At 39.2% G+C, this 137,295-nt stretch overlaps 2 protein-coding genes and 1 long non-coding RNA gene across 4 annotated transcripts; all 3 read left to right on the forward strand.

Annotated features, from left to right (window-relative positions):
• Nucleotides 1–4,735: 4,735 nt before the first annotated feature.
• On the forward strand, nucleotides 4,736–104,812 carry LOC127968946 (transient receptor potential cation channel subfamily M member 4-like). Its single transcript, XM_052570446.1, has 28 exons — nucleotides 4,736–4,939; nucleotides 13,619–13,680; nucleotides 13,769–13,946; nucleotides 27,093–27,273; nucleotides 28,208–28,371; nucleotides 33,287–33,455; nucleotides 33,864–33,928; nucleotides 41,282–41,515; nucleotides 41,904–42,000; nucleotides 42,132–42,253; nucleotides 46,150–46,383; nucleotides 49,310–49,411; nucleotides 49,518–49,646; nucleotides 64,432–64,561; nucleotides 64,655–64,800; nucleotides 64,876–64,988; nucleotides 83,402–83,509; nucleotides 83,601–83,647; nucleotides 83,762–84,000; nucleotides 86,750–86,865; nucleotides 87,042–87,174; nucleotides 87,482–87,656; nucleotides 88,493–88,658; nucleotides 88,749–88,930; nucleotides 89,022–89,154; nucleotides 97,447–97,489; nucleotides 97,578–97,671; nucleotides 103,447–104,812. The coding sequence occupies exons 1-28, from the start codon at nucleotides 4,883–4,885 to the stop codon at nucleotides 103,473–103,475; spliced, it is 3,648 nt and encodes a 1,215-aa protein (XP_052426406.1). The 5' UTR covers nucleotides 4,736–4,882; the 3' UTR covers nucleotides 103,476–104,812.
• On the forward strand, nucleotides 67,128–75,283 carry LOC127968947 (uncharacterized). 2 transcript variants are annotated; one of them, XM_052570449.1, is made up of 12 exons: nucleotides 67,128–68,057; nucleotides 68,605–68,670; nucleotides 69,236–69,333; nucleotides 69,515–69,664; nucleotides 69,813–69,928; nucleotides 70,063–70,199; nucleotides 70,298–70,391; nucleotides 70,550–70,661; nucleotides 70,940–71,163; nucleotides 71,304–71,472; nucleotides 71,915–72,042; nucleotides 72,384–75,283. In XM_052570449.1, the coding sequence occupies exons 3-12, from the start codon at nucleotides 69,237–69,239 to the stop codon at nucleotides 72,699–72,701; spliced, it is 1,545 nt and encodes a 514-aa protein (XP_052426409.1). In that variant the 5' UTR covers nucleotides 67,128–68,057; nucleotides 68,605–68,670; nucleotide 69,236; the 3' UTR covers nucleotides 72,702–75,283. The 2 variants fall into 2 exon arrangements, with proteins under 2 accessions (XP_052426409.1, XP_052426408.1); XM_052570448.1 differs by lacking the exon at nucleotides 68,605–68,670.
• A 19,279-nt stretch (nucleotides 104,813–124,091) lies between the features above and the next one.
• LOC127969412 (uncharacterized) lies at nucleotides 124,092–125,698 on the forward strand. The gene is made up of 3 exons (XR_008156261.1): nucleotides 124,092–124,146; nucleotides 124,275–124,339; nucleotides 125,049–125,698. It is a non-coding gene; the product is annotated as an uncharacterized LOC127969412 (long non-coding RNA).
• The last annotated feature ends 11,597 nt before the right edge of the window (nucleotides 125,699–137,295 follow it).

Below are 137,295 nucleotides of genomic sequence, written 5' to 3' on the forward strand. Positions count from 1 at the left end.
CGAGAGGGTTGGATATCTGCTGAACCACTGAAAAAGTTGACTGAATATGTGGATTGTTTTAAAAGAAGACTTTTTGACAACGTTAAATCGGTGAAGATAAATCTGAAATGGGCACAGTAAAAAATGGAACGTTTGTATGATCATAGAATGGAACCCCGTTCTTTTTGTGCCGGTAACCAGGTGGTGGCTTTGTTACCCGTTGTTTCATCACCATTTAAAGCTAAGTTTGCTGGTCCTTATCTCATAATAAGATGGGAATCTGATGAAAATGATGTCATCTGTATGCCAGAGAGAAGACTTTAAAACCTAATTATGTCATGTGAATTTGCTTAAACCTTATGTGCAAGAGGAAGGGGCATCGCCTCATAAAACAGAATCTGTTGCTTTATCCGTAGATCAAGGAAAGAGTTGCCTTTGGATTATGACGAAGTCGTTGAACCTGGAGACTGCATGTTGTGTCCTCGGCTAAGTAATTCAGAAACTTTGAAAAATTTACCAACACTTTTTGATCATCTTTTAACTGAAAAACATCTGGAATTGGCTAAATTAATTCAGGAATATTCATCTTTGTTTTCCGATGTTCCTTCCCAGATTAACATATTACTTGACATTAATGTGGGTGATTTCCCTTCGATACATCAGCGCTTTTACCGTGAAAAAAAAAAAAAAGTCAGAGGTTAAGTATCTGCTTGTTAATCTAACTGTTCTATCACTGTCAAGTTGGGCATCTCCTTGTCTGTTGGTAAAAAAAAAGGGATATTTAGATTCTGTAAAGATTGTAGAAAATGTAAGTCCATTTTACTAAACCAGACTCTTTTCCGCTACCACGTATAGAGGATTGTGTGGATCGGGTGGGCACAGCAAAATATATTAGTAAATTTAACTTGTTAAAAGGATATTGGCAGGTCCTGTTGACTGAATGTGCTTGTGTAATCACCGCTTTTATTACTCCAGATGGTGTATATTCCTATAAAGTTATGAGACACATTTCAATGGTTAATGAATTCCCTTTCATTCAGACCAAGCATTCTTAAATTTCATTACCATTAAACTTCATCAGAGTGGTAGTGGGGAATTGGCTGTTTTAAAATGGGACCACTTTATGACATGAGACCTCCTGACACCTAAAGTACCATTCGCACCTGCTTACATGAACCTAGCTCATGGTTTTTGTTTTGATATGGTATTGTATCTCACAGCTTTTCCCACTTCAAAATGATATCAGGCTTATTATTGTTCAGTCAGTGAGCCATTAACATGCTGTTTAGGTGTCTCACACAAAGCAGTGTGTAACCAGTGAGAACCCTTCACCTTTTGGAGTCTGCCTAGAAATCTGCATAATTGGAGTTGACAAGATTCATCAAAAGAGGCAAAGTCAGAGGGAAGGTGTCAATAGAGACAGAATTTTCTCCACGATGGAAAAACACATCAAGCTAAATAGGCCTAGAATGATTCAGTTAACTATGCACATGGCTTATTCTCAACCAGACAGGTGAATCCCTGAAACCTGTTCATCCACCTGCTGAATTCAAGCTACATACACCTGTTGAGAATGGTGTACACAAATGCCTTTCTCAAGGCCTCTACAACTACAAATACTACACCACAAGGACTACAAGTGTCTGATAAGTGACCCCTATAAGAATCATCTGTATTCATTTCATGTGCTCAAAGGGGGGACTGTAAGAATTACAGAACATCGGACACTTTGATCTTCTGAGACATACAATAGACACACAGTGCATTAACATACAGACATCTGTTCCCACGTCTCACTGAGAGAAAATGCAGGAAACACCTCTCTAACATAAGCAACGGTTCCATCTCATCCCCTTCCTTCCCTTCACCTAGCTCACTCAGAATGGTCAATAGTAGAATATATTGGTCTACATTAATGTAAATGATATTTACAGTCATGTTTGGTGTCATTTGAATTGTCTCAGGGCGACTGGTACAATGGACTCAACGTTACAAAAGTAGACTAAAAGATAATACGGATCCTAAGAAATATTGATTACTGTAAAGGGAGTGCCCTTTCCCAAAGTCCTCCATGTATATTAACTTCTGTTCCCATTGACTTAAAACCACCCTGAGTTAATGCAAAGTTACAATTGTTAGTTCCTGTCTCAATCTCGGGGGATGTTTGTCTTGGTCTGAGGTACTTAAGGAAATGTTGCAAGAGGATCAGAGCGATTCTGTAGCCAGAAAGCCTGTAGTGTGGTATGTGTCTCTTCACTTCATATTATGTATTTTCTAAGGCCAGGTACGCATATTTTGCTTTTAGATTAATCTTTGATAATTTTATGTTTTAAATTGATATGATTTGAAATGTTTGAATATGCAATTGGCAGAATACATATTTACCTGACTGATAATATATTGTTACATTTGATTTTATTCTGTTTTACTCTGTAATTACATTGAATCTTTGTTATAGACATAAGGACCCGAATGAACAAGTTAATATAAAATAAAAGTTTAACTAGAATGTCAGAAGAATACTAATTAGAAACAGACATACAACCATCTTGCATTCCAACCTAAATTCGAGGTCATAATAAAATGGAGTCAGATTAAATAATAAAATGGAGTCAGATAAGAATTGAACTGATTTACCCTGCGCGCTGAAAAGTCCGAACACACAGGAAAACCTTAAGACAGCACCGGATACCTTCCTTGGACCGAGTGAGTGGACCTTACACCCGCATGTGGAGAAAATCAAGATAAAGTGAGGAGGGAAAATTATTAAAAAGGACAAAACCAAACTACTTAATTATTTAATAATTGCATGACAAAATAAAGAAAAAAAGAAAAAATCATAAAAAAATAAAATCAAATTGTTTTCTGCTATCTCTATCAGACTCTTGTTCTACATTAAACCAAGTACCACTGTGATGATTTTCGTATTACTACGGTATCATTCTTTAATAACTGCATGCCAAAATCATGAAAAATGCCATATTTCTCACTATGCACTTAAATTTTGAAAATTCATAAAGAATTAAAAGCAAACTGTTTTCTGCAAACTCCACCAGACTCTTGTTCTACATGACACCAAGTACCATTGCGGTTGTTTTCATATCATTTTACTTTATCATTCTTTAATAATCACATGCCCAATTCATGGAAAATGTTATCTTTTTCACTATACAGTCATATTTGTAAATTCATAAGAAAAATCTAATCAAATTGTTTTCTGCGATCCTCACCAGACTCTTATTCTACATTTCCCCAAGTACTACTGTGGTGATTTTCATATCACTTTACTTTATCATTCTTTAATAATTGCATGCCAAAATCATGAAAAATAGTACCCTTTTTACTCTATAGTCAAATTAGAAAATTCATTAAAAAAAAAATCTAATCAAATCATTTTCTGCAAACTCCCCCAGATTCTTATCCTACATGTCTCCAAATACTACTCTGGTGATTTGTATATAATTTTACTGTATCATTCTTAAATAATTGCATGCCAATTGCAGATTCTTATCCTAAATGTCTCCAAATACTACTCTGGTATCACCAGAGTAGTAATTGGGGACATGTAGAATAAGAATCTGGTGAAGTTAGCAGAAAACAGTTCGATTTTTTTAAATGTATTTTCAAACATGACTGTATAGTGAGAAATATAGCATGTTTCATTAATTTTGCAAGCATTTATTAAATAATGACAGAGTTAAATGAAATGAATGAATTGTTCTTCATGTCACGTAAGGACATGTAGAACAAGAGTCTGGTTTGCAGAAAACGATTTGATTAAATGTTTTATGATTTTTTTTAGGCTATTTGGTTTACTTTTTCCACATAAAAAAGGGAAACGTTTACAGCTTTGAACTAAAAAAACCAGACATAATTATATTAATAATAATTAATAATATTATTGCAATGACGATGATTCCTCATCCTGTATTAAACATTTGAAAACGCAATCACATCGGAATATTTAAACCTGATTTCGCGCAGCCGCAGATCCAGTCATAGTGCTCATCATGTAAGATTTATATTTGAAACAGCTTCACAAAAAGTCTACACAGGTTACATTTCTGTGTTGCAAACGGGAAATAGCCTACTAATAATCAGGGTGCGAAAAAACATCCTGCGAACAACGCCGATGTCGTTCAGAATCAAATAATTGGTGATATGCCATCAGATTGGAGCGCTTCGAAACTGAATAATTTTGCGACGCAATGGTTTAGCTAATTCGGAGTTTCAAAATGATCCGTTGATACTTTAAATGTTCTTTGCTCAGTTTCCTAAATGATTTATTCGTTGTTTAAATAACCGTTGAAATTAAATAATTATTCAGCCCAATGTCTTTATTAAATTGTGATCACTGTTAAATAGCACACATTACCTGCACTTGCCTAAAAAACGGGTTATGGTGTGCTTTGATTACACTAAGGTTATTTTAAAGCCTTGCTCTAAAAAATAAGTTATAATTTATAATATTTCAGACTCATTTATACCAATAAATAAAACATAAGTGAATTAGCCTATATAATATTTGGTTTTGTCAAATGTTTTGTTTTCAGAATCGTGGGAGAACGGTGATCTCTATTCTAAAAGTCAATTATACAGAGCTGACCTGCTCATACGCCTTACCTTTGTGTAAAACGTGCAAGGAACCGGATTCTGCTTCAGGCTAACACCATCTCGTCTTTTTTCCCCTCTCATGTTACTCACTTGCATAATGCCTATCCTCTGTAACCACACCCTGCGCTGGTGACACCTGATTTCTCAGGTAGCCTACACCGAGAGAGTCTCGAGCGACCCCGGACTTCCTCGTTCGCGGGTTTCAGGGACTTCGCGCTGCAGCTACAGAGAGCTCTGAGGGGAAACTCACGATAAACAGCGACTTCATAAAGTCCATAAACAAAGCAAGATGAATCAAAAGGAAGATGAGGAAGGTGCAGTGGCCGTGATGCCAAAACAAGATCTGGTAGGTCTGTCAGAAAACTGCTTACGGCACCTGTACGACCGAAACGCTTCTTTACTTGATTTTGTGTTGTTACAAACATGCTCCGCCCGTTTATTGGTCATTTATGATGTTATTAATAATGCAAAGAAAGAACGCTTGCAATTCAGTATCGTTTAGATTTAATGTTGGCAATGAGTAAGACTGCAGGGAGTTTCTCCGTCTAAAACAACATACCGTGGGTTATTACAAGACTGTGCATGTGTGTTCGGCATGTGCTTCTTAGTGTCATTAATTGTCACATTTTTACCAACTACCCAGCCGGTATTTCAGCGTTGAAACAACGTCAGGTAATGGTTGAACCAACGTTGAATTACCTTTCGATTTTGCAAATTGGATCAACGTTGATATTGTGACGTTGATTCACCGTCTTCATGGTTGAATTATGGTCGTTATGTAGACCTTGGATTAAAGCTATAACGCAACGTTGTTTCACCGTTGTACCTTTCACCATGGGTAAATACAAAACTGTACGTTCAATTAGAGCCTAGTTTCCATTTAGATCAACACTGTACATTAAAGGATAATAATCATATGACTGGCAGCATTGACTTTACCATCAAATTCAATAAACTACCATCTGCTCAAATAATCCCAAACGTTACCTTGCCGTGTTTGTACATGGATGTAAAAAAGTGCAATATAAATACAATGATATTTAAATCAATATAAAAATAAATCCTCATAAAATATCAACTTTGATATTGTGAAAATATTTAAAACTGAAAACTGAATGCAAAACAAATTACAAAATATTGTCACTTACAGATCAGTAGCAGTGGAGTTGGAAACTAAGTGCACAACACTATTCATTTAACACTTATTTAATGTATGAACGTTTACAATATTAACAAATTATTCACAAGCAGTGTTTTAATCAGAACCCTAGGTTTTGACCGTTTCATTGTCCAGTTTCCTGGATGACAGCCAGATTAACAAATCATGATCAAAGCAATAAAGTAAAACAACCAATAGGAATTGTTTCAGTGTGATGCAGCGAAATGTACTTAGTTTTATTGTTGTTAATGATAATAATATTTAGCATATACCTTTAGATTTTAGAATAGGTATCATGAATAAAATACTGTAAAATGCTATTAAAATAATAATAATATTAAATAATTTAATAATAATAATTTAAAAGGCAGACATTTATTTTGTATGTTATTGAAGACATTAAGATGATTCAACATACAGATCTTATTAAAAAGAATTTGTTGATTTACAAGTGTTTTTGTTAACCTTTAACCTTAAAGGGATCATATTAAAACCTCTAGTTTACATATACAGCAAATAAAAAAAAAAAAAAAACTTTTATTAACTAGAAACTAGAAAAAGATGACATAAACAGGGTAAAACATTTATTTTAAATTTGATGGATTTTAAAGACAATTTTCTGCTTAATTCAATTCTAATCAATGTATTCAATTTTAATAGATTGAAATTTACAGTACGCACAGACACACATGTTGGTTTTTATGGTTTACAGATACTCTCCATCGGCATAATAGTATTTCTATCTACCTACAATGAATCTACCCCTCACAGGACACTTTGTACATTTTTAGATAAAAAAATAAAAATAAATTCTATACTCATTCTGTATGATTTGTAAGCCTTTTGAATTACAGGGACACCAAAAGCGTCCTCATAAATCAGCTTGATGTTGTAATACCCATGTCATTCCCAAGAAATTATACAAATTTGTGTCCTCATAGACCACATAAACAAGTACACACACATCATTTAATTCAAAGTTGCATACATTAAATCAATTAATTCTCAGAAGATGTACTTGGAAATGTTTAAAGTTCTTATCCCATTTCTACAAAAGGAATTACCCCAAATTCCTCTGAAGAATATTTGTTGTTTTTTTGTACTCTGCATGAATAAAGTGTGTGCTTTGGTGTTTCAGTGTTCCAGACAAACACTGCAGGGACACTAAACACAAAGTTCTTATATTCTAAAAAAGTGATGAGATTCTATAAAGGGTAAACTGGTCTGGCTTGCTTTCTTGATGAATGGGCTGGGTGGGGACCCAATGATGAAATTACAAGTGTACCATCTTTTGAAGGGAAAAACTGCATGTTTCTAAGAAACACTTGTCGATTATTGTGATGTTTTTATCAGCTGTTTTGTACTCTCTCTGATGGCACCCTTTCACTGCAGAGCATCCATTGGCGAGCAAGTGATGCACTGCTTAATCTCTAAAAATCTGTTTCGATGCAGAAACAAACTCATCTACATCTGGGGAGGCCTGAGGATGAGTAATACATTTAAGTAACAGAAGAGCGCAGTGCCAATGGCATCTTTGAGTTAAATTTAAAGGGGTCATTTAAAATTGCGATTTAACATGCGATTAAAAATTTTCCTTAATGTTTGTAATTTTATAATCTCTTGGTGCATAAAGAAGATCTGTAAAGTTGCAAAGATTAAAGGGGGGGGTGAAATGCTATTTCATGCATACTGAGTTTTTTACACTGTTAAAGAGTTGGATTCCCATGCTAAACATGGACAAAGTTTCAAAAATTAAGTTGTATGTTTGAAGGAGTATTTTTGTTCCCAAAATACTCCTTCCGGTTTGTCACAAGTTTCGGAAAGTTTTTTTCGAGTATGGCTCTGTGTGACGTTAGATGGAGCGGAATTTCCTTATATGGGTCCTAAGGGCACTTCTGCCGGAAGAGCGCGCACTCCCGTATAGCAGAGCACTGAGAGCACAACAGACTTCACTGATCAGAGCGAGAGCGTGGCGAAATGTCACAAAAGAAGTGCGTTTTTGATTGCCAGGGCAAGACAACCCTGCACAGATTACCAAAAAAAAAACAGCTTAAGGGACCAGTGGATGGAGTTTATTTTTACAGAGCATCAACAGAGTTGTGCAAGTGTTTTTGTTTGTTCCCTGCATTTCGAAGATGCTTGTTTTACAAACAAGGCCCAGTTTGGCGACGGATTTGCGTATCGTTTATTTCTTAAGGATGATGCAATCCCAACGAAAAAGGGTCACAATCGTGTGTTGGAACCGCAGGCGGTGAGTAAAACTGCTTCAAATATCTCTGCCTCCTTGTTAGTGCGTCCCCTCCCATGCCGGAGACCCGGGTTCGAGCCCCGCTCGGAGCGAGTCGTTGCTGCTGTTGCTCTCGTTCAGTTTCAGCCTCTGGATCTGATTCTAGATCATAAATAAACGGCTGAATCTTACTGTTAGCCATTGTTTGTTTTGGATGATTTTTTTTTTTACTCACGGTAATGTCACAGTTTCCACATGCTCTCAACACAAAAGCCTACTGGCGCTTGTGATTCTTTAGCTCCGCCCACACGTCACGCCTCCAGCCGGTCGTGTTTTTCCGGAAAAAAACGGTACAGACTATCTTTCTCTTATGAATATAATAAAACTAAAGACTTTTTGGAGTTATGAAGGATGCAGTACTACTCTATAGGTACTCAAGATTAACAGGATATTGAGTGAAAACAAGCTTTTCACCCCCCCTTTAAAGTCTCAAATCCAAAGAGATTTTCTTTATAAAATTAAGTCAACCACGCCTACCTAAAATGTCTCATTCTAACACGCCCCCACAAACTGTATCTACCTCACGATGTGGGAAGATTTGAGTCTGTCCTCCAACAAAAAACGACCATATAGGTAATTTGTGCAAGCATTTATTACGACCTATATTTACGTTTTAAAGTTAAGCGCCCTCTAGCGGGTATAAAAATAATGACAGTATCGCGTTGCGTCTGTCGTCATGAATTGACGTATAACGTCATTATCAATCAAAACTCACATTTATTTAAATGCAATGCGTGAGCGTTTTACACCGATCTCACAGTATTTCCTACATATTTTGCTACTGTAGGTGGCTTATTCGTTCAAATGACCACACCTAACCCCACCCCTAAACCTAACCCTCACAGAAATCATGCTAAATATGATTTATTGAGCATATACATTTTCGCGCATGTCTGTTCCCTGGGATCGAACCCATGATAGCATGATTACATATCAAGGTATAACGCAGTAATCTACTAACTGAGCTACACGAAACGCAAACCAGAGGGCAAATAAAAGAGTACAAAACATTAATATGAAAACGACCTTTTACCTATAGGGGCGCAATTGTAGTATACGATCTGATGGGTCGTATTTCAGGGATTTGGACAAACGACCTATACAAGCGTATTGGTTGGAGGACAGGTTGGAAGACTTGCATAACGCTGCCCAAATGTTCATGCATAGAAAAGAGGGGTAACTTTTATTTATAGATATCAGTGGTTAAGTTGTATCTACAACACTGTTCCAGAACGGTTCAACCCAAATATTCAGATGTGTGCATTTTATGGAGGACAAGGACTGCTTCCTGTGAGCTTCTGACTCACAACCTGTAAGTAGGGCTGGACAAAAAAATCTATTTTTTGATTTATCGTTTTTTTAAATGACGTTGATTTGATATTGATTCTCAAAATCCATGAATCAATCTTTTCCGGTATTTATTTCAGTACACATTTAAAACAAGATCTGATTAACGTGAATCTTATCATTACTATTTTCCAGTAAATGTCAACCTTATTTACCTTGTGCGATATTACAACGGAAAACCTGTCATTCATTCAGCGCTTATCATGGCCGAGATACTGTTGATGAGAACCAAGAACAAAGCCTTACGCGTGATTCGCAATGCTTTTGTCTACTAACGTAACTTACACACATACTAAAGAGTGACGACGCTCGCAGTGTTGATATGTAGAGTTGTTCCGATTCCGATACTAGTATCGGAAATATCTCCGATACCACAACAAATTCTGGCATCGGCATCGGCGAGTACATGAACCCATATACCGATCCGATACCATTTTCTTAAAAAAGACCTAGTTATGACCGCAAGCTTTGCCTAACCGCTGCACGGTTCTTCTTCGCTGCTCAAAATGCATTGAAAACACAGGAAGTTGTGCTGTGTTGCCACAAGCAACCCCTGTTTAGAGCAGCGAAGAAGAAATGAAAACGCGTTAGCAGCCCTGATCTATATATGACTGGATCACTCATCACATTCTAAACTGCCAAAAGACAGTGAAGCCGCTACTATATTATAGATCAGTGGTTAGCAGTATGTCTCTGTAGTACCGGTAGTTACAGACTCTCGAGTATATTCAGTACCGGCAACTGCGTTCAGTCGCTTCCGTGTAAGTCAAAACGCAGGGCTCCAGACAGTAGCCGAATATATACTAGTGTCTGTGAATATTAAACTGCAAAATACTATTTAAATATTACTCCCGCAAAATCTACATCTCTGTGGGTGACTGGCACAGATGCGCGAGAGCTCGCTGTTTTGTAGTCTCTGCTGTGTGTCATGAGGACACGAACGCATAAACCGTCACTTCATGAGAATTTACCGTTTCATTTGAGAATACTGTCATATCATAAACACAGACACTCAAAGATCTTCATGGCAGCCCATTAAAATAAATGTTTGGTTTACATGAGTAAATTGACAATATATAAAGCTACTGTTGTAGCCTACAGTAATAATAATACATCTCTATAATAATAATAATTATGCCTAGATGGTTGCTTGTTTTTTACTTGTTAGAGATTATCTGATTAATAGATCTTTTTTTATATTCCTAGACTTATTTGTTGCAGTTTTTTTATACAGTTATATTGTAAAACTTAAATACCTTTTTTAGTTTGCGGTGTTAGATTTTTGGCTGCATTTGAAGTTCTTTTTTGCATAAGAAAATAAATAATACTGTCAAATTCATGTTAGATAATAAAAATACTGTAATAAATACAGTAGTTCACCATGTATTTGTTCATGTTTTATTGAGGGATCTGTCTGAAGCACACCATAAAAAAATTCTAGCAATTTACACAGGGCTAGTAGTATATACAGCTGTATATACAGATATACACCCAGGTATCGGATCAGTACTCGGTATCGGCCGATACCCTGAGCCCAGGTATCGGAATCGGTATCGGGAAGAGAAAAAGGGTATCGGAACATCTCTATTGATATGATGATAAGAATACACAATATCCTCTCCAGCTGCTCTGAGAGTCACTGCATTAGCATTTAACTGTTTCATTTGAGAAAACTACCATCATATCTCATACACAGCAGCTGCAAGTTCCTCATGGCAACCCATCAAAATAAAGTAACGTTATAGTTTAACGTTAAGAAACATCAGAATATATTATTATTTAGCAGTTTTAAGACCTAATGCTACTACTGCTAATACATATTAATTGTAAATTAAGCTCAAAAGGGAAATGTATATAAATAACAATTAATTGTGATTAATTATAATTATTTATATGAGCTGCCAGTAGTAACTGTAGCAGAATTAAATTACCATCAACTAATCTGTTCGTCCACCGAACCCTTAGGGCAATTTCATATCAACTCTAAGAAAGGATATTTCCTTGACCACAGAAAATACTTTCATACAGTATTAATGCATTAGAGCCTGTAGCAAATTCGGAACCGTAAAGTGACATTGATTTGTAAGTCTGAATCAGTAATTCGTGCAATTGGTGCACAAGATTTTTATTAACTAAACACTAACGCAATCTAGTCTAATAAACAAACAAACAAACATACATACATACAATCACTCATACATGGAAAAGGGCAAATGAGATTTGATAGATGATACCATCAGGAAAACAAGAGACAGAAGCTATGTAAAGAGTCAGTTAACCACCTGAGTAAAACCATCAGCACCATTGCTAGCTTATATCTTATAGAATCTATAGCTTATACTAAACCTCTTTTTCGTTTAGTTAAATGTATGATACTGGCATTTCCTTGGCCTGGAATGAGCATCTGGATGCAAAGTCTTGATGGTTTGGGGGTTCGGTGGTGTAAGAGTCGCGATCACGTTCTTCCGGTTTTGAAGAGTGATGGATTCCAAAGGTGTCATGACTTGATGCTGATTGGGAGTTTCTTCCCAGTGGAAATAAAATAGAGACTAGCTGAGATCTTTGGTGAATGGAAAGTCAAGGCAGGAGGTCTGGCACAGACTTAAGGGTCCAAGAGAGTTCAAGCTCACTCTTAGCAGAAGAAAGGAAAAGAGATCGAAGAGTGGGCCGAACTGCTGTGAGGCTTTTTAAAGTTTAAGATAGCTCACTCCTCTTAGGAAGGGCTTGTCCAGTGAGAAAGGCTGAAATTCCAAGTGGGAGTTTGGAAATACTGAGGAGTTTTACAACCCCTTTGTGTGAAAGCCTGGTAATTTGCATATGTAACTGGTTCAGAAGTTGATATACAAACTAGTAAGGATTCTTAGAACACTTATATGTTGCATGGGTGTCAACATATAATGTACACTCTCGTTTAGATCATCAGAAGATGAATTCATAGATACTAAAAATCGTAAGATTACACGAATGAGTGGTTCATATCATAAGCATGCATAAAACAGTATTCAAGACAAAAATACAATATAAAAGAATAGTAACAACATACACAATGACCTGAAGTATATGTGGGTTCATTCAAAGAAAGGTTTTTCTTTGAATTAATTAGAGAATAGTAAATTTTTATAGCAGTATGTTTCAGAGAGATTTTAGTAGGATGAAGATTCTCTCCACATACTCTTGGTTCGTAAAAGTTATCTTGTCTTGCTGAGGTGTTGTGGTTGTAATGGTAACCAGGGGTCTGGAGTCATTCGCAGACATCAATATTTGTAAACTGATGTTTACTGGTAATTTTTTTGAAATATCAATAGGATTTGTATTAAAATTATATTAATTGATTGTAATTAAAAAAAAAAAAATTGAGAATTGAATCGAGAGGTTGAGAATCGAATCAAATCGGGATATCTGAATCGATACCCAGCCCTACCTGTAAGTACGTTAACATATTTAAAGAATTTGCCACTGACAATTCAAACGTGCTTTTTAGGCAGTGTAGAGTAAATGTTAGAGCTTGTTATTTGTCGTTACTCCAATCATAAAATGCAGACATGGGTTTTATGTAAAAAGACAGTATAAGTCATTATACTCAGTATTTATGTACCCACTGCATTCAACAAATGCCTCGTTTGTAATGGGTTTTATTGGTTTTCTCTTGTCACGTCGGATCATGGCATCATAGTATGGTAAGGGACATAACATTTCCATCACAGGCTTAAGGAATTTGGCCAACCACAATGCACTGGATAGCTGGCCATTCAGCATACACCTCGTTTTTTAGAACAATGATTTTTGTAAAAATCGAGACGTTTCAGAAAGGAGTGGCATAGAAGAGCAACAATAATGTACTGTATGTGGAAAATAATGTGATTTTTTTTTAAACCACCAACACATTGCATTTCACCAAATACAATAAGTCATGTTTTTTTATAGCAACGTCATATGACCCCTTTAAATTTAAGCAAATTTTTGGGTGAAATATTTCTTGAATTATTCATTGTTAAATGTAACATTTATTCATACATTTTAAAAATAAAAAAGCTTCAGTTTTTAATATTAATCGATACACATAACAATTAACTAACATGAATATGCATTGAACAACTTTGCTTTTACTAACATTAACAAAAATGTATGAAATACTTAAAAAATATGCTGTTTGCTAATTATTAATTAATATTAACTAAAAATAATAACTAATGTTAATAAATGGGAAACTTCTGTAAATTTATTGATTTTAGAGCTGGATTCCAAATTTATTGAAGAAGAGAGTGTGCACAACATTTGTGGAGGACTCTTTCAGGTAAGATTGTTGACTATTCAGTATTGAGTATCCAGTATCTCTTCTGTAGAACAGTCAGAGCACAAATCCTCCATCTGTTCTTTTGTAGCAATGGTGGTCGGTGTCAGTGTGGGGCCATGCGGGACTCCCATCCTTCAGTGGCCTTGGGCGATAACTTCAGCACGGCAATCGTCAGTCACTGGGACAGCATACAGCACTCCTCCGAGCAGCCCACAGATGCCTATGGAGAGCTGGAGTTTGCTGGGGCCGGCAAGAGACACAGCTATGTGAGTTCCTCGTAAATATGTTCAAACTAATATCACTGTAGCATTAATGAGCCTGAATGAATCCTGGATGAGTTTCATATAAAGCAAAAAACTTAGATATTAGCGATATGGATCACATGGATAAAGAATTACACTTTGGTAAACAAGTACAGAAAAAAATATTTTATACATATACACAGTGCCAGCACTGTATATACAGTGTTGGTCATCTTACTTGAAAAAAGTAATTAGTTACAGTTACAAATTAAATGTAATTGAGTAGGGCTGCAACTAACGATTATTTTGATAATTGATTAATCTGTTGATTATTTTTACGATTAATCGATTAATCGGTTTATGTACTTATATTTTAGTTTTTTCCAATTTTTCCCCAAGTAAATTGTTAATAAAGGGTCTTTATCATTCAGCATAGATTTTTAAGAGATTTTAACCATTTTGCATTGTCATATCCTCATCAAAAATATACCTGGAGTTGTTTTATTATGTTAGTAATCCTTTGTCAAACTCTTCTGAAATCAAAACACTGACCCATACTCTAGAAAATAAAAAGTGCATTTCAAATATATTTAAACATTTAACTCTCTCATTCAGTCATAATTAGGCTGCAAGACTGTCGGCTCTCTGAAAAGTTGAGATGTTTTAACTCAATGCGGTGTGGACGCGCCTGGAAAAACGGGTGCATCGCACCGCGTGCATGTCGTGACCGCATCGCTTCAATTATGAGAGTGCATACTGCATGCCTACATTGGAAATAACGAACTTGAGCACGCAAAAGACGCGATATGCGAACGGCCCTTAAACAGTTCAATAGTGCAGAGTTTACAGGTTAATTTTCTTTTTTGAAGGCTAAAAGTAAAGTACTCCCACATCCCGCTGAATGCTGCAGAGACGCTGTTCGGGAAGCACGTGACATAAAACGAGGCCAGCTATTGGCTATTCACTACTTCTCCTGCTGTACTGGCTGAGTAAAACCTCCGGTGGCTCATTACTGCCACACTTTGGTCACCGCAGATTTGAAATATGCACGAAATGAGCTGCTTATGGCAAATAAAAGTTATTTAGCAACGAATCGATCACTAAATTAGTTGACAACTATTTTAATAATCGATTTTAATCGATTAAATTGATTCGTTGTTTCAGCTGTATAATTGAGTTTGTAACTCAGTTACCACATTGTAAAAGTAATTAGTTACTCTGCAAAGTAACTGTGAAGTTATTTTTTATGTTCTATAATGCTATTACATCCTATAACATCTTTAATATATAAGATGTTTATATTAACTGATTGAAGAATAAAAACAAGTATTTTAGAAAATGTTGTATTTATTTGAACTCAATAGATTTCAGCCTGCCATATGATATGCATAGAAATAAAAACATATAAAAAATAAATATTGAAAATAGAATTCAAGTAAAAAATAAAGTCAAACTAATTTAAACTTGGGTAAAAAGAAACAAAGGGAAACCTGGCCATTAGTGCAAATCTCTGTAACTGTATATTAGGCCTAAAATTACTGCACAATAAACAGAACACTATCCAACGTTCACACCAGAAGCAAATAGAGCGTCTGGCGTGAGTGATCTCAATGTTAAGTCAATGCAAAGACGCGAATAGAAAACCTCCGAAAATCGGCGAAACACATTTTTAAATAAACCGCATATTTGAGTTTAAAACAACTACATTCTCACATGTAATACTTTTAAAACTACATTTCATGACACGATAACAGTAATATAAAATTATCTGAATAAAAATGGTGGTTGAAAATGCTGCATGAACTCAACTGGCAGAAGCCCCCCCATGCCGCGAATTCGCGTCTGTTGCGAATGAAGCGTATAAATTAAAAATGTTCAAGCGTCCAACTATGCGAGAATAATGCGATTTATTCATGCAAGTCGCGTCTGGTTTGAACACAGCATTAAATATTCGGTACAGTTACATGTAAGCATGTGTTGATGTGAGGTGGTTCATAAGATTTGAGTTGCTTGAGGCAGACGTGGATAAAGTCTTTTTTTCTGGGCATACCGTGCATGTTAGAAACATTCTCGCCTTTAATTTCCGGTACTTCCAGTGCGTGAGCAGGGCACCACCCACCCAGCCAATCATCATTGGATTTACAACGGTGTCAGGCAGCTGATGTGTACTCACTAGCCAAAGCATGACACCTCGCGCTTTATGCAACCAAATTGTAGTAACGTGACACTATACATTCTCAGTAAAGATAACAGCGTTGCAACGATGGGAAAAGTAATTAATTAGATTACTCAGTTACTGAAAATTAAACTCCGTTAGTAACGCCGTTATACTTAAATGTCGTTACTCCCAACACTGTATATATATATTATGGGTGTAACGATACGCATATTCGTATTGAACCGTTCGGTACGATGCTTTCGGTTCGGTACGCGGTACGCATTATGTACTGAACGGTTCGTTGGACTAACTAATTATATTTGGAAAAGTGAAATATAATGATATGCGTTCAACAAGGTAGCCCAATAACCCAAACGACATAACAGGCAACGCCCCTGACACCCCCGAAGAAGAAAAAAACACCAACTTATATGTTTATGTTAGGCTACTCAGTCAGGCGCTCGCTCACTCAGTACGCGCTGAGTGAGCGAGCAGTTCATGCACAGTACGCGGTGGCCAATGCGTTTAACAGACCAAAATTAGAAGATCCTCCAATAACCAACAGGTCTGGTGTTTGGGTGCACTTTGGATTCCCTGTAAGCCATGGTGATGGCAAGAGAGTTGTGGATAAAAAAAACAACGGTATGTCGCATCTACATGACAATAGGGTACACCAGCAAAACAAAAATAAAAAAAAACACCAGCGGGAATACTTGAAACATGTCAACTCATTTACGCAGACATCACCTTAGTGTGTCAGTATCTGGGAAAAGACAAAAAAATTGAGAAACATGCAAGCAACAAACTATCCCCGCAGCATTTAGGCAGACATTTCCAACGGATTCAAACAGGGCAAAAGACATCACCTCGGCGATTGGTAGGCTTCATTTACGTTATAGCCGCGGATATGAGACCTTACTATTTACCATTCATTCTATCATCACCATTATAGCTTACAGGGAATCCAAAGTGCACCCAAACACCAGACCTGTTGGTTATTAGAGAATCTTCTTTTTCTGGTCTGTTAAACGCATTAGCCATTTTGCAACGAGACTTCAGCGCGTACTGAGTGAGAAACGCAGGCATGCTTAATGTAATTGAGCCCCGTTACAATATTCCTTCACAAGCCAATTTCAGCCAGACTGTAATTCCTGCTTTGTTCCAAAAAACATAAGCCCTATAGAGAACCAACTGAGTAAAAACACACTCAATATAAAGAGTTATAGAGTTCCATATAAAAAGTTACATCTTTGTATTTGTTCATAACTACTACAACAATATAACATTTTCATTTTTTTTATAAACAGCTTTTTGTTCTATATAGTATGCTTCTAAGAAAACACCATAGAAGATGGGTAAAGAATAGCTCCATCATTGTTCAATGTAAAAAAAAAAAACATACTTTGTTGGGTATGTCAGTTAAAAAAACTGTCAGTTATTTCTTAAGTGAAAGTAAACAGTTGAGGACAAAAATGGGATGTGTATTATATTGGATGCGTTCATCGTCTCTTAAAGTGACCGCGCATAATTTAGTTACTGGCTGCTGTAATGCTAATCCAAGAAAATGAAAGAAAGAAAATCATTCACTGCTCTTGACTACTTTGTAGTTTTAACAGTCAAACAAAAAATTATTCAGACACCAGATATATTTTTTGGATATATATAGCAAAACTGTAATAATGTGAGAAATGTTGAAGGTGTCTGAATAAATGTAGGTTTGATTGTATATTTAATTTTTACACTGAAGACTATTCAGTGCTTTTTTACATTTAATTATTTAGTGTCTGTACCTTGACACCTACCAACTTGAAAAAAACTTAAATATTGTGTAAATAACACAAATAAATAAAAATAAACAAACATACAAATTAAACAATTTCAAACAGGGCCCACTGGTACAACCTTCACCGGGTCCCTGCTGACCCCAGCTACGGCCCTGCTCACGCATGTTTCACACATACTGTGCTTTCACACTGGACGCGGTTGCAGTTCGCTACTTGGTACGTAAACGATCGCTGCACTGCTGCAGACGCAACGCTCCTGGAACACAACTGGAATCCGTTAACATGGGTGCATAAAAAAATATGCAATGCATACGCACTACAGACGAAGTATGTGTGAAACAGGCGTACGGTTGTTTACACCTTGTGCAATGTGGAATGAGTTTACAGCTTTTTCAAGCAGTTTGTGATGCATTTTGGAAACAGGAGATGTATATTTATAATGCACCATCTAGCTTGATAAACCCCTTCTCAAAGACTTACTGTTTGTCAGTTTTATTTGGGTAACACACTTATTCTGAATGCCTCCGGCAGAATTCCAATGAGCCATTTTAATCTAGATTAATCTAGATTAATTTCAAGATCACAGTGAGATTAATCTAGATTAAAAAAATTAATCTATGCCCACCTTTAATATATATATACAGTACAGACCAAAAGTTTGGACACACCTTCTCATTCAAAGAGTTTTCTTTATTTTCATGACTATGAAAATTGTAGATTCACACTGAAGGCATCAAAACTATGAATGAACACATGTGGAATTATATTCATAACAATATTTCCCTGTCAATAGAGGCTGACACGGGAGCAGATTTTCAAATCTGTCCCATCCCACTCCCGCAAAAAAAAAAAAAAAAATCCCATCCCATCCCAATCCCACGGAAAAACTGGGGGAAAATCCCGTCCCAAAACTAGAAGAATGATTACCGTCCCGGATTGTATATTTTTTGGCTGGAATTTGTCAGTTACAATAAAAGAAAGAAAATACAGTAGGCTACAGATCACAGCATGCCAAAATTTTAAAATGTGTGTGTGTGTGTATATATATATATATATATATATATATATATATATATATATATATATATATATATACAATTATTTATTTTCCAGAAGCACTGCGTTTCGTTGTTATTTAGAGTGCACACAAATAAACTTCGAAAGTTTGATTACTTTTATCTGTATGACCAAAAATGAGTGCACTGATACCAGAAACACCGCTCCGCCTTCACTCCGTGGATAAAGTATTTTTTGTGTATTTCATTATGTTCATAACGAAGCCTATATTAAAATAAAAAATAAAATAACAGGAGAGTTGTGGAGAGAAAAGTGGCTATTGTGTGCAAACTTTTTTTTATCCTTACCACACTCCAAACTATTAACATTGTCAGCATTAAAAGGTAAAAATGTCAGCCTCTACTTTGCACACTCTTTGCATTCTCTTGATGAGCTTCAAGAGGTAGTCACCTGAAATGGTCTTCCAACAGTCTTGAAGGAGTTCCCAGAGATGCTTAGCACTTGTTGGCCCTTTTGCCTTCTGTCTGCGGTCCAGCTCACCCCAAACCTTCTCGATTGGGTTCAGGTCCGGTGTCTGTGGAGGCCAGGTCATCTGGCGCAGCACCCCATCACTCTCCTTCTTGGTCAAATAGCCCTTACACAGCCTGGAGGTGTGTTTGGGGTCATTTTCCTGTTGAAAAATAAATGATGGTCCAACTAAACACAAACCGGATGGAATAGCATGGCCGCTGCAAGATGCTGTGGTAGCCATGCTGGTTCAGTATGCCTTCAATTTTGAATAAATCCCCAACAGTGTCACCAGGAAAGCACCCCCACACCGTCACACCTCTTTCTCCATGCTTCACGGTGGGAACCAGGCATGTAGAGTCCATCTGTTCACCTTTTCTGCGTCGCACAAAGACACGGTGGTTGGAACCAAAGATCTCAAATTTGAACTCATCAGACCAAAGCACAGATTTCCACTGGTTTAATGTCCATTCCTTGTGTTCTTTAGCCCAAACAAGTCACTTCTGCTTGTTGGCTTTCTTTAGCAGTGGTTTCCTAGCAGATATTCTACCATGAAGGCCTGATTTACACTGTGTTCTCTTAACAGTTGTTCTAGAGATGTGTCTGCTGCTAGAACTCTCTTTTCTGAGAGAACTCGTTTTCTGAGGCTTGTGACTCGAATGAACTTATCCTCTGCAGCAGAGGTGTCTCTTTGTCTGCCTTTCCTGGGGCGGTCCGCATGTGAGCCAGTTTCTTTGTAGCGCTTGATGGTTTTTGTGACTGCACTTGGGGACACTTTCAAAGTTTTCCCAATTTGTCGGACTGACTGACCTTCATTTCTTAAAGTAGTGATGTCCACTCGTTTTCCTGTACTTAGCTGCTTTTTTCTTGCCATAATACAAATTCTAACAGTCTATTCAGTAGGACTATCAGCTGTGTATCCACCTGACTTCTGCCCAACACAACTGATGGTCCCAACCCCATTTAAAAGGCAAGAAATCACACTTATTAAACCTGACAGGGCACACATGTGAAGTGAAAACCATTTCAGGTGACTACCTCTTGAAGCTCACAAAGAGAATGCAAAGCAGTAATCAAAGCAAAAGGTGGCTACTTTGAAGAACCTACAATATGACATATTTTCAGTTGTTTCACACTTTTTTTTTATGTATATAATTCCATATATAATTCCACATGTGTTAATTCATAGTTTTGATGCCTTTAGTGTGACTCTACAATTTTCATAGTCATGAAAGTAAAGAAAACTCTTTGAATGAGAAGGTGTGTCCAAACTTTTGGTCTGTACTGTATATATATTATTTTTTCGATTAGTCGAGTAATCAAATGATTATTTTTCTTACAATAAATAATGAATCTAATGTTCTTTTTTTTAATTAGCTAATGAATCCTTTGGATAACTTTACAAAAAATATATAAGTGCAACTTCTAATATAATATTTCAACCTTTATTCATTTTCAGCCTATGTGGTTGAAGTTTTTACAGTATAAAATAAATAAGAGGCACAGAAAATTATTTTACGCATTTCACGCACGTCGACGTATTTTTGTAGTCGACGTAATCGATGACGTTGACGCGTCGTTGCAGCACTAAATTGGAGGATGAGAAAAATCAGTATAAGCCTTTTTAATCAGTGTTGTAATAATTATTTTTAAAGCACTCTACGTTTTTTTTTATAAATGCTGTAATAATATAAGTTCAAAGTAAAAGTTTTTAGTCGAATAACATGAAGACAAGACCCCTCGATGCCCTTTAAACTTTTCCAAATAAAACAGCAAGAACAAAAGAGAACAGGCACCTTTGTTTGTACTGCTGTGCGGAGTGCTCAGCACTCTCATGCAGTGTATGTTTAATTCATACTCAAAGCTGGAGGGCGCTCTTGTGCAGAAAGTCTGAAACTCATAGTCTTAGTCTAAAACAGGTCATAAGCATGGCCGTAGCCAGCTATGAGGTCACCAAGGTTCGGACCTCTGTAAAATTTTCATGTTCGAAAATAAAATGTATACTTTGACTAATTTGCTAAAATAATCGCTGCGAGACGCTTCCGAAGTGAATGAGTCTTCAGAGAGTTGTCAGCGAGAGCGTGAGATGCAGCCTCCGTGTTGTCAGATCCAGCTATTATAAGCGTTTTTTTTTTGTTTTTCTACTAAATTTAAGACTTTAGAAAGTTAATAAAGTAGGAAGTTGCGGTTTAGGGTCAGCGATAACTTTATCTTATCTAATTTCCTAAATATTTGGAATAATTTCGGTTTATTTATTCATAGGTTTTTGTTTATTTTAATAGCAACATCTGGCAACATTGCATCGCCGGCATTAGTTACCCAAAAAGACAGCGGCTATTTACACTAATAGTGCAAATAGCAGCATTTTTTGTGATATGCTATTTACACTAAGTGCAAATATCTATAGATTCTATTTATATTATGTTAAAATAGCAGGATTTTCTGCTATTTATACTACTTACTGCAAATAGTGGCAATTATCTGCACCTCAGTATTGTTGTACATTATACAGTATGCAATAATAACTTATTGAGTCTAATTTAATGGATGCCACCTTTTTGGGACAATAAAGCCCTCCCTAAATCTACCCTTTACTTTTTACTCATTTACTTAATTTTCATTGAAAATAAATGCTTTTCTGATCTGATTTAAAATTTGAAAATGGATAATAAATTTCGCAAAAAGGCGGATTCGAACCCATGTCGATCACGTCAAAAATATATATGACACAGGCTTTACCAGCTATGCCACTGGAGGTGACTGTAATGTAATGCCTCTTAATGCCATTTGGTAGGCAATATGTATGGTTTCATGAGTAAGAAAATTATCCACACCATAAATTTAGTAAAAAAACCTAATATGGACAAAAGCGTCTGCTATGGCTGTAGCTTTTTCTAGTTATCTCCAGCTAATGAATAAATTATATGAATATTGCAGTACTGATTGACATATGGTACTATCCCTTTAACCTCAAATATCATTGGGGATCAATGATGGCACCAGTGCCAATGGCTTCCCATCTGTCTCTTTATTTGTCTAGCCGTATTTGTCTTTTAATTAATAAATCAAAATGTTGCCCAACACGTCTTTGCACCATTTGTATATGACTTCCAGATGCTCCTTAACATTAGAAAAACAATAGGTGTATGCAGCATCAAAGATGTGATGGCTGCGTGCCCCAACCATCCACCTCCTCCCTTCCTAACAACTTTTCCTGTGTGGTTGTGCCGTATGGCTCAACTGGAGGAAATGGCGTAGGAGGAGAGGAAAAAGTGGCGGTAGAGTCGCCAGGCTAAAATTGAGCCTGGCATCTGGTCTAACTAGCCTGTCTCGTCAAGGTGACTGTGAACATGAGGTGGATGGTTTTCACATTGCGAGGCGTTCTTCGGAGACAACGTACTAATGGTTCGCTCACCCATCAGGGGACTCATCAGTACAGCCTCCTTGGTGGCACATTCCCTACGTACAGCAAGGTGGAGCAGATCAGCAGCATCTTCGCCCATTGAAGCAAGCATTTTTTGTTGACAAAATAGTAGTGATTAGGCGGCCTGTATTACCCTCATCTGTTGATTCAGTAGATCCTGTTATGGCCACCGGGTTTTTAACTCTTTTAAGCCAATTACTATGTCTTGTCTAACAGATATAGTCCACAATTTGAACCCTATACCTCCTCTCTTGACATTGTTCATACTCTGTTGACTCCGGAGGCTCAGTCATTTTAATGCTCTTAGACCTGAGCGCAGCATTTAAAACTGTTGATCATGCCATTCAGTTGTCACGTGTTGAACATTATGTGGGCATCTGCTGAAGTGCCCTTAGCTGGTTTAAAACTTTTCTTACTGACAGGTCCTTTTCATTCTGCATTGGAGGCTTTCTGTCATCCTTAGCTCCTCTTACCTGTGGTGTTCCACAAGGATTCATTTTGTCCCCAATTCTGTTTTCATTATATATGTTACCTCTGAATTCTATTCTTAGATGTCATGGAGTATCTTTTCACAGATGACAGTCATATTTGTCTGCCTTTTAAGCACAATGTCAAGAAAGACTTAGAAACCTTGCTTGCATGTATAAATTATATAAGATCTTGGATGTCCTTACATTTTCTACACCTCAATGCGAGTAAAACTGAAGCAGTTGTGTTTGGGCCCTCTGTGGGGAAAGAAATAAAACATTGTTGATGTTGGAAATCTGCCCTCTTATAGCAAACCAACTGTGAAAAGTCTGGGAATAACTCTGGACCCTGCCTTTAAGTTTGATCAACACATTAACACAGTAGTTAAGTCAGGCTTTTTTAATCTGAAACTTCTGTCTAGAGTAAAGCCGTTTCTGTCCCCCAAAGATCTTGAAAGAGTCACACATGCTTTTGTTTTATCACCATTAGACTAATGCAATTCTTTATATGCTGGAATTTCCCACTCCTCTATTACAAGGATTCAAATGGTGCACAATGCTGCAGCCAGGTTTTTAGTGGGAGTCCGCAAACGCCAAAACATTACTCCTATTCCATTGTCTCTAAATTGGCTGTTGGTTCATCATAGAGTTGATTTTAAAATATTCATGTTTGTTTTTTAATCTCTTCATGGTCTTGCACCCTTGTACCTGTCTGAACTTTTAAATCTGAATACATCAGTCAGGTGCCTGCAGTCCGCAAACAATTACTGTCTAGCTCAGCCTCGAACACAACTAAAGTCAAGAGGGGATTGTGCATTTGCTGTTGTTGAACTTAGGCTCTGGAACAGTCTTCCTTTTTATCTGAGATCCCTGTCCTCTGTCCATGAGTTTAAATCGAAGTTAAAGTCTTATCTTCTGGCCCGAGCTTTCAGCAATTCTTAATCATGTTTTATTTATTTGTTTTATTTATTTTTTCACTTATTTGTATCTTAGTTTTATATTCTGTAAAGAACTGTTGTCAACTTCTGTTGTGTCTATTTGTGATAAATAAATGAATGTAATGAATTGTCATTAGGAAAATATTGAACAAAAATATTATAACCCCTTACTGCAGCCATCCTTACTTCCACAAGCCACAGACAGCAATATAAACAACAGCTGTGCATGCTCTCTTCCCGCCATTCTTTGTAAAATAATAATTATTTAATAATATAAGTATGCAAACAAACCGTTTCGCTGAGAACTCCACTTACTTGCAGCTATAGACGTTATGAAAGCATCCTGGTAGTGCGCTAAATTTGAGGTATTTGAACGTGAGGGATCATCCTGGATAAGATCGTCAGGTGAAAGGTCATCATCATGTGGATACTTAAATTTATGACTAAATTATTATTCATTAATTTTACTAATAGTTAGATTGCACAGGCCTTCAGAAAATGGCGTTTAATAAAATAAAATAATTGCCTTGACAAAAGGGCACTTGGGGCATCAAGGGGAAAAGGGGTAGGTGTTCAAGCTTTTTGTTTGGAATAAATAATATTGAATAAGTAAATGATAAATAATATTTTGATTTGTGATGAGTAAAATAATAAAATCTTTACATAAAAAAACTTTTTTTTTTTTTTACCTAGAAAGCATTCTTTTTCTTTACACAAACATATGTACATGTTTTACAGTTAACAGCATACAGTTTTAATTTAGACTTCACATTAAAAAAAAAAAGTAAAAAAATAAATAAAATAATTATCAACCACAGGGACATAAAAAATGACCTGTAGTTGTGAAACAACCATATGTCACAAAATAGAATAAAAAATAAAAAAATAATAATATTAAAATAATAATATATATATATATTTTTTTGTAAATTTCCATTGCTTTTTAGATTTTTGTTCTTAATCCACTTATTTTAAAAATTATAAAAAGGTTTATGTTTTTACTTGTTTACATTAATTAATGTTTAATAATCAAATACAAAATAATTTTTATTCATAGAATAACATTTTGGTCCGTGATGAGGGCAAATTTTTTTTTTTTATCTTCACATTAGAATCACTTTATATGCAGCACAGTGTTAATTTCGTTGACTAAATATTTTCGTCATTATTTTCGTCACGAATATATTTTTGCGGACGAAAACGAAACGAAAACTAAAATAGAAGGCACTGATGGAGACTAAAACTATGACTAAATTGATTGACATTATCGTCAACGAATAAAGGACGAGAAGAAAATAGACTGTGACGAAAATCAAATCAGCAGACGGGAGAGATGCGAGGAATGAACAAAAGAACCGGCAAAACGGAACAGACTGCATGAGAGAAGAGAACCAATCCGAGCCTGACTTATTGAGACGTGAAGCGAAGGTTTTCAGTTTTTAAATGAGCTCCCGGGAAGACGGCATTCGAAGAGGTGATGTCTAAAAGAGCTCACTTCACGTTTGACGACGAACAAAACAAAACAAAGCGTAAAGCACGCGGAGCGCTCATTCGTGGCAAGAACACCACCAATTTGAAAAGACATTTACAGACGAGCCACCCGGACATTTTCTCAAATATAATTTCACAACGATGTTCTTTTGTTTATTGAGCTAAGCAAAATTGGAAGACTGCAGTGCGTAGATGTTGTAGCATTAAATATTACGAACTGAAAAGTACTGTAAAATAGCCCCTTCTTCAAGTTAGATGAGAGCACAATACTAATACGTAATATCATGATAAATACATTTGATTAATACTAATGTTTAGTATATTTTATAATGTTCTACTTGTTGACAATATCACAAATATTTCTATATTAGTCATGTGAAACGTGACCGTTCACATCCTATCATTATACATACTAATCTAGCAATATTGTAGTATTTAAAACATACAATATTGCTAGACAAATGAATACCTTATAAAATCTTGTTACTTTTTTTATCCACCTAGCTGCCAACTTATTAAATATTTACTTTAAATGTATGCACTTATTGTTCAGCTCAGCTGTAAGCTTTAAGGTCCTGGACCTAACGTTATTTTTCTTTTATTGATGGTCAATTGGCAGCTAGTTATTGTTTACATTATCATGACAGTGTTTGTTGCTGCATAAAAGCTTTTGAATCGAAATAAAGACACAGTTGTGTTGAAATAAAGTTGAATTTGTGTTTTATATATTTTGGTTAAGTTTGTTTCCTATACCAGCTGTAAAAAATTGTCTAGTAAATCTGTTATTGATTTTAGTCTTATTTTAGTCGACTAAAATACCAAGCAATTTTAGTCGACTAAAATACCAAGCAATTTTAGTCGACTAAAATACCAAGCAATTTTAGTCGACTAAAATACCAAGCTATTTTAGTCGACTAAAATAAGACTAAAATTAAAACAAATCAGATGACTAAAACTTGACTAAAACTAAAAAGAATTATAGTCAAAAGACTAAGACTAAAACTAAATAAAAATTTCGTGTCAAAATTAACACTGATGCAGCAAAAATAATTGTGATTGTAAACAGTGTTTTAATTAATATGTTGTATGTTTGTTTTTGTAATTTACAGATGCTTTCACATCTTTTTTTCACTTTTTAACTAATTAACTAAGTTTGAGTGCTTCTAAATATTGGCATAATAAGCAACACAATATATGTCATGGTAAAAAGTGTATAATTCTATTTTGACTTTTATATAAAAAAGTTTTTTTTTATTTTTTATAAAAATCAATCCATGTGAAATCAACATTTTCCATAGTTGAAGAAATGTAACAGTGCAAAACATGTAGTTGTTTTTACTCTTTGATTCCTGTTTAAATTTTAATCCTTCTTTTTATATTCCAGTTCTTGCGTCTCTCCAGCACCACAGATCCTTCTGTGGTCTTTGATATCATGAGACAACACTGGAAACTGGGGCAGCCCAACCTGGTGGTGTCAGTGGTTGGCGGTGAAGGAAGGTCAAAGGTCAAGAGCTGGGTGCGAGAGGTCTTGAGGCAGGGGCTGGTTAAAGCAGCACAGAGTACAGGTGTCGTATTCTCCCCATACATAAGATTATTCATTTATTCTTCATTTTATTTTCACATTAATTTTTGCTACTGTCACATCGGTGTTACCAAGTGTCGATATCTTGAGTACAAGGTTTAGATCTCCAGACATGCTTGTTTAAAGAACCTGTTAGATGTTTTGTCCTCTTATTTGTGAAGATGTTTGTATGTCATAACACTTTTTGTTTGTAGATGTCACCTGAAATGCCTGATGAGAAAAAGAAGCACATAACCACAGTGAATTTATATAGTGACTGGCATTGCAAGCAAGCAATTATATGAATCATACATTCATCTTTATACTAACTCCCAGCTATCAAAGGCCCAGCTACCCTGACACAAATTCACTAATTATTTAATCAATGTCAGGGTTATGTCAGAAAAATTGCTCAACAGGTTCTTCTCTGTGTGAATATAGTCCAAAATTAAAAAAAATATATATAAATGTAAAAATAATAATTATATTGATAAAGAAATGTAAACAGTAAAATCTTATTTAAAATTAATGATTAATTATGACCAGTAAATGTCCTTAATTTAATTACATTTACATTTATAGTTTTTGCATGTAACAGACACTTTTATCAGTAGTCACAAGGAACAAGCAATTTGTGAAAGAACCAATAATATTTGTAAAATAGAATGACAGATTTATTGGACAGCTAGATTAAGAAGCAAGCCTGGTACACTGCCAGTGAATTTAGCATGAATTTACACATAGTTTGTCTACAAGCATATTAGAAACACCAGATAGACATGTAAAGAACACAGATGTTCACTATTGGGTTCTTTAAATTAGATTTTGGCCACAACTGGGAGCCAGGGGAAGGAGATCATTAGGGGTGTGATGTGCTTTTTCTTTGGCTGAACTTCTTTGGCAATTAAAACAGTTAAATTTGTATTTTGAATGTATAGGAGCATGGATCATAACCTCAGGGCTGAAGGAAGGCATCGGCAAGTGTGTAGGAGAGGCAGTGAGAGATCACGCAGTGTCTTCTCTCAATGTAAATAAAGTGGTTCCTATTGGCATTGCTCCTTGGGGAATGGTACATAATCGCCAGCAGCTCGTTGACCCTGAGGTAACTCTACTTATGGTGCAGTACTAGCATACTTAGCACTAAATATTTTACCCTTGATACAAATGAACACATTGAAAATATACATTCTTCTACAAACCTGATTCCCCAAAAAAATGGGACACTGTACAAATTGTGAATAAAAACAGAATGCAATGTGGAAGTTTTAAATTTCAATATTTTATTCAGAATACAACATAGATGACATATCAAATGTTTAAACTGAAAAAAAAAGTATAATTTTAAGGTAAAAATACGTTGATTTTAAATTTCATGGCATCAACACATTTCAAAAAAGTTGGGACAAGGCCATGTTTACCACTGTGTGGCATCCCGTCTTCTTTTATAACAGTCTGCAAACGTTTCGGGACTGAGGAGACAAGTTGCTCAAGTTTAGGAATAGGAATGTTGTCCCATTCTTGTCTAATACAGGATTCTAATTACTCAACTGTCTTAGGTCTTCTTTGTCACATCTTCCTCTTTATGATGTGCCAAATATTTTCTATGGGTGAAAGATCTGGACTGCAGGCTGGCCATTTCAGTACCCGGATCCTTCTTCTATGCAGCCATGAGGTTGTAATTGATGCAGTATGTGGTCTGGCATGGTCATTTTGGAAAACACAAGGTCTTCCCTGAAAGAGACGACATTTGTATGGGAGCATATGTTGTTCTAGAACTTGGATATACCTTTCAGCATTGATGGTACCTTTCCAGATGTGTAAGCTGCCCATGCCACACGTACTCATGTAACCCCATAACATCAGAGATGCAAGCTTCTGAAATGAGTGCTGATAACAACTTGGGTTGTCCTTGTCCTCTTTAGTCCGGATGACATAGCAGCCCAGTTTTCCAAAAAGAACTTCAAATTTTGATTCATCAGTTTTCCACTTTGCCACAGTCCATTTTAAATGTGCCTTGGCCCAGAGAAAAACGCCTGCGCTTCTGGATCATATTTAGATATGGCTTCTTTTTTGACCTATAGAGTCTTAGCCAGCAACGGTGAATGGCATGATGGATTGTGTTCACTGACAATGTTTTCTGGAAGTATTCCTGAGCCCATGTTGTGATTTCCATTACAGTAGCATTCCTGTATGTGATGCAGTGCTGTCTAAGAGCCCGAAGATCACGGGCATCCAGTATGGTTTTCCGGCCTTGACCCTTACACACAGAGATTGTTCCAGATTGTCTGAATCTTTTGGTGATATTATGCTCTGTAGATGATGATCACTTCAAACTCTTTGCAATTTTTCTCTGAGAAACTCCTTTCAGATATTTTTCCACTGTTTTTCACCGCAGCATTAGGGGAATTGGTGATCCTCTGCCCATCTTGATTTCTGATCAGTCACTGCCACTCTGAGAGGCTCTTTTTATACCCAATCATGTTGCCAATTGACCTAATAAGTTGCAAATTGGTCCTCCAACTGTTCCTCATATGTACATTTAATTTTTACGGCCTCTTATTGCTACCTGTCCCAACTTTTTTGGAATGTGTAGCTCATGAAATCCAAAATAAGCCAATATTTTGCAAGGCATTTCAAAATGTCTTAGATTTTATTAGATTTGTAAATTATTCCATACCTTTTTTACTCACAATTTGTACAGTGTCCCAACTTTTTTGGAATCGGTTTGTATACCATATATATATATATATATATATATATATATATATATATATATATATATATATACACACACACACATATATATATATATACACACACACACACACACACACATATATATATATATATATATATATATATATATATATATATATATATATATATATATATATATATATATATATATATATATATATATATATATATATTTGTTTCATTATAGGCCTATAATTCATTTTAGGCTATCTGGACCTGCTATAAAAAGCTTGTCAGTTATGTGGTAATATTGCGGGGCAAATTAATTGTAATTTTAATTTAATAATAAAAGTGTCTTCATAATAATAATAGGCCTAATAAAAATAAGAATGTAACAGGCCTTTATTAATTGGAAAGGTCAAATCCTCTTAATATTGCTAGTAATGGATGTATTTGACAATATTTCTGGATAGCGTCGATACAAGTTCAACACACACACACACACACACACACATATATATATATATATATATATATATAGTGCCCTCCATAAGTATTGGGACAGTAAAGACAAAATTGCTCCGTTTGCTGTGGTAATATGGATATGGTTAAAAAATTAATGTGAGACAAAACTACAGCACATTTTATTACTGGGTGATTCAACATATATATGTTATATATATACAGGGCTCCGAACCGGTTCAAGGAACGAAAAACGGAAACGAACTAAATTTTGACAGGAACAGAATCAGAAACAGAAACTAAATAAAATTTTAAAATCCGAACAGAATCGAAAATTTTAAATGGCCGATAACAGGTTAATAACGTTATTTTATTGTTCCATTTAATATTTGAAATTTGCTGTCAACCAATCACGAATTCCATGTGAAGCTGAAGCCAACGAGTGAAATGTCTGCTCAGCTGTGAACTCATCATAGGAGAGTCTCAATGACAATGAACCGCCTTCAGGGCCGGATTAAGACCAAATTAGGCCTGATGACACAGCGCAAAAAAGGCCTTTATTTTCTCTGCGTTGGTGCATGTGCATATCTTGATTTACAAACTGCTTGCGGTCTGTGAACTTCACTGCATTTGTGTGTGAATTTTGAGACTCCCTTGACTTGACTAGACACACAAATGCTTTTTTTTTAAACAGGGAATTGTCAGCAACCAATCAGATATCTCCCTTCTTTTAGCCAATCACAAGAACGCACTCCACGTGGGGGATTGTTTACTTATAAGCCAATCACATGAATGCTTTCACACAGAGTGATATGGCTTTGGTGCTGCATATTAAAGCCTACATGAAATTGTATGAAAATACAGATGTTTAGATTACAATTCAGGTTTACTTTTTTATAATTTTTATATAAATTTATAAATGTCTCAATACATATAGCCCAGTGACTGCAGAAAAAAAGTTAACCATGGATTCATAAATTTGCAATAGGCAATTTTTTAATTTTATTGAAATATTTTAATGAAAGAAAAAAAAATTACACCTTTTTGAATATTTAAATATATCTAAATATTATTTTGGATGCAATATAGAAGTCACTTTAATTATAATAATTCGGTCCCTACATGAAGAGAGAGTCAGTGGTCCACTGCAAGAGGAAAGTGACTCTACAGCTGCGCAAAGTGAGTCGCCGGCTGCATGAGGAAAGTGAATCGTTCGATGAGGAAAGTGAGTCGTTCGCTGCGAGAGGAAAGTGACTCTCGGAAAGTGAGTCTCCTGCTGCGCAAAGTGGGTCGCCGGCTGCGCAAAGTGAGTCGCCAGCTGCGTGAGGAAAGTGAGTCGTTCGCTGCGCGAGGAAAGTGAATCGTTCGCTGAGGAAAGTGAGTGGTTCGCTGATTGGCTCATAAGTAAACAATCCCCCACGTGGGGTGCATTCTTGTGATTGGCTCAAACAAGGGAGATATCTGATTGGTTGCAGATCATTCCCTGTTTTAAAAAAAAGGCATTTGTGTGTCGAGCCACGTCAGGGGAGTCTCAAAATTCACACACAAATGCAGTGAAGTTCACAGACCGCAAGCAGTTTGTAAATCAAGATATATGTGTGTGTGCATCAGAAATACATTTCTGAATCTTGTCCTGTGCATTTGTGAATCTTGAGTGCATTTGCAAATGTTGTTTGCATTTCTGAATTGTGTGTGCATTTCTGAATTTTGTATGCATTTGTGAATCTTCTGTGCTTTAAAAATGTTGTGTGTGCATTTGTAAATTTTGTGCTCATTTGTGTATCCTGTGTGTGTATTTATGAATCGTGTGTGCATGTATGAATCCTATGTGTGCATATGTGAATGAAGTGTGTGCATTTATCTTTATTGAGACTCTTTTGGCTCCATATGCTTAGCCTTTCCTGCCCAACTGAGGACTGCAGCTCTCCTTTGATTATTCCAAACTATTAGAAGCTCTGCTCGCCGGGGGCACTGGACATCATCATGCACAGATAGATGCGCTATCTGTCGACATTTAAACATTTGTAAATGTCTGAAAAAGATTCAGTGATGACAAAAGCTCCTACAAACTCTGCTGATTCGTTCACAGTCACCGGCTTCAGAGTGCGCATGAATGCAGCACTGTATCAGCTTATTTTGACCGATTAATAATCAGTTAAACGGTTTAAAAAGTCATTTATTTATTTTCAGTAAATTATCAAAATATTTAAAATGGTTTGCGATCTTGAAATTAATCTAGATTAATCTAGATTAATCTAGATTAAAATGGCTCATTCGAATTCTGCCGAAGGCATTCAGAATATGTGTTACCCAAATAAAATTGACAAACAGTAAGTCTTTGAGAAGGGGTTTATCAAGCTAGGTGGTGCATTAGAAAACGGACTCATCTCCTGTTTCCAAAATGCATCACAAAGTGCTTGAAAAAGCTGTAAACTGTTTCACACCAATGTTTAAGTTTTTTTCAAGTTTGTAGGTGTCAAGGTACAGAAACCAAATAATTAAATGTAAAATAGCACTGGATAGTCTTCAGTGTAAAAATGAAATATACAATCAAACCTACATTTATTCAGACACCTTTAACATTTCTCACATTATTTGCTATATATCAAAAATTACATCTGGTGTCTGAATAATTTTTCAAAGTAAATTAGTCAAGAGCAGTGAGTGATTTTCAATTTCGTTTTCATGGATTAACATTACAGCAGCCAGCAGCTAAATTAGGCGCGGTCACTTTAAAGCTGCAGTAGGGAACTGCTTGCGTCTTGCGTAAGAACGTTGTAGCACTGCATGTTGCACTTTGCAGATGATTCACAGTCTTTCAGAAAAATTTCTCTTTCTAAACTTTCTCTTTCTCTTAGGGAAGTTTTCCCGCTAAGTATTTTGTCCAAAGCGCTTCACGTGGCACTTGCTCTCTGGATAATAACTACAAGGCTTTCCTTCTGGTGGACGATGGGACCGAAGGACGTAAAGGTGGGGAGGTCGGTTTCCGAGGCCATCTGGAAGATTACATTTCACGTCAGCGCCCAGGTACAAAATTAAACTGAATGGCACTCTGGTCTTCTTAGGCAGGATCCAGAAATGTTCATGATACACTTGTGTTTAATAGAATGTAACTGATGTAGCGTTTACTTTACATTGGTTAGTTTCATTGCAGTTATTTCACTGAACAGACTTGTAACAGGCTAACCAGCAAACATTGGCTTAACAAGGGGGAGGATTTGGCCACCTAAAGGTCATTTTGAGCTATTGCAAGAGAAGACAAAGCTTCAAGTGTAAAGGCAACAAAGCTTTTCACATGAAATATTAACCATAGTCAGTGATAATGTTTAATATGTATAAATGTATTATGTGTTTTATGTGTTTTATGGTAAGATCTCTTTAATAAAAGCAACAAGGATTTCATACTGCGGTTGCTTAAATGTGTCATCTAAGCAGGCAGTGCAAGCATTGACATTCCTGTCCTGAATATGCTGATATCTGGAGAAGTTTCCATGGTGGAGGTGAGCAGATTACAGTTATATTAAACAATACTTCTGAAAGTGATAGTTCACCCAAGAAATTAAGATTTGCTATTAATTTACTCAACCCCAAGGTCATTCGAGATGTAGGTGACTTTTTTCTTCAGTAGAAAAGTAAAGAAGATTATGAACTGAAACCACAGCCCTTGGTGATTCATATAATGCAAGCAGATACCAGCACTTGAGTAAAAAAAAAAGCATATAAAGGCAAGACTAATTGAATACCCATGGCTCCTGATGATATATTAAGGTATTTTGGTCTGTGCAAGAAACTGAACATTATTTAAAACATTACTGCATGTAGTCCACAGCCTCAAGCAAATGGTCAGGAGTGATGTCCGCTTCAGTCATTCATTTGAACTGGTTCTTTTTAGTAAACTGGATGAACCAGTTCATCAAATCAGACTTAATCATCTGAAGGACCACTCGAGCAGCACAGATCTACAAGGTACTCAATCAAAATCACTTTCAAATCTGCCTGACCAGGGCCGGTGCTACCGCACACGCACATCACGCACTGCGCGTAGGGCACCAAGTGCTTGGGGGGGGGCACCAAAAAATCTGGATCGTGAAAAAATCATCACAATAGGATACTAGTATAAATAGCAAATAAAATATTTCTAAAAGCATGTTAATATACAAAAGTAATATAGGCCTAGACCAAATTAGTCGAGTAAAAGGTGAATCTCTGTGCCAGTCTCCCTCTGGTGCCCCCCCTTCCCCACCTCCCAGTGGTCTGTTCGATTATGCCTCAATCAATGTCAAATTAAGCAGACACCGACCTCAGACATGGCCTCGAAAAGGCACCAAGAGTCGGGGGCAGAAAAAAGAAAAAAGAAGAGACAGAGGGATGATGATCGCGCGTCGCTTGCAGGTAAGACAATGTTTTAAATAAAAATGTTTTAAAATATTTTAAAAGAACACACTGAGCAAAAGTACGTCGAAACGACATCTTTTCGACGTCTTTGTCAGACGTTGAAATGACGTCCCCTGAAGCGCAAGAATGAAAGTTTTTATGACGTCTTTTTTCGACGTCTTTGTCGGACGTTGAAATTACGTCCCCTGAAGAGCCAGAATGAAAAGGTGCTTCTCAATGTCAAGGAAGAATCCTCGGAAGCCAGTATTTCGAGGATGCTACGTCATCGACATCCATCGAAGGACTGTTCCAATGTCGAGGATCCTCTGAATTTCAACCAAGGACTGAGTCCTTCGTTCGAAGAATATCCCATACACAGGAAAGGATGCATATGTGTATCCTTCGCGCTCTTCACGCTCTCAAATCACCCACAATCCTATGCGCGCAGCTTTGCTATCTAACATTAGTTCAAAAATTCAAAAATGTCGAACGTTAACGTAGTCGGAGCGTTTTTTATTTACGTTACCAAACATTTGTTATAACTGTAGTAAATATAAGTAAAGTTTGACGTTAAAATGCCAGTACAAATTACTACCGTATTGATATTGTAAATTATACAAATACAAATGGTTAACTGAACCGGACCTGTCATTTAACAATTGGTTGCGTCAACGGCATTTCTTTTATAAATAACTAGTTACATTCACATCGTTATTCAAACGGACCTTTTCACTGACGTAATGACGCAATTACGTGCTCTTGCTAGCCTGTTCCATTTACGTGTTCTCCGTGCATGCTAAAGAGGAGTCTCACCTAGCCTCTGAAGGAAGTGACTTGGAAGGATCAGTCCTTCCAAGGAAGTATCCTTGACATTGAGAAACGCCTAAAGTTTTTATGACGTCTTTGTCGGACGTTGAAATGATGTCCCCTGAAGAGCCAGAATGAAATTTTTTATGACATCTTTTTTCGACGTCTTTGTCGGACGTTGAAATGACGTCCCCCGAAGAGCCAGAATGAAAGTTTTTATAACGTCTTTTTTCGACGTCTTTTGGACGTCTCTAGGAGGTTAAAATTTAGTTTTTTTTATAAAATTCAGATTTCTGGACAAAATAAACACTCTTAGGCTGCATTCAATTAAATCTCATGTTTATTTCCATGCAATTTATCTTTCTACTTGTAAATAAACTTAAAGAAACAGTGTGTTCACACACACACACACACACACACACACACACAAAAAAACATACAAATAAAATACATTTCACTCATTATACAGTGGATAACAACAAACAGTTTAGTTTAGTTGGGTCCGCACATTATGTTCACCTGTTGGAGCTTCACTTTTTAAGCTTTTTCACTTTTATTTAAACTGCAATTAGCATAAAATTCTTAAATATGGTATTCTTTATTCATGTAATAGTCAAGTGTTTGTGTGCCTAAATATTATCTGCATGCACTATAATAATAATAATAATAATAATAATAATAATAAAAACACAATATACTACAATGCAAGGGTTTTCGATCTGAGGTTCAGGACCAAAGCAAATGGGTCCACAAAATATTTTATACCATATTTTTCAGACTCCATGGATTTTTTAATCTTCTGAGATGTGCTGAATTATTCCAAAGTAACTTATATAATGCATGTAATTTCAAAAAGCCTAAGCACAACGTAAACATGAAAGTGGGCACTTAAATGGTTCTATAAATATAGTTCTCACTCTCTCAAGTCTTTTTTGAGTTTTGTTCTGTTTTGAATAGATGATTTGAAAGTGAGGGAAAATAAAATATTTACAGTTTTTATAGTTTTTAAGTTTCTTTACATTTGTTGTATTTATCAGTATTTAAATGATTTCTGAAATTAATAGTAAAATGTTTCTTATACACCGACAACTTATGTGTTTTTTCCTGACCTGGTGCAACTTAGCCCTATATTGTGCTGTATTAAACAAATCTATTATTTAAAAATTGGGGATCATTTAAAAAAACTAAATGAATAAATAAAACAATCATATTATGTTCATTATACTCCGACCCACAATAATTTTAAATCTTGTAATTCTGAGGGTGTCCTTGAAAAATCTTATCTGCAAGGGGTCCCTGGCTCCAAAATTTTGTGAATGTCCTGTGCTAGTGGACAGGCATCCATATACAGCAGAGACTGGTGAGGAGGAACTGTCCTATCGTCACAACAGCTCTCTGTTTTCACCAACTGCCCTGAAACATAAATTAAATATAAATGATTATCATAAATATAAATATAGCTTCACAATGCTCATTTTTACCTCTGGCAGAATTTTCTGATCATATCTTCACCACAGACTGATTTTTTGTCTTTAGTAAATCATTTCAAAACGTGATTTTAAAAAATTATTTTAAATTTTAAATTGCCTAATTTCACAGCATCGCGTAAGCATCCAGGATACCACAAAGGCTGTTTTAATACAAGAACAAACACTTCACACAACACAAAGTTTTGAAAATCGTACATTATTGTTAATGTAGTGACAGAATGCATTTGTATTTGCAAGTAACGTTACTAAAACTTACCACTAGGTGTCAGTAGTGTTAACGTTACCAGTAGAGTGTGTAGATTATGAATCCGAAGTTAAACTTTTTTTGTTGCTGTTCCCGTCCTGAAAAGTAGAAAAAATATATACAAAATAACACAACCGTTGCTTTTATTTGATCAAGAAAAATTACGGTCACCTAGTTTTAGTGACCAATTTTAATAACCAAGTAGTTAAAAAGGATCATCATAATTTTACCTCAGACTGTAAATTGAACCACCTAAAATAAACCAACAGGGATATGTACAATTACAAAAAGAGGAATTTGAAAATATATAATCTTTCTAATCCAAATAAATAATTTTAAATATTAATCTGACGTGAAATTTAACCTTAGATTGATAAAACGATGAATAAAAGCACATTTATGCTTACATTTGGCTCAACACCAGTAGTCAGATGACCATTACTGTTTGAATTTCAAAGTAACGTTAATTAGCTCCGTCCCGTTGTGAAGGTTGTTCGTTAGTCAGGTATCTCTGTAGGTTTATAAAGTGTCCTCATCGTAGAAATAAATAAATTAAAGGATGGCGGTAGTTATATCTTCAGTCTTTTGTAATAAACTGAATTATTCTTCCGTCTTCGTGATTGTTTGCGCCATCACGTTTACTTGTTTTTTTTTCTGCCATCACGTTTACGTCACTAACGTAACAGATATGAACCGGATTTGCACGTCGAGTAGACGTCCAGATATGGTCCAGACCGACCGACGCAATTTAGACTTGATCTGCACGTCCTATAAACATCTCATGTTTGTTGCAGGGGGGGGGGGGGGGGCACCACCAAGGATTTGTGCTTAGGGCACCCAAATGGCTAGCGCCGGCCCTGTGCCTGACAGTTATTTGAACTCTAAATGAGTACTTGAATGAAGGGGCCAAATTCATTTTTTTGTTTTGTTTTCTCTTTGTTAATGCTTCTAAAAAGATGAGTTGATGAAGTTTTTTCACTTCATATGTTTCAGCTAGGGCTGCCCTCGATCATTTGAAGCATTAGTCGACTAATCACATGTTTATTATTAAACCATTTAAATAATAATAATGAGCCTTAAAGTTTGCAATGCATAAAGTTTGCAACAGTGCACTGCAGAAGTAATGATAATGAATGTTTCATTTTAATTATGTGATAAACTAGTGCTTTCTTTATTTTCGGTTTAAGAGATGAAGTGACACAGACTAGTCATCTCCGCAGCAGTGATGCGCCTGTATGCATGTTATGGATTACATTTTCTATTTTCATATCTGTAAATCAAGTATACACCGAGTATCGCGCTCAATTTCACACAGACCTAACCCATCATGTTGATTTCTTTATTTTACAAAAGCGCAATGTTTTGTTGTTATTATGAGTGCACACAAATGAACATATTCAAAAGACTCATTTTTCTTATCTGTATGGCCAAAAATTACAGAGTATTTTAAGAGCAGTGCACCAGCACCTCCATCTGTCATGTAGAGCGCTTTACTGTTCAGCTTCCACACTCTGCACAGACACTGAATAGCATACATTTCTCCAGGTTAACATGCCATGTAAAGTTGCTAATACTTGCATATTTCAGTTGATATATTTGATATATATATATATTAGGGGTGTAACGATACGCGTATTCGTATTGAACCGTTCGGTACGAGGCTTTCGGTTCGGTACGCGGTACGCATTATGTACCGAACGGTTCGTTGGACTAATTAATTATATTTGCAAAATAAATAAAAAATTGTGAAATATAATGATATGCGTTCAACAAGGTAGCTCAATAACCCAAACGACGTAACAGGCAACGCCCCTGACAACCCCGAAGAAAAAAAAACACCAACTTTATATGTTATATAGGCTACTCAGTCAGGCGCTCGCTCACTCAGTACGCGCTGAAGGCTCGTTGCAAAATGGCCAATGCGTTTAACAGACCAGAAATATAAGATCCTCCAATAACCAACAGGTGTGGTGTTTGGGTGCACTTTACCAATCGATCGGGGCATCCGAGCAAGCACGGAAATCAAAATGGACTAGTACTGTACTGTATCGGAATTTCCTGAGCAGTACGATACAATTAACAGGCCTGCACGTTATTAGATAGAAGAACTGTTATAAATAGAACGTATGCACGGGCAGTTTTGAAAACTCCACCTACTTTGCTCTTGGCATAGTGCAGCACAAATCGCGTTGTATCTGAAGGGCAACGCTGAGCCCAGGGTCCAGCGCCGCGCGTACTGAGTGAGCGAGCGCGCTCTGTAGTGGAAAACGCAGGTTTTAAGAATATGCTTAATGTAATTGAGCCCCGTTACAATATTCCTTCACGAGCTCATTTCAGCCAGACCGTAATTCCTGCTTTGAGCCAAAAAACAAAAGCCCTATAGAGAACCAATTGAGTAAAAACACACTCAATATAAAGAGTTATAGAGTTCCATATAAAAAGTTACATCTTTGTATTTGTTCATAACTACTACAACAATAATATAAAATTTTCATTTTTTTTTTATAAGGAGCTGTTTTTGTTTTATACAGTATGTTACTAAGAAAACACCATAGAAGATGGGTAAAGAATAGCTCCATCATTGTTCAATGTAAAAAAACATACTTTGTTAGTTTTAATAAATATATATTTTTTTAAATCAAGGAAATGTATCTGCCAATTTTTTCTTTTTGCTGTATCTAAAACGTACCAAACCGTACCGAACCGAACCGAGACACCAGTGAATCGTATCGAACCGAACCGTGAATTTTGTGAACCGTTACACCCCTAATATATATATATATATATATATATATCAAATATATCAACTGAAATATGCAAGTATTATTATATATATATATATAAGTCTATGAATGGTAGGAGAGTGTTAGGATGTCTTGCCTGATGTATTACCACATAGACCAGCTGTTACCAATTTGTCTGTTACGGACAGTGTGACTTCACAAATGTAATTTTTTTTTCTGCAACTAAGCAACTAATACAATTTTAGCCTCCTCTTGTCTACTAATGGTTAGTCGACTATTTATCAATCAATCACCTTTATTTATATAGTGCTTTAAACAAAATACATTGCGCCAAAGCACTGAACAACATTCATTTGGAAAACAGTGTCTCAATAATGCAAAATGATAGTTAAAGGCAGTTCATCATTGAATTCAGTTATGTCATCTCTGTTCAGTTGAAATAGTGTCTGTTTTTATTTGCAATAAAGTCAATGATATCGCTGTAGATGAAGTGACCCCAACTAAGCAAGCCAGAGGCGACAGCGGCAAGGAACCGAAACTCCATTGGTGACAGAATGGAGAAAAAAACCTTGGGAGAAACCAGGCTCAGTTGGGGGGCCAGTTCAATTCCAGGCTGCAGCAAAGTCAGATTGTGCAGAAGAATCAGAAGTTTCCTGTGGTCTTGTCCTGGTGCTCCTCTGAGACAAGGTCTTTACAGGGGATCTGTATCTGGGGCTCTAGTTGTCCTGGTCTTAGGGGCAGCCCTAGTTTTAGCCATGTAAAACATCAGCATTTCATATCATTATTGGGTCCTCCAGTAATATGCTGTGTCTGTGTATGTGACTTCATTGTGTGAACCAGTTTGGGGAAAGAAATCAGATTCCTGAGGCTATGGATTACAGGTAATAATGTCATAAAAATTTTAGATTTTCTTGCACAGACCAATTGTCTTGCTTCATAATACCTCAATATATAGGAGTCACAGGTATCAATTTTGTCTTGTCTGTGGATTTTTAACTTTCAAGTGCTGGTAGCCTCTAACTTGCCTTTTATGAATCACGAGGACCATGGTTTCATCTAAGAATCTTATGTACTACCACAAAAAAAAAAAAAAAAATGTCACCTATATTTTGGACTGAGGGTGAGAAAATTAACAGCCATTCTTCATTTTTGAGCAAACTTCCCCTTTAATTGTTCCATTTTTCTTCATTTCAGGCATTAGAAATCTCTCTGAAGAATTCAATGCCCTGGTTGGTCCTGGCTGGTTCGGGTGGGCTTGCTAATCTTGTGAGCGACATTGTGGAGAATGTGCAATATGCTCCAATTTCTGCGTTTGGAGGAGCAGAGAAGGAGGAAGGGTCTCCCAACATGGAGCTTAGAGAACGCATAACCACGAAAGTAAAGAAACAGTTTCCTTCAGAGCAAGACATGGACAAGCTGGTTGATAAGGTAAATGTCAGACTTTGTACTTAATCAAACATAAATAATGATGGACGACAAATTTACTTTCATTTTCAATCACTGTATATGAAAATCACTGTATAAAAATAAAATGATGCTGTCATCTTTCTAAAGTCATCCCCTCTGTAATTTGGCTCCAAATGTCTGGTGAACATTGTCATTTTGAACCCCCTCTACAAAATAGTGGATTACTCAGTAAATTTTAAGATATTTAATATTTCGTTTTTTTTCACCATTCACTTACGTTATTAATTCAGCTGAAAAGCAAAAAAGAAAAGTCATAAATTTTTAGTTGGACCTCTGGTTAATTTGACAGGTCACAGGCACGTTTCTTTAATTACTGTTTTTTTCTTGTTGCTTGGCTCGCTTCTGAAAGGTTTTAAGCATCTACCAGAAGAAAGACCTCATCTCCATTTATCACGCAGAAGGAGCAGATGATTTTGACACTGTGATGCTTAAAGTGCTTGTTCAAGGTAGACTTAAACTGGTTATTGAAGTGTTTGTGTCACTTTAACTTCTAACCTTTTCTTTCTACATTGTACTTTGATGTTAATACTTTTAAAATATTTTTAATCAACATAATTCTGCTGTGTGAATGTGTTAGCGAGTGAACAGCGAGTTTCGGTGACTACTAACCCCTATGTGGATGAGTTGAAGCTGGCTGTAACCTGGAACAGAGTGGACATTGCCAAGAGTGAACTGTTCAATGGAAACATTGACTGGAAGGTACAGTAGAGAATTGTGAGAAATATTCAATTAGCTTCTGAACTAAAGCAAGTTGATGCATGTTACTGTAGTTCAAACGGCACAGCATGGCACTAAAAAGGGGTAATGTCCTGGGTTTGATACTGGTGCATAGATAAGATTCCTAAATTTGAAAAGACTGAAGTCTTAAACCCCAAAAGATATTCTTTATAAAAGTTAAGACTTGTCCACGCCCTCCAAAAACGCCTTGGTCAAACACGGGTAGAGTAGTGCTTCTTGTTGTTTGTTGTTTCTCTGATCACAAATGCAGACATGGTTTTATTTTTACGTGGCACGATGCAATGCAATGCGTAAAAGACAAGATAAGTCATTATAATCCGTAATTATGTCCCCAAAGAATGCAACAAATGCCTAATTTATAATGGGTTTTATTGTTTTTGTGTCGTTGCTCTGGGACACGGCATCACAGTATTGTGAGGAGTGTAACATTTCCGTCATACACTTGAGGTATTCAGCCAATTACAGTGCACTGGATAGCTGGCCAGTCAGAGCACACCTTGCTTTTCAGATGGATGAGCTTTGTAAAAATCGACGTGTTTCAGAAAGGCAGGGCATAGAGGAGAAACAATAATGTACAGTATGGGGAAAATGCTGTTTTTTTTGTTTGTTTTTTACTTTAAAACACATTAACATATGCATATGCATACATATTGCATTACACGAAATACACAAAATAATGTTCTTTTTAGCAATGTCACTGTCACAGTGTCTGGGTTGTTGTTCCCCGGGGTTCCACTAGATGTCCTCCTTCTCACGGTGTCTGTCCCAGATCACTTCCTGTTCCCTTATATGGTCACCTTCCTCCTTGTTACGTAATTGATTGTTCCCCCCACCTGTCTCCTGTTTCCCCATTATCCTTCTGTGTATAAATACCCAGTCTGTCTCAGTCTATGTTACGGAGTCCTTGTTTAATGTTGATGTCATTGCGTTTCATGTCCGTCAGTCTTGCCTTGCCTTGCCTTGCCTTGCCTTGCCTTGCCTTGCCTTGCTTTGCTTTGCCCTGTGTTCGTGTCCGGTTTATGTTCTGTTTGGATATCCTGGTTTTTGACCCGGCCTGGACTGTTTATTCTTTTGGATTTGCCCTATAAATAAAAATACATACCTGCACATGGTTCTCTCTTCTAGTTCCTGAAACGCGTAACGTGACAGAAGGACTCCGTCACCAAGAGAACCAGCAGGTATGTCTGCCCATGCCTCATCCCCAGTCACAGAGCGGGACAGAGGCGGTTTCGAAGGAACTCGCCTGGTGGTTTTCCGTGGAACCAGGGGAGGTCGTCGAGGAGGAGGTGGGCGAGAGGAAGCACGGCGCAAGATGGCCACCGACCCAGCGCCGCTGTGGTGCGTAACCACCAACCCCGCACCACGAGGCCAGATGGAAGCCAGCCTCACCCCACAGGGCAAGATGGCTGCCAGCTCAACACCAACGCCCAAGAGGGCCGCTAATACCCTTCTCGACTACTTCGAGAGGCTATCGGGTATACTAGAAGTTCCCAAGACGGTTCACGTCATGGCCGCTGAGCCAGCGCCACAGCACAAGATGGCCGCCAGCCCAGAGCCACAGTACAAGATGGCCACCAGCCCAGAACCAAGGCACAAGATGGCTGATTCAACGCCTGAGTCGCCAGTACAGGTGCCACCGACTCGCCGTCATAGGGGGCGGAGGACGAGGAGACAGGCGTCGACCGTCCCTCAAGGCCTGGAGAATGTTCCCGAGGCTGAGGCTGTTCCCGAGGAGGTGCTCGATGCTGTTCGAGAGGCCGAGGCGATGCCCGATGCAGTTCCCGAGGCGGTGCCCGATGCAGTTCCCGAGGCGGTGCCCGATGCGGTTCCCGAGGCAGTGCCCGATGCTGTTCCCGATGCCGAGGCACAGTCCGTTGCCGTTCTGGAGGCCGAGGCGGTGCCCGATGCGGTTCCCGAGGCGGTGCCCGATGCGGTGCCCGATGCAGTTCCCGAGGCGGTGCCCGATGCAGTTCCCGAAGCGATGCCCGATGCTGTTCCCGAGGCCGAGGCTGTTCCCGAGGAGGTGCTCGCTGCTGTTCGAGAGGCCGAGGCGGTGCCCGATGCAGTCCCCGAGGCGGTGCCCGATGCGGTTCCCGAGGCGGTGCCCGATTCGGTTCCCGAGGCGGTGCCCGATGCGGTGCCCGAGGCGGTTCCCGGGGCGGTTCCCGGGGCGGTGCCCGATGCGGTTCCCGAGGCGGTGCCCGATGCGGTGCCCGATGCAGTCCCCGAGGCGGTGCCCGATGCTGTTCCCGAGGCCGAGGCTGTTCCCGAGGAGGTGCTCGCTGCTGTTCGAGAGGCCGAGGCGGTGCCCGATGCAGTCCCCGAGGCGGTGCCCGATGCAGTCCCCGAGGCGGTGCCCGATGCAGTCCCCGAGGCGGTGCCCGATGCAGTCCCCGAGCCGGTGCCCGATGCAGTCCCCGAGGCGGTGCCCGATGCGGTGCCCGATGCGGTGCCCGATGCAGTCCCCGAGGCGGTGCCCGATGCAGTCTCCGAGGCGGAGCCCGATGCTGTTCCCGAGGCGGAGCCCGATGCTGTTCCCAAGGCCGAGGCTGTTCTCGAGGAGGTGCTCGCTGCTGTTCGAGAGGCCGAGGCGGTGCCCGATGCTGTTCCCGAGGCGGTGCCCGATGCTGTTCCCGAGGCGGTGCCCGATGCAGTTCCCGAGGCGGTGCCCAAGGTCGTTCCCGATGTGGTGATCGATGCCGTTCTGGAGGCTGAGGCAGTGACCACGAGGATGTGGTGGTCGTCCGCTCCGCCCAGGGGGACTCTGGCGGTGACCACGAGGACGTGGTGGTCTTCCGCTCCGCCCTGGGGGACTTTGGCTTTGACCACGAGGACGTGGTGGTCTTCCGCTCAGCCCTGGGGGGCTCTGACTTTGACCACAAGGCTGTGGTGGTCTTCCGCTCCGCCCTGGAGGATTTTGACTTTGACCACAAGGCCGTGGTGGTCTTCCGCTCCGCCCTGGAGGGCTCTGGCCTTGACCACATGGCTGTGGTGGTCATCTGCTCCGCCCTGGTGGACGCCTCAACATGTCCTTCATGGACTTCTGTTTTGTGTTTTTTGAGTTCTGTTATGTTTCTGTCTGTTCCCTTTAGTTTAGTCTGGCCCTCCGTCCCTCCCCCTGTACCTCCTCCGGTCCTCCTCCCTCCTGGTCTCCCTGTTTTAGGTTTACATTTCTGGTGTTTGTTCCCCATGTGTTCCTTTTCCGGCCCTCCGTCCCTCCCCCTGAGCCTCCACCTGTCCGCCTCCCTCCTGGTCTCTGTGTTGTGTTTTGTCTTGGAGCGTCTGGGAGCCGCTCCGTAGAGGGGGGGTACTGTCACAGTGTCTGGGTTGTTGTTCCCCGGGGTTCCACTAGATGTCCTCCTTCTCACGGTGTCTGTCCCAGATCACTTCCTGTTCCCTTATATGGTCACCTTCCTCCTTGTTACGTAATTGATTGTTCCCCCCACCTGTCTCCTGTTTCCCCATTATCCTTCTGTGTATAAATACCCAGTCTGTCTCAGTCTATGTTACGGAGTCCTTGTTTAATGTTGATGTCATTGCGTTTCATGTCCGTCAGTCTTGCCTTGCCTTGCCTTGCCTTGCCTTGCCTTGCCTTGCCTTGCCTTGCTTTGCTTTGCCCTGTGTTCGTGTCCGGTTTATGTTCTGTTTGGATATCCTGGTTTTTGACCCGGCCTGGACTGTTTATTCTTTTGGATTTGCCCTATAAATAAAAATACATACCTGCACATGGTTCTCTCTTCTAGTTCCTGAAACGCGTAACGTGACAGTCATAAGACCCCTTTTAAAATGTCCACTACTAATCTGTTATGCATTATGTGTTGTAAATGATTGAAGTTGTTATATTTTGACATAAACAGTATGAAGATCTTGAAGAGTCCATGACTGATGCCCTGGTGAACGATAAACCCCAGTTTGTGCGTCTCTTCATTGACAACGGTCTAAACATTTTGAACTACCTGACTTACGGCCGACTGGAGGGTCTTTATGACTCCATCTCTAAGACCTCTCAGGCCGGCATGTTGCTGCAGCATTTCCTGGAAGAGCGCATAAACGAGTCCAGTGGTCAGACGTGCCAAGTCAGCCTTTATGAGGTGAGATCTAGTAATGGGCAAATATCGGCAGGTGTGACCAATTATGTCACCCACCTGCAGGCAGTTTCCTGATTATTTACCCTGCCAGGCCATCTAAGATCTACAAGATTTATTTCTGCTGAAGAGAAATTAAGGTTTTCAATTTAGAAGAAAACAATCCAGATCATTTTTGATTGTCCAAAATTCATATTCAGCCAGCTTCAAAGTAATCTGCATGACCCCACCCATCAAGTACAGGTCTTCTCTTTTAAAGGGGGGTGAAATGCTCGTTTTCACTCAATATCCTGTTAATCTTGAGTACCTATAGAGTAGTACTGCATCCTTCATAACTCCAAAAAGTCTTTAGTTTTATTATATTTATAAGAGAAAGATAGTCTGTACCGTTTTTTCCCGGAAAAACACGACCGACTGGAGGCGTGATGTGTGGGCGGAGCTAAAGAATCACGAGCGCCAGTAGGCTTTTGCATTGAAAGTGTTTGGAAGCTGTGACATTACCGTGAGAAAAAAAAACATCATCCAAAACAAACCATGGCTAACAGTCAGATTCAGCGTATATTTATGATCCAGAATCAGATCCAGAGGCTGAAATTTAACAAGAGCAGCATCAGCAACGACGTCTCTATGTGGTATGTACTGAAACTGTATATATTTGCTTAGCGGTTTTGGAAAATGACTAAGTTCCACTTTATGTAGTCTTTTTTTTTTAAAGCTGTACATGTGGAAAGTGCAGTTTGATGACAACATCGCATGTTGTTTACTTGATGTGCTTAAGCGCCGATAGCTAAGTTAACAACACAGAGATATTTGAAGCAGTTTTAGTCACCACCTAAGGTTCCAACACACGATGGTGACCCTTTTTCGTTGGGGCTGCATTATCCTTAAGAAATAAACGATATGCAAATCCGGCGTCAAACTGGGCCTTGTTTGTAAAACAAGCATCTTCGAAATGCAGGGAACAAACAAAAACAATTGCACAACTCCGTTGATGCTCTGTAAAAATAAACTCCATCCACTGGTCCCTTAATGCTGTTTTTTTTTGGTAATTTGTGCAGGGTTGTCTTGCCCTGGCAATCAAAAACGCACTTCTTTTGTGACATTTCGCGACGCTCTCGCTCTGATCAGTGAAGTCTGTTGTGCTCTCAGTGCTCTGCTATACGGGAGTGCGCGCTCTTCCGGCAGAAGTGCCCTTAGGACCCATATAAGGAAATTCTGCTCCATCTAACGTCACACAGAGCCATACTCGAAAAAAAAACTCTCCGAAACTTGTGACAAACCGGAAGAGGTATTTTTGGAACAAAAATACTCCTTCAAACGTACAACTTAATTTTTGAAACTTTGTCCCTGTTCAGCATGGGAATCCAACTATTTAACAGTGTAAAAAACTCAGTATGCATGAAATAGCATTTCACCCCCCCTTTAAATTGTCCCACATATTTGGTTTGCACAGTGTTACATCGTGAAGGGCACTTAAAATGTAGAATTTTTACATTCCTTTTGTCAGCAATGTGGGGTGGTTCTTGCTGGGACAGATTGCTTCACTAGAAAAGAGCTTTATTTGTCAGTTCGGATCATGCAGATTATTTTGAAGCTGCCTAAATATGGATTTGGGAATGTAAAAATGGTCTACTTTGATCCCTGTTCACTAGCTTTAGATAGAGAAAAATCCTTGAATGTTTTTCCTAAAAACACTTAATGGTGTTCATGTGTTTCTTTTAATGACGGCAGTCAATATAACTACTGAACATTTATTTGAACTGTACATTGAACTTAACATCGGAACATTTCTATTTATAAAAATTATCCACAAAGTGTGCAGCTTTAAAAAACTGATATTTTTGTCTGCTTTTCAGGTGGTTAATGAGACATATTTTCTGCTGCATGCTCTCTGTCTGCTGGTGGGAGTGTGGTGTGCTCAAATTTGTGTGTGCGCAACTCTGCCCTGTGCAATACAGAGAGCAGTGGAGAATTGTAAATATGCAATCATGTAAAGATAGAAATAATATGTCTTGTGTAAATTAGCCTATTTAGTTTGTTTAATAAAATAACAAGGTATAGACCTGTTCTATAGGAATGGAAACCTAAAATGACTTCTGCTGTGATCTGGTGCTATATATAAAATTATATTAAATTATATTAAATTAAATTAAATTAACGACCTTCAAGGTGGACCGGTGGGGGCTGTTGGGGGGGGGGGGGGGTCGTCCCCCTAATATAATGGCAGGGAAAACACTGATCTTGGTTAACCTGAGAGTGAGTAAATTATCAGGAAATTTCATTATTGTGTTAACTGTTCCTTTAAAGGGATAGTTTTATTGCAGATATGAAAATTCCCATTTACTCACCCTCAAGTCATTCCAAACCTGTGAGATTTTCGTTTGTCTTTAGAACACAAATGAAGCTTGTTTTAGTTTCCACCATAACCAGTGAGATTTGTTCTTGCATATCAGTGTTCACATGTTTATATGTAAATAAAGCCGAAAATTCAGTCCCTTCATGATAAGTGATTGGGTCTCTTTAGTCAATTTGGACTATACAATTAAATACATATGGATTTGTTTTATAATCTCTTTATGCTTTGAAGCGTCAAAGAGTTAGTTGGAATGGAAGGACGGAAATTTCTCAGATTTCATTACAAATATCTTCATTTTCATTTTTGTGTTAACTATGCCTTTAAGAAAACTCCTAACGTGCTGTATAACATATACTTGGCTCATCCACTTGCCTGTATAAAGTGTGCATCAACAGTAAGATCAATTAGACCCATTAAGTGTTTTAGAACTTTCTGCTGTTTTTAGTTGATCTAAATATTCATGACTTAAAATAAAAGGAACTGACTAGAGAGCTGCAGTTCTATGGATGTTTTGTGCACCAGTCGTGTGAATGAATATGTGCAGTTGTAAATGTCACTTTCACCTTCCTACTGTAGGTGAGTCTGTTACTGGAGGATCTTTTGGGAGAGGTGTGCCAGCCTTTCTATAGGTCTGTATTCAGAGTGGATTCAGCATCTACCAGAAGAAAAGCTTTGAAGGTACCAGACCTCACTTTAGTTCTGTATAATTTGAAAATGAATTTTTTGCATTGTCTGCTCAGTACCTAAAAATGAAATGCCGTTGTCTTTGAATACCACCCTACAGAGGGTTCGCAAGGTCCTGAAGGAGGAGTGCTCTTATAAGCAAAACATGTGCAAGTTTCCGTGGTTATGTCTCTTCCTTTGGGCGGTGCTGCAGAACCGTGGTGAAATGGCGATCTTATGCTGGGAAATGGTAAAGTGCTACCGATGAGCTGCTGTAGTTATTGTGATATTATTAGGGATGCACAATATATCAGTTATGGACTGATTTGAGAGATTTTTTTTTTTAATTGTCATTAACGCTTGATATTGGATATTTAATTGATCATGCTAATTTTCCCCATTTTATATTTAGATTACATTTGAAAACTCACTTAAAGTTAACCTTCCATTTAATAAAAATAATTTAATAACTGTAAGATGTAAATAAATTTAAATGTCCCATACATTGTGCCTGTGTGATTGTCTGTATCATCGCTAAATGTAAATTGTATTGTTGCAAGCTCTATAGATAAAGTTGGGTATATATTATATCCAACTTTATCCGCGTACATACAGTTAACTCACGTAAAATGATTGGATGAAATGAAAATGAAATGATGCCTGGAATATAGCCCGAACCCAGAGAACTCCCCCTATCCCTAGTATGGGATGAGAATTAGTGATGGCTGCTTTCGAATCACTGCTTCGTGAAGCTTAAAAACTTTTGCGAATGGTTTGTTTTGAAACAGTGGTTCGGAGCGTGTATCAAACTATATCAAAAGTCACGTGTATCAAAAGTCACGTGATTTCAGTAAACGAGGCTTCATTACATCATAACTGTTTCGAAACGTTTTGAAATGTCTATGGCTCTCCATTGGGGGGCAATCTCTGTTCATTGAGGCAAGTTCAAGTTCATTGAGTTTGCCTCCCAGCTGCAAAACATTGAAACAGCATCTATGTTTTTACATGATCTCGGATCAGTTTCATCAATTTGTAGACATTTTTAACAAGACATTTGTGTAAATAAAAGGATGAGTAGTAGTTAATATTTATTTCTGGGATATATATATATATATATATATATATATATATATATATATATATTATATATATATATATATATATATATATATATATATATATATATATATATATATATATATATATATTATATATATATATATATATACACACACTGTGTGCAGAATTATTAGGCAAATGAGTATTTTGACCACATCATCCTCTTTATGCATGTTGTCTTACTCCAAGCTGTATAGGCTCGAAAGCCTACTACCAATTAAGCATATTAGGTGATGTGCATCTCAGTAATGAGAAGGGGTGTGGTTTAATGACATCAACACCCTATATCAGGTGTGCATAATTATTAGGCAACTTCCTTTCCTTTGGCAAAATGGGTCAAAAGAAGGACTTGACAGGCTCCGAAAAGTCAAAAATAGTGAGATATCTTGCAGAGGGATGCAGCACTCTTAAAATTGCCAAGCTTCTGAAGCGTGATCATCGAACAATCAAGCGTTTCATTCAAAATAGCCAACAGGGTCGCAAGAAGCGTGTGGAAAAACCAAGGCGCAAAATAACTGCCCGTGAACTGAGAAAAGTCAAGCGTACAGCTGCCAAGATGCCACTTGCCACCAGTTTTGCCATATTTCAGAGCTGCAACATCACTGGAGTGCCCAAAAGCACAAGGTGTGCAATACTCAGAGACATGGCCAAGGTAAGAAAGGCTGAAAAACGACCACCACTGAACAAGACACACATGCTGAAACGTCAAGACTGGGCAAAGAAATATCTCAAGACTGATTTTTCTAAGGTTTTATGGACTGATGAAATGAGTGAGTCTTGATGGGCCCGTGGCTGGATCGGTAAAGGGCAGAGAGCTCCAGTCCGACTCAGACGCCAGCAAGGTGGAGGTGGAGTACTGGTTTGGGCTGCTATCATCAAAGATGAGCTTGTGGGGCCTTTTCGGGTTGAGGATGGAGTCAAGCTCAACTCCCAGTCCTACTGCCAGTTTCTGGAAGACACCTTCTTCAAGCAGTGGTACAGGAAGAAGTCTGCATCCTTCAAGAAAAGCATGATTTTCATGCAGGACAATGCTCCATCACACGCGTCCAAGTACTCCACAGCGTGGCTGGCAAGAAAGGGTCTAAAAGAAGAAAAACTAATGACTTGGCCTCCTTGTTCACCTGATCTGAACCCCATAGAGAAGTTGTGGTCCATCATGAAATGTGAGATTTACAAGGAGGGAAAACAGTACACCTCTCTGAACAGTGTCTGGGAGGCTGTGGTTGCTGCTGCACGCAATGTTGATGGTGAACAGATCAAAACACTGACAGAATCCATGGATGGCAGGCTTTTGAGTGTCCTTGCAAAGTAAGGTGGCTATATTGGTCACTGATTTGTTTTTGTTTTGTTTTTGAATGTCAGAAATGTATATTTGTGAATGTTGAGATGTTATATTGGTTTCACTGCTGAAAATAAATAATTGAAATGGGTATATATTTGTTTTTTGTTAAGTTGCCTAATAATTATGCACAGTAATAGTCACCTGCACACACAGATATCCTCCTAAAATAGCTACAACTAAAAACAAACTAAAAACTACTTCCAAAAATATTCAGCTTTGATATTAATGAGTTTTTGGAATCCTTGAGAACATGGTTGTTGTTCAATAATAAAATTATTCCTCAAAAATACAACTTGCCTAATAATTCTGCACTCCCTGTATATATATATATATATATATATATATATATATATATATATATATATATATATATATATATATATATATATATACACACAAGCTCTCCATAAAACAAAAGTTTTTAGTTTAGTATTTAGAGTATAATTTCATTAAAGACATAATTTCATATTTTCATAGTAATAATAATAAAATTAAGAAAATAAATTATTAAAGTTATAGTTCACCCAACCAAAAATAAAAATTCTGTCATCATTTACTCACATGGTACAAAAGAGTAGGCTATATGTAATACATTTTATCAAACAAAATACTTATTGTAATGCCTGTTTGATGCTTTACACAACAATGACTTTAAATGAACTTTTTGGTGTAATTTTTTCAAATTTGATGTGCGATTAATTTGATTAATTAGTCACACATGATGTAATTAATTGGATAAATTTTTTTAATAGGGTACCAGCACCATATATATATATATATATATATATGAAACACCTCTCAGTCAACAAGACAACTATGAGGGCTCAATAGACTCTTCCCCCGAAATTCGGTTAACGCCACAAAAAGGCAGAAGAGGCCTCTGGTTCCATGGCAACCAATGCTGATAGTACTGTATTTATTGCTTAAAGGAATGCGGGCAGAGCAACTCTCAATTATTTTACCCTTAGGAAAGACGCACACTGCCCATAAAAATGGACTCTTCTCTAAAGGTGCTTTTCCACTGCATGTTACAGCACCTTACGGCATGGTACGGACTACAGTAACTGGTACTTTGTTTAGTATCACTTCGTTTGAGGTTCCTGTAACAATATAAACTTCATATTCATGGGAAGAATGAGGCGGGAGCTGGTGGACAATCAAATTGAACTTTAATTACAAAATAAACACACAACAGCACGAAAGCCCCTCGCGGACGACTGCCATGCACAAATAAAAACCAAACACAAAATAAAATCCAGGCTTGGTTCTTCTCTTGTCCTTCACTGCTCCTCTGTCGTCAAAGGCGACGCAGAATATTTTTTTTTATCTTAGGAGTAATAGCAGTAAAGGCGGTGCAACTATAATGACATGTGAATAGTCCTGCCCACTCTAAAGTGATACTAAACTGCAGTGGAAATGCAAGCTGAGCTTAAATCGTACCGTACTTAGCCATGCTGACTTGTAACACGCAGTGGAAAAGCGCCATAATTAATTCATGGTAAAGCCTTTCTGTGAAAAAGAACACAAATCTCCTCAGGACACTGTATACCATTACAGTTCTTGAATATTGTCTTTTGAATTGTATACTGTTTTGAGTGTGTGTTATGAAAGATCACTAGTTAATATAACCTGAAATGATTAGAATGTTGTCCCGGTGACAACACTAGTATACAGCGAAATGCATCTCCGTGTGGACAGGGCCTTTGTCTTCTGATGTTCTAAATAAGCTTTTAAAGGTGCTTCTCAATAAATTAGAATGTCGATGAAAAGTTCATTTATTTCAGTAATTCAACTCAAATTTTGAAACTTATGTATTAAATGAATTCAGTGCACACAGACTGAAGTAGTCTAAGTCACTGATTCTTTTAATTGCAATAATTTTGGCTCACATTTAACAAAAACCCACCAATTCACGATCTCAACAAATTATAATATGATGACATGACAAACAGCTAATCAACTCAAAACACCTGCAAAGGTTTCCTGAGCTTTCAAAATGGTCTCTGACAATCATTGACACCCTTCACCAGGAGTTTAAGTCACAAAAATGAATTGCCAATAAGCTGGCTATTCACTGAGTGCATGTATCCAAGTATTTTAACAGAAAGTTGAGTGGAAGGAAAAAGTGTGGAAGAAAAAGGTGCACAACCAACCGAGAGAACTGCAGCCTTATGAGAATTGTCAGGCAAACTGGATCTAAGAATTTTAGAGAACTTCACAAGGAATGGATGGACTAAGGCTGGGGTCAAGGCATCAAGAGCCAGCACACACAGACGTGTCAAGGAATTTGGCTACAGTTGTCATATTCCTCTTGTTAAGCCACTCATGTACCAAAGACAACATCTGAGGCATCTTACCTGGGCTAAGGAAGAGAAGAAATGGACTGTTGCCATTGGTCCAAAGTCCTTTTTACATATGATAGCTAGTTTTGTATTTCATTTGGAAACCAAGGTCCTAGAGTTCAGAGGAAGGGTGGAGAAGCTCATAGCCCAAGTTGCTTGAAGTCCAGTGTTAAGTTTCCAAAGTCTGTGATGATTTGGTTTGCAATGTCATCTGCTGGTGTTGGTCCATTGTGTTTTTTGAAAACCAAGGTCACTTCACCCCTTTACCAAGAAATCTTTCCCATACAGCACTGGGCTATTGTCAAGAGGAAGATGAGAAACAAGAGACCAAATAATGCAGATGAGCTGAAGGCCTCTGTCAAAGAAACCTGGGCTTCCATACCACCTCAACAGTGCCACAAACTGATCACCTCCATGCCACGCCGAATTGAGGCAGTAATTAAAGCAAAAGGAGCCCCTACCAAGTATTGAGTACATGTACAGTAAATTAACATACTTTCCAGAAGGCCAACAATTCACTAAATTTTTTTTTTTTCAGTTTTATGAAGTATTCCAATTTGTTGAGGTGAACTGGTGGGTTTTTGTTAACCCCTTAACTGTCACTCACTTTTTTGAACATAGACTTTATAGTGCACTATCCAAACTTAAATTTGTATAATTCATGAATGAAAACGTCTCTAGGTTACGTGTGTAACCCTAGCTCCCCGAGGGAACGAGATGCTGCGTCGAACTGCGCTTTGGGGAACGCGCTTAGCGTGAGCGACTCTGAATATTGTGTGTAATCAGTCCAATGGAAGAGCGTGACGTCACAGGCGGGTTGACGTAAGCGACCAGGAAGCTATAAAAGCACGTGCCGCGCAGCTGGCATCAGCTTCGAGTTCCAGCAAGTGCCGGCAGGGGTGCCGGGGGTATGGCTCCGAGACGCAGTGTCTTGTTCCCTCGAGGAACTAGGGATACGTACATAACCTAGAGATGTTCGTCTTTAGGAACTCGAGCTGCGTCGAACAATGCTTTGGGGAATGAGTACCAACGCCGCCAGAGTACCAAACCCCTGCCTAGTGTGTATCTAAAGAGCACAGCTTAGGACGAGAGGACAGAAGTGCCTGGAGTGACTGGCATGTCTAGGCCATAAAATTTAACAAACGTAGAAGGCGTGGACCACCCCGCAGCATTGCAGATGTCCTGCATGGATACACCTGCTAGGAAGGCCTTGGAGGCCGCCATACCCCGAGTAGAGTGAGCCTTGGCTCCCGACAGCGGGGGACGACCAGAGGACTCATAGCCTTGACTATCCAACGACTAATAGTCTGCTTAATAGCCTCGACTATCCAATGACTAATAGTCTGTTTAGAAGCAGGAGAACCCCTCTTGGGGTGACCGTAGCATACAAGCAATTAATCAGTTTTTCTCCACAGGGCAGCTCTGTGGACGTATGCGTCCAGCGCTCGAACTGGACACATACAATTTAGCTTCGCTTGGTCGGGCTCCCGAAAGGGAGGAGGACAGAAGGCCTGCAGCACTACAGGTCGTGGTGTAAGAGGAACCTTAGGAACATATCCTGGTCGAGGGTATATGAACGCTTTTGGTCATGCCAGGTGCAAACTCAATATAAGTGGGGGTCACAGAGAGGGCCTGAAGAACTCCTACTCTCCGCATAGAGGTGATAGCCAACAGAAATGAGGTTTTAAGTGTAAGATGTCAGTCTGAAATATCTTGAATGGGTTCAAACGGGGGTTTGCACATTGAGGTCTCAGCCTCATCGCACCGCGGAGGAAACGTGTAATTAGGGGGTGGCTTCCCAAAGACTGGCCATCGAGAAGGGCGTGGTAGGCCGCAATGGTCGCCACGTAAACCTTCAGCGTGGAGTGGGTCAACCCTGCAGAGATCCTGGCCTGTAGAAACTCCAGAACTGTACCAACTGGGCAGTTTGCTGGGTCTAGCTGGCGGTCTCTGCACCATGAGGTGAAGAGTTTCCACCTCAGGGTGTACAGTTTCCTCGTTGAGGGAGTTCTGGATTGGAGGAGGGTCTCAACAACCTCGGTTGAGAGACCAGCTGCTAATAGTTGTGCCCCCGCAGGGGCAACACCCACAGCTTCCACAACTCCGGGCGAGGTTGAATTATCATGCCCTGTGCCTGTGAGAGTAGGTCTGTCCTGATCGGTATCTCCCATGGAGAGCCGTCGAGGAGCGAGACCAGGTCTGTGATCCATAATCGGCCCGGCCAGAACGGGGCTACTAATAACAGACGGACCCCGTCCCGGCGTACTCTCGCCAGAACTCCCGGGAGCAGAGCAATAGGGGGAAAGGCATACAGACGAAGCCTCGGCCAGGTCTGTACCATAGCGTCCAGTCCCAGAGTGGTTCTCTGAACCGGAGAAAGTACACTCTTCTTGGCATTCAGTCTCAAACCCAGCTCCCTCATATTTGTGAGAACGACATCTCGATGCCGAGCCGCAACCTGCTCGGACTGAGCTAAAATCAACCAATCATCGATATAGTTGAGAATGCAGATGCCCAGCATGCGCAAGGGGACCAGAGCTGCGTCTACACATTTTGTGAACGTGCGGGGTGAGAGTGCAAGGCCTAATGTTGGTAAGCTTCGCCCCCGAAAGCTAACCTCAGAAACTTCCTGTGTGGAAAGTGAAAGTGAGAAAGTGAAAGGATGGATATGTGGAAGTATGCATCTTTGAGATTTATTGTGACAAACCAGTCCTCTGACCTGATCTGAGTTACAACATGCTTGATTGTGAGCATTTTGAACTTCAATCTCATAACTGAACGATTTAAGACCCTCAAGTCTATAATCGAACGCAACCACCCATCCTTCTTTGGAACTATGAAATACCGGCTGTAAAATCCGGACTCCATGTCTTGAGGAGGGACCATCTCGATGGCCTCCTTCTCTAATAGGGTTTTCACTTCCTGTTCCATAACCAGACCCTGCCTGAGTGGCTTTGAGGGCAATGCAGAGATGATGCTGCGCCGGGGGACAGATAGCTTGCGAGCATCTGTTCCACCCGGGGCATCGCTCTATAGCCATGCTCTCCTATCCCCAATACGTTGCCGTAGTAGTCTGACGAGGGGATGTAGAGGCGAGCTGAGAATGGGTGTTTCCACGACCTGGTGATCTCATCATGCAGGTCGGGAAAGAATGGAAGGCCCCGGCTGGGAGGTGGCTGTATCGCGCGCAGGAAGCGTTCATCGAGCTTGCTTCGCTGCGGTTGCGGCGAATGGGGTGGCGAATCCCTGTCGACCGACTCCACATCAACCACCTCGGAGGAAGAGAGGCGGAGCGTTGATCCCTCTCCCTGGGTGGAACCGCAGAGCGTGCTTCCGACTCCAGAGATTGGGCGCCGGATCTGGCGGAAGTGGAAGGAAATAGGGACTGGCCCATCTCCATTCCCTCCACCAAATCCACTTGCGAACCCCATGAGTGCAGCCGCCGTTCTGCCTCGGCAGAAGCGGGACCAGCACTGCGGGGAACGCTGGCGAAGGCCCCCTCCTCGAAGAGGGCCCTCATCTGATGTCTCTTAGTTTTCTCATCACCTTCATCTTGGAGAAAACTTTTGCAGTTCATCACACTTCAAATCCAGAAGAACTTGAAGAACTCCAACACCACCAAACCTGCAAACAATTAAAACTTTCATGCGAGACTGTATCCGGACACCCTTTCAATGACCAAAGTGTGAGTCGTCTGCCTCCCCCCTAATTATCATCGTCACCCCGTCCCTTAATCACTGCCCTTCACCAGGCTCCCGAAAGGTGTGGGTGTATGAGAGATGACGGGCGCTGGAAGGTCCAGGGTAATGTAATGTGATGTAATTGGAGCCTCATCACTGCCGCTTTTAAATGCCGAGCACACCTCTCCTCGGGAGACCGGTCTCTTCCCCGTGCATGCACGCTGGTGTCCTTGTGGATCCAGGAAGGGTGCGTGAAGGGACTCCTACGCCGCCAGAGACATGAGCTGCCGGACCCGTGGACCGGACGAGAACCACACCTGTTACACAGGCGTCGGGCCAGGAAGCTGTGCTGTCCTAGTATCTTCAAGCGCTGCACCCAGCGAGATGGATGAAGCCGCTGGAAAAAGCCCCTCACGCCCTGGACCTTAGGCGACTGGACTCCGCCCCTTACCTGGATCCTTCCTTCCTGAACACTGACTGCCCTTCAACGTACCCCGCAGCATGATGAGGACATCAGATTTCCTGTTTATTTTGCACAATTTCCCCTTTGGATACTTTTATTCCCTCTTTTGGTTATTTTTCTGTTAATAAAAGCGTCTACTAGGCCTGACGCCACACCCACTGTGTCTGTCGTTTGCTCCTCCCGCCACAAAGACAATGCGAGGATCGTACATTTAGCTAAATGAAACAGAGCTTTAATATAAGCAGTAGACCATGTTGTAAAACGGCACTGATGCTTTTTAACTCTGGTAGTTCTGACTCATTTTCCATAACTGCATTTTCTGGTTTCTCTAATGGCTTCAGTCATCCACTTTAGCTTCTCTTTTGTATGTATGTGTGAGTGTTTGTATGTTTGTTTGTTTGTTTGGACTAGTTTGTGATAGTGTTTAGTAAAAAAAAAAAAAAAAAAACTCTTGTGCACAAATTAAACTAGTTTCTGATTCAGCCTTGCTAATTAATGTCCCTTTATGATTTTGATTCTTGCTACATCCTCTAATGCATTAATAATGTATAAAAGAATTTCCTGTGGCCAAGAAAATAGAATGGATATGAACTTACACTGAATGTTCACTGGACGGACAGATTAGCTGAGGGGAATTTATTTCTGCGTGAATAGTTAATACCAGTGGCGTAGCCATGGGTGTGCCAGGGTGTGCCTGTGCCACCCACAGGGGCAGCTGGCACACCTAAAAATAGATGCAGAATTATTTTTTATAGTCTCAATATTTTTTGTTTAAAACTTGGGCTATTGTTGTTTACTTAGAAAATATATATATATTTAAATCAACCCTTTCACGCGTACGTTACAAATATTTTAACTGACCCCTTGTTTCCATGGCGACGCGTCATGATTGTCACGTGACACACCGCAGCCACTAACAGATGTATCGGTATTCGTTTTATTTAGTTTTTCATTTTTTATTAAAATATATACACAAACTTGCTTACCATGTCAACTATCTAAAATATTCTGATTCTTCGTTTAAAAATCTTTATAAATTATATTGATCTATAACGAAATGTGCGCTGCAATTGAGAGTCCTTTCAGCCAGATTTAACGTAACTTACAGCACTTGAATTCCCCAGTTTCTCCCGAAATACATGAAAGTAAGTGGCTGTTGAACTGGAAGAAGAATAGACTATCAATATTAGTGTCACACACCTGGACTCATTTAGTGTTTTTGCCCCAGTGACCCAGTTTCTGTCTTCCGTGCTTAGTTTGATTAGTTCCCAGGTGTGTCTATTCTATTCCTCATGTGTTCCATGTCCCTGTTAATTTAGTTATTCCATCCACCTGTGTTTCCCCATTATCCTTTGTACTTAAGCCTTGTCCTTTCAGTTCTGTTTTGTGGGGTCTTCATTTGCCATTTGCTACTTACGTGTGTCTACCTCTGTGCTCCATGTTGGATATCCCCTGTGTTGGATATATTAAAAGCCTTATTCCGTTTATCCTCGACTCCGTATTCCTTCAGGCAGCGTAAAACCGTGACAGAAGACCCGACCTCAAAAGAGAAAGTAGAAAACCGCGTCTTTCCCTCCGTTTTGCTTTCGTTTTTTCTCAGTCTTTTTGTTTTGTAGTGTTTCTATGGATCCCCTCTATCGTCCCGAATTCCTCATCCTTCTGCTGAAGCAGGAAGGACGTTCTCTCGAGGACCATACCAGACAGTTTATTCTATTAGCTAATGCCACCAGCTACCCGGACAACGCGCTCTGCACCTTCTACAACACCAGCCTGAACTCCAAATGCAGAGCGTTGTCGTCCGAAGATGGTCCTCGAGAGGATTTCGCCGCATACGTGGAGTGGACTCTGGCGAGAAATGGGTCACCTCTCACCGTCTGCCCCATAGAGGACCTCGCCAGCCCCACTCCCGACCCAGAGACCAGCCAGCCACCATCACGCCGCACGGAGCCAGAGCCCACCGCAGCCGCAGAGTCCGAGCCATCCACTGACAGGGAGCCGGATCTCGAGAGCGCGACTGACCAGGTGTGTGAGCCGGCAACACTGTGCATCGTGGGAGTCCTCGTGGAGATCGAGGGCATGGAGGAAAGCCCTGCCCACACTCCTGCAACTGAGGGTGAGCTGTATACAGTCTCTGAAAGTTATATGGAGCAAGTTCTGGATCTGATGGACTGGTCTACGGAGGTAATCCCTAATATTCCTGTTTCCCCGCTGGTTCCGTCCAGCCCTGATTCCCCTGTATTCCCTCCCAAGTTCCCACCCACGCCTCCCTCTGTTGTTTCTACGGTGCGAGGACGCACCTACCGGGAGGGGGGAGTACTGTACTGTCACACACCTGGACTCATTTAGTGTTTTTGCCCCAGTGACCCAGTTTCTGTCTTCCGTGCTTAGTTTGATTAGTTCCCAGGTGTGTCTATTCTATTCCTCATGTGTTCCATGTCCCTGTTAATTTAGTTATTCCATCCACCTGTGTTTCCCCATTATCCTTTGTACTTAAGCCTTGTCCTTTCAGTTCTGTTTTGTGGGGTCTTCATTTGCCATTTGCTACTTACGTGTGTCTACCTCTGTGCTCCATGTTGGATATCCCCTGTGTTGGATATATTAAAAGCCTTATTCCGTTTATCCTCGACTCCGTATTCCTTCAGGCAGCGTAAAACCATGACAGAAGACCCGACCTCAAAAGAGAAAGTAGAAAACCGCGTCTTTCCCTCCGTTTTGCTTTCGTTTTTTCTCAGTCTTTTTGTTTTGTAGTGTTTCTATGGATCCCCTCTATCGTCCCGAATTCCTCATCCTTCTGCTGAAGCAGGAAGGACGTTCTCTCGAGGACCATACCAGACAGTTTATTCTATTAGCTAATGCCACCAGCTACCCGGACAACGCGCTCTGCACCTTCTACAACACCAGCCTGAACTCCAAATGCAGAGCGTTGTCGTCCGAAGATGGTCCTCGAGAGGATTTCGCCGCATACGTGGAGTGGACTCTGGCGAGAAATGGGTCACCTCTCACCGTCTGCCCCATAGAGGACCTCGCCAGCCCCACTCCCGACCCAGAGACCAGCCAGCCACCATCACGCCGCACGGAGCCAGAGCCCACCGCAGCCGCAGAGTCCGAGCCATCCACTGACAGGGAGCCGGATCTCGAGAGCGCGACTGACCAGGTGTGTGAGCCGGCAACACTGTGCATCGTGGGAGTCCTCGTGGAGATCGAGGGCATGGAGGAAAGCCCTGCCCACACTCCTGCAACTGAGGGTGAGCTGTATACAGTCTCTGAAAGTTATATGGAGCAAGTTCTGGATCTGATGGACTGGTCTACGGAGGTAATCCCTAATATTCCTGTTTCCCCGCTGGTTCCGTCCAGCCCTGATTCCCCTGTATACCCTCTCAGTCTCCCACTCCTACCTCCTCCAGTCATTTCCTCTGCTCCATTTCCGCTGGTTCCATCCAGCCATGAATTTTCTGTTTCTCCGCTGGTTCCGCCCAGCTCTGAGTTTTCTGTTTCTCAGTTTTCTGTTTCTCCGCTGGTTCCGCCCAGCCCTGAATTTTCTGTTTCTCCGCTGGTTCCGCCCAGCCCTGAATTTTCTGTGTCTCCGCTGGTTCCGCCCAGCTCTGAATTTTCTGTGTCTCCGCTGGTTCCGCCCAGCCATGATTTTTCTGTTTCACCGCTGGTTCCGCCCAGCCCTGAATCTTCTGTGTCTCCTGTATTCCCTCCCAGCCTCCCTCTCCCGCCTCCTCCCAAACCTGCTGGTCCCTCTACTCCTCTTTCGCTGGTTCCGTCCAGTCCTGATCCTCCTGTCCTTCCTCCCACCCTTCTCCTCTCTCCTCCTCCTAGACCAGCCAGTTCCTCGTCATCCCTGCTGGTACCAGTCAGTCCCGCAGCTCACCCTCAGTCCGCGCCATCGGGGCGCGGTGGTTCGCCGCTGGACTGCCAGTCTCCAGCTCCGCCTTGGCGTGTTAAGGCCCTGTCTCCGCCTCCAGCCTCCGAGCCCTGGACTCCTCCTCGGTCCTTCGACCCAGCGGCTCCGCCTTGGCTCTTAGCTCCCTCGTCTCCACCGTGGCCTGTCATCCCACCTGCTCCACCGGGCTCCCTCGTCCCTCCGGCTCCACCTTGGTCAGTCGTCGACCATCCGCCGCCTCGGGACTCCACTCCTCTGGTTCCACCTCGTCACTCCATCCCTCCGGCTCTGTCAGGCTCCTCCTTCCCTCCGGTTCCACCTCCATCCTCGGTCGCTCCGGCTCCACATCGGTCTGCCAGGACCCTGCCTCCGCCTTGGTCGCCTGAGCCTTCAGCTCCACCTAGGCCCTCCGGATCCTCGACGTCACCCTGGCTCTGCGGCTGTGCTGCTCCATCTTGGGCTCCTCACCCACCGGTGCAGTCTCCGCCTGTCGGCCCCCTGGTGTCGTCGACCCTTCCTTCACCATGGCTCCTCCCGCCGTCGACTCCACCTTGGATCTCCGTCCTGGCTGGTCTCTGGTGGACCATCTGGCTCCTCCTGCTCCTGTCTCCTCCCTGGCTCCTCCCTCCGTCGTCTCCTCCCTGGCTCCTCCTTCTGTGGTCCCTGTCTGCTGGCCCCCTCCTGGGAGTCCGTCCTCCACCGGAACCTCCTCCCAAGTTCCCACCCACGCCTCCCTCGGTTGTTTCTACGGTGCGAGGACGCACCTACTGGGAGGGGGGAGTACTGTCACACACCTGGACTCATTTAGTGTTTTTGCCCCAGTGACCCAGTTTCTGTCTTCCGTGCTTAGTTTGATTAGTTCCCAGGTGTGTCTATTCTATTCCTCATGTGTTCCATGTCCCTGTTAATTTAGTTATTCCATCCACCTGTGTTTCCCCATTATCCTTTGTACTTAAGCCTTGTCCTTTCAGTTCTGTTTTGTGGGGTCTTCATTTGCCATTTGCTACTTACGTGTGTCTACCTCTGTGCTCCATGTTGGATATCCCCTGTGTTGGATATATTAAAAGCCTTATTCCGTTTATCCTCGACTCCGTATTCTTTCAGGCAGCGTAAAACCGTGACAATTAGACTATTAATAGACATTAACTTTATTGTTCTGCTATGTCTGTCTGATATATGAATAAAACACGTCTGCAAATTACATTTGATTAGATAGTTTTTGCTGCTTCCATAGACATCAGTGTGTATTTTACAAACTACCAATGTATTGTTTTACTAGTGATTATGTATATTTAAATGTTTGAAACCTAAAATAAACATTATGTGGTTGAAAACACTGCATACTATATATATGACAAGCTCTGAGCGCGTCCGTCTCTGGCTCAGTGCCAGCCAACGCGCAAAAGCTGTTTGAATCTGACAGTTCTGTGACACCACTGAACATTCTAAATCATACTCTCAGGGGCACAGCAATAAGAATCCAATATATGGTGCAATAATGCTGAAAATGTTAAAAAGTAATTTACATTTTAAATTATTTTTGTTAATATATCTGGCGACATTCAGTCTGCCAACCAATCAGCAAACAGCAGCTGACTGTGACCCCAGCAGTCTATGATATAAACAGATAATTTTTGTTTGCTCATTGCTAGCTAGCAATATGTCGCAGAGCTCCTTTCTTAATTTTTTTTAGCAAAAATACCTCGGCTTGATGGACAGCCGGGACACAAGGCCTAACGTTACACCTGATGAGGATGTTTCTCCCTCCACTGGCCCAACATCAACAGACAGTGTTGCCAGATTGGAAATGTCCAAGTATTGTACCAGAAGTTCAAAATTATCGCATTTGGGAGAAAATTATTACAATTAACAATTAACTACATTTTAACACGACCTGCAAATTACCACTAGGAGTATGGACGGAAGCAGTGCGACAAAAATACTATCCCATAATTTTGCACAGTAATCTGACAATGAATGTGGCACACCCAGATTTTCATATGCACACCCAGAGTCTCTTTTCTGGCTACACTACTGGTTAATACTGGCATCTGATATATATAATTGTAATGAATCATAATGAATTGTAATTGTTTATATACATTTCATTTCACATACATAGCAAATTACATATGTAATCAGATAGAGATAGAGATGTTCTCATAGCATCCCGCTCATCTGTGCTGCTTTTCTCTCTCAGTGTGGCGAGTCTGTTCTGACGGCTCTGGGAGGATGCAAAATACTGAGGGAGCTGTCTAAACTGGAGACTGAGACAGATGCTAAACTCCCCATGAAGGAGTTGGCCACAAAGTTTGAGTTTATGGCTCATGGTAGGATGTGTGATAGCCTTTGCTATTGGTGTCTTATAAAACCAGTGGTAAAAGAAAGTTTAAGCTTTTCTTCCACTGCAATTGTTTTGACAGATGTGTTCAGCACTTGTTACCAAACCAAAGCAAGTTATTCCTACAAGCTACTGATCCGCAAATCAAATCTGTGGGGTGACGCCACCTGTCTGAAGATGGCCATGGCTGCTGATGCCCGTTTTTTCTTCAGCCATGATGGAGTACAGGTCTGTTGGCATGCAGATATTCATTGTTTCTTTTGAAATAAGGTGGGTGTTTTTCTTAAACAGTTTTGTTTTTAGTCCCTGCTGTCTCAGATCTGGTGGGGTGACATGCAAAGAGGAACGGAGCTATGGAAACTTGCGCTGACGATGATCATTCCTCCTCTTGTCTACAGCAACCTCATCGATTTCAAGTCAGTACATAAGTAATGTAAATTTCCTCAGTTCAGCCTTGTCGTGACCCGTGTCTGAAGCATACATTGAAAAACACCAACAACACGTTGGCCTGCGACAGCCTATGACGTCACTATCAGTGTGACTATAGTATAAATAGGCGCTGGGAGAACACGCTATCAACTTCTTCATCTGAAGCTTGTGTCCGAAGCATGGCAGGAAGCTAGAGGACACAGTGTCTCATTCCCTACTCAGGGAATTATGGTTATATAAGTAAACTGAGACATTTCCTTTCAAGGGAACTCTGAACTGTGTCCTCTAGAAGTTGCTATGGGGAACACCACCATTCTGAGGGGAGTGCAGGCCAGAACCATGGCGAGCACAAAGTACCAACTCTACCATTTCCAGTTACCTTTAGGGACGTTAGATGGCTGTCCGTGACATTATCCATTTTGGTCAAAGGCCTAGGCTATATACCCAAACTTACCTGTTAGGGCCAGACTCCTGGGCATGGGGTAGAGTTCAAGGCTTGGAATCAAGCATAGATTCTTTTACAGGAATACAACCAAGAGCCTAGAATCATACTAAGTCTAGGACTGTCACACATGGGCTACCGCTTGCTCTTGCATAAGCTGGCTGTAGGAAATGTCTCAACAGATCCCTAGTAGCAATATCCTGTTTAAATAGGTAATCTGGGGATACATAGGTGGAGTTGCACCCAGGATGAACGGGGCTTTTACCAGCTCAAGAATGGGCACAAAGCATATGAGCATGTGACTATAACACGTCATCCTCTTCTTCATTTCCACTGTTTTGTTTGAATAGTGCATTTTGAATGTGGTAAGAGCGACCTTTATTCTATCATGGTGAGCACTAGCAGAACGTTTAGAGGATGTGTGCATCCATGTCATCATTATTTGACAGCTGATGACACACACAATCTCTGCGTTTTATGTTTGGGCAAAGAGCAATTGAGGGGGCAATTAGCATGCACTGTGAGCGCTTTCAGATGATAAAAGCTCCTCTCTAGTTTGTCCTGTGGTTCAGGACCTGCCGCTGCTGAGGCACGGAGGAGAATGAGCCTGTGGGGATCACAGGCGAATCTGGCCTATGAGTTTAACCTGTTAACCAGACCCCCCATTAGGGGACTCACAGCTTAAAGTGTCCTACCTAACTTAAAATTGTAAGAGTTCCTTACTTCATTGTGTTACACATCATTTTGGTATCTTTGGAAAGAAGACCCTTTGGGCTTTACTTTTTATCAACCAGAGTTGATAATGCTCAAAAATATTAAAAGTTAAAGACACTGAAGTGCCTTGAACATTTTTTACCACAATGATTTTTTTTTAATTTGATATAAAAATACATTAAATCAGTCCTGGAGCAATATAGAAAAGTAATGGGTTGAAAGTCACATGTCTCATGAGTTTATATTTCAGTTCTGAAGAGGAAATCATTAAAAATGAGATTCCCGCAACCATTTTTCTGAGACTATGTCTAGACCCCCCCCCACCCAAATATAAAAAAAAAAAAACTGTATTGAAGGGTTCTACAAACTATTTTAGTCATTAAACATACCACTGCGTAGTTTTTCAATTATGAAACAATAGACAGAATCTTAGACATCATATAAGTAATTTATTTGAGCACTAGAAAAATATAATAAGAGTAACTTGAGTAATAAAAATAAATAAGAAAAAAAAAATCAATGTATGCCAGTTATGGTACATCCTGTGATTGCTATAAGTGCAGCATTTACAATGATTTCTGTTCATATAATCAATTATCACGTGTTGACGTACGGATGGCTAGTTGTACTGATGGTAATCATACAAATGAGCCATAAAGTCAATAATCACACTATTCATGTAGTTCACATTGATAGCTGTGATTACACAGTAATAGCGTGCTGATTTGAACTCAAACAGATGTTAATCGTACATTTCCCATAAAACACACTCACACATATATATAAAAAACAAATAAAAAGCTGATCGCTAAGTTACGCCTACATCAGATGACAGGTGTTTCAGAGCGCGCCTCACGAGCCATCACGAGAGAGCGTCAGAATTCAAATAAACAATCTTCCACCTATCTTAAACTTTTTTTTGTGGATCATCTTATTCTGTTTGTGACACTGTAGGCTACAAAACACACAGGAAAAATGGCTGAGTAGTTTTTCCAGAGTTACATTTTTTTTCCTCAAAAATAGTTGTTTTTGCTCTATTTTGAGTGTACAGAGTCAAATTTATCAGTAGAGTGGGAGCAAAATCACAGAGTAACTGCAGTGACTCCTCCCATAACTGTTCTCTTCCCAAAGTTTCGTTTATCCGCCATCTTATTAGTCACGGCCGTTGACCGCTGCTGCTTTGCTTTCTGCTGGATGGTAAAGTAAATATAGTTTCAAAGTCTTGGTAACGTTATTCATATATTTTTCATAATATTCACCCGTTATTAGCTCAGGACATTTCGTCATTTTTTTTTTTTTTTTTTTGCATATTACATCGCTTTCTCATGTTAGCTTGAGCACTAAGTTGTGCCATGTCAGAAATAAATTAGACTAAGTAATCTTTAATGCAAACAGCTAAGTTAATATAAAAATAACTAACATTAATTGACATCAGTAAGTACGCTATAGCCTATTAACGTTAAATGTTTGTCCACATAAGTATTGTGACAAGTGATCGAAATGTGCGCCACATGCCACCACATGTACTTGACTCGGTATAGAGTAAAAGTCAACGTTAGCCGTAATTAACTTGCATTGCTGGGAGGCTATTTTGATATGCATTATTATCCCGATTCGGAGGGTTATTGTGGGGATGTAGGTATTTTCAGCATTTACAGATTTTTTTAATATATTTTGTCATCTTTGACCGTATGAATCTAGAATTTTGGGGTGTGACAATTCAGAATTCGCCGTTGACTCCTTTTTGTCCACTGCCGAACACAGTATAATAATTTGTTTCTGCTCTAACGTTAACTGTTCTCTTCCCAAAGTTTCGTTTCGTTCCGCCATTACAGTCATTGCCATTGACCACTGCTGCTTCGATTTGAGAAGATAACGTGTGTTTCTGCTGGATTGTAAAGTAAGTAAAGTCGTATTCATTTTTATAATATTCGCCTCTGTTTTTAGCTTAACGTTAGATCATTTTGGCAGTTTTTTTTATAGAGAGTGATTAAAGATCGCTTTCTCCTGTTGACTGAGAACTAAGTTATATTGAAAGCAAATAGCTAGCATATAATGTTGTTAGATTACAAACGTTAACGTTAATTGACACAGGTAAAAAAAGCTTACGATATCTGTTGATCAAATGTTCGTCCGCTAATCTTTTGTGACAAGCATCTGGAGTCGTGCACCACATGTACTTGACTCGGTATAGAGTTAATGTTAACCGTTATTGCTTGAGGCCATTTTTATGTGCATTAACTTACCCCTCTTTGTACGATAATTGTTTCTGATAGGAATGTAAGATGTTTTCATTATTTACATGGGATATTTGGTGATTTTATTACCGTCTAAATCTAGAATCTTGGTGTTTCATTTCATAATTCACTGTTTGAATCCCTTTTGACCACTGCACTGTTGCTTCACTGTATTTGCATGCATTTGTAATATGTACACTTTTATTACAGAAATCCTGGGAAGTATTTACAAGCAGAATATTAATCAGTTGAAAGGAGAAAGAGGGAAATAAACGGGTAAACATTAGAAATGGGCTTTAAATTTTAACATAATATAGCCTTACACATTAAAAATGTAAACCAAGCAACTTTGTTTTTCGTATGTAAATAAGTTCACAAATTCATTTTTTTTAAATGACATACATCATTTTGAGTTAAAAAGAAAGTTCAATTATATGTATCTTCTTTGTTTTTAACAGATGTAAATAATCACGCAACAAATAGGATATTAATTTCTTATTAAATCAAATCGTACTTATTAAAAATTCCAAGAATGGCCTATTACATTATTACACTTGAGCAGCGCGTTCCCTGGTTTGTAGGATCATAAAACTCACTCCTCCTCTGTGAATAAATCACCACGAATGCATGAGATTCATCACTGAAGTGCATGCAGATTTATTTCTCATGAGAAACAATTACCATCCGAATAAAGATATATTGAGCACCTTGCCTTAACAGAACTATTGGACAGTTATTACATATAAAAAATACCTGTTGTGTAGTGCACTAATGAATGTTCTTTTCTTCCTCTGACTGTGTGTTATCGCCTTGTTTAACTTTGTCTTTTTGGTTCTTTCAGGATGCAGACCAACAATGTTATCAGAGTGAAGTTCAAAGACAGCAAGAGATATATTTTTTCTTCAAAACCTTTTACATTTCAATCATTTTTGGAATGTGGTAAGAGATAAACTTTAACATTGTTAACATCATAAATACCTTTCAGTCTAAATTTATTATTATTTTTTAGGTAATATATTAAGTGTATGAATGTATATTATGGGATTAAAAAATAACTGTTGTAGTTCCTTTGGCATTGCTGGCTTCTGTGTCAATTTTCCATTGGTGTGTCTTCCTTTAGTTGCCAATAAATTTGATCTTCCTACAATGGATGTGAAAGTCTTTGATGACTCGAAGACAGAAGTTGATGAGGAAGCATTCGTATATCTGCTGACACGACCAGATCTTGGTGTATTAGAAATTGTCATCCCATGCACAGCAAACATTGATGGTAAATTGTTTGACATTCAGTAATATTCACCAATTCACTGATTTGCATAAGCTAATATGGCTATTGGATTAATTCTTAATAGCTGTGTAGTATGCTGCCACAGTAGCATGAACAGATAATCAGACCATTGATATGGTTTATATTGAAGATTCTTTAAGCTCAAGCTCATTAGGAGATGAAGGTACATCAGAGTCTGATGACACTGCAATGTTGATTACAAGCCCTCCTGAAAAAAATCTAGCTGAGGAACATCGTCTTGCCAAGGTAAGGATCTCCAATCTTGCCTCTGAATTACATCTATATAGAATGACTTAAAAAATAAAAATATTTGGAGCTATGTACACTTGTCAGTTGTTAATTTATAATCCCTGAACAATATCGCATCATTCCCCCTCCAGATGATTGAAGAGATTCTAAAGACCAGCCCTGGAGGTGAAAAGATTATAAACGAATATACCCGCACCAAAGGTCTGTCCGATACCCGAAGACGTGACATGGTGAAAATTTTGGTAGCACATTTAACAAATGAACATGGGTAAGTTGTTCATACAGTAGTTTGTAAATTGTTGTTTATGATGTTATGTGTTATAATTATAATTGCTTTGGTTTGTGTGTGTGTGTGTGTGTGTGTAGAACAAGCCCTTCCCGACGTTTGAAGGAAGAATATGCGAAAGGAATCATTTCCCTCTTCCCATGCTTGGCTGACCCCAGGAGCAAGCTTGGATATGTAAGTAGTAGTAGTCTCTCAATATTTTTGTTGTACCGGAGGAGGAGACATTATGTATATTGCAGAATAAAGAATATCTGCATTATAATTGATATGGCATTTATTGCCTTAATCTGGTAATGTATAACTACTTGGTCTGTTTATTGTTCTGGTAATAGGAGCATTATTACAATGCAGAAGATGGAAGTGGATATTTGGCGTGGAGAATTAAAACTCTGCAGAAAGAAGCATCAGAGGGACGGATGAAGCGTCCACGGCAACCACAAACAGGTGTGAGATTTTATGTTAAGTCAATGCTTTTATGCATCTGTAATTAAGCCACATTGTGAATGAGGTCTCATGTTACATAGCATCTCTGTTCTTTTTTTAATGCAAACATTTTTTGCATAATCATCAACATTGGGCAAATTCAGATGGCATTCTGGGATATATGCATGTTTCACATGTTATTTTGTGTCATTTATCTAGTTTTGGCATTAATGTGTTGTGCTTTGGAAAGATAAGGAACTAAACAAATTTGGTTTTCATATTGTTTTAATCACTTTCAGGTGGGCCAACTGCTGACAGACAATCCTACAAAGAAGACTGCTATTTGACTGACGACCGTCATTGTCAGGAAGCAATAGCCCTGATGAAGCATACAGCTGATGAGGCAGTGGTAAAGGAAAAGATGAAGTTAACGCTGGCCTATCGCCAGAAGCTGCTGCATGACCCTAAAAAGTCTGCTGATATTCTATCAGTTTTCTCACGATTCCTGGATATACCAGGCTTGGTATGTGAGACTTAAATTCTTAAAATATGAAAACAGACAAATATGAAATCAAGTGCTATTGTTGTTCTGCAGTAACAGAGATTTGTTAGGTAAACAAAGTCAGTTCCTTCTATGGTACCTACTTTAATTATCTTTGGCAGATTAATCAAGATTTTGGACTTTTGTTTGGTGATGCGACCTCTGCAAAGTTGTTGGAGAAGTGGTCTACCAACATAAAACCAAAGGTTATTGCACAGAGCCGTGGCCTCACACAGACTAGTGAGCTCCAAGACCTCATCCAAAATGCTGAAGCCACTGAAGTTGAAGAAGGTACCGTATCTACATTGTGGCACACTTTAAATTATTTAAAAGGGAAGTTACACATTCATGACAAGCATAGCTTTACTCAGATCTACACTTTAAATTGCAGAGAGAACTATATACATTACATAGGATTTGCAGATGCATATTTATAGTTTGAAATGGTTTTAATATGGGAGTCTGAATAACAAAAGCATCTTTGATATTTTGTAGGTAAAGTTTAGCTGTATGTTCAATATATTTGGAGGTTTAACCTAAATTCATCCACACATCTGTATTCATCGAGACTAGGCCATGAATGTGCTCTTAATACTGAATCTGTGTGCAGTATTAACTAAAATACTGGAGTGGTTAATTTATTTATACCAGCACCTCAAGTGATTTGGAGGTTATGCTCAACCCCTTCTGCCTAAATACTAAAAAATGTTTAATTTGTCTTCTGTGTTTCTAGGGTGGGACAGCGACATGTCTTCCATTCTGATGCTGGTTCACCTTTTGCCACCCTCAAGTCAAGGCCGCAAGAGACCGGGAAAGATCTCAGCCAAACAAGCATGTGATCATCTTGTGAAATTCATCAAGGTGAAGCTACTGATTTAACAGATCAAATTACACTGTTTTACAATGTTTTGTCACTGTGTGAACTTGAACTTGCTTATTTCTCAGACTTGCTTACTTCTCTAAAAGATCACTTGTCCTCCAAATTATTGTTCTTGTGGTATTCTTTTCTACTTAGCACATATTTAGTAATGATCTCCCGAAAGTGTGTAATACAGAAACTTTGGTGGAAGGCGTCACTGTGTCTTTATGAATGCTGTATATTTACTTTAAGGGCCCTATTTTAACAATCTAAACGTAAAGTGTAAAGGGGGGCCCTTATTGTTAAGTCACATTGGCACTAATGTGTTTTCATTCTTTCACAGACCGGTAACAGTATCCAAGGGCACTTGGACAGTATTGGAGAGAGACTCCAGCCGTATCTACTCGCTGTTGGGCCGAACAAAAGTAGGATCCATTCTTGGTTTATTGTGATTGACCAACATGCTCTACCCTGTAAGGCTTCTAATTCATTGGCCTGTGTTGATGAGCTTTTCAAAGCTCACTTTGTCTTTGGGACTTCATACTGTCAGGAATTGACCAATGTGTTTAGCTTTCTGCAAACCGCAGTCTATGATATAGATGTTGAAACCACCAAGGTAAATCCCAGAGTATCCGAGTTGAGAGCTAGAATCCTCCAGTGAGCAGATGATTTGTTTCATTTGTAAAAAGGGGCATGCTAATGCCAATGCCCTTATAAGGCACTTCAAGTTAGTTCATGGCCTTTGTCCAGGAAAAAGTCTCAAGTTAAAATGTGCTCAAAGAGGTTGTTCACATGTTTACCATAGTTTTTCTGGATTACGAAAGCATCTCAGCAAGTGTTGTGCAATTGACCGTTCACGCATTGATTCTGGTGAAAGCTCATCCACCGCCAACTCCATTTCATTAGATGATGTAGGTGTTTTATCAAACCAAAATCCGCCTTGTGAGTCTGCACTCTTAAAAACAAATATAGTAAACAGTTGTGCAACAGTGGTGGCTGAACTTAAAGTTGCTGGTGTCGCAGAGACAACTATTAACTATGTTGTTGGTGCTCTAGAAGAAGTGATTGGAGATATTCATAGTGAAACTCAAGAATCAGTGAAAAACAGCCTATCCTTAGAGGAGCCCATAAAAAGTGTTGTCGAGTCTCAAATAGATCAGTTTTTTGAAAAAATACAAAATCCTTTTGCGACATTAAACACTGAAAGCAAGAGAATGCGGTACTTTTCAGACAAATGGGGGAAAATAGATCCTGTTGAATATGTTCTTGGAACAAGATTTGCAACGCGGCGTAACAGAACAACTGGAACTTTTGCCCAAACCATTGTTAAGGATAAATTTGTATATATACCAATTCTTGAGACTTTACAGTCCATTTATAGACACCCTAGCATTACAGATATGATGGCGAGAGATTCACAACAAAGACCAAATTGTCTTTATGACATACACGATGGAGAATTCTTTAAGAGGCATGCACTCTTCTCAAAACAAAGACATGCAGTTCAGATCCAGCTTTTTTTTGATGAATTTGAATGCTCAAACCCCCTTGGATCAAAACGAGGAATACATAAGTTAGGAGCTATCTATTTTACCCTTAGAAATATTTCCCCTAAATACAATTCGAGTTTACTAAATATACATTTAGTCACTTTATTTCATGCACAAGATATCAAAACCTATGGGTTTGATAAAATACTAGAGCCACTTGTCCAGGATATCTCAACACTGGAAACCATTGGAATTCAGATTCCTTTATTTGATCAGACAGTTTATGGAACCATTGTCCAGGTTACTGGTGACAACCTTGGTGTCCATTCCTTGTTTGGTTTTGTGGAATCATTTAGTGCCAGGTACTGTTGTCGCTTTTGCCTACTAGAGAAAGAGGACTTTCAGACAGTGTTCAGTGAAGATAGTCCAAAGATGACAGTGCGAACTAAAGAACTTCATGCTGAACACTGCCAGACGATGCAGAGCAATCCCAGTCTGCCTTATGTAATGGGAGTAAAAAAGTCTTGCCTTTTAAATTCGTTGCAATATTTCCACACAACTTCAAATTTTTCAGTCGATATTATGCACGACATATTAGAGGGGGTTGCTCAATTTGAGATGAAATTACTAATTCAGCACCTGATAGAAAATTACACCACATCAGCAGAAGTAGACAGAAGAATTCAGAGTTTCAACTATGGCTTCATGGAACAAAACAACAAACCTCCTGGTGTACAATTAAGAGAGGGTTCCAATGACTTGGGCTTAAATGCCACTCAGAGCTGGTGTTTATTGCGTTATCTGCCCATCATGTTTGGAGATCTTGTGCATCCTAATGATCAACACTGGTATTTGTTCATTTTATTGCTTCAGATAGTCAGTATTGTGTTTTCTTCAGTTATATCCACTGGTATCACCATTTATTTGAAACATCTGATTACAGAACACCACAGTTTGTTTAAGCAGTTGTTTCCTGATAAGAACTTATTGCCAAAGCATCATTTTATGGTGCATTACCCCAGTTGTATGCAGAAAATTGGACCACTGATACATAGTTGGTGTATGCGTTATGAAGCGAAACATAATGTTTTTAAAAAGCAGCTGAAAAGCTTTAAAAACATAACGAAAACATTAGCAAAGAAACACCAGTGCCAAATGGCTTACATTTGGCAAACATTTGATCCTAATGCCATGAAATTTGGTCCCGGGAAAATGGTCCCATTGAATGAAATGGAAGTTGGTGCTGAGATGGCTGGAAAACTTAATGTGCCTGTGTGGACTAAGGTCCTAAATGTGAAGTGGGTCAAGCGCTGTGGAAACACTTATCGGTCAGGGTTGGCAGTTTGTGTTCAAGTTCAAAATGACATGCCTGTGTTTTATGTAATCCAGAATATTGTTATTAAAGATGAGCACATCCTTTTAATAACAACTGCACTGAAAACAATGTGTTTAGATGAACATATCCATGCTTACAAAGTTGCACATACCACAGAAGCACCTTATGTTTTGGAGATTAAGGATATTTTGCACCACAAGTTGTTTGACATTCTGATGTCTTATGGTTGTGATTCTGATTTGTTTATTGTACCATATAGTTTCATGTAATTCTTTTTCATCTCATCCATTGTTATCATTTTTTTTTTTTTTCACAATTACAACATGATGACACATTCACAATGACAAGTGAATTATGTTTAAGTGTAATGTTGTTTGAAGAGGAGGAGCTTGAAAAAATAAAATTGAGACATGAGTATATTGTTTGTTGTTTTTTGTTTTATTTTAATACTGAAAAGCAAGTAATTAATTTTAAGGCTTTTTGAGGGTAAAATATGAATGGTGTAATTCAGAGGAATAACTCTGGATAGAGTTACTTATTCTTTGTAGTTCACACATAACTGATGATAAACAACTCCGGAGGGGAAGTAAATTGTGGTAGAGTAAATTTGTAGTTCCTCTGAACAGAGTTAAAAAGTAGCAAGAGTCAATTTCATGTAGCACTGAACTGAGTAAAATAGTACAAGAGTTAATTTGAAATAACACTAAATAGAGTCAAATATAACATGAAAGAGTAAAATATGAACACTAAATTGAGCAAAATTAACTCTGGAAAAACAACTCTATCAAAAGAGTAACTTTTACTCTTTTTAGAGAGGGACCAAATGTTATCTGGCATAGAGTAAAATTTTCTTCAATTTGAGTAAATTTTACTCGGTCAAATTTACTGTGCATGACGTTTTTTTACTACCAAGATGCAGTTTTGAGTGTGAGTTATTCCGTAATGGACACAAACAATACTGTCCTCAAAGAACTGGAACCAGGGATGTAGTGGAGGCTAAACGCACGTAAATGCCGTTTACGCACCTTCCAAAATTCGGAAATCGCGTTTACCCACCTCCAAAGTGCGTTTATCCACCTCTAAATTGAGTTAATCCACCTCTAAATAGCCTAAAGTTCCTATGACATTTTGAATTAAGCTTTTAAGTCGTTTTAGTTTCATATTGACTATGCATAATTTCCTGGATGTCCGCCTAGGTCGCCCTGAGGGGCTTCCTAGTCACCAGGATATCCCCTTTTACTAAGGCATCAAGTGGGAAATATAGGTGGCATTTAAAAAAACCTTCTTCGGTAATGCTGTCTCAGGCAGTGCTCCCCTTTCCACAGAGGGTTGTATTTGAGCTTGCCTCTCCCATTTGGCTCAGTACTTCCTGGCATCTGATGCTTGGGAAGCTTTAAGTACACATGCTAAGCTCTGTGGACTTGCTGAAATCCACATGGTGGTAAGTATGCACGTTGAACACTTTGCACACTTTCTAAAATCCACATAAGTGGTATGTTTACATGTAAAACTCTGCCCACTTTCTAAAATCCTGTATGGTAAGGGTTACGCATATTAGCTCCGTTCCCTTTCTCTGAATTGGTTTGACCCCCGTACCTTGGGCTCCATTCAACCAGTTAGTCTATTAATACATTTTGAAGCATCGCTCCTTTCAGCATTGAGGGTTATTGTGAGCATGGTGCTTCCTTTCGGGCACTTGAGTTCTCTCCCCTTCTGAGGAGCTGAATTACTCGCTCTGTGGGCTGTTCTTGTGAGCACGCTATTCCTTTCTGAATTTCGGAATTCTCCTCTCATGTGAGAGTTGAGTTCTCAGTTTTTCCAGAGCACCTGGAACCAGCAGCATCAGGTAATCTAGGCCCTTCCTCCGCCTCTCTAATGCGCTGAGTTTTTGGCTAGCTTGCAATATGCTTACACTTCTGATTCTAAAGCCCAGTTCACACCAAGAACGATAACTATAAAGATAACTATAAAGATAACGATATTAGGGTCCACACCAGCGAACGATATCTTCTGTTTATTCTGAGCGCACATGTGTCTGCCGCTTTAAATCCTCGAGCTTGTTATAGCATGATGGATTCTGATTGAATGTCAATGTTTGTATCGTTCATCAGCTGGAAAAAAATCGTTCTGAAAATGATTCAAATGATACCGTTTCTCTATGCCTTTATCATTATAGTTGTAGTGTGGACTCTGCTATTCTTTAATATTGAGAACGTTTTTAGAACTATATCTTTATTGTTTTCTTTATAGTTATCGTGCTTGGTGTGAATGGGCCTTAACGATCATGCTGTAGGTCGAGCCCCCTCTCTCGTTGAGAGCTGGGTTTATGTTCCCTTAGCTAGGTAACCTGCTGTTAGCCGTTCCAGCATTGGAACATGCTGTAGGTTGAGCCCCCTCTCTCATTGAGAACTGGGTGTGTTGCTTTCTCAGCTAAGTACATTACTGCTAGCTGTTCCAGCATTGGAACATGCGGAAGGTCGAGCCCCCATCTCATTTGAGAGCTTGGTGTTTGCCCCTACCCTCAGCTAAATATTAACTGCTAGCTACTCCAGCATTATACCATAGGTTGAGTTGATGACTCTCAAACATACTGTATTGGTTTTGGGATGTAACATTCAATCTATGAGCTGCTCTTTCAGAGTGCCACAAGATCCCCTTAGAAAAGTATCCTTAAATCCATGTTATGGTAAGTTTGCACGTGAAGTCTTTGCACACTTTCTAAAATCCATACTGTGGTAAGTAACACATGCTAGTACTCTGCTTTCTTTACTTAAACTTATATGGTAAGGGGTTCGCGGTTGCTTTGTGCCCATTCTAGAGCTGGTAAAACCTCCATTCATCTTGGGTGCCACTCCACCTATGTATCCTCAGATTACCTATTTAAACAGGGTATTGTTACTAGGGATCTGTTGAGACATTTCCTACAGCAAGCTTATGCAAGAGCAAGCGGTAGCCCATGTGTGACAGTCCTAGACTTAGTTTGATTCTAGGCTCTTGGTTGTATTCCTGTAAAGGCTCTTGGCTGATTCCAAGCCTTGAACTTTACCCCATGCCCAGGAGTCTGGCCCTAACAGGTAAGTTTGGGTATATAGCCTAGGCCTTTTGACCATAATGGATAATGTCACGGACAGCCATCTAATGTCCCAGAGGCAACTGGAAATGGTAGAGTTGGTACTTTGTGCTCGCCTTGGTTCTGGCCTGCACTCCCCTCAGCATGGTGGTGTTCCCCATAGCAACTTCTAGAGGACGCAGTTCAGAGTTCCCTTGAAAGGAAATGTCTCAGGTTACTTATATAACCATGATTCCCTGAGTAGGGAATGAGACACTGTGTCCTCTAGCTTCCTGCCATGCTTCGGACACAAGCTTCAGACGAAGAAGTTGATAGCGTGTTCTCCCAGCGCCTATTTATACTATAGTCACACTGATAGTGACGTCATAGGCTGTCGCAGGCCAACGTGTTGTTGGTGTTTTTCAATGTATGCTTTAGACACGGGTCACGACGAGGCATTCCCTATAGTGACCCCTAGAGGACACAGTGTCTCGTTCCCTACACAGGGAACCATGATTAAATAAGTAACCTGAGACATTTTCTTGCATCTTTCCTTAAATTATCACTATGCTTCATGTTTTTGCATTTAACATAATGGCTTTTTTAACCCTGCTAAAACTAACTAATTGACAGGTTACTTACCTGTCAAGACTTCTCAAATCCATATTTTATAATATAAAAAACTTTATACTATACAGTATTGTTCAAAATAATAGCAGTACAATGTGACTAACCAGAATAATCAAGGTTTTTAGTATATTTTTTATTGCTACGTGGCAAACAAGTTACCAGTAGGTTCAGTAGATTCTCAGAAAACAAATGAGACCCAGCATTCATGATATGCACGCTCTTAAGGCTGTGCAATTGGGCAATTAGTTGAAAGGGGTGTGTTCAAAAAAATAGCAGTGTCTACCTTTGACTGTACAAACTCAAAACTATTTTGTACAAACATTTTTTTTTTCTGGGATTTAGCAATCCTGTGAATCACTAAACTAATATTTAGTTGTATGACCACAGTTTTTTAAAACTGCTTGACATCTGTGTGGCATGGAGTCAACCAACTTGTGGCACCTCTCAGCTGTTATTCCACTCCATGATTCTTTAACAACATTCCACAATTCATTCACATTTCTTGGTTTTGCTTCAGAAACAGCATTTTTGATATCACCCCACAAGTTCTCAATTGGATTAAGGTCTGGAGATTGGGCTGGCCACTCCATAACATTAATTTTGTTGGTTTGGAACCAAGACTTTGCCCGTTTACTAGTGTGTTTTGGGTCATTGTCTTGTTGAAACAACCATTTCAAGGGCATGTCCTCTTCAGCATAGGGCAACATGACCTCTTCAAGTATTTTAACATATGCAAACTGATCCATGATCCCTGGTATGCGATAAATAGGCCCAACACCATAGTAGGAGAAACATGCCCATATCATGATGCTTGCACCTCCATGCTTCACTGTCTTCACTGTGTACTGTGGCTTGAATTCAGAGTTTGGGGGTCGTCTCACAAACTGCCTGTGGCCCTTGGACCCAAAAAGAACAATTTTACTCTCATCAGTCCACAAAATGTTCCTCCATTTCTCTTTAGGCCAGTTGATGTGTTCTTTGGCAAATTGTAACCTCTTCTGCACATGCCTTTTTTTTAACAGAGGGACTTTGCGGGGGATTCTTGAAAATAGATTAGCTTCACACAGACGTCTTCTAACTGTCACAGTCCTTACAGGTAACTCCAGACTGTCTTTGATCATCCTGGAGGTGATCATTGGCTGAGCCTTTGCCATTCTGGTTATTCTTCTATCCATTTTGATGGTTGTCTTCCGTTTTCTTCCACGTCTCTCTGGTTTTGCTCTCCATTTTAAGGCATTGGAGATCATTTTAGCTGAACAGCCTATCATTTTTTGCACCTCTTTATAGGTTTTCCCCTCTCTAATCAACTTTTTAATCAAAGTACGCTGTTCTTCTGAACAATGTCTTGAACGACCCATTTTCCTCAGCTTTCAAATGCATGTTCAACAAGTGTTGGCTTCATCCTTAAATAGGGGCCACCTGATTCACACCTGTTTCTTCACAAAATTGATGACCTCAGTGATTGAATGCCACACTGCTATTTTTTTGAACACACCCCTTTCAACTAATTCAACTAATTGCCCAATTGCACAGCCTTAAGAGCGTGCATATCATGAATGCTGGGTCTCATTTGTTTTCTGAGAATCTACTGAACCTACTGGTAACTTGTTTGCCACGTAGCAATAAAAAAATATACGAAAAACCTTGATTATTCTGGTTAGTCACATTGTACTGCTATTATTTTGAACAATACTGTATATGTAACCATGGACCACAATCATATGGGTATTTTTTTAAAATTAAGAATTATGTATCATCTGACAGCTGAATAAATAAGCTTTCCATTTATTTATTATTTATGGTTTGTTTGGTTAGGACAATATTTGGCCAAGATACAACTAGAATCTGGAATCTGAGGGTACAAAATATATATATTATATTTTATTATATTATTATAAATATATATATATATTGAGAAAATCTCCTTTAAATTTGTCCAAATTAAGTTTTTAGCGATGCATATTAATAATCAAAAATTAAGTTTCAATATATTCATAGTAGGACATTTACTACATATTTTCATGGAACATGATATTTGCTTAATATCTAATGATTCTTGTAGGGCTGAAATTATTCCTTTTTTTTTATGTGACACAACGCGTTTACGTCACCCACAAAGCGGAAGGAGACACAAGCGCTGCGTCCGAGATCGCATACTGCAAGGAGTCAGCAGTGTTTTGATTTGAGAGCATGGGGAAACGTAAAGAGAACGTCGTGGCGTGTGTCCATTGAAAGATAGAGCTGGCATACCACTACTAGGGCCTTATGATTTCCGCGATGCAGAAAACGCAGATGGAATCACGGAATCCAGTCATAAAAACTGAATTCACAGTTTAACGCAGAACGCACAGAATTTTCCAAAGTTTGAATGAATTAATCAAAAATAGGTCATTGCACTTACATCAAATCATGATATGAACTAATATCTGTAAATATTAAGCCGGAACAGTCTATTTAAATATGAATCCTTCATGTTCTGCGTGTCTCTGTTAATTAATGAATGGAGCAGGAGCACATCTTTCTTTATTAACACACACTGAAGTGCGCCTGACGCTCGCTGTAATTTCAGTGTCTGCTGTCTCACTAAATTAGGACGTGAACACATGAACAACACATCTCCAGAACTGCTCTGACAGTCACTTCATGAGCATTTGACAGTTTGATTTGAGTAAAACTAGCATCACATCACATACACAGAACTGTAAAGGTACGCCAACCCGTCAAAATAAAAGTCCAGGTAAAGACTATTGTTCAGTAAATCCCCTTTGTTTACCAAAAAGTTAATTTACAATAATTAAAAGATACATTAAATTAATGTATTATGTGTTTAATGTTTAATGTGCATCTCAGAAAATGCTTTATTTAAAACCCCAACTGAATGGCACTTAAATGCACATAATTCATCTGTCAACTTTATTGTCATTGTTCACAGTACAAGTACAGACAGACAAAACAATGGGTAATAATTAAATGTTTATTTTTGATGTATGCATTGCATTATATGCATGTAGAAAATAAAAATATTTTTTTTCTAAAAAAGGAAACTTAGTTGTTAATTTTAAGAGATCCAGGAGTCTTATTTTCTCTCGCATAATTAATATTGCACTTTAATTAAGCAAAAACACATTTTATCCGATTACTCGATTAATCAGTGGAATTTTTGGTAGAATATCTGATTACTAAAATATTCGATAGCTACAGCCCTAGATTCTTGGCATAAAAGAAAAATCTATAATTTTGACCCATACAATGTAATTTTTGGCTATTGCTACAAATATACCTCAGCGACTTAAGACTGGTTTTGTGGTCGAGGTTCACATATACAGTATATAAAAATAAATTGATAAATATATCATCATGCCAATTTGGAAAGTTTTAATATGACAGGATAGAAGGTAATACAAATCAACTAATGCCACAATTCATAACAGAAATCATTAAATCTATTGCTATTTGTACAAAATTTACAAAAACAGAAGCAGAGTATACAAACTCTATGTCAGCAGCCATATCACCCTGGAGCCCAAGACCGGTTGCCCACTGAAGCTAAGCAGGGCTGAGCCTGGTCAGTACCTGGATGGGAGACCTCCTGAGAAAACTAGGTTGCTGCTGGAAGAGGTGCTAGTGAGGCCAGGAGGGGGTGCTCACCCTGTGGTCTGTGTGGGTCCTAGTGCCCCAGTGTAGTGATGGGGACACTATACTGTCAACAAGCACTGTCCTTCGGATGAGACGTTAAACCGAGGTCCTGACTCTCTGTGGTCATTAAAAATCCCAGGATGTCTTTCGAAAAGAGTAGAGGTGTGACCTCGGCATCCTGGCTCAATTCGCCCACTGGCCTCCGACCATCATGGCCTCCTAACAATCCTCATATCTGCTGATTGGCTTCATCACTCTGTCTCCTCTCCACCAGTAAACTGGTGTGTGGTGGGCGTTCTGGCGCAATATGGCTGCCGTCGCATCATCCAGGTGGATGCTGCACACTGGTGGTGGATGAGGAGATACCCCCTGTCTATGTAAAGCGCTTTGAGTGCCTAGAAAAGCGCTATATAAATGTAAGGAATTATTATTAATTATTATGACATTCCAAAAATATAAACAAAATAAAATAATACAAAAGAATTACTTATTTGTTTTTGTTGTGTTGTGGTAAGATTTTGAACAAACAAAATTAAACATTCAATAGAACATAAACAAACATAAAACTTTTTATCCTGTTAACTGTTAGACACATTTTTGAACATAGACTTGAAAGTGCATGATCCAAACCAAATTTGTATAATTCATGACGGAAAACATTTTGTTAAATTATTTTGATGTACCATTTTCATGGTAATGCAACGTTTGAATTTAAAATGGGTTTCAAAGGATGAATTTTGATATTTTAAGTTTCAAGTGATATATAATTTCTGATGATTTCAAAAGTGTGATAGAGAAAAAGGCAACAAAGAAGACTTTTTTTGACAAAGGTCGGATCCTCTGTTATGATGTAGGTTTTTGAGGTGCACTCTTGCCATAAATTAATCTATTACTTTTCCTACATCATTTTTTACAAAAAAGATTGGTAAAATATCTATTTAGGAGTCTCTACCTTTCCAACGATATATAGTTTGTCATGATTAGATTAGGATTTAATTGCAATATAGGGTCAAAAAGACATGAGCAGTACAGTAAGGGATAAACTGACTTTTATTACCTAAATAAAGTGGCACATAGAAAATGTCTTAATAGATTAATAGAAATATTACCTACTATGGAAATTATGAACTAATATTTTCATTTTCACAAAATGTTATTCAATAGGCTAAAATCTGAAAATACACTGCTTAGTAAGAATGACTGAAATATCATCTTTACAGAAAAGCAGAGAATGCAGAAGAAGTTAAATCAGTGATGGCACCTCCACCTTCAGCAACAGACTGTAATTACGGAGAGACTGTTTTCTCCTTCGCTGACATCAAACACCAGTAAATTGGGTTTTATTTGATACATGCATAAATATAATATCTTTGTAGACCAACATGTCTTTATCCATTACCTTCTTGCAATATTGAACAGTGAAGGCGTTCACGAGGACTCAAATAACATCAGGCGACTAACAAAAGGTCTGTTTTTTTATTTTAAAATCCACCAGAATGATTTTGTTTCCTGTTCTTGATCTGGTTGGCCAAAATAGGTCTTTCTTATTGGCTTCACTGTTAACTCCTTCCTTTAAGCAGGTACTGCTACAAGTTTCCGATCCAAGAAGATCCCGTTTTGGGTTTCCCGCTGGAAGCAGTTCTGGTACGCCCCTGTCACTTCATTCATCGGCAACGTTGTGATGTACTTCCTCTTCCTGTTTCTGTACGCCTACGTGCTATTGGTCGACTTCAAGCAGCCTCCGCCTGAAGGCCCTGCTGTTTCTGAGTATGTGCTGTATTTCTGGGTGTTCACGTTCATCTGCGAGGAGATCCGAGAGGTAGATGCTGCATTTCTCAAATCATTTCCTGTTTTCCTGTATAATATATCAACAAGGATTAAAGTTTTCCATTGCTAGGACGGATTTCCATCAGTTTGAAAAAATGAGAGGAAAAGAAATGTCTAGCGCATTGTTGTTGTTCTGCTGGCACACGAAAATTAATCCCCTCCACAGCTGCAGTGTCTCACTGACAACACCACGCTGCTGCATAATTCACAGTTGGGTTATTAGCAGAGAATGCAGGGCAGGACTTGAATCTGGCATGGGATTGTGGCTATTAATAATAATTCTACTATTCCCGCAGGAATTTGCACATGATTTTGAGTCTTGAGAAATCACTCGTGTGCTCTCAATCGATGTGCACCCACAGATTGTGATAAGGAGAGTGACAGCTTTTAAAGGGGTCCTATTATGCTCTTTTACAAAGTCTTGATATTTATTTACTCATCAGACCTACATGCTATATAGAATAAATGTTTTGCAGCAATTTCCCTCATTTTAAAGTCGAAAGCTGCAGGAATGAGTAATGCAATATATGCGCAATCCTGCATCCAAGTTCAGGACCGGATTAAACACAATTCTATTATACAGAGAAGTGCGAAATAGAGTTCCATGACTTTTCCAAAACTTTTTGGTTTTATTTATTTTTCCAAAACTTTTCCAGGCCTGGTTATTGCCGTTTTAAAGTTCCATAACTTTTCCAGGTTTTTCATGACTGTACGAACCCTGAATGTGACGATCGGGTGCGGGTCAGGTGTGGCTATGTAAATCAGTTACCGGTTGGCCTGATGGCATCCATTTTAGGAATGCCAAACAAAGACATTTGGGCATTGGGGTGAAAAAACTGTGTTCCTTCAACATGGCAAAAACTTGGCCCTACAGCAGCTCTTCTTCTTCTTCGTTTTCTCTGATGCACTAACTCTACAGCAGCACTCTTCTTCCTCTTTGTCGTCTTCTTGACTGAAGTACTCAACCAAGCATTCTAACCACAACCATGCCCCTCCCCACCCTCCAATCATTTGAATTTATGTAGGCAGGAATTATTTTAAGGATATTCTAATGGGCCACTTGGTGGCATCACAAAACACCAGAAAACAGCGATGTAGTCTAAACGAGCTGTTCATTGTAGCTCTTGAAAAGGGATTTAAAAAAAATATGAAATATATCCATTTGGAGTTGACTTTGAGATTCGTAACTTTGTAGATCTTATTTATGCCCAAACATACACTCTACACACTAACTGAAATTCAAAATGTGATAAAGCATATTTTACACTGCGACAGACTACTTCTAGAAATTCTTTTGACATCAATGTATTTTTTGTGGTCAGTTAATCTAAAGGACTGTGTAATGTTCAGTTGTGAAGATCTTGAGTTTTCGATAAAAGGCGTGTCCATGGCGCTGTGACGAAGTTCGATGTATCGCCATGGGAATAAAAGATGTTATAACTCAGGCATAAAATGTCCGATCTTGCCCAAACTTCACATGTGTCATAAGAGTCCTGGCCTGAACAGATCTGAAGGTGAATAGTCTATCGGGTGTGGCAAAATGGCTCTACAGCACCACCTATACTCTTTCAATGGAGTTCACCTCGAGTTACGTTTCATTTACATGTACAAAAATTGGTACACACATGTAACACCTACAAAAAAGTCTCTTGGTACAAAATTCGGATCCCGACAGGAACTCAGTTATTTTGAATTTTCTCTGCAAAATTTGTGTTGTTTTGCCATTTCCAGGGGTTGTACTTTAACGAACTCCTCCTAGAGATTTATTCAGATCAACACCAAACTTGGTCAGTATAATCTAAAGCCCTTTGTGATGTTAATTTGCTAAGATCTTGAGGTTTTGTTAAAGGGCGTGTCCATGGCAGCCTGACAAATTTCTACGTTTCGCCATGAAAAAGGAAGTTGCTGTAACTCAGGCATAAAATGTTCGATCTTCTCCAAACGTCATATGTTCGATAAGAGTCCTGGCCTGAACACATCTGAAGGCCAATATTCCATTATAATGATAGTGCCACCTGCTGGCAACAGGAAGATTGGAACATATATGGAATATACTTTGATATATTCCACTCATATTTATGACTTTAAATGCATATTTCTCACTCTTCACCTTTTTACTAAAGCCACTCGCTGGTGGTGAGCCCGGGTGTGAGGGCCCGTTCATCGCTGCTTGCAGCTTTAATTTAATTTGTATCTTGTTATTGTTTTTGTTTGTGTTATTGATTGCCATTAATTTATTTGTTTGTATTTTTATTTTTTATTATTTACTATTTACTTGTTAGTTCATTCAATTCTGAGTGCACATGATTCTTGGGTGGGGAGGGGGCATCTTCCATGAGAAATAGTCTTAGAGGAATTCTAGAGGAAACACTGCATACATTTAATTACATTAAAATTGTAAAAAAAAATGATTTACAAAGATAAAAGGAAAAAGGCCCGTGTAAATCAGTTTGAGTCAATTTTCACTTTGTGTTAGGAAGACAATTTTGTTTATTACTGATTAGAAGGTGCTCCTAAATTTTTTAAATTAGGACGACAAGTGCTCCTAATTACAAGAAGATGAAGACTGGTCTTAAACTGGGTGTGTTACAGGTATGATTGTGAAATGGGGTTTGGCCAAGGAAAAATGTTCAGTCAAAAGATTTTTTTAATTTTTTTATTTATTTTTTTAACCCCTGTATCAAAGAAGTGAAACAAAGAAAGAATTTTCATTCATTCTCTTTTTACTCTTTTACTCCCAGACATTCATTGTGGGCAGTAAGAAGTTTGGTCAGAGGTTGATGCTGTATCTTCAGGATGTTTGGAATAAGTTTGATGTTCTTGCCATCTCCCTCTTTATTGCTGGATTGTGCTGCAGGTAATGCTTGACAGTCCACTAAAATATTTAGCAACTGTTTTCAACGTTGATGATAATAAGAAAGATTTTGTGAGCAGCAAATCAGTATATGAGAATTATGTATGAAGGATCACATAACACTGAAGACTGGAGTAATGATGCTAAAACTATATTCATGTGTACTTTATGTTTCTCAGGATGTTCAGTTGGTCATTCAACATGGGACGTGGTATACTGTGTATGGACTACATGGTCTTCACGCTCCGACTCATCCATATTTTTGCCATTCACAGACAGCTGGGCCCACAAATCATCATACTTGGCAAAATGGTGAGACAATCAGAGAGGTGATCAAAGTCAAAATGAAGCTCTATAGATGCCATCCAGCAAAAATCATTATGCATACAATGCATTACTTTAAAATCAAGACCTTTCCAAGCAACTGTCCTGAAAAATATAGATTGATTTCATGCTTTTAAAAGCCCTCCAAACCTAAAAGACTACACTACTAAAATTCCATTGTGTCAACTGTTTACAGATAAAAAATGCTTAAAATTAATTTAAACAACATTTAATGCAACATTTGGAGACCTTTCACATCTCATTACTCTTTTTATTTCCTATGAATGAACCACAGATAAAGGATGCATTCTTCTTCTTATTCTTCCTGGGAGTGTTTCTGATTGCGTATGGCGTGGCCAATCAAGGTCTATTATACCAATATGACCCAAGCCCTGACAGAGTGTTTCGACGAGTCTTGTACAGACCATATTTGCATATATTTGGACATATTCCTGTGGAAGAAATAGACAGTATGTTCACTTCTGATTTACACTTAAAGGAATAGTTCACTTAAAAATGAAAATTTGCTGAAAACATGCTGCCTCTAAATGTAGGAGTTTGTTTCTTCACTGAAACAGATTTGGAAAACGGATCCAATTGATCCTCTGCAGTGAATTGGTGCCATCAGAATGAGAGACCAAGCAGCTATTAAAAACATAACAATATTATAAATAAACAAATCCATCATTAGGGTGTTTTATCTTCACGCCATTGTTTCTGGGCAAAATATGAGTACATATTTCATAACAGTGCTTTCTCCAGTAAAAAAAAGTCCCCTGTTGTCACATCAAAATTCACCAACATTTATTTTTTATTTAGTTTTTGCTTGTTAACGGTTCTTGAACTGTGCATGTGTGGTTGAAAGAAGATTACTTTTTCGCCAGAGAAAGTGATATTGTGGATAGAAGACTCATTTAAGCTGAAAGCACGTAAAAGGTAAAAAAAAAATGCCTTGATGATGAATTTGTTTCTTAAAAATGCATAGCTTTTACTTCACAAAATGCTAAATGATGGACTGGAGTGGTGTGGATTACGTGTGGATTATTATGATGTTTTTATCAGCTGTTTGGACTTTCATTCTGATGGCACCCATTCACTGCAGAAGATCCCTTGGTGAGCAAGTGAAATAGTGCTAAATTTCTCCAAATCTGTTCTGATGAACATCTACATCTTACATTGATTAAGCTTAAGTAATTTCTCAACAAATTTAAATTTTAGGCTGAACTATTCCTTTATATTGACACTAAAAATATTTCACAACTTACTGTTAACATCCATTGACGATATTGTGTCTATGTATTTTAAGCTGGGAAATATTGGGATAGAGACTGCACCGATAATCTGACACTGATTAATGAAGGGAAAGAGCCATGTAGAGACACCAGTCACAACTGGCTTGTGGTCATTTTGCTGGTCATATTCCTGCTAGTCACCAACATCCTACTAATCAACCTGCTCATCGCCACATTCAGGTATTTGTCTAGTCATTCATCTGCTGTATGTAGCCATCAAATTATCCATCCATCCATGTATTTCTATTCTCTTTGTGTCTGTTTCTGTAGCTACACCTTCTCTAAGGTTCAGGAGCACAGTGACACATACTGGAAGTTTCAGCGGTATAATCTGATAGTGGAGTATCATTCCCGTCCAACACTCGCTCCACCGTTCATCATCCTATCCCTCATCAACCTCTTAATCAAAAGAAACTTACGCAAAGTGCCTTCCACCAAACTCCATCGATTTGGTAAAGTTAGAAATGAACTGCATTTCAAGCAGACTTGTTGAAGATGAAATGTAGTGTAAAGTTAAAATTGTGCATTTGCCTTTTATAATAGCACTGCAGTTAAAGGGAAGAGATGCTAACAGGCTGGTGAAATGGGAGACCTTCCAGAAGGAGAACTTTCTGACTCTCGAGAGCAATAAACGAAGAGGGACTGACTCTGAGAGGCTAAAGCGCGTGACTGCTAAGTGAGTCAATCAACCACTTGTAATATGATTTCAGTGTTATCTATTCATACGGTTGTATTTTATATATACCTAAAGGATTAATAGGAACACCTGTTCAATTTCTCATTAATGCAATTATCTAATTAACCAATCACATGGCAGTTGCTTCAATGGATTTAGGGGTGTGGTCCTGGTCAAGACAATCTCCTGAACTCCAAACTGAATGTCAGAATGGGAAAGAAAGGTGATTTAAGCAGTTTTGAGCATGGCATGGTTGTTGGTGCCAGACGGGCCGGTCTGAGTATTTCACAATCTGCTCAGTTACTGGGATTTTCACGCACAACCATTTCTAGGGTTTACAAAGAATGGTGTGAAAAGGGAAAAACATCCAGTATGCGGCAGTCCTGTGGGCGAAAATGCCTTGTTGATGCTATAGTTCAGAGGAGTATGGGCCGACTGATTCAAGCTGATAGAAGAGCAACTTTGACTGAAATAACTGTTAGATCGTTATAACCGAGGTATGCAGCAAAGTATTTGTGAAGCCACAACACACACAACCTTGAGGCGGATGTGCTACAACAGCAGAAAACCCCCAACGGGTACCACTCATATTAACTACAAATAGGATAAAGAGGCTAAAATTTACACGAGCTCACCAAAATTGGACAGTTGAAGACTGGAAAAATGTTGCCTGGTCTGATGAGTCTCGATTTCTGTTGAGACATTCCGATGGTAGAGTCAGAATTTGGCGTAAACAGAATGAGAACATGGATCCATCATGCCTTGTTACCACTGTGCAAGCTGCTGGTGGTGGTGTAATGGTGTGGGGGATGTTTTCTTGGCACATTTTAGGCCCCTTAGTACCAATTGGGCATTGTTTATTCCATGGCCTACCTGAGCATTTTTTCTGACCATGTCCATCCCTTTATGACCACCATGTACCCATCCTCCGATGGCTACTTCCACCAGGATAATGCACCATGTCACAAAGCTCGAATCATTTCAAATTGGTTAATTGAACATGACAATGAGTTCACTGTACTAAAATAGCCCCACACAATCACCAGATCTCAACCCATTAGAGCATCTTTGGGATGTGGTGGAATGGGAGGTTCGTGCCCTGGATGTGCATCCCACAAATCTTATGGAAGTAAAATAATGACATATGTCTTTGAAACAAAAAAGCATGCTGAATAGCACTAACTGAAAAATAATGCATTGCATTAACTGTACTTGCATTTTAATGCCTTGTATTTCCAAGGCTTGCATTTTTAGGTCCTGACATTTAACATAGTTGTTCGTTTAAGCTGTGAATATTTCAATTAAAAATATTTCACACAACTTTTCATAATTAAAAAAATCTATAATTCATATTCACGTTCCAGAATACACTTCCAAAATATTCAATTGGTTTAAAAATACGATGTATAATATTGAAATTTCGGTCCATTTTATTTCACTTTTCAAATTCGCTTCCTCATTTTCAGTGGTTAAAAAGCGACTTCTGATGAAGACCAAAACAACAGGTGGATTAAGTCATACAGTTACAAAAACTGATCTGCATAAATGGAGCAAGCGCTAAGCAGAAGTTTTGATTATCGGGGCATGTGGAAAAGCTGATTGTGTGAATGTTTATTTCAACATCTTTGCCTTTACCATAGACTGTATAAAGGCTGTTACTTGTAGCCTAGTAAGCAGCATTCTCTACCATAAAGGAGATTATAATAGGATTTTACCCAACACTGAAGTACCGAACTAACATTACATCTAAGGAAGACATACATTGCTTTCGGTTGTTTAGTTTCCGTAACTTTGTGTCATGGCTTGTGTGTGTCGCTGTGCTGCAATACTGGGGATCCCCTCACGTCGCTTTCTCCTTCTTTCCAAAGAGATCGGGCAGTTGTGCTCATATATATATTAGGGGTGTAACGGTACGTGTATTCGTACCGGACCGTTTCAGTACAGGGCTTTCAGTACGGTGCACGTGTGTGCCAAATTAACGAATGCAATATTTTGTGCACGGAAGTACATTTTCGTGTTTCCAAACGAACATATTAAGTGGCGGAAGTCTCAGTATGCTTTATATTTATGCTCAACATGAAGTATAGATAGTGTTGTCGTGAAGACAAGATCCTGGCGGTCTCCCTCTATGTCACCTACAAAAGGAGCAGCGCGCTAATGGCAATGATTTTGGTGCGTAAAGACACAGAAAACATGAAGCAGCCGTCACTCAACTGTCACGCAGCAGAAACGCGTCACGCAACTGACACGCAGCAAAAAACGCCACGCAGCCCGTGTGTCACCGGCCTTATAATCAGCTGCAGGGCGGGATTTGCGTTGAACGCGGTGCCTGGCGAAAGTATTCAAACCCCTTCAATTTTTTTCCTAACTGCTTTAAATTACTTTTTTTCAAAATCAATGTACACTCCATACACTATAATGACAAAGTAAATATCAGGTTTGTAACATTTTTAACAATTGTTAGCCAGCACCCCTATTTTATGACTCTAACTTAAAATTGCAACAGTTCCTTACTTCAGTGTGTTACACACATAATTTTGGTGTTTTTGTAAAGAAGAACCTTGAGTTGATAATGCTCAAAAAGATTAAAAGTTATGGACACTGAAGTGCCATTTTTCTGATACTATGTCCAGCCCCCCCCCCCCCCATATACATTTTTCTTATCAACTGTATTGAAGGGTTCTATAAAATATTTCAGACATTAAACATACCAGTGTTTAATGTGTAAGCGTGCGCGCCGTGACCGCCTCGCTTCCATTATGAGCACGCATGCCGCGCGCCTACATTGGAAATAATGAACTTGCGCGGAAAAGACGCAATTTGTGAATGGCCCCTTAGTCAGAGAGCTTTCTGTCCATCCATTGAAAATGTATGTACGGTATACTGTCCATGTCTTCCGGGTCTGTTGTGAGCATGTTCACTGCAGTGTAGTAATATCCTCTTCACAAACGAATGACTCGATGTAACCGGAACTTCTTGAATCAGTTCATCAAATCGAACTGAATCGTTTGAAACGGTTCGCTTCTCCTATAAACATTAGTCCACACATGACTAAGCTGTTAACCTTTTTTAATGTGACTGACACTCCCTCTGAGTTAAAACAAACCAATATTAATTTACTCAAACAGTACACTGACTGAACTGCTGTGAAGAGAGAACTGAAGATGAACACCGGGACAAGACAGATAAGGAATGAAAGATTGATGCTTTCTCGAGTCAAGAACTGGTTGCATTAGTTTTCGGATGCATTTTTTACATTTTTGGTCAAACTATCCCTTTAAAGGTCCCATGACATGGATTATTTCCTTTTCTTTAAGTGCTTTTTAATGTTTCCTTAGGTGTACTTATATTGTTAGTATGATTTTTACATTTAAAATTTAGAAATAAAAAGCATTTTTTAGATCCTGATATTAGCCCTCTGGCTTGAATGCTCTGTTTGAAGGGGCGTGTCTGCTGTGAGACTCCGAGTAAACCACAACTGTTGTGATTGGCCGACATATATATATATATATATATATATATATATATATATATATATATATATATATAATTTTTATTTATTTATTTTTTACTATTACAGCTATCGAGATTAACGAATCGTGGAAGTGTTGATTATATAATTATTTTTTTCGATCACATGAAAGGCTGCAGTGATGAGCACTGAGTAGACAGAGTCTGTTTATCGCGTGGATGCAGTGATCTCATCATTATTGCAACACGTTTTCTCTCACAAAATGCTTTCACCACATTTAACAGCAAACACATGAATACAGTAAGAGCTCCGTTGTGCAGCATAACAGCGTCATTCATTGTGACGACAGTTTGGGCAAGTGTGCAGATATACTCGCGATGTGTAACAGCTCCGGAAAAAAGCGAGCGCTCTTTGATCGCTCTCTGTAGTTAAATCACAATTTAAATAACAGGTTTGTTTCATGCTACTAAGAGAAACAACGAGAAGTTGATCGTTTAGTCACTGGCTTGATTCACTGATGCATAAACAGTATTAAACGATTTAGAAAGAAAGTCTGTGTGAACTTGAATGATTAGCTACCCATCAGAAATCACTGATCACAGATCAGGCATTAATGAACACTGTTACTCACTGTTTGTGCTGGTGCTGTCGAACCCATATCATAAAAGTCTGTTTGTAACGCCTGTGCTGACATTGCGACTGAATTATATGTAAATATTTGGGCGGGCAAAGCAGAGAAAGGGGAGGTAACAATTCTCGTTGTAACGTCACAACGAGGAGATTCAAGATCAGCCCGTTTGAGCTTCCAATCTCAAAGGCAGAGAAAGATAGAAAAATCTCAATTTACACCGATTCAAATTTCTAGAAACTTGGGGACCATATACAGGCTAGGGGAACTCATGAATACCAATATATCATCACACACTAAATGAACACATTATCAATAATTGTTGCTTTTACTATCACGGTTATTGTCAATACCGGTATATTGCAAAACCCCTACTATATAAGCTCCCTTTAACCTGTAAGCCAGCACCCCGACGCGGGCGTCCTCAAAGCCCCTAAACTTGCACGTGTCAGTGTTTATGAATAGATTAAATGAAACGGGACAAATTTAATCTTGACAAACTATATATCATTACAAAGATCTAAGCCTCAAACATCGACGACAGTTCGTTTTTTTTTGGAAAGCTTATAAATGGAAAGCTTATAAAGACCGTATATGCTAAATTTGTGTAAGCAGTACACATAAAAACATGAATAATAGAAATGCAGTAAATATCAGATTCATCGTAATAACGAGTCATAAACACATTCACAGCTGTAAATCCCGGTTTAGTTAGAAAGGTAAGGGTCCACTGAACGACATCTCATGGAGCACGTTTGGTCCAACAAAGCAATAACGTTGTAATATGGATCATAATTATTTTGTTTACGTTTCAGTTCTTCAGCGACATAACTGTTTGTGTCTGTTATGGAATAACTCACACTAAGAAACTGCATATTTATTTTAATTTTAATTATTATTCTTATTTTTCTTACTCAAATTATTCTTATTGTAATTTATTTTTCTAGTGCTCAAATAAATCACTTATATGATGTCTAAGTTTCTGTCTAATGTTTCATAATTGAAAAAAAACTATGCAATGGTACAGTATGTTTAGGCCCAATCCCAATTCTATTTTATATGACTTTTATTGAATACAGTTTAAATACTGAATCGCTACATTATATTTTCCAGCAACGAGAAGAAACAATCATAAAATCACAAAGATAAACGCACAGACGCAAATACACGCAACTTCCATTTCTCTTTTTCTCTCGAATAGGCAATATTTGAGAAAAGGGTTTAGCGATTTCTAATTATCGGCAGAGATGTATAGTAACGAAGTAGAACTACTTCACTACTGTACTTAAGTACTAAAAGGCGGTATCTGTACTTTACTAGAGTATTATTTTTTTCTCCTACTTCCACTTTTACTTCGGTACACATTTTCGCTGAGTTTAATACTTTTACTCCGATATTTTTTTTTATGTGCTGCATCGTTACTCGTTACAATTATAATAATGTTACGAATCATTCCATTACAAACCACTGCCAGAACTGTAGATGGCAGGTTTGATGAAGCTGGCACATCATTGAGCGAATCAAGCGAGACTGCGCGTGCTGACTGAACTGCTGTGAAGAGAGAGATGAACACCGAGCCGAGCCAGATAATGACTCGTACACGAGTCAAGAACCGGTTGCATCGGTTTTCGGATGACCAGTAACGTTAGTTCTTTCTGACAGTTCGATTCAATAAACCAGTTGAAGAAAACAGTTCACCGATTCTTTTGCGCTCGATGCAATGGCGTCATTGGAGTTGACTGCACATGGGCTCATAACATTAACACAGAATCAGTTCAGAATCAATCACCAAAAGAATCAGTTCGGTTCAGCGCTCTGTGTGTCGGTTTGCTTCACGCTAAATCACACATGCGCAGTATCATCAGCTCCTCGGTTCACGAATCGGACAGAAACGGTTCTTGACTCGTGAACGAGTCATTATCTGGCTCGGCTCGGTGTTCATCTTCAGTTCTCTCTTCACATCAGTTCAGTCAGTGTACTGTTTGAGTCAATGAATTACTCCGGGATATTGGTTTGTTTTAACTCAGAGGGAGTGTCAGACACATTAAACAAGTTAACAGCTTAATTCATCTGTGGATTAATGCGTATTGGAGACGCGAACTGTTTAAAACGATTCAGTTCGATTTGGTGGACTGTTTCAAAAAGATCCGGTTACATCGAATGATTCGTTCGCGAACCAGATATCACAAACTGCTTTGTTTTTAACTGTCTTACAACAGACACGGAAGAGAATACAATGCTGAATAAAGTCTAGTTTTTGCTATTTTTGGACCAAAATGTATTTTCGATGCTTCAAAAAATTCTAAATGACCCTCTGATGTCTTACGGGTTTGTAACAACATGAGGGTAAGTTATTAATGACATCATTTTGCAAATTGGGCTAACTAACCTTAGTAACCATTTTTTGTTTACAAGAAGTTACAGTCAAAGGAATTGTGTCCTTTAGGTAGATCATTTGAAATAGTAAAAACAATATGTTCAAACTTTTGACTACTTTCTTTAATAGCTACATAACACAATACTTCTACTTTTACTTTCAGTACTTGAGTAGTAAATTTTAAAATAGACTACTTGCAATACTTAAGTACAAAAAATGTTGAATACTTTAGTACTTCTACTTAAGTGTGGTGCTTAAAGAGCACTTCTACTTCTACTCAAGTCACTTTTTTGATAGAGCACTTGTACTTTTACTCAAGTATGGTTCTCTAGTACTTTATACATCTCTGATTATCGGGGGGGATTAGCCCCCATCAATGTCTATGGGAGTTATCACCCTGATCAGACATATGCTGTGGCACTATCATGCAGTCTTTAATGATATGACATTAGCAAATATTAGCGATTTTTTGCAAACATTTCTTTGAGTAACATGACCATTAATATGAACTCACAATTGAATGTAACATAAAACAAATGATTACTTTTCGTTAAAATCTTTATTTATTCCAAAAAAGCTTACATTTAAATGTCTTTTGGTTTGCTGTAGAAGCCATGTTGCCGAGATAATTCATACCCCTTCGTTTGAAGTGTGGTCCTGAAAAATTTTCGTTTGAAGGGCTATCTGGCCCTTCCCCTTCCCCTTCCCCTCCCACCAAAAGAGAATCGAGACACCCCTACCCCTTCACGTGAACTTGCGAAACGGAGGGGTTGGGGAAAGGGGAAGGGCTAAGGGGTATCATTTCATTTTTCATGATATTTTATTCAGATTTGAAATAGAAACCCATGAGACATCTGACTTTCAACCCATTACTTTTTCTAGTAAAGCCCAAAGGGTCTTCTTTCCAAAACACCACAGTTATATTCGTAACACACTGAAGTAGAAACTCACTGGCTAACAGGTTTAACTTTGTATATATGTAATCCAGTGTGCTCTGCTCTCTAGTAAGAAAGTTGATGTGGTGATGAAATTCTGGTAGCATATATATATATATATATATATATATATATATATATATGTGTGTGTGTGTGTGTGTGTGTGTGTGTGTGTGTATGTGTGTGTGTGTGTATATGTGTGTGTGTGTGTGTGTATATATGTGTGTGTGTGTGTGTGTGTGTGTGTGTGTGTGTGTGTGTGTGTGTTTTATGCGGGGTATATTATTTGAGAAATCCAGATAAATCAATATCAAGCTCATTGTCAAAGTTAAAAAGCACCGCTATTTAATTCGAAGGCCCAAAGAGAAAGAAAAAAAAACTGTTTGGTGCAGATGGTAATATTATATGGCCAAAAGTAATTTCAAATTCTCATAGCTTGTAATGTAATCATTGAAATCTTCATAACAGGACAACAGACTAACATAACATTTCTAAACATTTAAAGCTACATTATGCAATCATGACTGAGAAATGAACCTGATGTGTCATGTTTGATAACTTTTAATAAAATGTAATAAATGTTGCATGGATAATAAATAAATTAAGTTATTTTTTAAGTGATCATCTTGAAATACTGTATTTCTAACAAGATAAATGTTATTGTTATGTTTACTTGTCTAAAATCAGTAAAGATTCCAAAGCAAAAAGACAGGTGAACTATTGCCTGAAAGCGGATATTTATACAATTATAAAAAAGGCCTTTTACTTGCTAAAAGAAAAGTATAAACTATCAATCCGAGTCAGATCAATCAAATCAAAATGTGATCACAATTTTTTTTTTTCAGATTAAAGCAGAATGTTAATGTGATGTGTGTTTCAGAGTGGACAATGTTGAACGCAGACTGCTAGGACTAAAATCTGATGTAAGGGCACATGATGTGATATCTGTATTATGCTGCATATCAACTATATCTAGCTGTTGTTGATAGATGAATGCTCCCCTGTGTTCAGATAGAGTACTGCACATCTTCTCTTCAGTGGATTATGGAAGCTTTGTCTCAGAGCAGTACAGTGAACATCCCTAAAGCACCCCCGACTCGCCAAGGTACCCCTGCTTCTGGCACAATACTCAAATATATTTTAACATGGTGTTTCTCAACTGGTGTCTCACCAAAAAAAAAAAAAAAAAATGATTCAAGAAAAGCATTCAAAAATAGTAAGTGATCATTTAACAGAAGGGTTCAAATAAATATATAAATACAGAGATTTTAAGTTAATATTTCTATAATTTAACTGCATATTCAAATATTCATGGTTCTTTGATGTCAATTTATAGTAACATGATATGCAAGTAAACAAATAAAATAAATTAAAAAAATACTTTTTATGCTCAAATTATATATCTATATATCTGTCTGCAGAAAAAAAATTAATTATTTTGTCAATTATTTTATTTAAAAAACGGATGACAGAAAAATATTAATTGTAAATTACTAAATTCTACTGTAAAACAAAAATGGGTGATTGAAAAACGAAAAAAAAGTTATAAAGTGTGACATGCGTCCCGAGCGCTCGTCAGCGTCGCCCTGGCAACACACCGGAATCACCGGCACGAGCTCATCACGGGATGAGCGGCCGCACCTGCAGCTCATCAAGCGGCGCCTATTTAGGCAGAGGAGGAAGACAGAGTGGGGAGGAATGTCTCCCAACAGAGACGCTAACCCTTACCTCCTCTGTTTCAGAGAGCAGCGTGTGACCGTCAGCCCCACCAAGGAGAGCACAGCACGGGATCCACCACTCAGGACACAGCGAGCACGAGGGACTTAAAGCGCCACGGAGAACACCGCCTTCACCAAGAGCACCATTTCACTTAATAAATCCACCCTTCGGGGACTTTCTCTGTCCATCGGTTGTCGTGTAGTTCCTCACCCCGCCACACTGGTGGAGAATGCGGGCAAGAGTGTGAGGTGGACACCGACAACCGACCCCTGAGGAGACCGTTAAAGCCACCCGTTTTTTTTTTTTTTTTCCTGTTTTCTTTTTGTTCCCCCTGTCATTTGTTTCTGCTCTGTTTTCACAGGCGGCCGCTCCTCCCCCGGCATGGAAGAACTGCTAAAACACCTCACCGAGGTGAGCATCCGCCAGCAACAAATAGTGGAGCACATGGCCTCACGTCAAGGAGACGCCGAACGTGAGCTCGCCGCCCTCCGCGCCGCCGCCCACCGCACGCCGCTGCCTGACCCCCGTGTCCAAGCCGTCCAGCTGATGCCACGAATGACGTCGCATGACGACGTGGAGATGTATCTTCGGATGTTTGAGGCCACCGCAGTCCGGGAGGCATGGCCAGAGGACGAGTGGGCCCGTCTCCTCGCGCCGCTGCTGACCGGGGAAGCGCAGCGGGCGTATTTCACCATGACGGCCGAGAGAAGCCGGAACTATGGAGAAGTGAAAAAGGAGATCCTGGGCCGAGTAGGCCTTTCCCCAATCTGTGCGGCGCAGCAGTTCCATGACTGGGAATATCGAGCTCGACAGCCCGCTCGCGCCCAGGCGGCCGAACTATCCCGGTTGGCCCAACATTGGCTGTTGGCTAGGGGTCCCTCCGTACACCAGGTAGCTGAGCGTGTGGTGATCGACCGACTCCTCCGCGCCCTTCCCCGCGCGTTGAGGCAGGCGGCTGGCATGAGGAACCCCACCGATCTCGACGGGCTCGTGGAGGCCATTGAGCTGGCGGAGGCCGCCCAACACCGGGAGATAGGGGAGCGAGCGCCGCCTTTTCCCCGAAGGGTGGTCCAGGAGCGACGCTCGCCGGAGGGCACCCAGCGACCCGTGAGCAGGCCTGCGGTTCCCGGCCCCCAGGACGAGCCCATGCCCACCGAGCCGCCGCGTTCCCCAGGACGGACATGGCTAGCAGGCTGTTCAGTCCACGGTCCAGCGCCGAAGGCACCACGGGCCACGGTGCGCATCAATGGCCGGCCATTTGTCGCCGTCCTCGACTCGGGCAGTGGGGTAAGCCTGATACAACCGACTGTCCTTCCACCCCGAACAGGTTCCAGAGCCCGGCTGGCGATAACGTGCGTGCACGGGGATACCAGGCATGTGCCGGCCCGGCGAGTGACCATCACCGCGACACCTGGTTCCTGGCCCGTCGAAGTGGGAATCTTAAGGAACCTACCGGTACCCGTTCTCCTCGGCCGGGATTGGCCGGGGTTCGATCAGCTCCTCACCTCCAGCACACAGCCTGCTAGCCCGGCCGGGAACCGCCGACGCCGGGGTCCAGCAAGGCGCCCTCGACGAGGCCCCGCGCTGCTGACGTCGGACAGCCCTCGAGGAGGTGAGTCCCCCTCCCAAAACTCTAACCTGTTCTTCGATGTCTTCCAGCAGATAGCGGGAGGGGGGACGCTCGCCAAAGAGCAGCGTGGGGACGAGCGCCTCAAGCATTGCTGGTCTCAAGTGCGGGTGGCGGAAGGAGAGGATCTACAACCAGCTCCCCACCCCACACCCCACTTCATCATCCAAAACGGCCTGCTCTATTATGTCGGCCAGCGGAGGGGGGAGGAAAAGACGCTGTTGGTGGTACCGCGGAGCAAAGTCCCGGCGGTCTTGGAACTCGCCCACGCCCACCCGATGGCTGGCCACCTCGGCGCCCAAAACACTGTGCAACGGATCCGGGACCGCTTCCACTGGCCAGGACTGGAGGCGGATGTCAAGCGGTACTGCCAAGCGTGCCCGACGTGCCAACGGACCTCGCCACATACTCCTCCCCCTAGCCCGCTGATCCCGCTGCCGATCATTGAGGTGCCCTTCGAGCGCATCGGGATGGACCTGGTGGGGCCGCTGCCGAAGTCCGCCCGGGGGCATGAACATATCCTGGTTATCGTGGATTATGCCACCCGCTACCCAGAGGCCATTCCCCTCCGCAAGGCCACCGCCAAAAACATCGCCCAGGAGCTCTTCCTACTGAGTAGTCGGGTTGGCCTACCAGCGGAGATCCTGACCGACCAGGGCACCCCTTTCATGTCCCGGATCATGGCTGACCTCTGCAAACTCCTCAAAGTCCGACAGATCCGGACCAGCGTATACCATCCGCAAACCGATGGGCTCGTGGAACGCTTTAACCAGACCCTCAAACAGATGCTGCGGCGTGTCGCGGCCGAGGACCGACGCGACTGGGACCAGATGATCCCGTATGTACTGTTCGGGGTCCGGGAGGTGCCCCAGGCGTCCACCGGCTTCACGCCCTTCGAGCTCCTCTTCGGCCGCCAACCCCGAGGGCTCCTAGATGTCGCCCGGGAAGCCTGGGAACAACAGCCTGCGGTATGTCGGACCACCGTCGAGCACGTCAAGGCCATGAGAGAGCGGATCGACAGGGTCATGCCATTGGTCCGGGAGCATCTGACCAAGGCCCAGCAAGACCAGCAGCGCCTCTTCAATCGGGCTGCCCAACCCCGGGAGTTCCAGCCGGGAGATCACGTCATGGTACTGGTCCCCACCTCAGCCTGTAAGTTCCTGGCCCGCTGGCAGGGCCCATATACGGTCACCGAACGGGTGGGACCCGTCACCTACAAAGTGCGCCAACCCGGTCGCCGAAGGGAAGAACAGCTCTATCATATAAACCTGTTGAAGCGCTGGGTGGGGACCGGGTCCCAGCTCTCGGCCCTCGCCGCCACCTCTCCCGTGGTTGTGGACATGGATCCCCATCTCTCCGCCGCCCAGAAGACGGAACTGCAGCACCTGGTCGGTCAGTTCTCGGATGTGTTCTCCCCTCTGCCAGGGCGGACGACCGTCATCCAGCACGAAGTCCGAACACCACCAGGAGTCATCGTCCGGCAGCGGCCCTATCGTGTCCCGGAGGCTCGGCGACACGCAATCGAGACAGAGGTGCAGGAGATGTTGAAGTTGGGGGTAATTGAGCCCTCGCGGAGTCCATGGTCCAGCCCCATTGTAATGGTCCCGAAGCCCGACGGCACCCTAAGGTTCTGCAACGACTTCCGCCGCCTAAATGAGGTCTCTGAATTCGATGGCTATCCCATGCCCCGCGTCGATGAGCTCCTGGATCGACTAGGAAGGGCCCGGTTCATATCAACTCTCGACCTCACCAAGGGGTATTGGCAAGTCCCCCTGTCTAAGGATGCCAAGCCTAAGACAGCCTTCTCGACCCCCAGTGGCCACTGGCAGTACCGGGTTTTTCCCTTCGGCCTGCACGGGGCCCCCGCCACATTCCAGAGGCTCATGGATGTCCTGCTGAGGCCCCATATGGCCTACGCCGCGGCCTACATCGACGACGTAGTCATCCATTCAGAGACCTGGGGGGAACATTTAGAGCGGCTCCGGAGGGTGCTGCTGGACCTCCGCCGGGCGGGGCTCACCGCCAACCCCCGGAAATGTCACCTGGCTCTCTCCGAAGCCAAGTACCTGGGCTTCTGCGTGGGACGTGGCCTCATCCGCCCCCAGGAAAAGAAGGTGACAGCTATCCTCTCGGCACCGCGGCCCTCTACCAAGACCCAGGTACGAGCCTTTTTGGGGTTGGCAGGATACTACCGATGTTTTATCCCTAACTTCTCCTCCTTAGCCTCTTCCCTGACAGATCTGACCAGGAAGGGGCAACCGGAGAAGATAGCCTGGAGTCCAGAAGCGGAAGAGGCGTTCCAGCAGGTGAAGTCAGCCCTCACCACGGAGCCAGTCCTGCGAGCCCCCGACTTCAACTGCCCCTTCCTGGTGCAAACCGACGCCTCGGACACCGGGTTGGGAGCCGTTCTCTCCCAGGTCCAGGACGGCGAGGAACACCCGGTGATCTTTATTAGCCGGAAGCTGACCCCGACCGAACAACGGTATGCCGCCGTGGAGAAGGAAGCACTGGCCGTCAAGTGGGCAGTCCTGGAGCTCCGCTATTACCTCCTCGGACGCCGGTTCACCCTGCTGACAGATCATGCGCCACTGCAATGGATGGCCCGCGCAAAGGACACCAACCCCAGGGTAACCCGCTGGTTCCTTGCGCTCCAGGACTTCCACTTCACCATACAACATCGGGCGGGGACGGCCAACGCCAACGCGGACGGTCTCTCCAGGATAGGGGCAGCTTTCGCAGGTCTGTCAGGCTCCACTCCCCACCCTCCCCATATCTCCCCATTGTACCGCAGGCGCAGGTCGACGCTTAGGGGGGGGAGTGTGACATGCGTCCCGAGCGCTCGTCAGCGTCGCCCTGGCAACACACCGGAATCACCGGCACGAGCTCATCACGGGCTGAGCGGCCGCACCTGCAGCTCATCAAGCGGCGCCTATTTAGGCAGAGGAGGAAGACAGAGTGGGGAGGAATGTCTCCCAACAAAGACGCTAACCCTTACCTCCTCTGTTTCAGAGAGCAGCGTGTGACCGTCAGCCCCACCAAGGAGAGCACAGCACGGGATCCACCACTCAGGACACAGCGAGCACGAGGGACTTAAAGCGCCACGGAGAACACCGCCTTCACCAAGAGCACCATTTCACTTAATAAATCCACCCTTCGGGGACTTTCTCTGTCCATCGGTTGTCGTGTAGTTCCTCACCCCGCCACAAAAGTTATAACACTATTATGCATATCATAATTCTTAACCTTTAAATATTCAAAACCTCAAACTTTTAACCCTTCAAATAATAGCTTTTATTTCAGTGGTATAATTGTGAAATGTTGTAAATTTCTGTTTGGACATTACACAGTTTGTAAAATATAAGGATAGAGGATTGAGTACATTCAAATATTTGTCTATTTTTTTTATTGACGTACAGTCACACCAGTTGAGAACCACAGCTTTAGTTAAATATATAGGCTATTGTCTGATGATTAGAAGATTTTATTTTTTTCCATTTTCCAGCCTAAACTGATTTGTGTTTTTTTTTTTGTTAGCTTTCATTTCAGCCTCCAATGTGAAATGAAAAAGCCTATTTCCCTGTAGTCATCTTTATCTCTCACTCTCATGGACACAAGAACCAAGACGCTGCAGAGAGCTAGTGAAACCTGTCCAAAAACTGCCTGTATTGTTCTGGTTTCCATTTTTAAACTGTTCATCCTGGTCTTTTCTTGGTTCATCCTGCTCTTACAAGTTTAGAGCTCCCAAATGACCTGTCCTGGTTTTCCATGTGATCATGGGAAGAGAACAGTATTTCTTCATAAAAGAAGAGATTTTTAAGAAAATTGGTAACCAAACAGTTGCTTGTCCACATTGACTTCCATAGTATGAAAAAAATACCATGGAAGTCAGTGGGGACGAACAAATGTTCACAAATTTCAACAACATTGGTGAGTAAATGATTTTTGGTGGACTATCCCTTTAAAAGCTGCTGTAGGAACAAACATACTTTGTATTTAATTTTTAGCATTTTTTTTTTTTTACCGAAAACCTATGAACAACTCTTTTATTGATTGTATAGTCTTGGCACATATCTTGACACGCATATGTTACATTACATGAAATAAGTATATTGTTTAATAGGGATTTTTTTAATGTTTAAATGTATTGTTTGACAAACCTCACAAACTAAAAAAATATAATTATAAAATATAAAAAAAAAAAATTCATAAAACTCATACTGTAATTGCATTCTTTAACAATATTCTCAGATTTTGTATGGGTAATTTTTGGATTTAAGTTTGATTTTGTGATTTCTATAAGTTCTTCATTGTGTGATATTGTATTCAGTTTTTTACTTTAAAAAACCATAAAATCTGATGCAACTATTTAAAGGATTGTACTATTTTGACAACATCAGCAGAACAGAATCAGCAGAGAGGGAGGAGATAAATAGACTTATCAATTGCAACAGGATGTTCGGGTTGGATGGTTTTACAATCGTTTTACAATGGTTTCTATCTATCTATCTATCTATCTATCTATCTATCTATCTATCTATCTATCTATCTATCTATCTAACCTTTTCTTTATGACTGTACTGAATACTTGGTGTAGGTTTACCCAAAGTATGGTACAAATAGTATGATGCATTTCACTATCACATAGATTACATCATGGTTTGAGGATTAAAGAGCAGATCATTTTGATACCAAGAATAAGGCATCTAGAAATTATTAAACCATATTTACATTCATATAAAGTACCTGAATATTAGCATTTAGAGCTTAACTAATACAAATAAACAGTCGTAACAAGACTAATGTAATAGGGAAACATACAGACAAAATGCATATACTGTACAGTACCAGATACATTTGTAACTGATTCATTATAAGCCAAATAAACAAAAGTTTTAATGTGTGTGTTGTGTATTGTGGAAATGTGAGTTTGCTGGTCAGCCAGGCCCTTGGTACCTAGCATCTAGTTATCTTGGAATGTGTTTGAAGTCAGATAGGGAAGACCAGAGGGTTGATCTGTTCAGCATATTCCATATAATGGGGGTAAAAATTGGCCATTTAACACCCATATAACTTTAGACTATGGGGCCAGATTCTGTAATTTATTTGCAAATGTCAAAAGGCTAAAAGGAATTTCTAAGACATAAAGCCCAAACGATCGTACATGATCCTAAGCAAATGCTACAGAGACTTTGGTGGGTCAGTACCCTGAGCCGGTAAATAGTTCTAAATGGTGACGAGCTACTAAAGCCAAACATTTTTTTCAGATACAAACATAATTTTTTATAAACTGTTTGGCTGTATTTGTGTGAGGGAACGACTGCAAGATGATAGCTTCATGTAGCTGGCTGTTGGGGCTTATCATAGCTCTGCTTTGCACTGGGCCATTCAGGGATTCTGTACAGGCTGAAGAAAGGCTGTGAAGTGATGAAGCCGAGGTGCTGAGTGGTCTGGATCCTGAGAAAAAGGAGGTGGCTGATGAGGAGGAGGTTGGAGGTGTATCTGAAAAGTAGATGAAGAATTGGAAGGAGATGGGAAAGCAGAGGGAACTGAAGATGAAGACGATGGAGAGGAAGCTTTTGAGGAAGAGGTGACACCAGAAGAGGAGATAAATGAGGCAGCTAAGGATGAGGCAGAAGAGGAAGTAGCAGAGGAAGATGATGAGGCAGGAGGAGTAATAGATAAAGAGGAAACAGCAGAGGAAGAAGATGAGGAATACATAGAGGAAGAGGTAGAAGTAGCAGAAGACGAGGAGGAAGATGCAGAGAAAGAGGAGGTAGAAGTAGAGGAAGAATTAGCAGAAGAAGAGGATTCAGCACAACAGATAACAGAAGAAGAAACAGCCACAGAGGATGAGGGAGCACCAGGTGAGGAAGAGGAAGAGGCAGATGAGGAGAAGGAATCTGCTGATGAAGATAATAAGGAGGCTGGAGATGAAGGTGAAGATGAAGAGACCACAGTTGACGATACTGTTGAAGGTAACTACCGAATTAAACATTAAATAATAAATAATAAGTGTTTTGAAGTTATCTTAAGATCGATTATAAAAAAAAAATATATTAATGGTAATACTGTTCCTGAATAATGTTTACTTTAAAGGGACAGTAAGTAGGAATTACTCCCATCTAGTGGTGAAATTGTATTTTGCATTCAAACTAATTTTGCTCTCCAGCGCCTCGCTTTTTCAAATGCGCGTTGCATCTACGGTAGGCGATATGTACCAAAAAGCTTTGACAGGATGTCTTCTAATAGCACTTCGTCGAGTTTTCCTTCAGGTGAACAGGTGTGTTATTTCAAACAAACAGCAACATGACAACTAACAAACGAATGTTACAGTATGAATTACTGACTGTGGAAAACATGAAATATTGTAATTAGTAGTTATGTCTTCTTTATTCGTTATATTTTCTGAATAATGTGCATTGTTAGATATAAAAAAAATATTGTAATATAGATTGTAACACTGACTTACCTGTCGAGAAGAAAACTGGCCACTTCAGCGTCTCTTTTGAAATCTTTATCCAGCATTAGCTCTTTCCACCTAGAAAAAGCTTCTCCCGACATTAACTCTTGTTTTCTGTAATCTACGGTCACGTTTCCTTTTACGTTCTATTTTTGACTGTTTTGGCGACGATGTTTTCTTCTCCTGTGGCGCGGCATATGTATGGTCCATAATAAGAATGCAATCCAGACTTTTAAACTTGCCGGTGCAGTTTCAAGCGCCTCTCACTGCTCTGCACCTGCGTTTCTGGCTCTAACCGAAAACGCGTTGTGGAAATGCGTTGGCTTAGTACTTTTTGTCCCTCTCTGCTATTATAGTTTTGCAAGATGGCGGAACTACATGGAAGCCTCCGTCGACCTACCCGTCCCATGTATATAAAGATAATAAATTCTTCATTTACGAGGATTAGTTTAAACATTGGCATAGGTATTTGTACACCATTGAGGGCATATTTATGAATAAAAATATTGATTTTAGATAATAAAATACCTAAAAAGTTACTTATTGTCCCTTTAACATATAACTTTAACATACTACTTACTACAATTCATCAATCATTAATACTGATAATGTACTTTAGAAAAATTGGTAGCCTTCACTGCAAATTACATGTTCCAAAACTTAATGCATCTCAGTGAATCTTTGAAGTCCCACAATGAGCAATAAATAGCTCACTATATCAGAACAGCTACAGCAGCTGAAATATTCCAACCACTTGAAGTACCTTCTGGCTAAATGTTGTTAACATGGACCTAACACATGGCGTATGCGTTACATATACTCGACTGTTTGGCGAACTCTGAAATCTAGAGTTTGTTATCAACATAAAATTCAGAAGCACCAAAATTTGGAGTTTTAGCTGCAATCTAAAAATGAACAAAGCAACCGTATATTTCTGTGAAAGATCCGCTATATGAGCCTGAGCAGATCACAACAACAACAACAACAACAAAAAAATGGGTCCATAGCCACAAAACAGGGAGCAATGTAGTCTTCAATTGTGATAGGTTTATTTATTCTTGCTTACGCAAGATAAAACATGATCAAACCTCATTAGAGAGGAAACAAGTCTAAAATGGTATTCCAGGTAGATTACATCACAGGAGATTCACAAAAGGACAAAACTTGGCATAATCCTCTCAAACTGACAGAGGACAACATTCCACACCAACTTTACCAGGATACAATAAACAACAACCTCACTAGACAAAACATACACTGAATTTATAGGAGGTGGCCAGCACCATGAAACAAAACAAGGGGAAAACAAACTAATACACATTTTCACAACAACAGGAACAACCACAAATTTGGAACGAACAACGCATTTAACTAAATTTAGAGCCATGGATAAATTCTAGTTAATGAAAAAGAATTCTATTAGACAAAAATCACATTGATCACGACATCACATTTTCCTATGCCCCCTCTTATACATCACAGTTGGTATAGTCTAATTTCCTTTAGAATTCACATAAAACATAACTTCCTGTTTGAATCTTTGTCACTAGGCTCGTCCATTCCCACAACACAACAGGTATTAAACATTTCAAGTCATAACAAGAATGAACTTTAACAAATTGCGATGTTTGAATAAAATTACATTTTAGCCAAAGAAGAATTTTAACTGGTATTAATGTTTTAACCTTAAGCCAAATAACTAAGCCCGTGCACTGACTCAGTACACTGACAAATAAAGATTGTAAACCAAACCAATATAGTTATGTCCTTTTACCTGATCAACTGCAAAGATTAATGTATATAAGAATTGTGTGGTTTAAATCCAGGCCATCACAATTTCTCAGTGGCAAATGTTAACTAGCTTTCTCTTTCCTAACCGCTGTAATATGAGTAAACAAATTCCAATTTTGCACCCATATGAAGGACACTTTGAGAAAAGGAGACTATTTGTTGAGGCATTACAAATGAAGGTGAACAATGCAATGCCTTCACAATGGGCCCTTTACAAAGTCCTTTTGAAAAGGGACACTTCAAATAAGTAATTGTATTTTTTTATAATCATGTGACCCAAAGTCCTTGCAATTCATTTTAATGCTAGATGGTGGGAGACTTTGAGTTATGTATAGATAATAATTCATGTGCTCTTGTTTTGTTGTAATTAATTACACAAATTTTCAGCATTCATTTTATAAGAAGTTTCATAAACAAGAATAGTGTTTAATAGTAGATACATTAGATAAATGTGTCTACCTGCAGGGTCCAAAAAGAATAAATAATAAGAGAAAAACAGGAACAGTATATATAACGTATATACAGTATTAAGAAAAAGAAAGGACCAAGCACTGAACCCTGCACCCCAGTGTTTGTGACAAAGAGGCTGAGGCAGAATGTGAATCCATTTGCAGGAGTTTATTAAAGGAAGATCGTACAATCAGAGTCGTGTAACCAGGCAAAGTATCAATACCGTAAGGGCAGTCCGATCTCTCAACATACACAGGGGTTATCCAGTAGGCAGAGACAAGTAGCCAGGCGAACAGGTCAAACACAAACATCAGTCCAATCAAGCAATAAATCCAAAGGGGCAATCCAAGAGACGTGAACAAGGTAACAGGCAGAATACTCACAAGGAAAACGCTTGGTAAGGCAGGTTAACTGGCAATACTTCCCAGTGAAGTGACACGCTGACACATGTTAAATAGTCCCAAACAGGAAATGACCGTAGAAGCAGAGGGAGTGGTGAACAGTCAATACTCCGGTGAGGGCTCCCTCTGCTGGCGTGGCGTGTTTAGCCGATGTGACTTTGATACATATTTTCTCCAGGAAACCTTAGAGCTGACTAAATATAAATCTTTCAATATCTTGACAGAAATGTTGACAGCACTAGTCTGTAGTGTTCAGTGTTGTGTGGTCATCCAGGCCTGGGAGTGGGCCAAACACATTCATATAATAGAGTGGAGTTGAAGAGATCTCTTCTACAATATCCTGTAAATAAGCAGGTGTCTGAATCAGGTATAAAAATGGAAACTACTGCAGAAACAAATACACCTAAATCTTGGATGCCTTTGAGATAAGCTAAAACATATCAACAATTTAATTTGAAAGTGAACTTTCCCTTTAAGCAGTATTAAACGTACAATATGGAATTTTTGGCCACCAGGGGTTATTCAATCAAAATAATAACATAAGACGTACTTTGATGACGTCGGGAAAGAGCGTAAGGCTCATGGGAGTTGTTGTTCATTGGAACACGCACTCTGTCGCTCCCTATCATTCCTCACTCATTCTAACTTAGTATTTTGACAATCACCTCTTTTCGAACGGAGAGACGGTTTCAACGGCAACAACATAAACAAACGTTACTGCTCATGAGCGCTTTTGTGGACCTAACTTAACTTCCGGTAGACTTCCAAATAGAATCAATAACAACAGCCAAGTCCCTCTAGAGTAGATATTTTTTGATAACAAACAAAATGTTTGCTGCGTGGATCAGGCGGACTTAATGAAAATGCAAATTCATTATTTGCCAACAGGAGATGCTTTAAAGCATAGACATAAAGCGCGAGACATAGAGGTTTCCCCAGTAACAGCTGTAAGCGAAGCAGAGCTGGTACGCTTATACGCTGCTATCAGGCATATAACTTGCAAGTCTTCCTTCAGAAATACGCGATATAAAAACACCTGTTTCTCGTTTTGATATTTAAACATATAAATGTTAGAAATTATTATTATTAAACATGCAGAAAGTAACGTTACTAATGTTTATTCAATGAAGCCTTTTTGAAAAAAGATCCGTTTTAAAATTGTGGCGAGCCTCCAAAAATAAATAAATGTATGGGAAACACACCCCGCAGCACAACCACCTGAGCCCAACTTCAGTCTGCTCATCACATTGCCTTTAACTGCTTTTGTAGAAGGCACCGCAGCCAGACCGATATACACAACACAGACCGGAAGTGCGCCTGATGAAACCGTCTATATGAATTATGAGACCCCTATCAAATCAATATTCCATCTAGCTAGTAGTATTATATGTTAAAAAACACGATCGCCTTTCGGTAATAATTATAATTACGTTATACTATGATATCGAACAAGTTAGAGAACTGCATTTGAAGCTACTTTATTCAGCTAGATATAGAACAAATGTAGATTTACATGAGAGCTAGTCCGTCTGCGTTTTACACAAGACATCATCGTTTCACAAAAAGTACTGATAGATAAAGTTAGCTGAATGGATGCATACAGTATTGTTCAAAATAATAGCAGTACAATGTGACTAACCAGAATAATCAAGGTTTTTCGTATATTTTTTTATTGTTACGTGGCAAACAAGTTACCAGTAGGTTCAGTAGATTCTCAGAAAACAAATGAGACCCAGCATTCATGATATGCACGCTCTTAAGGCTGTGCAATTGGGCAATTAGTTGAATTAGTTGAAAGGGGTGTGTTCAAAAAAATAGCAGTGTGGCATTCAATCACTGAGGTCATCAATTTTGTGAAGAAACAGGTGTGAATCAGGTGGCCCCTATTTAAGGATGAAGCCAACACTTGTTGAACATGCATTTGAAAGCTGAGGAAAATGGGTCGTTCAAGACATTGTTCAGAAGAACAGCGTACTTTGATTAAAAAGTTGATTAGAGAGGGGAAAACCTATAAAGAGGTGCAAAAAATGATAGGCTGTTCAGCTAAAATGATCTCCAATGCCTTAAAATGGAGAGCAAAACCAGAGAGACGTAGAAGAAAACGGAAGACAACCATCAAAATGGATAGAAGAATAACCAGAATGGCAAAGGCTCAGCCAATGATCACCTCCAGGATGATCAAAGACAGTCTGGAGTTACCTGAAAGTACTGTGACAGTTAGAAGACGTCTGTGTGCAGCTGATCTATTTTCAAGAATCCCCCGCAAAGTCCCTCTGTTAAAAAAAAGGCATGTGCAGAAGAGGTTACAATTTGCCAAAGAACACATCAACTGGCCTAAAGAGAAATGGAGGAAAATTTTGTGGACTGATGAGAGTAAAATTGTTCTTTTTGGGTCCAAGGGCCACAGGCAGTTTGTGAGACGACCCCCAAACTCTGAATTCAAGCCACAGTACACAGTGAAGACAGTGAAGCATGGAGGTGCAAGCATCATGATATGGGCATGTTTCTCCTACTATGGTGTTGGGCCTATTTATCGCATACCAGGGATCATGGATCAGTTTGCATATGTTAAAATACTTGAAGAGGTCATGTTGCCCTATGCTGAAGAGGACATGCCCTTGAAATGGTTGTTTCAACAAGACAATGACCCAAAACACACTAGTAAACGGGCAAAGTCTTGGTTCCAAACCAACAAAATTAATGTTATGGAGTGGCCAGCCCAATCTCCAGACCTTAATCCAATTGAGAACTTGTGGGGTGATATCAAAAATGCTGTTTCTGAAGCAAAACCAAGAAATGTGAACGAATTGTGGAATGTTGTTAAAGAATCATGGAGTGGAATAACAGCTGAGAGGTGCCACAAGTTGGTTGACTCCATGCCACCCAGATGTCAAGCAGTTTTAAAAAACTGTGGTCATACAACTAAATATTAGTTTAGTGATTCACAGGATTGCTAAATCCCAGAAAAAAAAAATGTTTGTACAAAATAGTTTTGAGTTTGTACAGTCAAAGGTAGACACTGCTATTTTTTTGAACACACCCCTTTCAACTAATTGCCCAATTGCACAGCCTTAAGAGCGTGCATATCATGAATGCTGGGTCTTGTTTGTTTTCTGACAATCTACTGAACCTACTGGTAACTTGTTTGCCACGTAGCAATAAAAAATATACTAAAAACCTTGATTATTCTGGTTAGTCACATTGTACTGCTATTATTTTGAACAATACTGTACCTGTTTATCAGAATGCAAGCAAGTTTGGCATTTCTCTGTAGTTTCAGCTTGTCATGAAGCTCTCTCTATCTTGGAAATGCAACTCCAATATTTACCCGTGTGTTGTTGCTTCACCTGTGATAAATGTCCCTTTGAGGATGGGGACACGTCAGCACACTGCAAGCATGGTCAAGTAGGTTTTCTTTCTTAAGACCAAAATTCATATTAATAAAGGCCAAAAGTATGTGGACATCTGAACACTACACCTAATTTAACAGCAAAAAAAAAAAAAAAAAAAAAAAACCTTCTATGAACATGTTATGCATCGCCTACTTGTCATGCCCCTAGAGAGATTTTTTTTTTTTTTTCGCCATGTGCTCCGTGACCCAGTTCCTGTCTCCCATTGATTGGGTTATTTGGTCCAGGTGTGTGCCAGTAATTATCCCCATTATCCTGTGTTTATAAGTATTACTAGTCTGTTTAGTTTATCTTTGTCAGGTCTACAAGTGATGTACATGTGGATTTACCCTCTGGGATACAATTACAATCTCTTTCGAATATCATCGGCTTTGTGTTCCTTCCGGCAGCGTAATGTGATAAAAGACCTGACCGAATACAGTTATCTCTGTGTTTTCCCTGTTTTAGTTTCCATTTTTCCTTTGTCCCATTGTTTCTATGCATCCCCTCATTCGCCCCAGGCTTTTGATATCATACCAGACTGATTCTGACCCTCGCTGAACTTACCGGCTACCTCGGACAACCCGCTCTTCGCGTTCTATGACACTAGCCTCAACACCGTGTGCAGAGCGTCGTTGTCCGAAGATGGTCCTTGAGTTGAATTTGCTGCCTTCGTGGAGTGGATTCTGGTGAGAAACCGATCGCCATATTGCCCCATGGATGATCTTGTCAGATCCAGACCCAGGGCCTAGCCCACCATCTCCCCGTGGTGAAGAGCCATTGCCAGAGGCCGTGACATCAGTCCAGGTGCGAGACCTGGCTACAGAGATTGCCGCGGAGGTTGTGAGTGTGGAGAGGAGCTACACCCCTTACACTGCAGTTGAGAGTGAGCTGAGTAGGGCACAGCGAAAGTGCCAAAATGAAGAGGAGAGGGCTGCAGTACCTGAATCCAGTCTAGAGCGCCCTCCAGTGCCTGCTCCTAGAAAGAGCCCTCCAGACCCTGCTCCTCAAAAGTGCCATCCTGTTCCCCTGTTTAGCCTATAGGGGACCCCCGATCCAGATTTTAACCCTGAATGCCAAGAGACACATAAATGACCACCCTTACACCCGTTCATGCCTCCTACACAACTCCTGCCTCCTCCATCTCTGTTGTCTGGCATTCCCTCTGCTCACCCTCAGCCCAACATCTATGTGGTGCAAGCTCTCTAGGAGTGCCATCCTCCAGCATCACCATGGCTGGACTGTCCCTTGGCTCCAAATCACCTAAATCATAAAATGTAATCCTGTGCCTCTGGACACCATCCATCTGGCTTTGCGTCAACCCTTTATCCCTCCTGCTCCATCAGGCTCCTCCATCCCCTCGGCTCCTCCTCAGTACTCTGATGCTCTGGCTCCACTGTGGCCTCCCAGATCCACGCCTTCGAGCCTCCCTTTTGGTTCTTTCCTGTTGTCCTGGCTCATTGGCTCTCTGCCTCGGGCTCCTCCCTCCCTCCATCGGCCCCACTGTGGGTCAACATTATGGCTGTGGCCTGGATCCAGCTGGGCTCCTCCTGATCCAAGCCTCTGTCGGACATCCGTCTTTCTCCTGAGCCTCCTCCTTAGTTCCCCTCCCATTTCCCCACCTCTGTTGTTCTACTGTGCGATGACGCACTTTCCGGGAGGGGAAAGTAATGTTACGCCCCTGGACTGATTTTGTTGTGTTTTTGTTCCCCATGTGCTCCATGACCCAGTTCCTGTCTCCCATTGATCGTGTTATTTGGTCCAGGTTTGTGTCAGTAATTATCCCCATTATACTATGTTTATAAGTCCTAGTCTGTTCAATTAGTCTTTGTCTGGCCTACAAGTGTGTTACATGTGTGTCAACCTCCTGTTTCATGTGTTGGATTTACCCTCTGTGTTGGATATAATTAAAGTCTCTTTCGATTATTCTCTGCTCCATGTTTCTTCTGGCAGCAGTTTGTGACACTAGCCTCTTATCTTCTATTTCCATAGTATTGTTCATACTGTTATGTTAGTCCTGTGATCTGTGAAATAGTCTGCCAGCCAGGTATGATGCTGCTATTAATAGGATGCTCTTGATTAATTTGAGAGTTAGCTTACGGTGAACTAAACACTATTATTTGTTAGCAATATACAGTATGTTATGTAATTACTTTCTATCTTTTCTGGATTATATTATTTTAACGTTTGTTTGTTTTTAGGTGGAATTCTTGATGTACCGACCGCTGGTTCTATCTACCAGTAAGGATGCAACATCTGTTCAAAACTATACTTGCAGAATAATTACATAATGAATGTATTCATACCTGTTATCAGCATAGATTTAGGTTGAGCCTTATTAGTTTTTTTGTCCTCTACTTCACCTACAGGAAGGCAAATGTTGCTCTTGAATACGTTCAGCATTCTTCACATTCTTATATGTTTGAATGGGAGAGTCTAGGGATTTTCTGAGGCCAGCAATGAGATTGCACACTGCTCACTCACACGACACCATACGCGCTATATGCCATCTGCCCTGTGAAGTGAAAACTGGGACACATCCATGAAGAGAACACCTCTCCAAAGTGCCAGACACCATTGATTGTGCATTTGCTTTAGTCGGTTACAACGATGAACTGCAGTCTGGTTGAGTCCCCGATGAAGATGACGAGCATGCAGATGAGCCTCCCTAAGATAGTTTCTGACAGTTTGTGCAGAAATTATTTGGTTATGCAAACAGATTGTTGCAGCAGCTGTCCGGGTGGCTGGTCACAGACAATCTTGGAGGTGCAGATGCTGGATGTGGAGGTCCTGGGCTTGAGTGATTACACATGGTCTGTGGTTGTGAGGCCGGTTGGATGTACTGCCAAATTCTCTGAAACGCCATTGGAGATGGCTTATGGTAGAGAAATGAACATTCATTCCACAGACAGCAGCTCAAGGAAGCAAAACTCCATCGGTGACGGAATGGAGTAAAAAACCTTGAGAGAAACCAGGCTCATTTGGGGGGCCAGTTCTCCTCTTACCAGACGAAACCAGCAGTTCAATTCCAGGCTGCAGCGAAGTCAGACTGTGCAGAAGAATCATCTGTTTTTTTTTTTGTGGTCTTGTCCTGGTGGTCGTCTGAGACAAGGTAAAGACAGGGGATCTGTTTCTGGGGCTCTAGTTGTCCTGGTCTCCACTGTCTTTCAGGGCTGTAGACGTCCTTTCTAGTATGGATACATACTGGATCCGGGTGACTGCAGTGACCCTCTGATCTGAACAAAGACTGGATCTGGTGGCTACGGTGACCTCTGAATAAGAGAGAAACAGACTAATATTACCATTAATGCCATTCTACTAATGAAGTAGCAAGTACATTGGGTGTTATGGGAAGTGTTCCCGGTTCCGGTTTACCTAATTAATGCAGCCTAAAAATTATTTAAAGGATTTGGATATTAGAAGCATATTAGTATGTTATGTGTAAGCCAGGTTAAAGAGATCAATCTTTAATCTAGATTTAAAATGCAAGAGTTTGTCTGCCTCCTGAACAATGTTAGGTAGGTTATTCCAGAGTTTAGGTACCAAATAGGAAAGGGATCTGCCGTCCGCAGTTGATTTTGATATTCTAGGTATTATTAAATTCGATGAGTTTTGAGAACGCAGCAGATGTGGAGGATTATAATGTAAAAAGAGCTCATTCAAATACTGAGGTGCTAACACTTCAGGGCTTTATAAGTAAAAAGCAAGATTTTAAAATCTATACAATGTTTGATAGGGAGCAGTGATGAGCGGGTCAATATATTAACAACCCGCACCCGACCAATGTTTTCAACCAACCCATCCGCAACTAGGACCGCAAAAAAAAGAAAATAATGCACCCGACCCGCTTTCTGAAAAAACGTAAAATATTCTACTTTTGTCAAGAATTATAAAATTTTGTCAATAAGCTCATAATTTGTACTAAAACAGTCTAGTCTGGCTATGTCTATTTTGAAGTTTCTGCAAGTTCGGCAGACAGTGAGGTCCGGGTTTGTTCCGATCAGAGCTTGTGAGTGGAGAGCGCATTTCTGAATATTCCGCTCCACTCACTCATTTCGTTGGGTCACTTGCTCAACCCAGAATGGCCTGCTGGTTCGAAAATATGTGGAACAAGGACTGCCTCCGACTATTTAAAAAAAATAAATTCTATTCGACTAGTAGTTGTTCATTTAAGCCATTCCTGAACAAATTGCCCCTTTATATTAATTTAATTACTTAAATAGGCTATAGGGAGGATTACATAATCAGAGAGTAGTCTATTTGGTTTTAATATTTTCGTTTTAAAAGTAGTATTTCAAGTTTTCTGTAATATATTGCCTATCCACTAAAAAATCCGGGGATATTTTTTTTTTCCCAAATGCTGGGTCGAGCCTTTTGGATAATTCTTTGGGTTCTTTTTTCAGTGTTTGTGTAGTTTTTGTGTTACCTATTTCCTGGGTCAAACGTAACAACCCAATGTTTGGGTAGTGTTTATAATACTCAGATCCTGGGTCAGACTTAACCCAGCGGTTGAGTTATTTATTTATTTGCTTCTCTTCTGGAGAATGCAGTTCTTAGGACCATCGAATTGACGCATTCATCAGTAAAATACAGGTTTTTATACATTTAATTTTATCTATAAAACCATTACTGTGCTGAATATCATTAAATTTTATGCAGAGCAACATACAGTATGTATCGCCTTTAACGAGTGTTGCAGTCTTTTCGAGTGATGGAAAAGCCTGATGCTTTGCATAAAATAAACAATTTTATTCATAAAGATAAAGAATACAAATATTCTCTCAGAGCTTTTTACTGTTTGTTTTTGGGCAGGTTATAAAGGCAATCACAGTATATTTCGGCTATGAGTGAAACGCAGTGGGGGCGGCCTCCGTGAGCATTTCCCTGCCGAACATGACTCTAGCTCGGGCTCGAGAACCAGCGCAACGCAGCGCAGTTACGGTGAAAACAGAACAACAGAGACTGGTTAATATCACAAATTACTTCTGCTTAACGTTTAATTTTTGGTTTTATTGTTTGTTAAACAGTTTTTCAGCCAATAAAGTGTAGGCTTATGTGTGTAAAAATTGTGTCTAGTACTATATAAATAAACAAAGGTTTAATTGGCATCTTTATTTATTTCTATATATCTTTATTTATTTATTTCCAATTACTTGTGATCCAGTTTTTTATATCGACTATGCATTCCATTACATTTACAAATTGGTGTGTTTCGCCTGACTGCGAAGAAATATAGAGCTGAGTATCATCAGCATAAAAGTGAAAGCTAACACCATGTTTCCTGATGATATCTCCCAAGGGTATCATGTAAAGCGTGAAGAGTAGCGGCCCTAGTACTGAGCCTTGAGGCACTCCATACTGCACTTGTGGTCTATGTGATACCTCTTCATTCACTGCTACGAATTGATGGCGGTCATATAAGTACAATTTAAACCATGCTAATGCACTTCCATTAATGCCAACAAAGTGTTCTAGTTTATGCAAAAGAATGCTGTAGTTAATAGTATTGAATGCAGCACTAAGATCCAATAGCACTAATAGAGAGATACAACCACGATCAGATGATAAGAGAAGGTCATTTGTAACTCTAAGGAGACCAGTCTCAGTACTATGATACGGATGCTTTATTTTTTGTTAATTTAGCCACTGTATTGAATAAATACACTGGGTTATGTTTGTTTTCTTCTAAAAAAGAAGAAAAGTAATCGGATCTAGCAGATTTAAAGCTTTTCTGTTGGATAGGTTACTTTCCCACCAAGCAATATGAAATACCTCTAGTTTTGTTTTCCTCCAGCTGCGCTCCATTTTCCAGGCTGCTCTCTTTAGGGTGTGAGTATGCTCATTATACCATGGTGTCAGACTGTTTTCCTTAACCTTCCATAAGCGTAAAGGAGAAACTGTATTTAAAATGCAAGAAAAGAGAGAGTCCATAGTTTTTGTTACATCATCAAGTTGTTTTGAGGTTTTGGATATGCTAGGGAATTTGTATACATCAGGAAGATTACTTACAAAGCAGTCTTTTGGGGTAGAAGTGATGGTTCTACCATACTTGTAACAAGAAGTAGAATTTACAATTTTGGCTATATGAAGTTTGCACAAAACTAAATAATGATCTGAGATATCACTTGGCTGTATAATTTCAACACCATCAACATCAATTCCTTGTGACAGTATTAAATCTAGGTTATGATTTCGACAATGAGTAGGTCCGGAGACGTGTTGTCTAACCACAATAGAGTTTAGAATGTCTATAAATGCTGATCCTAATGCATCTTTTTCAGTATCAACATGGGTATTAAAATAATCAACTATTAAAACTTTATCTGCAGCCAGAAATAACTTGGATTTAAAATCAGCAACATTCTTTAATAAAGTCTGTATGGTGCCCTGGTGGCCTGTATACAGTAGCCAGTACAAACATCACAGGGGGTTTATCATTAACATTTGTTTCTATGGATAATGTTATATGAAGCACCATTATTTCAAACAAGTTATACTTGAAGCCTGCCCTCTGAGAAATCCTGAAAACATTGTTATAAATGGAAGCAACACCTCCCCCTTTGCCTTTTGGACACAGCTCATGTTTATAACAGTAATCTTGGGGGGTGGACTCATTTAAAATATTGTAATCATCAGGTTTTAGCCAGGTTTCTGTCAAACAGAACACATCTAGATTATGATAGATAGATAGATAGATAGATAGATAGATAGATAGATAGATAGATAGATAGATGTCAGGCGTCTGGCTCCAGGTAAACATTTGACTATGGTGGCTAGTGTCTCTATATTCACATTTCATACAATAGAATCGCCAATAACTAGACCACTTTCATCATGTTTCTCAGTGGGTGCATCATTGAGTGGGGAGAACATTTTTAATGTTTTGATCAGAACAGAAGAGCGTTGTTTTGACCCACGACTACGCTGCCTCATTGTCACTCAGTTGCCCTGCTGCAGGGGCTCTGTTGCCGGAACTGAACAATGTACAGGAATCCCTGAGCTAGACACATCCAAAGCTGTATCTAGAGTCCTAACATTCTTACTCTCCTCAATTAAAGTTTGGATGTGTGTCTCTAATTCTGAAATAAGAGATGTATAAACTGCACTCACATGTGGCAAGAGGTGCAAATAACAATAGCAGGAGAAGCCATTACTCACCGTGCTTGATGAAATATTCTTACCACAGTTGTTTGATGAACTTGTGAAAAACTGGAGAGAGAGAGAGAGAGAGAGAGAGAGAGAGAGAGAGAGTAGCGAGAGAGAGGATAGGAGGAACGAAAACAGCATTAGGTACGAATGAAAATGCTAATGACAAGCTAACGAGTGCTTACACCAATTAGCTCCCTCAAAACTTGTGACATCATTGGAATTGTGCAGTGTGATAAAACTGCACATTTTAGAGTCGCCCTTTATTGTAGCCAGCCTAAGGCATACCTTTGCAATAATCATGCTGTTTAATCAGCATCTTAATATGCCACACCTGTGAGGTGGGTGGATTATCTTGGCAAAGGAGAAGTGCTCACTAACACAGATTTAGACAGATTTTGTGGACAATATTTGAGATTTATAAATATTTCAGTGTATAAAGCTTTACTCACTTAGTAAAAATTTTCACTGATTTGTTTTCTATTTTTTCAAACATTTTTACTGAACTGTACCATAAATGTGTCCTACGGTGTGACATACACAAACACACACACATCTCTTTTCTTTTTTTATTGTTCATTTACATTTTTTTTTTATATATCTATATAGTTAATTTGAAATGTGCTATGTAAATAAATGGTCTTCTCCTGAAATAGTATTTATTTTATCTTTTAAAGTAAACTTTCTTACACATTGGGGTAAACACTCTCCCAAATGTAATGGGTGTAAACAGTCTCCAATCAAAATTGACACCCAGAAAGTCATTAAAAACCAAGAGCTTGTATTTTTTGACCTGATTAACTTTAGTCTTCCACACACCATTAAGATGCTGAAGAATAAAGGATACACAGATTTAGGATACTATATGCACATAAACACACATGTATTATCTGCGTCCTCCTCCATGTTTCCCTCCCATTGAATATGTGGTGAAGGCATGAGCAGTGGGAGTTCTAGGAGGTGGTCTGAAGCACAAGTACACCATCCTGCAGTTCCACTGGGGTGGAAACAGGGTAGTACCCACCACTGAGGTCCGGACCTCTGTGTTTTTTCAGTGAGGGTGGAAAGTACCCATCTGGGATCTGAGCACTCTCTGAATGGACACAGACTCTTGAGGTAAGAGATGAGGCCTGAAGCTAGAGATAAGAACTTTGAGAAATACAGATATTGAAAATGGCGCTTGCAATTAGACTGTCACATTTTCTCATGCAGATGCACATTGTAAGCCGGAGAAGTAATCTCAATGACAGCACCAAAAAAGTTCAAGCTGTGCTGGGCTTTTTCATTGTGAGTCGCATTTACAAGGCTTTTCCACTAGAGGACACTATTACCGTTTCAATTGACAATTTATTTGTAAAATAGCCTATTCAAAGATTTGCCATACCTGCCTAATATAGTTTTTCTGAAACGACACAAAAGCTTTGTGTGACAAACTTACTCCTATTTATTGAAAATTGTAAATAATAACAGAATGAGTTAATAATTTCTCCTATCAATTTAGTGGACCTTAATGGACCTCTTTAGTTTCCTGACGACTCATTTCTTATATAAAAAAAGATAGCCTAGTATTATAATGTGTTTGGGTTGATGATTTGAATGATTTTTTATTTTTATTTTTATTATTATTATTATTTAATATTGTCATGTATATTTAGTTTATATAAGTTTCATTTCAGTTTTAGTTATGTCTAGAACTTTGAGTTAAACTAAGTTAAAATGAGAAATGTTGCTTTGGCAACTAGCCTAGCTAAAATAATATTTATATAATATTAACATTTTAATTCAAGTAATGTTTATTTCAAGTAAAAAATGTATAGTTTGGATTTGGTTTATACTAGTAACCCTGCTGAAGATGTCTGTTATTGAGAGTGCTAACTGGTTGGGGTAAAATGGATATTTCCAGTGCAGTAACACAACTAAATGTAATGCTTTACCTTCTCCCTGTGTCAGTTCATTTTGCAAAACACGTTGATAAAGCACAGTGAATTGAGGAACATGTCTAATTTTATAGTGGTAGTTACTTAACCTTACTGTTTGTTAAAGAACTCAGAGAAAATTTAAATGACAAAGGAGACTTAACAAGTCTGGGAAAGCTTTACCGACTATCTCCAAAAAAATACCAAGAAAGAGTAAAATAATCTTTTATTTTTTTTTCTGCAAAAGTTTGCTGAGATATCACTAATACGACCACACCTTTGTCTTTGTAACATGATCAACAGAGATCTGGTACAGGAAAATTCATTTCCAATTCCAAATAATTCAGTGACTTTGACCGAAGGAGTTTTATGCTTTATGACCATGCCCTAACAGCATTGCTCACAAAGGCTTTTTGCCTGTTATTTATTTATTTGCTTAAAAATACAGTTAAAACAGTACTATGGTAAAAGTCACATGATTCTTCAGAAGTCATTCTGATATGATGATTTTCTGTTGAAGAAACATTTCTTATTAGTGTATTGCTTGATTTATTTTATTTTTTTAATAAAGTTCAAGAGAACAGCATTTATTTAAAATAGAGCATAATAAATTACATTACTGCGTTTTAATCAGTTTACTAAATCCTTTTGTAAATAAAGTAATTATTAAAAATGATCATAATCAAATTACAGTTAATCAATCAATCAAACTTTACCACTGACTCAAGGTCCAATTTTAAAAAAGATAATGGGACGACCTATACAACCTTTAGCATCTATCACACACAACAAATATACAAAATACTGCAATACCAATGTCTCCACAGCTTTGACTGATACCGTGTGGTAGACTGCTAAGCCTTATATTTGATAGACTCACAATAATCTCATTTTAGAAGCATTAAGCCGGCAGATAAATCTATGCATAAGATTTTGCAACATACTTTAAAAGTGATTACTCTTGCACTCACAAACATTTCACTTGCATTATGCCATCTAGGTCTCCTTAGTAAAATTATGATGGCATTATTATAAGCTACATGCAGCCTTTGTAAACTAGATGTACGATGGTTGCACCACAAATGAGCAGTTTAAAGTGACACCTTCACAGAACACAGACTAATCGTACGTAAAAGTATATTCATCATTTGAGTATTGCCTTTCAAATCCTTTACTTTTTTTATGGATTACACTATACACTGTAAAAACTAAAGGTTCCTGAAGGCACCTTTTAGGGTTCTCCACTTTGCCACAATGGCGGAACCCTCTGTAGAGCCACTAGGCACTGTTCTAAAAGGGGTGGTTCTCTGAGTAACTTTTAACGGTTCCTGCACTCTAAAAAACGCTGGGTTGTTTTTTCAACCCAACTGCTGGGTTGAGGCCGTTGGATAGGACTTTGGGATGTTTTAACCCAAGTTTGGGTTGAAAATAACTATCTTTTTTAACCCAGCGGGGGTGGGTTGAGGACGCGGACGTGAAGGAGAGCACGCACGTCACGTCAAAATCGTACGTCTCTCCAGTGCGAGCAGCCGCCATTTTCTCAGCGTGATAGAAGCGAGAAGTGAGTGAAAGACTATGGTAAGTAACGTTAAATATTCAAAATGTAAAGTTATTTTTTATTGTTTACCCGGTTGTATGAAAGGCGGAAGGTTTTATGAAAGGCGGAAACAAAGGAGCTTAACGTTATATCTAACGTTATATAAAAAAAACGGACGCGGTTTTCGCCTCGGACACGGAGGTCTTAACTGCCTCATGTAACGTTACTGAACGGAGGATGTACTTTTAATATAACGTCTGTGAATGTATTTTGTCATATTTACATAAGATTTTACATTATCTGTTCTCTTTGAGGCGTTAACAGACGGTTATGGTCACGGTTACGCTCATGTGAATTTGTCTTTTTTTTTCGCGGTTAAACTGAATGTATGTTTGTCTCCTAAAGGAAACGGCATTGTGTAGTAAAGACTAGCATAATTATTTTGAGGCTGTTGAAGTGGTAACTGTTAAAAGTATGTTTTACATGTAATGTTTCAGACTTGTCCAGCTCCTGTCTTCATTGTCCTCGCGCTGAGAGTTTAAGAGACAGAAGCTGTTTGTGTGAGGAGTCACAGACCTGTGTGAGGATGAGGAGGAGGTGTTCTTCTGAAGAGAGGGTTAGACGGTTTAAGGAGAGTAAACTTCAGAATAACATCAAGTTATCTTTATTTTTACTAAGACTAAAATAATGTGTGTGTTTTTTTTAGATGTTGAAATCCAGAGACAAGATAACTTCATTCTTTTGAGACTGATGTAAGTTAAATTATTATTACTTTTTTTTTTTTTTAGAAAATTTATGTTTCTGTTGTGTCCTGCCTGTTAACTTCACATTTTGATGCAAAAACAGTGTGATTTTATATATGTATGTATGTATATGTTAATATTTTATTGAAACCATTGATGTCCCTCTTTGCAGAACTCAAACTAACTGGAGTTAAGGACACAGAAGTCTGCTTGTGTGAGGAGGAGGTGGTTTTCTCAGCTTCTTCTGAAGAGAGGGAAAGATCGTTTAAGGCAAGTAAACTTCATAATTTCATGTTATCAGTTGTTGTTTTTTTACTAAGAGTAAAATAATGTTTGTTTTTTGTTTTTGTAGATGTTAAAAGCAAGAGACATGGGAGATCATCATTCCCTTGAGATTTTATGTAAGTTATTTTTAGAAAATAAATTTTTCTGTTGTCTCCTGCCAGTTTACTTCACATTTTGATGCAACAACAGTGTGATTATGTGCTCATTTCATTAAGACCATTGATGTCTGTGTTTTTTATTGCAGAACTCAAACCAACTTTGGAGTTGTCTGATTTGGAGAGTCATTATTCTTGGTCTTCGCTCTTAGAGGTAAAGTTCACACAAAAAATTATTTACTTGCCCTCAAGTCATTCCAAACCTATAATACTTTTGTCTGTCTTTACAACATAAATTAATATATTTTTAGTTTTCTCATAATATTTGTTAATCCATTTATAGTTTAGATAATCAGTATTTTCAAGCTTCATAAACATAGAGTTATTGTAGAAGTGAATTCTGATATTTATATATGAATACATCTTAAATTATATGATAGCAAACATGTATGTTCAAAATAAAATATTGGTCTCCCAGACCAGCAATGGAGGACACAAAAAGAAAATATTAAATATATTCATACGTTTTCCAAAAAATGAACAGAGTTTGTATGAGTCTGGAAAAACATGGGGAGAGTAAATTATGAACATTTTAATTATTTGGTGTACTAACGGTTTGAAGAGCAGCCCTCCATGTACATGAATATTGTGAGGTATGTGAATGTCATGTCTGTTTTAATGTTTCAGTAAAGAAGCTTTCTGAAAGCAATATTTATTCAAACAATATCACCTGCCCTCACACTAGTGCTGCCATTATAGCATTCTGGAGCGCTGTGGTGGACTGAGACATTAAACAACCTCACAAAGTGTTGAAACTTTAAAACCGATTATTTACCTATCCTTACGGATGTGAATACACCTCTACCTGAAAATGGATAGTTTAATTAAATGTTTAATTTTTTCAAATGTATTTATCTTTCTAGGCCACTGATGAAGAACAGGCGGTGACTGGGATGAATCCTGGTCAGAGAGGAGAATCTTCTTTCCCCTAAACTGATGCAGCGGTGGTTTTAAAGGAGGACGCTGCCCTGGATGATGTAGAAGATGTCACATGTGCTGATGGGGTTTCTTTATGATTACATCAGTTATGCTAAAGAGATCATGAAAATTGACCGTGATGCATGATCTGTATTCATGGACTATGAAACAAACTGTAAGTCTATAATTTGTTAAAAAAAAAAAAAGTTAAATGCTTTTTCTGTGTTGTTTAGTAGAAAAGTTTACACTCTGTCATTCATACACCTGCTCACATTCTTTCACACACACACACACACACACACACACATGCGTCTGTTAAAGGTTATAATATCAAAGTTAATGTTGTGATTTATTTGTGTACTGTCATGCCAGAATAGTTGGAAAAAAAACTAACTAATTGTAAATTTATTGTATGTGTTTTCGTATATTTTTATACAATATATACAATTGAACAAAGTCCAATTTGATCTTAAGTTATATTCATCAAATGTTCAATGCTTTGTTTATGAACTCTGTAGCTGTTGATGCCATCCTTTTCTGCATTTCTTCTAACATGTTACTTTTTGACTTTTCTCTTGTTTTTAATAAATATTTTCCTTTTGATAATTTTTATTTGTGTGTAAAAGTGATTATTTAAAATGAACAACATTTGTAGGTTTAATGCCTAGCTCAATTTGGGTTAATTTTAACGTAGAAATGCATTGTTTCCCCACATGGCTGCACTCTGCGAGTTTATTTTCTGCCAGCAGGAGGCGCTAAGCGGGAGAGGTAGGTTTCTCCGGTAATGGCTGCAGAGCGGCTCTGAGCTCACAAACGCTGCCTTATCAAGCACATGCGAAATGATATCGAACATTTTCTAAATACAGTAGTTTTCCTTCTGAAATACAGTGATAAAAAACACCCGCTCTGGTTTTTGAAACCCTGCAATATAGTCATTTTAAACCATAAAAAAGGCAACCCAGCAGGCTGGGTTAAATATGATAACCCAACTGGTTGGGTTAAAACAACCCAGCGCTGGGTTCGTCCCTTTTTGACCCAGCGCTGGGTTGTCAAAATAACCCAAATTGGGTTGTTTTCAACCCAGCAGTTTTTAGAGTGTGGGGGAGCACTTTTAACCACCAGGAACCACCTTGGGTGCTTCGAGGCACCATCTCCCTAATTTCAGTTCCTTAATATTTACACCCCCCCCCCCCCCCAACTAGTTTGTTTTACTTGTTATTGACATTTTTAATGCTAAAAAATGCATATAGAACAGTTTATAGATAAACAATAACAATATCCATAGTTTGTAAATAATCACCTTAAATTGGCAATACTGCACATCACAGTCCCATTCATGGAAACATCAGTGTTAATACTGTTAAAAACTACAAATAAAACATTTACGCCATGACACAACTGTAAACAAATAAATGTCAATCAAATATTTTAGAAATTTAAATCACATTCCATGTATCAGTTTAAATGAATAAATTAAATTACAAATGTAATAAAAATTGTATGTACAGTGCAATTAATAGTAACAAAACAATAATTCCTGTTCTAAATAGAGGTCACTGATTGGGAAAATGAACACAGAACATTTTATGAAATTGATAAGCTTCAAGATAGCTGCATTAAGCTAAATTAACCTTTTTCACATTTCCAGGTTTCTCTGAAGCGGAAGTCGTCATAGTTTGGTAAACAGTGAATGGGAGAGTACCACAAATATATATTTTTTTGCATTCTCATTTGCTCAAATAGCAAAAGAAACAAATCTACAATAGCGTTTTCAAGACTTTCAATCAAACTAAAAGAAAAAAAAAAATGGACAGAGACTGATAACAGCAGTCAGAAGAGAGAACAATGTCCAATTTACCATCCTTCCCAAAGACGCTGCATTAGAAACACCCTCGCATTAGCATTAACTGTTTTTTTGTAAATTGATACAAATGTGATATAATACAAAGTGTAGTGTTATAAATTAGTGGAAAAAAAATAAATATAGTGTTCCTGTAGCTCAGTTGTAGAGCACTGTGCTATCAAGCGCAAGATACAAGGTACGATTCCCCGGGAACACATGATATGTAAAAATTGATAGCCTGAATGCACTGTTAGTCACTTTGGATAAAAGCATCTGCTAAATGCATAAATTTAATTTTAATTTAATATATATACGTAAATACACACACCCACAAATGTCAAGGATTTACGATGCTAATGACCGCTGAAACGCATCATCAGTCTTGTGAAAATGGTCCATGATGTTCAACAGATACAGCAGAAAAAATTTTGCAATTTAGTTTTGTTTAGGCTGTTGGGATTTACAAAAATTGGGATTTACATAAAATTAAATAACAAAATATTTACATTTATTCATTTTGCACAGTTTTTTTTTCAAAGTATATAAAAAAATGAGTAACACCACAGGAATTATTTTGTCAGATTAGTGCATTTATTAATGGTTGTGGACTAATTAAGTACTGTTAAAAAGCTATAAATGTTTGAATATTATAGAAAGGTTTTTGGTGTGTTTTTGCAATTGTTCACTTATTTACACAGCTTCAAAAGATGGGGTAGATCATGAGATGTCTTTGTTTGTCTTTGTGAAAGGTCTTTGTGTGTTTGTCAGCAAGCATCAGACATCAGAAACTGTCCAATGCCTCCCATTTAAGGTGTTCACTTCAGAGCCATGTTCACAAAACATAACATAACAAACTTATTTAATTTATTACCAGCTGAATATAAAAGAATACATGGATAATTTGTTTAACTGTTTCATTCAGTAATATACAGTCAAATATAATTTTGGATTAGGCCAACCTGAAACATTATTTCAGTTATCACACACAAAGTTTGGTGCCAATATGCCAAAGCATTGCAGGGATACAACCTCAAGTGTAATTTTGGCATCATGGTGCAAAATCGATGTTGTGGTATGCAAAAACACTTTTGTCTATTGACACAAAATCCATAAAAAAATTTCAGCATGGTCTGAAGATGATATGATTAAGTTTTGGTGAAAATCAGGAGGAGTTAGAAGAAGTAATACAAAAAAAAAAAAAAATCTAAAAGGCGAAGTTTGGCTGACTATTGCAACCTTGGTGTCACTGTTCTCAGCATGACCCACGGAATCTATTAATTCAAGTCTCATTATAAAAGGCACAATTCACAGAAAGCTGTAAGTGTTTATTTGAAATTTGAAATTTCAAAACTTTTTTTGAGTACTTTTAAGTCATAGTCTCGATGGTACATGCAAAGTTTTGTAATGGTACACCAATGTATTCGTAAAATATAGCATTTATCTCTTGTTTTGTTAAATTATAACACCACCGACAGGCACAATCCCACCAAATTGTGTATGCATCCTTAGAGTGTGCCCATACATATGTGTGTCAAATTTGGTTAAAATATGTCTAGATATTTTTATATATGAGAACAGAAAAAATGACTGATTGCAGACTTTGTTTGCATTTATTTGCCGCTTGCTATCCAAATTTTTGCAATTGGGCATTAGTGTATAGCTAGTGGGCTATGTTTTCGATTTTCCTACGGTGGTTACGTGTCGATCAGAGTAATGGTTTCTAAGATATTGTCAAATGTTTTTTAGCACTAAGATGAAACTATGCACAAACCATAAGAAAAAAAGTGGCATGTTTGGTATTGCTGGACTCAGCAAGGATCCAGGAGTCTATAAAGATGACTACTGTGAAAATAAGTCAACCACACCCAAAGTTATAAACATGTGAACGTTCGAAACTCGAAACTTCTCAGGCTCCTTCAGGGCATCGTGCTGATGACATACCAAGTTTCGTGATGATACATCATTACGTACATAAAATATAGCATTTTACTACAAAATTCAATATGGCAGACACCAAGAATGGCTGAAATGGGAATATAGAATAAAATAAATAAAACTACATAGCCTAAGATGTAAATGTAACTGAAATTAGTTCAACATAAAGCATGAAAAGTATTTAGGTACAGCTGTTTCAATATGCCTCAAACATAGAAGAAAACCTTTAAAAATTATTAAACAATTCACGTAAAATGGTTTCTATGTCACCAAATGGCATTCATCAAACAAGCATCACTTTTATGGGACATGAACACATAATTAAAGGGATACTCCACCCTACAATAAAAATGTGGTTATTAATCACTTACCTCCATATTGTTCCAAACCCGTAAAAGCTTTGTTTATCTTTGGAACACAATTTAAGATATTTTGGATAAAAAGCAGGAGGCCTGTGACTATCCCATAAACTGTGTTCATCTTCTGTTCTCTCTTCACAGCAGTTCAGTCAGTGTACTGTTTGAGTAAATGAATTACTCCGGGATATTGGTTTGTTTTAACTCAGAGGGAGTGTCAGCCACATTAAAAAATTAACAGCTTAAGTCATTTGTGGATTTATGCATACTGGAGACACGAACCGTTTAAAACGGTCACAAACTGCTTTGTTTTGAACTCTCTCGCAACAGACACGGAAGAGAAGACAATGCTGAATAAAGTTGTAGTTTTTGCTATTTTTGGACCAAAATGTATTTTCAATCCTTCAAAATATTCTAACTGACCCTCTGATGTCACATGGACCATTTTGATTATGTTTTTCTTACCTTTCTGGACATGGACAGTAGACCGTACACACAGCTTCAATGGAGGGACTGAGAGCTCACGGACTAAATCTAAAATATCTTAAACTGTGTTCCAAAGATAAACGGAGGTCTTACTGGTTTGGAACAACATAAGGGTAAGTTGTTAATGACATGATTTTGCTATTTGGTTGAACTATCCTATATATATATATATATATATAAAATGAGCAACCAAGATTAAGTTATTAATAATTTTAACTGTACTCTATAATCAGTAGCAGACTACAACTGATCTAACCAAAATTGCTATTGAGCATCACAGTCCCGCCCACAGCTGGTGCCGGAAATAAAAATTCAATGCAATTTCTGCATTGACATATGGTGTATAAGCCATAAAAACGTAACCATACATGGTAGACTTAAAACCAGCTAATCCCACAGTGTTGCATCTGATTGGTGGAGCCATAGACAGTAGGTGGAGCTCGTGTAACCGTCCGGTTAAACCCCGCGAAGGTCTGTGAAGACTGAAGATCATTAATAAAAAAATAAAATAAAATAAAAACCTGTGTTGCGTTTTTGCACGGTACACTTATCAGTGCAATCATGATCTCCTTGGCTGCCATGAGAGTTTTGCAGGGAGGTTGGTAATTTAGCTGGGCTACTGTAGCCTTCATATGGTATGAGTCATATCAAGCATTTTATAATGCCACTGTCAAAACAATATTTAGCCAAGGCATACCTTTTTGTGCATTTACTGAACATTTGTGTAATGGGAACGACATGTGTTGATGACTGCGCGGTGATTGCAGTCAGGTACAAAGCACTGCACCGTGTTGCTGACGTTATTGTTAACCACTTTCACACACGCACACAATATATAAAATACACGATGATAAATATAAAAATCAATACACAATACCTATATAAAACACTATTTATTTACACGATTGTAAATTCACTACATTGACTATATAAAATAAAATTAACTGGAGGAAAAAGTTCGCGCGAGCGGCCGTCATCAGATTTGGAAATCGCTCAAAAGGCTCGTTGCCTCGTTCGCAGTTGTGGCTTCAGTTGAATTCAATGAGGCGCGGTGGTTTATGGGATGAGTAGTTCCTGTGCTCGAAATGAAAATATGTACACAGTCTTGTACCTCAACTGGTAATTATTTCTGTTGGTGGCTTGTTAAAACCAGAAAATCCTAATGGAATATGTCCCGAAACACACTACAGCAAACCATATAATAGTTTTATTGGTAAAAAGTTGATGGTTTGTAATGTTAATTGTTGTGGAAACCATAAAATATTTCTGTGGTGTTTTTTTTTTTTTTTGCTTAGTTTTTTTTCAGGAGGAACATAATCTGCTGTGAGTCACATGACAAAAAAGAGAGAACCCTCCCCCCTTCATTCGTGCCCCATCCAAAATTATGCCCCTGACATTACAATACTAAATTCTTCGTCAAATAAATGAAACATGATGAAACAATCATTTTAGTTGAAATTGTTATAGATTACTTCTACAGATTGCAGCGATACATGACGGTGAAAAATGTTGTTTCATAATCTCCTATTTACATACATGACTCTGCTTTGATTGACAAGCCCATGTGCATGTTCTGCTCATGTGATGAGTATATCATTTGTTCTATCTAACTCTCATATTACTGTCATATTGTCTTGCCTCCATCTTCCCATATCCCTCCCTCTTTTCAGCCTCTGTCTCCTCTTACCACCGGCGTCTCTTATCACACATTTATCTTAATCTTACACATCTCATCCTAATTCCTTTGGCAGCAGGTGCAGCAGCCTTGTGACCTTACAGAATGTGACCACATACATACGCGCCTCTGCTAAATCAGTGCAATCAGTAAAACGATGAAAGATGCTACATTGTTTGAGGTTGTGACTCTTTCTTTTTCTGTAGCCGCTCAGATTCCCGACAAAAATGTATTTTGACAACGTCTTCCGGACTCTGAACAATTGCATGGTTTATTCTTTCTCTGCTCTTATCACAGGTGACTGTTCACTTGAAATGTATGCAGTAGGATATTATGTGAGGATAGGATATATATTATAGCTATAATTAACCAGCAGTCTTTTTCTCCATATATGTCTCAGGTCAATATTGGTACATTGCTGATGTTTTTTATTATATTTTAAGACAAAAAGATTAAATTATGGAAATGGATGGACTGTCTGTAGATATATGGAAATATGTTTACCCTTTGTGGAAAAAAGTTGGTTAGCTGGTCTCATGGCCTGACTAAGCTGGCTATGCTGGTGTGTTTTAGAAGGATTTTCAGCTAGCTGACCAGCTAAACAAACCCCAGCTCAACCAGGCTGAAAACTACAATGACAATTCCAGAGAAGGTGGGACGTTTTGTAAAAATTCAATAAAATCATGAATCTGTGTTTTGGCCATTCTCTTTAAAGGTGCAGTAATTGCAACCTACTGCTCAGTCCCCCACTCCCATTAGTGAAGCTAAGGTGGCCGATGCAGGTTAAGATGTCATTGCCCATATTGGTAACCCATACTCGGAATTGGTGCTCTGCATTTAACCCAATCCAAGTGCACACACAGCAGTGAGAAGTGAACAAACCGTGAACACACACCCAGAACAGCACTTTAGCCATGGGTATTGAGGGCGGAAGAGAGAGCTGTTCACCCCCCACCACCTACAACTTCTGCCAGCATCGAGATTCGAACCTGCAACCTTCGGATTACAAAAGGACAAATAAAAGATTTCCAAAGTACACTGACCAACATAAATATAATTTGTAATTATGAATAATTTTTGATTTCGATGGCTGCAACACATTCCAAAAAAGTTGGGACAGAGGCAAAATAAAAGTGAAAAGGGTACAGAATATCCACTTTAAATGGTTTTGAAACAGTTTACAGTAAGCAGGTGAATTGGTAATGGGTCAAGGTATCATGTTTGAGTATAAAAGGAGCATCTCAGTCTTTGCAAGCAAAGCTGGATCAATGCTCATCATTTTGTGCCAAACAAGAGAAGAGTCAAACAAATCAAAAATCACATTTCACAATGCAAAATTGTTAAGATTTTAGGTCTTTCACCAACTATCACGTGTAATATTGTGAAAAGATTCAGGGAATCCAGAGAAATCACAGTACATGTAGGCAGAAAAAAAGGAAAGTTGAATGTGCTTGACCTTTGAGCCCTCAGATGGCATTGCATAAGAAACCGTCATCCTGCGTTGTTAAATATAGTCACATGATCTCAGGAGTAGTTCAAAAAACTACTGTCACAACTAGGGATGTAACACTAACATGCTAAATGAATAAATGTAAATGTAATGTAAATAAATGTAACGATTTATCGGTTTTATGATAAATCATGATAAAATTCCCCATGGTTAGCATTATCGTTTAATTATCATTAAAACCGTATTCGATTACCATGATTTGAACAACACGAGATAAATAAATACTGTCCAGCATAGAGCACAGTTTTCAGTAACAGTCTCACATGCACACAGGATGAAGAGTGGTTTTGTTTTGAGTGAAAACAGGAATTAATTATATTAATGTACCTCTGAAGATTATCACTGTCTTCAGAAATGATTCGATGGCATTTTGTTTTCATTTTGTATGTTTATTAGATGGCTTGAGACATTTGTTCTCATTTGTCCGAACGTAAGTGCCCTGCGGAGTGGACATCACAGGATATTACGCCATGATTCCTGTTCGAAGCGAACGTATATGTTCCATTTAAAGTGCATAATATTTACATTCAGTCTGTGTGCAGCTTCCATCTGGCCAAAAACGGACCAAATGTGCGTGACCTGTTATAAATTTTGACCGGTTGATGAAAAACAAGCTTACGTGGATTCTACACAACTAAACAATTCAGGTAAGTTACAGTATCTATAATTATTTATGGAGCAGATAAAATACATATAATAATTTATTAAGCAATTATCATTTTGACATATCTTTATCTAAAGATAAAGTGAGGTTTACCTTTGTATTAAACGTTTTCAAAGTTTTACATTATATTTACATCTAATGTTGATATATGTATATGTTATTCATTAGATATAGCATCCTGTTAAACTGTGGTCAGTCAAGTTGTCATCTAAAATCCAGACAGCATTGGTGATGCTATTGTTTTAGTGATTATGCAAACAAAAAGTCATTTTATTATACACATGTGCACAGGTGTATAATAGACCTGACCTGAACAGCACACGCTGATTTCTGTGTTTAAAGTTTAAACTAAACTAATGTAAGCTTTGCCAGATTAAACATTTAAGAGCAAGAGGACACGAGTTTGCGCTCAGTGAAAAGAATTGTGCTTGGGCTCACAGTCTTGATTGAATAGCTTTTGTAACTTTAATAAAGATTACTCTTTCATTTATACAGTCAAATATGCAATGCTGTTTTACATTTCATTACTTATGTATTAAATTTCTGTACCTAAAAACTAATGTTAGACCTTCCTAACACAAACCTGAAAATCACAGTTTATTTTATTTGTATCTTTACTCTTTTGTATTTTTCTGTGCTGTTGTTTGTAGGTAGATAGATTATTATTTTCTTTATTTTTACTTGACAGTATAGTTTTTTCCTAAACACAACATACCAAACCATGATACAAACCAAACCGTGAGTAAGCTGAATTGTTCCACCCCTAGTTTAATGACAGGTCACACACACCCACAAACGTATTTATGGGTCACCTAAAACCTCCACTGTTCAAAAGAACCATTGAAACCACATGACCTTATTCCTTTTGTATTCCCACATACACACACACAAAATGAAAAGAATAAAAGAGGAGACAAAGAGAATAATACGTCCAGGCAAAGCTCTGGGTTTGATGCCAGCTTACATAACTTCATCTTACAAAACTGTTTGTTGTTTTAAAGCACTGTGGCTGTGATTGAAGTAGCTAAAAAAAAAAAAAAAAAAAAAGGTAAAAAGACGCTTTTTGACAACAAACAGAATACAGAGAAATAATGAACTAAACTCAAATGTTTATAAATGAATAATGGATCGTGTAAATTTGATGTAAATGTAATTAATGTTATCAATGTAATTTAATCATCCATCTATTCTTGTGTGTGTGTGTGTGTGTGTGTGTGCGTGTGTGTATGTGTGTGTGTGTGTGTCTGTGTGTGTGACATAACAAATCTTTCTCAGAGACAGAGATTCCTACAGAAGGAACCCTTGTAATGTCGACACGGCTCACTGAAAGCCACAGCCCTACAAAAAATGCACAGCATCTTGTGAGATGAGATAGCTGGTTCGTCATGTGATCTTATAGAAAGACATACTCCTTTTTTCACAATTTCCATGACTCTTTGTGACTTAATGACTAAAAAATGGAAGCTCCAGGCTTGTTATGTTGGCATGGATCCAACTACAAGAAGATGGCTGTTTTGACACAATCATTATTGTGAGTGTAACTGTGGTATGCAGTTTCAGTGTACAGCTCAGGATTTTCCTTAAATATTTATGGCAAAAGCTTTCATCTATATATATTTAAATATTTGCACAATTACCAGAGAGTTTAATGTTTTGTTTTATATTTTCTTCATCATGATTTTAGGGCAAGAATGGGGGAGATTTTTCTTATTTTGGTTGTGCCTGCTAAACAATACTGTTGTTTTATAACCTTTTGTTTGGTCATTTGAAGCGTGCATGCAAACTGTTTCCAGGAGTGTCTTGTTTTGTTAGGTAAGTTTGTTAAAGAACATGGTTTCTCATTCCTGTTCTTCCAGCGAAACTTTCCTATAGCGTTACCTCAATAACAAATTATTGTCTGCAAGTTTGCTTAAAATTTACACCCAGATGCACAATTCTGAACTAAAATTTTAGAAATGAGGATCTCTGTTGTACCCATATATTATATAAGTCTTGTTTGTTGTTTGTTTGTTTTTGTTTTTGTCTTAAAATGTCTTCTAAGGGGCGACTGTGAGGACCAAAGTGAAGGATTTAATTGTAGAAAACAGTACACCTCCATGAAAGCTGTACTTTTACAAATTTAAGAATCTGTCTTAGACCTACTGATCCTATGTCCTAACATACAATCACCTGAAAACAGATGCAGTACATTGTATTTAGTGTTTATGGTAAAGATGATGTCATCCGATGAATGATTCTGTTAAACAAAGTTTGTCGCATTAGTTCTCTTATTCATTTTTTAAAATATGCTTCACGATGCCATAGAAGAACATTTTTGTCTAAATGGTTCCATAAAGAACCTTACCCTTTCTGTTTCACAAAAGGTTCTTTGTCTCGAAAGAAGGTTATTCAGATTCTAAAAAAGTAAGAAAGAGCTGGCTCTTTCATGTTTGTGCGTTTTGATTCAAAAACATTTTTTTTTTTTATTCTAAATATTGTCAGTTGATTGTTATGGTTCGAGGCTTCTTTACTTTTGTTACACTTGAACTGGGAATACACACACAAAAAATTGAGTAGTAATTAAAAAAAAAAGTAACTGTATGTGGAATTAATGGAAATGTGGAACGTACTGAAAAACTGAAGTGTTGAAGGGCTGAGACTACAGAATTCACCCAGTAATGAAAAAACTCACACACATACACGCGCACACACGTTACACACACACACACTCTCATAGAAACACATTATTACACGTTTGATGTTTCTGCATTCTGAATATATTTTTTATATATCATATTTATATTTTTAAGTTTTCATTATATGTTAATGAAATTGTATGAATTTCGGTTATAATTCAATCTGAATTGTTGTTTTTTTTTAATTTGAAGCTAATTTGAAGCATATCAGGTATACCGTACATTTGCCCATGGGTTGACAGACTTTTTTTTTTTTCTTGCCAAGGACCATCAAGCATGGACAGCGAGCAGCGATTTTTTTTTTTTTAAGTTTGGAGGCTGATACTGCCAAATGTGCAAAAATTACAGGTATGTTTACAGCAGCAGTAGCCTCTACTTCGACAGTAGTGCCGAAGTCTGTGTAACAACAACAAGAGGCTGAGCAGGAGATGAGCCATGATGAACAGGATTGTTGCTCTATTGTAAGTGATGAGGGCCAGACCAGGGAAAGGCAGGAGGATAAGGAGGAGGAGGAAGTAGTTGAATTGGTAAGAAGTAGCTTCGATATAATGGGGAATGAGAGAGGTTACCTCTCCTAACGTTTAGGCCTAAACTTCTGGTTAACCCTCTGGGGACGGATTGGGCGGTACCGCCCAAAATGGCATACTTTTACAAATGTGTAGTTATCTCAAAAACTATTAATGCTAGAGAGATGCGGGTTTTTTTTTGCCGTCTTCCTCAGATTCCGCTGAAAACAGCGGTGTCCAGTTTGTATATTAAACACTTCCCTTATTGCGCAAAACCACTGCGTAAACAGGCCAATGAAAACGATTGTGCTAGGCAGATTCAACACGCAACAGCCAATGGAAAAATCACCGCTGGGAGGAGTCTTTTTTTAACCCAATCAGAGGAAGGTTATGTCTTCTAGCGATTCAGAGGACTCTGTAGCTCTGCTGTAGCCTTGTAAAAGCTGGCTGGACTAAAGTAAAATACATGTAATCAATAAGCGTTCAGAGAATCAGCATCAGGGTGGAGAAAGCAGAACGCGATCGGAGTGTTACAGAGAGCG

The sequence above is a fragment of the Carassius gibelio genome, chromosome B12 (genome assembly GCF_023724105.1).
Source record: "Carassius gibelio isolate Cgi1373 ecotype wild population from Czech Republic chromosome B12, carGib1.2-hapl.c, whole genome shotgun sequence".
NCBI classification, from domain to species: Eukaryota; Metazoa; Chordata; class Actinopteri; order Cypriniformes; family Cyprinidae; genus Carassius; species Carassius gibelio.

Coding starts and splice junctions, on each gene's coding strand:
- LOC127968946 (XM_052570446.1), top strand. CDS start 4,883: ATGAATCAAAAGGAAGATGAGGAAGGTGCAGTGGCCGTGATGCCAAAA. Junction 42,254..46,149: donor ATGGAAACATTGACTGGAAG/GTACAGTAGAGA, acceptor TGACATAAACAG/TATGAAGATCTTGAAGAGTC. Junction 49,412..49,517: donor CCAGAAGAAAAGCTTTGAAG/GTACCAGACCTC, acceptor ACCACCCTACAG/AGGGTTCGCAAGGTCCTGAA.
- LOC127968947 (XM_052570449.1), top strand. CDS start 69,237: ATGCAGACCAACAATGTTATCAGAGTGAAGTTCAAAGACAGCAAGAGA. Junction 69,665..69,812: donor ATGCACAGCAAACATTGATG/GTAAATTGTTTG, acceptor TTTATATTGAAG/ATTCTTTAAGCTCAAGCTCA. Junction 71,164..71,303: donor TCCTGGATATACCAGGCTTG/GTATGTGAGACT, acceptor TATCTTTGGCAG/ATTAATCAAGATTTTGGACT.